Source organism: Meriones unguiculatus, chromosome 4 (genome assembly GCF_030254825.1).
Source record: "Meriones unguiculatus strain TT.TT164.6M chromosome 4, Bangor_MerUng_6.1, whole genome shotgun sequence".
Lineage (NCBI taxonomy): Eukaryota > Metazoa > Chordata > Mammalia > Rodentia > Muridae > Meriones > Meriones unguiculatus.
The window spans coordinates 109,226,664-109,370,842 of NC_083352.1; the positions used below are offsets into that span (position 1 = coordinate 109,226,664).

Sequence of the window (144,179 nt, forward strand, 5' to 3'; positions counted from 1 at the left end):
TTGGCGGCAAAGAGCCTTTCCCTGCTGAGCCATCTTGATGACTCCAATTACTTCTTTAAATTTCCTAGATGAATTGTGCCACTTTACAGGAAATGTGTAATGACGCAGGAGGCGAGGGACAGGGTGGAGACTGTCTGTGGATAATTAAAAATACAGATGCAGTTTCGGACTCCACATTTGTATCCAGCAATGGAAACCTTGCCTGTATTCCCTTGGCTTCTGCTTCAGTGGCCTGAGCAGTCCTTTCTTTATTGCTCCTCATATCTCATGTTCTCAGCCATAGCTCTGGAGAGACCAAGACGACCCTGGTATGGGGAAGAAGTGAGCTCATCTTCTGAAGGGAAAAGATCCGTCACTCAAGAAGTTCAGCTTGAAACGCTGCCCAGTGTGCACCGGGGAGTTGGATAGATATATTGCTAGCTCAAATGACTATAAGAGTCAGAAAAGGGCCCAGGAGATTGCTCCCTCAGTAAAACACTTGAATACAAGCCTGAGGAGGCAAATTCGATCCCAAGAACTCATGGGGTGTGATAGAGCCCTTTTACTTTCAGCCGAGGGAATAGATAGACGTGTCAGAGAGAGACGAGTGGGCTCACTCACCACCGAAGCTCACCTACTCAGCAAGCTCTGGCCCAGTGAGAGACCCTGATTCAAAGAACAGGTGCACAGCATCCTGAGGATGACTCCTGAGGTTGACCTCTGGCTTCCACAAACGTGTGCAACATCACACATTCAGACGATGCACACACTCCAACACAGACATCAGGAAGGTGACTCAGGGCCCATGATCAATACCCCCACACGGACTCTCTAGCTCAAAAGGCCTGGTTACCTCAGCACACTCTACAGTTCATGTTAAAAATAATCAGAGTATCTAAGCATCGGATGGGAAAAAATCATGCTTGAGGTTCTAAACATCAACAGTCTTTGTATCGCATGTAACAATACATATATATATATATACTCCAAACTGTATAGTTATTTTATTAGATTAAATATGAAATGTGAAACACACAAATCATTTCCCTTAACAAATACCCTTTGGTTTTCACAGAGACGTGGGGTTTTCTCATCCCTTTTTAAGCTTTTGATAGGAACATGGGATAAGAAGTCACTTTGATGCTTGTGAATTTACCTCAGGAGAAGCTAAGCAGCAGCAAATGCTGGAACACGAGGGGCCATAGAAGACACCACAAAACCCTGCTAAGTGGTGCCCCTTAAGGAGGGAGCCAGTTCTCAGATTTGTGAAGACATTGCCAGCCCCCCATTTTGTAAAGAGAAGTCAGACTTCTAAGTTTTCATGTTCCTTCCTCTAATAACTGAATGAGGACAATTAATCCTAGCTTTTAACTATCACCCTCTCTTCAGGCCACATCCTGGGAGCAAAGAGCATGAATGTTAGAAGACGCGGGAAACCGGGTGTCAAGAGCTACTTGCTTGGGCAATTGACAAAGCATGAAGACAAACGTCCAGTCAGAGTCTCAGATTCACAGTCCCCAAGGAAATAAGAGCTTCAGCGGGAAGCCCCATGATCCCTGTCTGCCCATCCCTCTGCTTCCAGTCATGGTTAGACGAGCTGCCGTGGGACAGGAGCCCATAAAGAATGGGAGAGCTAGGGAGTCTGCAAAGTGCCTCTGCATGGCTGTTTGTATTTCTCAAGGGCCCTGTGGCCAAAAGGGATTACAACAGAGAGACAATTTTTTAAAGGAATTTGATCTTATTCTAGAAGTTATTTTAAGATGCTGAACAGGACAGTTAAAGGCATTCTTGGGAGGGCAAGGAGGAATGGTGCCCTGGGGAGGCAAGTTAGGTGGGTCCAGGGAAGTCAGAGGGAGAGAAAACAAATGTTTTGTTAACCCCAGTTTTCCCCTTTGGACATGGATGGGGCTGGGACAATGGGCTCAGATCCAACCCTAGTAGGGGATCCTCAACTCAGTGCTGGGGATTTTGTCACTCTGAACAGGGGTCCTGGAGAACGGAGGGGGTAACAGAAATCCTGTAAAGGGCAGAAGCCCAGGAAGGAAGGAGTAGAGCAAGGAACCACGAAAAGAGGAGGGACATCAAAACCTCAACAGTCAGGCAAAGACTGATGGGCCATGAGAACCCCGACAGGATGTAAAAGGGAAACAGGGTGGGAAGGTGCAGATGGGTGTGACCTCAGCAGAGGGTAAATAGAAGAGTCAGAGAGAAAGCCACAGGCAGAGGAGGGAGTGGCCTGAGAGCTGAGGTTTTATGTTAGTTAAATCTGTAACTCCTTTATGTCTTTCTTAATGACTTCTTACACCTAATTTTGTTTGTGAAAAATCTCAAAACAAGTATATCTTAAATTAAAACTGGATGAAATGATATCGTAAACACTCACACACACACAAAAACATGTGTGCTGTATCCCAAGTATCCGACAGTCATGAACATAGGAGGAACAAAGCAATCGCTTTAAATGTATCGTGAAAGAGAACTATGTGTCTTCAAGCAGGTTATGTAGTTTAAGAATTATATCATTTAAACATGTTAAAAGAGATGAGAAGCCATGTACACTCGCTTTATGTACTCTCCTGGCTATATGTCTCATTTAGTTTTTTGAAACAGAATAAGATTGTTCCAGTTTCCTCTCCGCTCCTGTGATAAACACCAGGACCAAAAGCAACCTAGGGAAGAGAGGGTTTATTTCATCTTACAGCTTGCAGTCCACGGTCTAGAGAAGGCAGGGCAGGAGCTCGAGGCACACGCAGAAAGCAGAAACCATGAAGAACAGTGACTAAGGCTTGTTCCTTTTGACTTGCTCAGCCTGCTTTCTTATATAACCCTGGACCACCTGCTAAAGGGATGGCACCACCCACCATGGGCTGGGCCCTCATATCAATTAGCACTTAAGAAAACTTCTGATAGACATGGCCACAGGCCAATCTGTTAGAGGCAATTCTTCGTGGAGGTTCCCTTTTCCCAGGTGGCTCTAGGCTTGTGTCAAGTTGACAGCTAAAGCTAACCAGGACAAAGACATATGGAGATCTTAGATGACAGATTGCATAAAACCATTGGGGACATCCGTGGCTAGTGTGTGACAACACATTGAGTCACATGTAACATGATTACATTTAACCATTGAGAGACGTCAAGGACAGAATAAATGTTTCTGGATTTTCTTTATGAAGTTTTTCAAATAAGTTTGTCTTTGTTTTGCTTTGTTGTAGCAGGGTAGAGAAAGTGTGCTGCCTCAGCAACTTTACTCTCCCTGCTCTGTGTTTTCAAAGAACATTTTATCATTTGTCTACTGCTGGGTGGGGTTGGGGATGGAGGTGGGTTGGGGGTTTGGGTATCAGGTATGTGGTTCCCCTGCTTCAGGAAGGAAAGAGAAAGGGTTGGGGAGGGAGAACTTTTGCAGACTAGAGAAGCATTTTGCAAGCCTGTGGAATAAACATAGAATAGCTTTTTAAAAACTTGTAACTCAAGGTATGGTTCAGGCGGGGTTGAGCTCGAAGGAATGAGGGGCTCTGTGCCTTAGTCTATTATGGGCAGTAAAACCCAGTCTTATGTTAGTTACAAGTCAGCAACAGGGGCAGGGTGTAAGCAGGTAGATTCACCATACTGAAGGGCTTGAGTTAGTGTAGGTGGAGACGGGCACTGTGGGAGACACCAAGGCTGGCTATGGAGGCAGATCTGGGCAGTGCACCCACATGGAGAGGACCAGCCTCTTGGCAAATGCCAATGTCTCATCCAGGTTGGAGGTAGGAGTGAGAAGCAGATAGGTGTGGGAGGATTCAACAGAGAAGATCTCACAGGGAAAATGAGATGGCAGCCTGGAGTATCTAGAACCTGAACTTGACCATGGGTGAAGCTGACAGCTTGAATTGCCTACTTAGAGCAGGGACTTTGGTGTGCAAGGGGACTAGGAAGGAAAACAACCAGAGGCTGAAGTTGTTCTCTAGCCAAAAAAAGGAAAGACATTTTTCTGGAGTAGAATATAAGTAGCAGGATTTGTGAAGTGGCACAGAATTAGTAGAGAAGGGGGCAGCTTCATAGTAAGAGAAAGGGAACGTGACAGGTTAGAAGGGTTAGATTTGAGAGTGAAGACCTGGAACCTGGGAAGGTGGAGCAGGAAGAGCAAAGAGAATGAGTAGGATGGAGAACAGGGCTTTGGAAGCATGGAAGTGTGGCCCATGTTCCACTGGAGAGAGTCTTTAAAGTTTCAAGAAGCTTGGAAGTTTGATGAACCATCCTCTGCGATTATTGAGTGTCTCAAGTTTTTCCCTCCTGGCTCCAAGCTCCCAGAATAATGACTCATGAACTTCAAAATAATTTTACAAATACCTAGGCCATGTAGCAGCTAGGCTCTTCTCAGACTAGCTGATAACCTAAAATAACCCATTTATACTAATCTACATTCTTCCACATGGCTAGTTTACCTCTGCTCAGGTACCATGCATCTGTCTTCCTCCACGTCCCTGGGTAAATCTCCCATGCCTACCTCTACCTCAGAATCCTTTCTGCCTGCTGGTGCTTCTATAAAGATACAAGAGATTCCTTCTACAATTGATGCCATAGTTTGGCCAGGCCATGTTACAGTAGAACACAAAAAGTTGCTGGCCCACGGCTCCTCAGCAGAGTGAGGAAGAAGATTCAACAGAAACCAGGCCAAAGGGAAGGATGTCCCTGAAACCAATGACTCTGTTTATTAAGAGTCAGCTTGGGGGCGGGGGAGATGATCATTTCCACCAGTCCTTGCAAGGGAAGGCTCTCTGCCTGAAGATGTCTGGGTCTCTAAGAAGTCAGTGTGGCAGACAGAAGAGTTCTAAAGCAAGGAATCAGCTAAAGATGGTTCACTCACTGGCGGATGTGATGAGCACAATGGAAATAGTCCTTGTCTGAGTTGTTCAAGGAGAATGGATGGAAGGAATCAGGAACAAAAAGGAGGAAGAAGAGGGGGAGAGCTCCATTGGGAAGAGGAGCTCCCTGACTCCCTTTAGGGGCCACCAAATGTAAGGTTGACAAAAAAGACAGACAGAAGAATGAGCCACACCTCAACATGCCATACATTTCATTTCATGAGGCTGTGAGAACCAGAGCCTGCTGTCTGCTGCTTGCTTACAGCTGGGAGAGTTATAGGGAAGGCAGGGGGAGGGGAGGAGGATTGAGAAGTTTCCTTTTGTGGCTGCTGCCGCTCATTGCCAGGCGGTAACCAATGAGCCAGTTAAGGAATGCTGAATGATTAATAACCATCTTTCCTGGCCAGTCACTACTGGGGTGTCAATGAGCAGGGAGAGAAGAATCTAGAAAAACAAGTTACTTCAGTTCCAAATTACCTTAGTTTCAGCAATTGTCATTGTTTAACCCAAGGTGTGTGTGTGGAGGGGGAGCTTTACAAAAATTGAGTGGTCATGACTAATAAGACCTTGTCTCAAAACAAAACCGAATCAGCATTTTGGAATAAGTATTTTGTGTATAATACTGATATGGAAAGGGACAATTATCAAAGAGAATCTTCAAAAGACAGACTCATAGTTTTGCTGTTGTTGTTTTTGCATATTCCCTTGCCATGTTTTTCTTCCCATTTGTTTTTGTTTTTTCTAAATCACAGTGGGGCTTGAACCAGGGCTCGCTGAATTCTCTCTGCCACTGAGCTATAATGAAAACTTCTTCTAATGAAAACTTCTCATTATAAAATGCTCCCTGTATGCTTTATAATGAAAATTTACTTCCTCTGGAATTACAGAAAAATTAATTTAAAAATTTTTTGTTTTCTGAAACCTTATTAGTTGCCTTTCTCACTAATATAGAAGACCCAAGAGAGACGATGTAAGAGAGGCAGGAAGACTGGGGCTCGGCATTTCAGAAATGGTACTACATCCCGATGGTGTGAGCTCAGGCTAGCGAGAGACCCTGCTTCACCAGGGTACGTTGGATTTCCAGCAACTATTCTGCAACCAGCTCTATCCGAATTCCAGAGACAGAAGTTGACAGTGGTGTGGGTAGGTCAATATTTGGAGAGGGGTGGAGATCCTTGGGTGAGAAGATTAGGAGGTGAGTCATGTCAGGGGTGTGTTGGGAGCACCTCAAGTCTGTGTGCCGAGTGGCTCTGCTTGGTGTCCGCCTCGTCCTCCACGGCAGGAAGGCTTCCACCCAAGGCATTGTGCTCCTCCTAATGTTCTGTGGTCACCATCTTGAAATTACCACCTTTTTGCATATATAATGTGTAGGTGGGTGTACGGATGTATATTTGAGTATTCACATGTATGTGAGTACACACGCATAGGTGCGCACACATGGGGAGGTACGTGCTGGCTCGTTTTATGTCAACTTGACACAGGCTATCGTCATATACAAGGAAGGAACCTCAGCTGAGAAAAATGCCTCTGGAAGACTGGGCTGCAGGCAAGCCTGTAGGGCATTTTCTTAATTGGTGGTTGATAGGGGAAGGCCCAGCTCACTGGGGGTGTACCACCCCTTGCCTGGTGGTCCCGGGTTCTATAAGAGGGCAGGCTGAGTATGGAGAACAAGCCATTAAGCAGCACCCCTCCACGCTCCATGGCCTCTGCATCGGTTCCTGCCTCCAGGTTCCTGTCCTGCTTTGAGCTCCTGTCCTGGCTTCCTTCAGCAATGGACCACAGTGTGGAAAAGGAAGCCGAATAAACCCTTCCCTCCCCAGGTTGCTTTTGGTCATGATGTTTCACCCCAGCAGCAGTGACCCCAAGACAAGGTCCAAGGTTGGCCCTGGGTGTCTTCGTTCACCACTCTCCACTTTCTACACTGAGGCATGGTCTCTCATTGGAATCCAGAGCTCACTGTTTCAGGCTCCTCTGACTCCCGGTTTGCTCTGGGGACTCCTTACCTCTGCCTCGAATGCACTAGGTTTGCAGGTGGCCTGCCACACCCACCCAGCTTTTGCGTGTGTTCTGGGGATCTGAACTCCAGTCCTCACTCTCGCATAGCTGAGCCACCTCCTTAGCACCTTGAAATTCTTGCTGTTAAACTATTCTGTTTTTGATTGTGTATTTGTGTGTTTGTGGGATAGGGGTGGTGGGAGTTGGGGGGAGGAGTATGTGCACCTGAGTTCAGGGGTCTCGGGAATATGAAAAGGGCATCAGATTCCCTGGAGTTACAGGCAGTCGTGAACCTCCAGAGATGGGTGATGGGGACCGAACCTGGATCCTTTGGGAGAGCCCCAAGTGCTCTTAACCACTTAGCCATCTCTTCAGGCGCCCGTTGGTATTGTTGTCAGTGTGATCTGTGAGCTGAGGTTGTTTAAATAAATCTGAGGATGCGTTCAGGGTGTGCATGGGGTGTGTGTGCACAACAGCTCTCCTAACCACCGTTTCACACAAGCACTCAGGGTGCCACCCTCCACGTGGGGGTGATGAGCGAGCCTGGCAGTGAAAGGTACGTGTTGCTGCGCCTACAACTGCGCATGCGTGATCTGAGTTTCAGGCTTGCTATGCAAGTCAGGAGGATGCCAAACAAGGGAGCGGGGACACATTGCCAGAGCCACGAATACCAGCCGGAGAGATAAGTCAACCCCCAGACCCCACGTAAGAAAGCCAAATGTGGCGCTGCACACTCATGACCCCAGTGCTGTGGAGGTGCAGACAGGAGGATCCCCGGAGCTCTGGGGTCACCCAGTCTAGCTTTTAAACTCAGCTTTTAAAGATTTATTTATTTTGTACGCATGTGCTTTGCCCGCACGGATGCATTCCCCAAGTGTGTGCAGTACCCACAGAGACCACAAGAGGGAGACGGATCCACTGATCCACTGGAATTGAAGTGCTTGTGAGCTGCTGTGGGGGTGCTGGGAGCTCACCTTGGGTCCCTCTGTAAGAGCTGCAAGTGCTCTTAACCACTAAGACATCTCTCCAGATCATCCTTACGCACCTACATTGCTGAGAGAGCAGTTGTGAGGTTTCTGGGATTCCCCACCAGAGCCCTGTGCCTGTCAAGAAAGCTCTGCACGTTTAATTCTGTTTTAACTTGCAATGACTTGTGAAACCAATATAACTCATGAGTAGTGGAGTAGGGGGATGTAGAAGGAAGGGAAAATCCTGCGTTCCTTCCACGCTGCTTCTCCCTGCTTTTAGAACAAGTCTGCACCGTTTTCTCTTTGCACTGCAAACTCCATAGCCAGCTGCTACAGTTTGGTCCCCTAGAAAACCACAAGGTACAGGCTTGTTCCCCAGTCTGGTGTTATCGCAGGGTCTGTGGCCTTAGCAGTCCTTCAGTTTGGGGGAACCCATCTGCACAGCAGCACTGAGTACTGAATGCAAGTCTACAACCCGCTGGCACTTCCTGAACACCTCACCTCAGTGAGTGCTCAAGCCAAAACCCTACTCCAGCATTAACCCCGAGAGGTCCAAAGACAAGGGCAGTAAGTACTGTGGAGGACAATTGGAGGGTGAGTAGGGCCAGTCAGCTCTTAGCCATGGAACCTTGCTCTCGGAGTCTTGTCCACCATCTGCCCTTTCCAGTGAGTCGGGAAGACGAAGGAGCTTTCACAGCCAGGAGCCTGAGGCGGCTGAGGAGTTAGGACTCACTCACAACCACCCGCTGGTCTGTGAGGATCTGGGTCTGAGCCAGCACCAAGTTGGAGGCTTGCACTGCCCGGTGTGCGGAGATGGCCCTTCCACAGTTGGGTTTCTTGCACGGCAGCTTTCGGGGCAGAGTCCAGAGCTGCGCCGTCCCGAACTGTGAATTCAGTGTTTACTTAAATCCTGTTTGACTTGTCTGCCGCTTTCTGATTTTGACTCCGTGCTCTGCTGCGGCCATTCTGTGCCAGCAAGACGTGTGTTCTGTGGGTCCAGTTTATTGTGTTAGGACTCTGTGTCCAGTGACAATAAGCCCCGGGTGGGGAGAGGCCCCACCCACCAGGCCTATAGATAGCCTGATGCTGAGCAAATAGTCATGATGAGCACCTGGGGAGTGCGTTATTGACTGAAGCCACAGTAATTAGTGGTTTGAATTCTCTTGAATGTTTTCCCAGGAGTGTCCCTCAACACATTTCCCTTTTGCACTGGCTGTCAGGAATCTCAGAGTCATGTTTGTAAGGATTTCTCAGGAAGACTATAAATAACAAACACTCTTTGTTGTTGTTTTGTTTTTTGTTTTGATACATGGTTTCTCTGTGTAGCTCTGGCTGTCCTGGAACTCACTCTGTAGACCAGGCTGGCTTCAAACTCAGGGATCTGCCTTCTTCTGCCTCCCAAGTGCTGGAATTAAAGGCGTGTGCCAACACTATATCTACTTTTTTGATCTCTCTTTTTTGTATCTTCTTTGGCTTGGTTTTCAGTCTCTCGAGTATATCACATACATCCTTGCACGATGCTATAACTTATTGCACACTTTAACCGTCTTAGCTTGAGTACGTAACTTCATTGGCAAAGCAGCTTACCCAGTGTGTACAGAGCCCTGAATTCCATCTCTTGAACCACATAAGTTGGACCTGCAGGTACATACCTAGAATTCTAGCATTGAGGAGGTGAAGGCAGGTGGCTCAAAGGACATCCTTAAACTGCATAGTTATATCAAGAACAGCCTGGGCTACATGAGTCCCTGTTGCAAGCAAATGAATAGTAGATGGATGGATGGATGGACGGATGGATGGATGGATGGACGGACGGACGGACAGACAGACAGACAGACAGACAGATAGATGAATAAATTCATGCCCTGAACTTCTGGCCAGCAGAGGAAAAGAACCCTCAGCAACATCACATGTTTTTGTACCAGCAATAAGCTACTCTTTAACTGCTTTCCCGGGTTCTAGGCATTATGTGGGGGAAGGTGTCTCCTAGCTAGGTGGCCTAGACATGGTGGAGACGGCACCCTGGATTCACTGCAGGTAAAAGGCAAGACAGAGCTGCAGGCCCTCACAGAACATCTGTCTGCTCTGACTAAGACCCACAGTTGTTTTGGAGAGGAACTGCATCCTAGGTTCACCTGCACAGCCCCACAGGGTAAAGGACATGCCAAGGGATGCTCAAAGTGCCTAGGGGGCATGAATGTAAGAGAATTCAGGTGCTCTGTTTTTTACTAGGAGAGGCACCTGAATCCAGGAAGAGACGCGTTTCCATAGGGCTGGCAGGGGTGGGGAGACTCCTCCCAGCTTGTGTTTGCCCTGCTCTGTGTATTCAGCCAGCAGGAAGCAAAGGGCAGGGGGCCAGGCTCTGCAGATAGTCTGGTACTGGGCAGCAACAGCTGGAGACACAGGAGGCACAGAGACGGCTGCTGAAAACATCAGGGGACCCACGATACTTCCACTAGCTCACCAGGTACCCACCTCCAGAGACTTGGAGCTCTGCTGGACTGTCAACTATTTGTCGTGGGGGTGAGACAGGGGCTGGGATCTGAGGGTTGAATCTCACTCATTTGCTGTGTGGTCGTGGGCATGTGAGAGCTTTGGGTTTACTGTCTGGGACGTGGTTGCTCTTCCTAAGAAATGTCAGTGGCCATGTGGGGTATATTGGGTAAGGAGCAGCATAAACCATTCATTCCAGCCTGTGTGAACCGTGGAGGGGCATCAAAGGAGACTGGGGACCATTGGCAGGGAGAGACTCTCACAGCCAAGCAGACTTCAGATCTGTGGCTAGGGGCATTGTCTAAGGACCCAAGGAGACAGGGGAAAGGGAGTCTTTAGGTGTCACCTGTGAATCTGGCTCTCTCTATCTGGTGTTCATGACTATACAGTAAAGCGTGTGCTAAATTCAAATCCCTGGGTTTTTGCATCACCTCTGAACCAGGCTTCTGCCTGGAAGAGCCATGACGCTCAGACAGCATCCTCCACCTTATCACAAACTGGCCAGGTACCCTGGAGACAGGTTCCTTCAGCTGTGGATCTGCCCTCGGTGTCACGGCACAGCCACTTTCCAGTGAGGCTGTGGAGAGGGATGGGAGGTAAAGCTGTAGGAGTGGGTACTGTTGGATCCAAGTAACATCCGGAAGGAGGGGAACTGGGTTCACGAGGAACACCAAAAGACTCAGTCACCAAGATCCGCTAAAGCGAGAGGCAGGGGCACTCAGGAGGCAGAGGCAGGAGGATCACCACATGTTTAAGGCCAGCCTGTTCTACATGGCAAGCTCAGGCCAACCAGTGGGATAGAGTGAGACCTTGTTGCAAACAAACAAATAAATAAATACGGGCTGGGGAGGTGGCCTAGTAGTTCATATTACTTCTTGCTCTTGCAGAGGACATGGGTTCTGTTCACATGACCCATATGACAGGTCATCACCATCTCTGTGAGCACTGCATGCATCCATGCACATACATATTTACATACATACATACATATATACATACATATACACACATACATACATGTATATATATACATGTATACATACAGGCAAACACTCATACACATAAAATAAAAATAAATCTTTTTTAAAAGTTGAAACCAATAAAAAATATAAAAAGGCCAATTACATTTTAAGACAAAATTCACAAAATGAAAAGTAATCATGACATCCTTGATTCACAAAATCTCAACTCAGTAAGAACAAGAATAGAGACAGCATTAATCTTGATTTTTAAAAATTGTGTTAAAGGGCTTGGGGAGATAGCTCAAAGGTAGAATACTTGCCTGCCAAACAGGAGGTCCTGGGTTCCATCTATAGCACCACAGAAAAACCAACCAACCAATCAAACAAAGAAACAAACAAAGAAGTTTCACCTCTGTAACCCAGTGCTTGGGAGGCTGAGGCAGGAAGGAGAGGGAGGGGGAGGGGGAGGGGGAGGGGGAGGGGGAGGGGGAGGGGGAGGGGGAGGGGGAGGGAGAGGGAGAGGGAGAGGGAGAGGGAGAGGGAGAGGGAGAGGGAGAGGGAGAGGGAGAGGAGAAGAAAAGAAAAAGGAAAAAGTTACCCCTGGTTCAACCTGATGCCTGGGAGTCTTGCCTTGCCTTTCCCCATGTCTGAAGCCACCTCCCCCTGGTTCCAGCCCTGCTGTGATCGATGCCCTCAGCCCTGGGGCATGAACATCTCTTCCCTAATGAAAGAGAAGGTGTGTACACAGCAGTGGCTTCAACCTGAGGGAGGAGGCTTTGGATCACAGATAATTCTTTTTTACCTTTTTTTTTTTTTTTTTCCAGAGACCTCCCAAAGCCCTCAGGAGCATATCTGGTTTTGTTTGGTTTTAGTGTTTTGACATAGCCTCACTATGAAACCCAGGTTGGTTGCAAACTCACTGTCCCCCTGCCTTAGCTCCCTGAGCTCTGGGGTAACAGGCATGCACCACGAAACCAGGCTACCTGGGTGTGTGTTCTCTTTAAGGAAGAGGGTTTGTGTTCTAGGAAGCAGTGGCTGTGCCAGCTCCGGATCCTGGCTGGTTTGTGTCTAGAGACCCAGGGGAGAGGGACAGCCAGCTCTGAGGAGGGCCTCCTCCCTCCCGCAGGCTCTGCCCCTGCTGGTGTGCAGCACAGTGCCTGTCAGTGGCGGTAGCTTGCGTACTTCAGCCTAATGCTGTGCCATCGAGTGGCTGAGGTCTGTGCTGAGCCCTCACGGATCTGGGTTCAAAGCCCATCTGGGGCTCTCTGTAGCTTTCTTCTTCTCCATTTAACCAGCAAGCAGGAAGCGAGGCCAGGAGGGATGCAGGAAGGACAGACAAGGTGTGGCCTTCTTGGAGATCACAGGCGTACAGGGAGGGACCGCAGAACCTCAGTTTCTGCTGCTGCCGTCCAGAGAATGAGGGAAACAAACACCTGGAAATGGGGCCAGGCTATGTGGGGTGAGCAGAACTGAGTGAACCACGGAGAGGCAATCCCTTCATCACTCATGCTGTGGCTGCCCAGGCTCCAGGAAGGATGTCTGCATGCGTGGGCGTCCAGGGAAAACCGACACTGGTCCGGACCATTGCACAGGATACCGCCAGTTCATGTCACTGCCCCTATCATTCACTCACAGGTGTGCGGTTCAGGACTCCGAACAGGGTTAGTCGAACCTGGGCCCGGTGGTGCAGACTTGTCCTCTCAGCTGAGGCAGGAGGATTGCAAGTACAAGGCCTTCCTGGGCTACAGAACAAACTCAAGCGTAACCTAGGCCACCTAGTGAGACTCTCCTTCTAAAACCGAACCGGGGACTAACAGGATATAGCTCAATGGTAGAGCGCCTGCCTAACATGCTTGAGGCCCTGGGTTCAATCCCCGGTACTGAAAAGAGAGAGAAAGAAACTAAAGCAAAAGTAAAACCTAGTAAATGGTCCGCCTTCCGGAGCCAGTCACTCTATGTGCAAAAGCAATGGAGGGTTCCAGAAGCAGGACACCCAGCCGGAAGCCCTTCCTCCGGACTCCAGGCATCCCACGCAGGGCTGGGTTGAGGGGTTTAGGGAGAGTGCATTTCTGTCCTGAGCCCCAGGTCAACAACCTGATGGTAGTCACAGAATCCCTGTTCCAGGCACCAGGGAAGGCGGATCTAGATGGTGGGGCTGAGCACAGTGGGTCTACTCTCGTGATTTCACCAGCAATACTCACCTCACCTTGGCAGCTTGGAGAGAGGCTGGTGCTGCCAGTGTGCCGGCCTGGCCATGTTGGTATCACCCAGGTGAGCAAGCGGCGGGTGGCTTGTGGTTTGCCTGCATTCCACAGCATTGATCAAAGGTGTTTCTTGTTTGCTGGGTGACTAATTCTGTCACCATTCCTCCCCTGCAGGCCCCTCCCTCCCCCTTCCCTTGCACCTAACAGTCATTTAGCTGCCTGCCGGGAGGAAGTTCTCAGAAACGTGCTTTGTGCTACTGCAGGCTTGAATCTCAGGAGCAGGATCGCTGCTAATCCACAGTTGAAATGAGGGGCAAAAGTATTGCCATGGCTGTCAATCAAGAGGTGTTGCTTAGCAACACTCAGACTGGCACATTCACGTCAATCAGAACCCAGAGTGGCTGGCTGATCTCAAGGCATTATGATGAGAAATAGATATCATTCCTGGTAGCTAGCATGCATTAGTGATGTTAGTCATTGGTAATAAATGACATTTATTTATTTATCTGAGTCCTGTTAAGGCGTGCATGGAACTTTTGTGTGTGTGTGTGTGTGTGTGTGTGTGTGTGTGTGTATGAAGGCCAGAGGCCAATCTTGGCTGTCATTCCTCAGATGTTGTCCATGTTGGGTGTTTTGTTTTTGTTTTGTTTTTTTACATGTATACCATGTGTGCCTGGGGCCCTTGGAGGCTGGAAAAGGGACTGGAGTCATAGGTGGCCGTGAGCCATCTCGTGCGTGCTGGGAACTAAACCAAGGTCCTCTGCCAGAGTGTGCTTTGAGACAGGGTCTCTCCCTGTCTGGGGCTCACGACAAAGGTTAGCCAGGCTGACTGACGATCCCCATGTGCCTTTTGCTGCCTCCTCAGTGTTGGGTTTGGAGGTGCACACCACTGCAGCCAGCTCCATACAGAAGCTCCTGAGACCGCACCTGATCAGGCTCATGCTTGTGTGGCAAGCATTTTACCTACAGAGCCATCTCCTAAACACTTTAGTCTGCTCAGGCTGACAAATAAAATAAAAACCACAGACAGGAGCGAGGAGCCTTCATGGCAGAGACCTCGCCTTTCACGGTTCACGCGGCTGGGAGCCAGACACAGATTCCTCGGCGGAGTCTCCTCCCCAGACACCTTTGAGGAGAGGACGGTAGCGAAGATGCTCCTGTTTGTGGCTAGCATTTAGGTGGTGCTGCCGTGTGCCAGGCCCTGAGCACAGCCCTTTGTGTACATTGACTCCCTTAATCCTCACAGTCGTCTCTTGAGATTGGCCTATTGTCCTTAACTAATTCACTTTTAAATTAGCGTAAAAGTATTAGCTTTCGGCACAACATCACCAAACATGTTGCTAATTCTCCTGCCTTCTCTTTCCCTCATACTCTCCCACTGCCTATTGCATAGAAGCTTCTACGCAATGAGCAAGAACTTTCTGAACTGCACTCCAATGGCATAGGAAATAGCCCCAAGAATTAGCAAATAGGACTGCATGAAGTTTAAAAGTCACTGCACAGAACAGGAAACTACCAACAGAGGCCACAGAGAGCCTGTATGGAATGGGAAAAAAAATCTTAGCCAGCTGTACCCAGACAGAGGGTTAATATCTAGGATACATAAAAATTTGCACAAACTTAAACAGCAAAAAGAAAGCCCCACACATGAAAACACTGACCATCTGCAAATGAGCTAGTGAGATAGATACAAAGTTTTATCTCACTTTTAAAAGTGCTCAGGGACAGAGAGATGGCTCAGTGGTTAGGAGCACTGGCTGCTTTGGCAGAGGAACTGGGTTTAGCTTTCCGCTCCCACATGGCGTCAAATATCTGTCTATAACTTCAGTTCCAGGGGATTCAATGGCCACTTCTGACCTCCCTGGGCACCAGGCACACAGGTGATGCACACACATACAGAACACTTGTATACCTTTAAAAAAAAAAAGTGTTCAATAGCCTGAGCCATCAGGCATACAGAGATTAAAAGCTCTTCATTATCCTCATCAGGTAGATGAGGAGACCGAGGCTGAGGAACTGGTTCAGAGCCACATTCTTAGGCGCATGGTGATCAGGAGCTCAGTGTAAACTCTAGAGCCCACTTTGCAATCCCATGTTCCACTGGGTTCCCCTGGAGTAGCAGTTCTCAACCTTCCTAATACTGCGACCTTTAATGCAGTTCTTCACGTGATGGTGACCCCCCCCACCATAAAATTTTGGTTCAAAACTGTAATTTTGCTACTGTTAGTGAATTGTAATGTAAATATCTGTCTTTTCCAATGGCCGTTGGGGTTTGTTGACCTACAGGTTGAGAACTACTGGCCTAGAGCGCTCTGCGCCAGCCTGTGTGAATTCTCCAGACCGGACAGGCGTGGCTATCATTCTTGCATTGTTAGTCGCAGCACTGTTGGGCCCTGGAAACCTTGCCACCCTCCTGCCAGCTGTTAGTAGATGTCCCTTTCCAGCCATCAAAGTGCTCCGGACAACCTCAGGTTGCTTGAAGTTTTAGCCTTTAGGCTCAAGGAATTCATTTCTGCTGTTCTTATATATGCCAGTAGGTGGCGGTAAACCTTTTTCTTTGGTACTGCGGTTAAAACAGTTAATGGACTGCTTTAGGGGGACGTTCAGATTGCTGAAGAAAGCAGTGATCTCAGCAAAACACAGGCCCTACGTTTCCCACCGCTTACCCACCCTGGCCCTGAAGTTGCAGAAAGACTGTTTAGAGCGTGCAGCGAAAGGGTCGGGGAACCTCAGCTCTGTGGGATGAAAAGGCTTGTCATCTTGACTATAGGTATCACACATCCCCCAGCCCAAGACAGTCCATGAACTTAACTGTGTGCTGAAAGCAGTCGCCCCTTAAGGACCCGAGGAAAGTGCTCGCACACAGGCGTGAGGATCTGAGATCAGATTCCCAGGACCCAAGTGAAAAAGCCCTGCAGGGGAACGCATGGCTGTCGGGAAGATGGCTGCCGGCCAGCCAGCCCAGCTGTGCTGCAGCTCCAAGCCCAGTGGGAGACTGCGCCTCAAAACACTAAGGTGGAGGAATTGAGAAGGACACCTGGATGTGAGCCTCTGACCGACACACGTGCCCACACACGTACAAGTGCGCACACATTTGCATACAGGTGCACATACAACCACAACCCTCCCCTCCCCCCCGTAGCCTCTAAATAGGATCTCACACTTGGATCGAACAATAAGAGCTTATAAATTTTGCAAAGAACCGTACTGGATTGTTAACGAGCAATGTTTAAACTTGTAAAAAGCTGAATTTTGATAGCGACCTCGTGTGTGTGTGTGTGTGTGTGTGTGTGTGTGTGTGCTGCGTATGAATGTATAAAGGTGTCCGTGTGTGTACATGTGTACACACGCCTGTTTATGTATTACCTTGGTTTTCTCGTCGGCAAACTCGGGCAACATTCCCATGGTCCTGCTGATTTGTTACAAGGAGTCAGTGAATGGTGGCATGGTGGCGCACGCCTGTAACCCCAGCACTCGGGGAGGCAGAGGCAGGTGGATCTGGATCTCAGTGAGTTCGATCCCAGCCTGGTCTACAAAGCAAGTCCAGGGCAGCCAACGCTACACAGAGGAACCCTGTCTTGAAAAGTCGAATGAGTTCTCATGGGAGTGGAGGAGCTCCTAGAACAGTCTCCACACAAGGAACCGTGCTTGTCTGAGTTATCACCTGTCCTGTCAGGAGTGAAGTTGTTCTAGAGACACCTTGTTCCTCCCCTTGGCTCTTCCAAAGGACCTGGGTTCAATTCTCAGCACCCACATGTTGGCTCACGATTCTGTAATGTCAGTTCTAGGGGGATCCAGCGCCCTCTGCTGGCCTTTGGGGACTCTGCATGTACATGGCACACAGGTACCATAAAGGCAAAAACACCCAGATACATAAAAATAAAAATTAATAAATCATTTTTTAAATATATATTTTTAAATGGTATCCAAGGGTTGAGATTTTTTTCCCGGGAATTTCATTGTGGAGAAAGAGAAGGCTGGAGGCAGGCACCAGCCAGAGCGGGGGCTTGTCTGTATCTTGGTTTCACCTTCAAGTGCTAAGGTTTGTGTTTTTATTTTCCTCCCTTTATTCTATCAGAGGAACAATGGGCAACCAAATGAGCGTCCCACTGCGAACTGAAGAGCAGGAGAATGACCTGGAAGCAGACTCTTACAAGGTAAGCACACTGGATACCAGAAAGTGGAGTCCAAAAGGCTCTACTCTGCCAGGGCTCGCTGAGGGAAGATGGGGTCTGAGGGCTGCTGCCGTCACTGCTGGTTGGCGGTAGCTGAAGTCCAGGAGTCCACCGAGGAGCTGGTTAAAATGCAGGTTCTGTGTGGAAGGGGCGCAGGCTCAGTGGGTCTAGTGCTGACGGTACAAGCATTAGAAGCTGAGTTCTGGTCCCCAACACCCACGTAAAATGTTGAGACATGAGGATCCCAGTGTAGACCTCTGACCTACAGAGAGAGAGAAGAATTACCAAGTCCAAACATCTCCAGTGCTGCAGCTGACAACCCTAGGTGTATTTCAGTGGTCCAATGCAATCAGCCATACGTTGACCCTCTGGGAAACCTCTACAGTCACAGCGTCTGACTTTCTCCACAGAATAGTTTAATGGGAAACTGTGGAAATCAGAGCGGAGGGGAGCACTGTCACTTGACGATGGCACATGCCGCCCTGGTGGAGAGTTAGCACTTAGAAATATCTCCTGAAGGACATCTGTCCAGATCCGAGGCCAAGGGGCTAGGGAGTTAGAACGGTGGGTAAAGTGCTTGCCTTACAAGTGTAAGGACCTGAGTTCGATTCCCAGAGCCCACATTAAAGGAGAGGGAAAAAAAAAAAAAAAGCCAAAGTTGTATATACCGATCCCGAGTAGTTAAAGGCAGGAAGGTCCTGCTTGCAGGATGGAGCTTGTGGGCCAGCTCATCTAGATTACTGGGTGAGTCCCAAGCCACTGTCTCGAAACAGGTGGATGTTTTGAGGAACAGCAGCAGACTCTGCCCTCTCAGCTCCACAAGCGCTCGAGCACACACTCACATCCGCACAAACATGCATGCACATCTACACAGACACATACACACAGTAAACTTCCAGTATTTGACAGCGGTGTTCATAAAAAAGGCTTGGCTAATGCTTGCAGCCGAGACAGGCAGGTGAGATCAGCCTGGCAGGCCGCTGAATCGCCGTGCTAAATTCTTGCTCGGATCCTTATTGAGCAGTACTGGGGCCTGAGCATCCCATCTGTGTCTCGAGGATTTCCCTCCCCAGGCGAGGCTGGTAAGATGAAGCATGGCCCCCTGGGTGCTCCTTTCATGACAGTCATCTGGCCTGAGTGAGTCGTTTGGCTATTCCAAGGCCAGATAGAAAGCTGGCACTTTCTACAGAGACAGCCTTTAAATTTGCCTTGGGAAGATGCTCCTGTAGTCTTGAGCCCCTTGCGTGAGTCTCCCCTGAAGACCTGGCCACTGAAACCGGCGGTTCTGTTGCAGGTGGTGTCAGACAACGAGTGTGTTCAGAATGGGAACCCAGTGATGGTGTCTACTCATGTGATTCAGCACTACGAAGAAGGTGAGTGGTGTGTGTGAAGACCCCTCAGCGCGAGTGTGAGGGGCCTCTGGTCCTACTTACAGTGACCGGCATAAGGGTGGAGTCACAGGTTTGCCTGGAAAGCTCTTGTTTATTGGCTGGGGTGGCAGAAACACCGGGCCCACACTGGGTGCTTACATACCGGAAGCTGCCGCTCCTGTGTTGGAACCAGAATCTAGTCGTCACCAAGCTGGTCTCCTCTGAGGTCTGGGGAAGATCTCATTCAGGCCATTCTGACTCAAGGAGGGCTGGCTTCTCTCTGTATCTCCACGGCATCTCCCCCACCCCACCCCACCCCCGTATGTGGGTCTATCTGTAAACCTGAAGTCCTGCTGTCATAAGGAAACAGTTACGCTGTATCAGGGCCCATCTTGATGACCCCATCATGGTCATTTGAAAGACTATTTCCAGGATGAGGTCCCCTTCATGGGATTAGATCCTCAGCATCTTTAGAGAGATAGAATTGAAGCCATGACAATGCTCCTGTGGCTACACATGGCAGCTTGGCAGGGCTTTGCAGCAGACAAGAACAGGCAATAGGGTGAGAGTCCTGAGGGTCTCTGCCATTTAGGGTCAACGTACCTAACTTAGAATCCGCCCCTCCCCCCCAAATTTGGCAGCTCCTCTGCTATATGACTTGGTTGCAGTCGATGACCATTTGATGAGTGACCCGGCCTCACCTCCCCTGTGACTTTGGAGAACTGGAGAAAACAAAACCTCAGACTTCCCAGGGATCGTAGGCTTAGAGGGGATGGACCCTTCCTCATGCTTCCAGGCCAGACCCAATAAATAGTCCTTCCAAGAAGGTGGGCTACTCTAGGGCTAGAGAGACAGCTCGGTAGTCAAGAACATGAGCTCTTCTTCCATAGGAGATGGGGGCAATGCTCAGCACTCATGGGGTGGTTCCCAACCGCCCATAATGCCATAAGCATTGGTGCCTTCTCCTGTCCTCCATGGCTCCTGCGTGCCTGTAGCATACAGAAGCTCACGCAGTCACATATGTACACATTTTCAAAAAAGAGTCTCTGTACTTTCCCGACTTATAAGTTGCCGGTTACAGAAATGCCACAGCCCAGCTGATATTTGGCAATCCCTTTCCACCTGGTAAGGTAGGAGAGAGCAGGCTTCCCAGCTTCCCTTCATCACCAAAAGCAAGAAGAAAGAGATGGCACCTAGCCAGAGGTCCCGGGAAGGAAAGTCAAAGGGGCTTTTAACCATCGTGGAAGACAATTGTTCTCTGGTTTGTTTTTGCAAAAGCTACTGCACCCCTCCCTTTAGGGACTGTAAGGCAAGGATTCGCATAAAGCCAAGCTGTAAGAGCGGAGATAATGCAGCTGCCGTTTAATTAACATTCTGTTCCTTAATCACACACACAGACACACACACACAAATGCGCTTTAAAAAGACACATCTGCTCTCCAGAGAGATGCCTGAGTCACCTTCACACTGAAACAGATTTGAAGTCTGGGGCAGAAGCCAAAGGAGGCAGGGAGCGAACACTGGGGACAACGAAGGTGTAGGGTGTGTGGGAGGACGCACTGGACCCACAGGTGGCTCCTGGGACAATGGAGGTGACTCAGTAATTGCTCGGAGGATCCCATCTTCTGTGTTCTCGTATCATAGAGATGCTGACTCGCACCCGTGTTTGGCTTGCGTCTGGGTTCTTGTGAAAAGAATAAGGCTTTTCATCCCCTCCCCTGGGGCCAGTCTGGGCATCCTTGGGGTCAACAACATCCTCATTGAGGATGTGTGCGTCGGGATGCAGCGCACACCTGCGCGGTGTGCAGGTGTGAAGCCACAGAGCATCGCGAGTGAGGGTGGGCGTCGTGCAGAACAGTACTCCTCCTCCTCCCAGAGGGTGCCACCCTGGAACCTGTGAGCACGTTACCTCACCTGTGGGTGACCAGAGGAAGGCTTTGTGAGTGGGAGAGGTGGTCCTGAGCCATATCCATGGAGGTCTAATGTCATCCGAAGGGTGTATAAAGAAAGAAGCAAGAGCAACAAGGCTGGCAAAGAAGAGGTGACACTGAGAGCAGAGGCTAGCGGGAGGGAGGGATGGGAAAATGGTCAAGGGAAGACTTAAACATTGGTACTTGTGGGCTTGGCTGTGGAAAGGGGACCATAAGCTGAGTAGCACACAGCCTCAGACAGGCATGGAAATCTCTAGAAGCTGACCTACTTCGGACATACGACCTTCTGAGCTCTAAGATACCTATGCTGTATTAAGGCCCCAAATTTTTAGTCACGTGGTCCCACATTGCATGCAGGCACTGCAACCTAACCAGTTTGACTTGGGGGGTAGTGACAGCTCTGCCGCTTGCTATCTATATAATGGCAGGATGGAATAGGCACCACCCAAGATTCGCCTGTAAATGAGAGTGATGCCATTGTCTCTGGTCATCAAGGGGCTGTGATGATGGAGGCTGTGGAGGATGAACTTGAGGAAATAAAGGAGGAGGGGCCAATCTTGGCCACTGGCTGCTCCATATGAATCAATCTCACCTGGCTAGATTTTTCCCTCTCGGATAGTTATTTCTAAAACTTCACAGATCTTCAGAGAAGTGAAAATGCCCCGTTTCTCTCTTTCTTTGATTCTGCTCTAGTGAATTTATCTTCTCTGAAAGACAAAAGTCTCCATCTTTACAGCTGATGGATGGCAGAGCCCAACACGTGACTGAGCTGCCAGAGCGCATCTGTTTCCCAGAAGCTGATGCTTGTCTGTCACACTTGGATAAGAAGTTTCTTAGAATTAATGCCTTCCTTTTCATCCCTCGTCAGCTGTTCTTAAAGAAGGAACTGTCTAATTTTGCATCTTTAAAATGCATGTGCGTATCTGTCTATACGCTCATGTGTAGAACCAGTTTAGGGAATTGAAAATTCCCTACTCAAGTAAAAAAAAAAAAAAAAAAAAAAGTTTCTGCTGATAATTCAATGAGTGAGAATTTGCCAGTTTTGATCCTTGAAGAATTGTCTCAGACAGTCCCCCAAAAACATAGCTACCTGAGAGTAGAAAAAAATATATATATGGGGCCCAGTAAGAAGCTGAAATGTGTATTCTCTTAGTGGCTGCTGTTTCTAACTACTCTGCTTTTGTTTGGGGTTTTGTTGCTGTTGCTCATTCTGACCTTGAAGTCACAATCCTCTTACCTCACCCTGCAGTAGCTGGGGTCGCAGGCCTTAACACGGTGCCAGGCCGCTGCGCTTTTTTAAAAAATGCCCCCATGGCTTGAATGAAAGTCTGATAGGGGACTGGGGCTCAGTAAAGTACTGGGGTCAGTAAAGTTCATCCTCAGAAACCTGGTTTAAAAAAAAGGCTGACATGTGTCATGTGCTCATAATCCCAGTACTGGGAAGGCAGAGAGAAACAGACCCCTCATGCTCACCGGCCAGCCAGTCTAGTCTCCATGGCAAGTCTCAGGCAAGGGAGAGAACCTGTCTCAAGACAACCAGATAGGTAATGCCAGGGAAATGACACCCAGTGTTGCTCTCTAGTTTGCATGCATCACACCCACATACACCCACCACCTCACACATACCTGGACACACGTGACCATACACACACACAGAAGAGTAGCTGAGTGCTTTAAGTTGTAGAAGCCTCTGAGAGCAGTCAGTCAGAAAGGACCGGTTGTCGTCTGGCATAACATACCCAGAGCTCAGTGCATGCAATACACTTGAGGCCTGGACCAGCACAGCTTTCTCCAGACTCCTGGGAGATTCTGATGCTGTGGGAATGTGAGGATGGCTGGGGAGCAGCTTGAGGATCTGTGAGACACAGACATTGCAAGGAGCTAGAAACACCCCCTGTCTTGACAGCTATGGGTATGTAGCCCCCAGGGAGGAAGCCAATAAGAGATTCGAGGCACGCCAGTGACAGCCTGATGTCAGGGTTTTCGTCTAGAATCCCCCAACTCTAAACATCTGCAACAGTGTCCTGGCAAAACACGCTACCCAGCAGACCCTGGAGATGGCACTATGGTTACATCACTGCATCATATGTCTCAAAAGATAGCTTTCCAAAAATCCGTAACTGTCATCCTGCTCATCACCATCATCATCACTATAACTATCAACCATCACCACCATTACCAGCAGCAGCAGCCACCATCATCAACCATCATTATCATAATCATCACCATCTCTATCAGCCAACATCATCACCATCATCATAATAACCATCACCATTATCAAACACTTCTTTCATCTGCCTTGAATCCTGTATCTTTATTTTCTAGATCCCTCTTTTCCTTTCATTTTCTATTTTTTTTTCATTACTTGTACATTTATTTTGTGCTTTTTTCTTTTTTCTTCTTTTCATGCATATGCCTGTCTGTTGGTATGTGTGTGTGCATGTGCTTGAGTGTGTGTGTGTGTGTGTGTGTATGTGTGCATGTGTGTGTGTGTAGACCCAGGTGGATGTCAGGAGTCATCCTTCATTTTTCTTCCACATTATTCTTCTAGGCAGGGTCTCTCAGTCAAACCCTGACCTCACCAATATGGCTCCCATTGCTAGTCAGCTTCCTCTGGGGACTCCTAGTCTCCATCATCCAAGGCTGGGATTGAATTACAGGCAGGCTGTCATGCTCAGCCAGCACGTATGTGGGTTCTTGAGGTCTGAATCAAGTCCCCTTGCTTTCAGTGAAGCACTTCAAGTGCCACGCTGTCTCCCCAGTCCTATCTGTACATTTTAGTGTCGTGTGGTGAGTAGAGCTAGTTCATAGACACATTTTGAACAATGCACATAACAAGGCCATGGTTGGTCTGGGAGATAATGTCTCCGATCTAATTCCAAGGACTCGTGGACCCCATTCCAAAGATCCTTCTTCAATGTGCCTGGGCTATTTCATGTCAGACTGTTTTCAGAGTTCACCTTGTTGTGGCTTGCCTCCGAATTTCATTATTCTCCTTTTAGGTAAATGGCATTCCACTGCATGCAGGCCACATTTTCTTGATTCACTCATTAGTGAACAGACATTTGGTTGTGGTCGTTTGCACTCCAACGCTTATAAACACCACATCTCTGTACATTTGTGAGCTAATTTTTGCATGGATGTATCTTTTGGTTCCCTTGAGCGTGTCTATCCAGGAACAGGATAGTGAATCATATGCTGGCCCAATGTCCACCTTTCTGAGGATCTCCTTAACTGCCTTCCAAAGCAACTGCCCCATTTCACATCCCGGCCAGTGACGCACATAGATTGCAGTTGCTCGGTATCCTCACCAACACTGGCTGCTGTCCACCTGTTTTGTTCAAGCCATCCCAGTGGGTGTTGAGTGGAGAAGTGCTGTGTTTTAACTGTGTTTCCATGGCGACAATGACATTGAGCATCCTTGGTTGTGCCCAATGACCATCTACATTTGGGATAGTGATATCATCCTAATCTGATGTCTTTCCTGCCTCCTGCTTCCCTGGGTCCCTCGCCTCATGCCATCCCCTCAATAATTTTTCCAGGAATCCCAAACCAACAAGAGCCAGCCTTTGTCAGTCTCCCTCGTGCAGAGAGCTTGGGTTCTCACCCCACCCCCAGCTTCTTGTACTAACCACTGTGTGCACAAGGAGAGCGAGGTACCACCCTCTTCGGCAAGCTCCTTAACCTTCAAAACCTGCTTAACATAGCATCCGATCAACTTTCTCCATGCTGAGGGGACATTACCATATCTCACTGCTGCTCTGAATCTCTAGACTGTTCTCGGAAGGCAACCTGGAAGGATTTTTTTTTTTAATTGCATACTCATTGGTTTGGGGGCAGCAACTCCACATTTGCTCTTCTAGTCTAAAGAAGAAAGAGAACTAGTTTAGGACAGAGTTATTTGTAGAGGAGATGAAAGAAACTTCTAGAATATCCATGGATTAGGCAACAGTTTATGTCTTTTTTTTTTTTAAGAGTTTCTCTGTGTAGCATTGGCTGTCCTGGGACTTGCTCTGTAGACCGGGCTGACCCTGTACCCTCAGAGATGCACTTTCCTCTTCCTCCTAGGTGCTGGGATTAAAGTCATCCACCACCACTACCCAACATATATCATTTGCAGTATCTGTATTAAGAAATATTATGCAACTCTTTTAAAAAGAGAGAAGGTAGATTGGGACATTTTGACTATAAGGGATATTTTTGTATAAGAGTCATCAAAAATATTTCTAATCTATGGTTTGAGAGATGGTTCCGTTGTAAAGTGCTTGCCTTGCAAGCAAAAGGACCTGGGTTTGATGCCCATAGTCTTTATTAAAAGAAGAAGAAAAAGAAGAAGAAGAAGAAGAAGAAGAAGAAGAAGAAGAAGAAGAAGAAGAAGAAGAAGAAGAAGAAGAAGAAGAAGAGGAAGAAGAGGAAGAAGAAGAAGAAAGTTGGGTATGGTAGTGAATCAATTTAATCCCAGCACTCAAGAGGCCTCAGAGGCAGAGAGATCATTGTAATTTTAAGGCCAGCCTCATCTACATCACCAGTTCTAGACTAGCCAGGGCTAACCTATGAGACCCTGCCTTAAAAACCAAAACAGGGAGTGATGGCATGAGTCTGTGATCTCAGCATGGTAGAGACAGATCCCTGGGGCTCACTGCCATCCAGTCTTCCAGGCCAGTGAGAGGCTCTGTATTTACAAAAACAGAAACCAGGACATGATGTCACTTGAGGAATGATGCCTAATGGTGTCTTCTGGCCTCCTCACCCACTCACAATAATAAATGCAACCACCGTGCAGGAATATGCAGAATGTCTGAGGAGCCATGTCAGGTTGCAGATGGTGGTCACAAAATGGGTGGAAGGCAGAGATAGGAAGGAAAAGGACAGATAGTCATCCATTCTGGCGGCAAAGACATGTCAGAGGCATATTATCACCTGATCTAAGAAGGAAAAACAAAAACAACAACAAAAATGAAACCCCTAAGACTGACTCAAGCATCTGCTGTGTCTTTGACTGACAGACAGTGGATGAGCAGTTGGCTTTGCACTTAAACCAGTAACCCTGCATACCCCACGTTTCTGCAAGTCACATGAGCACTAGGAGGGTGGTGAGAAAAGGCAAGAGTGGAAAGTGGGATGTCACTGCCTCAGTCTTACCCATGGGAGCCATTTGCCACTGTGGCCTCTAAAAGTGTGTTCTGGGCAGTACAGGGTTAATAGTCCACTTGGATCCCATGACATCAGTCAATGTCCAGGCAAATCAAGCTGATATCCAAGACTCCGTCCCCCATGTCCAAAAGCCCCCTCTGCTATTTGTGCTAGGATTTCCTGGCCAAGACATCCTGGCTCTTCAGAACTGAGATGAAAAGCCAGAAATGTGATCGTTCAGTGAAGTTGCCAAATCTCCCATCTTCCTCCAAACCGTAGGCATCTGCCCCACGAACCCTGACACTTCAGAACAACAAACACATCGGCCCAGCACCAAAAGCTGCAGTTGTTTGAAGTGTTATTTGACTCTGGCTATACGACCTGACCCAGCCCGCACAGGGTCATTTTTGTATACTCTCTGAGGTCTTCGTTGCTTCTTTTCCCAAGGGCTTCCCATAGTCCTTTGATATTTAAGTAGAATTATCTTTTGAAGAACTCAACATCCATCCCACCCTCTTCAATGAACTGCTTTGCCCTGTGTCTGCATTTGGATCCTGATACAACAGTAGCTGTGTTCCTGATCCAAGTATTTTACCCATGTTGACTCCCATGATTCTGCAAACTCCCATCGCACCTGTAGGACTCATGACAGCTCCCCTTTGTGATTTCGAGCACTGTATGTCCACTTTGTGACTTATCCTGGTAGATCAGGATATCAACGAGTAAGACAAGGTTGTGTAGAAAGTGATGGTGGAGGGGCTGGAGAGACGGTAAAGTTCTCGCCACGCAAACATGAGGACTTGGGTTGGGCTCCCCAACACTTACTTTGCAAAACAAACCAAAACCTAGCAGCACATCTATAATCCCAGTGTAGAGACAGGACCTTTGAGACCCAGGACATAATCAGTGTAGCCAAATTCACAGGTTCCAGGTTCAGGGGGAGACCCTATTTCCAAAGTAAGGAAATAGGGTCACTGTATGAGTACCCATATGTACATGTACCCCCACACACATGTGCATGCACATTGGAAAATGCACACGCCACATACCACATACCTCACACCATCCCACACACAGATCACACATATAAGCAAAAAGGATACTTGTGTGGCAAACAAGCATCGTGACCGATGGAAAAGGCATTCAGAAATGGATGCTTTGTTGGCAGAGCAAAGATGAGAAGTCTCAGCTTTCCCTCTGAAAACTTCTGGGAGAACTGGGACAGTAAGTCTCAGAAGAAGAGGAGTCCGCCCCCAGCAGCTTCTTATCATGTGGCTGTCCTGTAAGCATCAACATCTTTCCCTGAGTGCTTGAGAGGCTTCATCCCAGAACCTGGGGCTCTGCTCTCTGCCTTACCTGAGTCACCTGACTTCACCAGGCATTCCTAAAGACATTTGGGGCTGTAATCAGACGTCTGAAGTCTCTATTCACTGGGGACACACACACACACACACATATGTATGTATACGTGTATACATATATATGTGTGTATATATGTGTGTCTTTATATATGATATATCGTGGGGAGAAAACAAGGAGTTTTAATAGTTCTCTCTTTCCCTCTTTCCATGTGAGGGCCACCCTAGGACTCCCCAGTGGTTGCCTATAATCTTGACAGTCCTGAATTTGTGACTCACTATGTCTCTCGTCCATATGTGCCTATGGTAATGTTTATGGGCCGGCACGGGGGCATAGCAAGTGCTTGCCACCAAGCTGATGACCTAAGTTTAACTCCAGGAACCCACATGGTGGAAGAAGCGAATAAGTCCTGCACAATGTCCTCTGACCTCTATACACGTCCTGGCACTTACCACCACTACCCCCATCCCTACATCCATAATAAAGAAGTAGAAGGCTTACTGAGACATGCCACCCCAAAACTAGAAGCAGAACTCAGACTAGCAGGGGTACAAATTGTGACACAGAGATGAAAACAGAAAGGAAGGAAAAGAAGAGAAACAACAAGACTTCTAAAAAGCCAGAACTACCGACTCCTAAGCACAAAGACACCGACTCGGGTAATGCCAGGAAGACCTCAAAAGCTTCCTCTTAAAGATGATTGATGGCCTGAGAGAACATACAAAGAAGCAGCTGAATTCAGTCCAGGCCCAGGAGAAAAAAGTCTGCAACAAAGAGGGACAGTTAGCAAAAAATGGATGAGAAAATTAGCAGTTTGAGTGGAAAACTCAGCAACACAGGAAAACATCGGCAAAGGGATTGAGGTTTTAAAAAAGTAAATAGAAATGTTAGAAATAAAAAACTTAATGGATAATATTAAAAAAAAAAACCGCTCACACAGTGGAAATAATCGCCAGTGGATCCCACTAAGCAGAAGAAAGAAATGCAGAGATGGACAATGAGGTTATGATAACCGTTAAGTGTAAATAAATGGTCTCTATCCATCCATAAAGAGACGGGCTAGAAGACAAAGCTAGAACCAGCAGTGTGTCGTGTCTAAGAAACTCATTGTGCTAGTAAAGCCACCACAGACTGAGAGGCGGAGGATGAAGAACAACCTATACAGCAAAAGGGAACCAGAAAAGCAGACTGCCGTAGGTGACCCGGTATCCGTGAAAGTCGACTTTGAACTAAAAAACAGAAGAGACGTAAAAGACCACTGCATATCAATAAAGAAACAAATCAATTCACCGAGAAGATGTAACAGTTATAAATATGCATGTGCCAATTTCATAAAATAAACAGTAGCGAACATAGGAGGCTGGGCTCTGGAAACGTGGGGAGGGAGAGTACCACTGGACCCCTTTATTTGTTCTTCTTCCAGGCATCCTCTCTCTGCTTTTCGCTACTCATTGTCCTTTAATCTTCCTGTTGAGGATGGTTGGCCAAGCCCGGCTTGTCAGGCTTCCAGAGCCCAGGCTCTGACCCTGACAACTCTGATAGCAGTGTGACCCACCCAGCTTAGAGCGTAGCTTCAGTTGTCCCTAAGGAGCCCACTCAGAACTTCGAGTTCTTACAAATCACTGCATGCCTTTACCTGATCTCTGGCTTCAGGGCTCTTGGTTCTTCCTGTTGTTGGCTCTATATGTGTTATGTCATATTCAGCATGGAGCCTTTTCAAGGCAAAATACTGGCACTTTTTTTTCCCCCTCATGGAAAGTGTTGTATTGTTTTTCTCTGGGCTGTAACACCTTTTCTCTCCTTTGGTTCCCAGCCAGGATGTGAAGAGGGGAAATCAATCTATGCTCTCGGGGGGGGGGGGGGTTGCAAAGGCCTCTCCTTGGTTTTGATCTCAGCCTCTCCCTTTTTGTCAAATGTTTCCTGTCCCTCTGACGTGAACCAGATCCACACAATCCATTTCTGTTCACTCTGACAAGACAAAGGCATCCCTTGCTTGTTTGGTACCTGCTCCTCCTGCCTCTCACCCCTTCCTCTCTCATTCCCCCCCTCCTGCAGTGTGCAGGCTAGCCTCCAGTATTCCTGGAGCCCAGGAGAAAAGTGAAGGAGAGCTAGCTGGGTTAGCCAGCGCACTGACGGGGGCCTCCTTTATGAAGCCTGCATAGTTCCATCACTGGCCTCATCTTGTGTCACTTCTCTGCCCTCTGGGTTACTAAGAGGTCGTCAAGGCACACAAGAAGACAGCTCTCCTCATCTGCTTGTTCCTGGCTCCAGACAATGTCAGGTACTAGAGTTTGGCAGAGCCGCTGCGGATGAGCATGCGTAATGGTAACAGAACAAAGAAATCTCCGGTCCTCTCCCTGGGTTTTCCTGCTCGTTGACCTCTTACAAACAGACACCAAGATGCGTCTGTCTAAATATGTACTAAACAAAATGCAGAGTTGGCAAGGATGGAGAGAAGCCTTCAACATTATCATAGTATCAGTCAGTCATCAAGTACCTGCTGGCAGGGAACAGCATCAGGCCAAGCCCTGGGTGAGCTTCCCCTGACGCATCAAAGCACCCATACCGGGGAACTATTCTACTTCATGTGTGAACATGTGTGCACACACACATATGCTTGTGCATATGTTCATGGGTTCAGGTGAATATGTACACAGAAATGTGTGAGGTGGAGGCCAGACGCTATCCATACACTTTTTTTTTTTTTTAATTTTTATGAGACAGGGTTTCTACATGGCTTCCGGGGATGGAACTCGGGTCCTGATGCTTGAGAGGCATATGCATTCCTGGATGAGCCATCTCCACCACCCAGCACTCCCATTTTATAAATGAGGGATGCTCAAGCTTGGGAGGGCTTTCCCCAGGCCCTCAGAGCTTGTCAGTTGAGGAGCTGCAGAACCGAATATGATTCTTCCACACAGCTTTGCTATCAAAGGGCCTCGAAAAGGAGGCAATTCGATGGGTTCCAGGCAGGAAGGGGTGGGTGTTTGGGACCATGGAGGCTACACACGCACTCAGAAGGCAAGAGCTGGCCACATCGGCATGGAGCCTTTTCAAGCAAAATACCTGCCCTAGCCTTCCCGTACACGCCTGGGCCCTTCAAGTACCAGCTTTCTAAGTACTACTGTTTCAGTCTTGGGTTTTCCCAGAATCTATGCTAACGGGTGTCTGACATTAGGACAAAAAGAGCCTGGACTCAGAAGCTGGCTTCTCACTGGGGACTGGTGGTGGGGGGTGGGGAGAGGTGGCTCCAGCTCGGTGAAAATGTTCTCCCTCGTTGGTGGTGACAATATCCAAATTTCATGACATGTATTGAGTATGACTCAGCTACTTTTCTGTATACTTGAAACATAGTAACTAGTGTCGTCTCCTGAGAAAACGGTGAAGGGGGCTTCTACCTTTTCTTCATTTTTACCAGAGAGTAAAGGCAAAGAAAAATTAAGTCGCTTGGATTCAAAAAGACCTTTTCATTTGTTTTGGAGACAAGGTGTCACTGTGTTGCTCTGGCTGGCCTGGAACTCCCCGTGATCCCCCTGCCTCTGTCTCCATGGTGCTGGGATTAAAGGCGAGCACCACCACTCCCTGCCAGTGATAGCCTCACTCTGTAGTGCTGAGGGCGCCACTCTGATTCCCTAATGGAAACATTGTTTGTTTAGCTTTGTTTTTTGTTGTTGTTGTTGTTGTTTTCTGAGACAGGGTTCCTCTGTGTAGCCTTGCCTGTCCTGGACTCGCTTTGTAGACCAGGCTGGCCTCGAACTCACAGAGATCTGCCTGCTCTGCCTCCCTGAATGCTGGGATTCCAGGCAAGCGTCACCATGTCCGGCTCTACCGGAAAATCTTAACTCTACATTTCTCTGGGTTCCAGGGAGATAAAAGATGACGGAGGACATTGAGTGTCACTCACACAGGGCCTGGCAGGTAGTGACTTCCCGGCCACTGGCTCTTCTGCCTCATCAGCCTTCGAGGGGTCTCTCTCCCAGGAAGGGCAGGGTCAGATGTCCACTGAGCTAACAGCAGGGAACAAGGCCGCGCCAGTCTGCAGAGGGGTCCTTGTGTATCAAAAGCTGTAGTCCATTATCCACCCTTGAATTTCCTGGCTTGTGTTTATGTTTGTGTTTACAGTTGATTTGGGCATAAGCATCTCGAGGGATAATGTGGCTACTTCTTCCCCCAAGACAATGGAGGCCCATGCCGTGGCCGATGCCAGCGGAAAGAATCTTGGGAAAGAAGCCAAGCCCGAGGCACCAGCTGCTAGATCGCGTTTTTTCTTGACACTCTCTCGGCCTGTACCAGGACGTCCCGGGGACCAAGGCACGGATTCATCGGCTGCTTCGGGGAGGCTTGATGTCAGCCCCGGCACAGCGCCTGTGAACAAAGACCCAAGTGAGCACAGGGCACTTCCGATGGCAGCTGCACCAGGGCCGGCTGCTGATAAAACCCCAGGGTGCACGGAGGCCAAGCAGCAGGCCCTCCCCGCCACCTGCCTGCCAGCACCTTCACCACCTGAGTCCCGGGCAGAAGCCCCCTCCAGGCCTAAGGATTTCAGCTTTTTGAACAGATTCTTTAAGCTGGACAGGGGAAGAGAGAGTGCGCCCGTGGAAAGACAGCCTGAAGAAGCCAAAGGGGTAGAAGACCGAGTTCAGGCCACAGAGGCTCCTGCTGTCCCAGGGAATTCCCAGGCTGTCCCCGCAGGGGAGGTAAGTGAGCGAGAAGCCACCTGCTTCCTCTCCAATGGGGCGAGACTGTAGGCATGTCCCCCTACAGTCACCAAAGGTCCTAGATAAGGTAAGCTCAGCCTCTCCTGTATGTTTTGTGTAGACAGAAACATCTGAAGAACAGAACCTCTGTCGGCTCCGTTTTATGTAAAACATCAAACAGTAGGTAACGGAGGGTAACTTAAGCAGAGACGAATCTGGCCTCCTTATCTGAGCCGAGGGTACGGGCCTGTTTTTGAGCCCAGAAAGAAAGGCACTAGGGGAAGGAAATGTCTTGTACCAAGCCTGAATACCAGGCTGGAGATTTATTCACTGAGTGATCGCCCAGCATACTTAGAGCTCTGGGTTTGATCCCCGTTACTCATCTACCCAGCCTGGAGGCTCAGGCTTCTAACCCCAGCACTCGGGAGGCAGAAACAAGGAAACCTAAAGCACAAGGTCATTCTTGGCTACTTAAGGCTACTTTGAGACCCTGTCTCAAGAAAAGAAAAGAATTATACTGTGACTATTAGATTCCAGCCAAAATAACTAGACAGCTGAAACTGAAAAAAAAAAAAAAAAAAAAGACAGTAAGACTAGTAGGCTGAAGCCTCTCTTGTTATCCATATTCTTCCTACACCCACAAATTTGGACTCCGGAGCTTATTTTCAAATGTGTGTTCACACGTCTACCCCCAAACGGGACTAGTCTGACGTACAGTCCAGTGAGCGCCATGTGGGGATTGCCTTGCCACAGAAAACATCCTAACACAGGCACAAGCCAGGAGCCCTAAGCTTCTCTTCCGGGGGCTATGAACGGGTCACCGACAGTCATAATGATTGTGGGAAACGTTGCCACACTTCGCCTGAGCCGGGACACTCTGGCTGCGTTGGCCTCATTATCCGTGGGTATCTAGAACCACTCTCAGGTGGTGACTTTTTTATTAACAGTCATAGGTTTTTAAGGTGTAGGAATCCATCTCTTGAATTAGGAAAAAAAAAAAAAGAGTCGTTTATGGGGAGACAATGAAGAGCTGCGCTCTGCCCATCTTTGCACGGTTGCCTGGTGACTTGGCCAAACCCTCGTTCTTAATTAGACAAATCGAACCAGCATCCGCCAGCTAGCTCACAAACCCCAGCACACTCCGCTCACTCTTGCTCTCAGGGAACTCGGTGGTAAAACAGTTTTGAAGCGGTGCTTTGCGAAGCCGGCTGTCCTCTGCCGGGCAGAGCGGAGGGAAGTCCTCAGAGACAGCATCTAGATTTAACTGCAGCGGTTGCCCAAGTGAGACTGGCTTCGAGACGCAGATTGCGTTAGAGACCTAGCAAATGCAGTCCCGCCCGGGGAAGGGGGGTGGGGAGGCGTTTGGAGTCCAAATCATCTTTCAGAGTAACCAGCTCCCAGTTATAAACATGTCTTTCTTCCCGGATAAAAGACCTCTCTCGCTTACACTTGCCAAGGAAATGTGTGTGCTGAATCGTGTTACACTTCAAATTTCCTTTTTTTTTTTTTTTGGTTGGTCGTATCACTGAAATTTGAAATATTGAATAATATTTACACGCTATGAGATAACCATTTCTCCTTCAGCCTACAAATATGTCGATATTTGAATGCATAGATGCGCAAGGAAAAAAAAAAGTAGCCCTCTGATTTGTAAAGGTTTCTCCTCCGGCCCCTATGGCCTGCTTTTGTGTTTAGAGGATAACCAATTCTTTTTTAAGTACAGTGACAAAATACAGCCCTCAGAAAAGAAATGAATAGAGCTTCCCGGTCAATAGCATTCTCGGAGCTAGTGCCGCCACAATGCAGAGAGTTCAACCCTGGATGTATCGATTCAGAATTCTTAGGGTAAATTATGCCTTGGGTTTTGCCATGTCAGCTATCCCTCTCTGTCCCATCCCCCACCGTTCTGTGTCTCCACCCCACACTGCCGCTGCATGCTCCTAGCTGAGTTTGGAATTCCAGCCACAACCCCACAAGATGTGAATTAAGACAGAGATAACTGTCCCCTCCCCCATCTTCTCCTGGGGCGGTGGGCCGGAACACACAAATCTGTGTTTTCAGAATGACAATCTTATTTGTGTGCCTTATAAAACTACATTCAGACCATAGCATAATTAAAACAAGGCAAGAATTCATGGACAAGCGGGGCATTTACCACATAGGCCAAAGAAAAGATAAATTATAGGCCTGAAAGCTGACTGAGCGTGATTCACACAAACAAACTGGTTGGCAGGGAAGGGGCTTTTTTTTCCCTCTCTTTCTCTCTCTCCCCAACTGAACCAGGGTTCTAAGATAAACATTTAATAGATTTCATCGCACGTGCACAAAATGATCCTATAATGGAAATCTGGCCTTCCTGCTTATAAAAGGAAACACTAAACACTGGGTTTCTGTTACCCCCCACGGGCCTTCCAGGGCTATCTCTGTGGCAGAGGGCAGGCCCGAGCATGAGCGATGGTTGCCAGGAACGGCTCCTTAAGATTTAAAGATGCCTCTTTTTGTTTATAAATGTATTCAAGTTCTGCATTGGTTATTTAAACACGAACCTTGCACAAGAAGAGAAAGGTGGTTGGCAGTCCTGTTCTTAGCGTTGTTTCATCTAGGGAGTTTCTTTGTTTGTCCCCTAAGCTTTTCATTATGTTTGTGTTTTTCATTTGCTTATTCAGTGTGTGTGTGTTCATGTGTGTAAGTCAGAGGACAACCTGTTGGAACGGATTTTCTCTTTCCACCACGTGGTGTCCCTGAATCCCATCTCTGGTCATCAGGTTTGGCAGCAAGCACCTTGACTTGCTCAGCCCTCTCACCAGCCCTCGAGGACGTTCTGAAGGGATGCCAGCACTGAACCCTCAGGTCATGAAGGCCACACATCTGAAGAGCAAGCCTGCTGTTTTCACTTCCTGCTCTCCCTTCCAGCGCTCAGGAGCGCTCATCCGCTGAGAAGGCTAACTCCAAACTGAGAAAATAAAGGGATGTGAGGGAACAGGTCTGCAGTCGAATTGTGTGGGAGCTGAAGGCAGGAGAAGTGGGCGTTCAAGGTTATCCTCTGCTACAGAGCGAGCAGGAGGCCAGCCTGGACTGCACAAGACTCCGTCTCAAAAAACAAACAAACAAACAAAAACCTCACACAAATAAATGAGCAAACAGTTCCCAAGTGCAAAAACTGTTGATAAATTGGGGTAGGAAATAAAGAGGCAAGTGATGATTAAAATGGCTGAGAGGAGAATTTGGAAAGCGTTATCTTAAATGATGAGTAAAAATGTGTGTGTGTGTGTATTGTGTGTGTGTTGTGTGTGTGTGTGTGTGTGTGTGTGTGTTTTCTTTCCATAACACCAGCCAGTTCTTAGGAAGTCTGCTTTCCATTTTCAGCAGCACTAAAAGCACTTCTTACTCTTGGGAAAGTTTGTGAAATACACAACATATCTGTCCTAGACAGCGGGTTACAAGTTTGTGGTAGTTTGAGGCAGTTTTTAATGCTGCTTTTCTTCCCCTCAGATAATTGTGAAATGCAATTATCAGTCTTGAGGAATGTGTGTGACAGAGGTGCCTCCTGTAAGCCCTCGCTGCCCTCTGCCCTGTTAGCATGTGTGTCAACACTATGCCAGCAGCAAAACTCACACTCCATTTCAAGCCCTAGGTAAGAATGAGCTCATTTCTGCGTCCCTAGGTGCAGCCCCAGAGTAATTACTGATGCTGAAAACCAGAGCCAGAAGCTGGGGCTGCAGCTCAATTGGGAGAGTGTTACCTAGTGTTACCTGAGGCCCTGGGTTCCATTCCTAGCACTGGGCCGGCACCAAGAAGATGGAAGGTCCCAGATACAAGTCATCCTCAGCTATGTAGTGAGTTTGAGTCCAGCCTGGGCTACATAAGACCTTGTCTCAAAACAAAAACACAAGCAAGGGAAACATTCCATTAAGCTGGAAATCTCTATTCGCCTGTCAAGCTGACAAACCAGCCTTCTGATCAAGGAGAAGAGACACTGAGATGGAGGGAAGGAAGGAAGGAAGGAAGGAAGGAAGGAAGGAAGGAAGGAAGGAAGGAAGGCGACTGTTGGCAACGGGAAGCAAGGAGGAACCGATGGCCTTCTGGAACGTTCTTTCTACCTTCCACCTCCAACCACAAACAACCCGTGTGGTTGATGTAAGAAATCCCCATTGAGCCAACGGCTTTCAGTGGTGTAAATCCAGTGATGGGGCCCTGTGAGGGCTTCTCTGGGGAAACGCAGACAAGGCTTGTACACACTGAGGTTTGTCTGCAGAGGATCAAAGACAGGCGACCATTTCCAGCATGGAGCCACTACATAGATACTTGTTACTCAACTCAACTAGAAAAGGCAACTAAAAGAAGCAGAGTTCTTCCTCCACACAGGGAGAAAGTGAGTGGGAATTCCTAGATCATTTTTGGAAAACATGGCAGAGAAGAACATATATATATTAATGTAATATACATGTATGTGAACCTTAATATATCTATACATACTACTTCTATGGATGTTTTGTCTGCTCACGTTTATCACATGCGTGCAGTGCCCCCAGAGTCCAGAAGAGGGTGTCAGATGCCCTGGAGCTGGAGTTACAGTGTCTGTGAGCTGCCATGTAGGTGCCACACCCTCTCTCCGTTGAGCAACTGCTCCTAACTGCTGAGCCATCTCTTCAGCCCTTAGAGGTTTATATTTTAAGCTTTACTTTATTTCCATTTGAAATCTGATCATTCCCCAGTTAACAAGCATGGAACTCTAGGTGGCTTGTTTCAAACCTGTGTGGTGACAACACAAATTTAAACAACAACAACAACAAAAAAAATCCAACCACACTTGCCTTCCAAATGACCCACTTTATAATCAAGTATCTATTGAGGCACGGAGCAATATTTTATCCACAATATTATTTATTTACTTTTTATTTGTGGAATCCCAGACTTCGTGGATGCTAGACAAACACCCTGCTATTGAAGTGCTCAATCCCCAGCACAAAGATTTTTTTTTTTTTTTTTTTTAATCCTAGAGTCCTCTGCAAGAGAAAAGTTGAGAGTTCGGAAAGAACTAGGTTTTTACTTTCTGCCAAGCTCCCCGTGCACACCCACTCTTCCACAGTGAACGGGGGAATGAAAAATATTGAAATCATTAGCAGAGACTTCATTTCCATAAAGGCTCAGTAGGTTTGGAAACACTCCCCACCCCCCACCCCCATTTGTTTATTCCTTTATATTTATTTTCTGTTACTATTTTTAGGGGCTTTTTTGGGAGAGGAATATTGAGAAAGGGTATTACAATACAACCTACACTGATGAAGGCAATCCTCCTGCGTCAGCCTCTCGAATGCTGGGCTTCCAGGGGTGAGCTGCCAGGCCTGGCTGATCTCCCTCACAGAAAGAGTACTGACTCACCCAAGAAAAACACAAGGCAGAAACGCACACGTGCACCGTTTCCCAGGTTCGTGCAGTAGGTGGCGCTGTGGGACTGGAGTCGCTCTGGACGTTTTCATCCCTCCCTTGCCGGTCGCGGTGGCGTTCACAAGAGATAACTCAGCGGTCCAGACCTCGCGTGGCAATTCCTTTCTCTGAAAACAACTCTGGCTTTTCAAACTAAACCTGTCTCCGGCGCCGTCCGACGGCGGCAGCTTCTGGCGCCCTTTCCTGATGGACGGTTCCTGGATTGCCTCGGTTGCGTTCTTTCCCACTCCCTCCCCGGGCTTAAACCACGGGAATGCGTTTTTATTCGTTGGTGTGAGTCAGGACGGGAATCGTGGGAAAAACAGAAGCAAATCCACCCTGCGTGGTTAATATACCTTTGATTTCCTTAGTAACTCTGAGCTCTGTGGTTATGTATGTGGGTGGGGGCAGGGGGGGATCACAATCCTAACGAAAACCACACAAAAATCATTTTAGTAGCTTATTCCTGCTTGCTAGTTTGCTTCCTTTTGGGGCTAATTAGCGTTTCAATTGTATCTCCAAGAAGGAAGCAAACGTCTTTTTCTTCCTGAATGGAATGGCTCCCTGTAGGTGCCTCTGCTCTGGGGAGAAGAAAAGGGACTGAGAGACTCGCGTTGCCTGGCAGATGAACCAGTCTGGGCTGTTGCAGCATCCCGGGGAGGGGGTGGAGAGAGGAAAGCCGGATTCCTCGCTTTCCTTTGATCCTAGGCAGCACCCGGCTCCAGTTTCTAAGAGGTTGAAAGAATGGAAAGGAGCCAAGGACCCGTTTCTGCGCCTTCCTCCGCCCCCATTCAGCAGCTCCTGCGCTTTCTCAATCCGGGTTCTGGGTCTAAAGATTCAAAATGAAGCCAGCTTTAGCCAAGCCGTGGTCCTGTTCCCAGGACCCTAGGCTGAGGATTGACTGGCACGTCTCAGAAGGAGGAAGGCCAAGAATCATGCGGCTTCATCACCAAAAGCCTAGTTACCGGGAGGCCGCATCTCTCATCCTAACGAATTACCGTGGCTTATAGAGCTCCTTCCTGTTTGTTCTTTGAAGCCAACAGACAGGGAGAAAAACACCTAGGCTTCTGACACAGGGAATAATTACCCACACCTGTTTGCTTAAAAGGAGTTTCCGGGTATTTCCTGAAGAACACACTTCTAGAGTGGTCCGGGAACCTTACTAGCGGTATTAATTGTGGCTAGCTAGGGCACAGTTGAGGTTAAGGACAAAGATGGTCCCGCAAGAAACACACAGATGGTTTGAGCCGGAAACTGGTTAGCCGAGGGCTGGAGCCCAACCTTCAGCCTCATTTACTTTGACCCCAGAGGTGGTCATTATGTTTTCACTAGTCGTGCAGGTTACTTACCTTCAAATTTTATAAACTGTCTTAGTTGCATTTCCGTGCTGTGCTAAGACATTCTGACAAAAAAAAGCAACTTGGGAGAAAAAAAGGTTTATTGTAGTTCATAATTCTGGGTTACAGCCCATCATTTCCAGGAAGTCAGGGTGTGAGCTCTGGGTCAGCTAGTTAATTACTGATTTAAGAGAATTCTTAAACAGTCCAGAGCACAGCCTAGGGAATGGTGCCACCCTCTATGAGCCATGTCTCCCTGCATCAATCAACAATCAAGATAACCCACTACAGACATGCCCAAAGGCCAACTAGATCTAGACAATTCCTCATTAAGACTCTCTTCCCAGGGGGTTCTACATTGTGTCAAGTCAGTTGACAGTTGTAACCAGCCAACACAGTAATGCATTCTCCAGACTCAAAAACAAGAAGTTACAATCGATACATTTGTCTGTCTTGCCATGGACTATTACCCTGTGCATTTTACTGTATCTTTCTATCACTTCTTTGCACAGATTTCTATCACTTCTTTGGACAGAAATAAGATCTGAATTCTTATTTCTTCCCTCTTCCAGAAATAATACTATTGTATACACACTGCTCCATGCTTTTAAATCAGTTAATATTTTGTCTGCTCATAAAGAGCTTTCTCATTCATCATGCCTATTCAATGTTCTACTGAATAGACAGACTAACCATGATGTATTTAGCCATGACCCATTCATGATCTTTGCCTGTCTCCCCAGTTTTTGTTTTGTTTTGTTTTGTTTGTTTGTTTGTTTGTTTGTCACCCTCTCTAGCACCTTCTTCCACTTGTCATTTGGCCTGTTTGATGTTAGGTTTAGAATAAACTCTTAGAAATGGAATTGCTAGGCAATTTTATTTTTTATTTTTGGTAAGCAATACCAACTTGCCCTCCATCCAAACTGAATACTTCATCATTAATACCTGGGCACCTGTTACTACAGCCTGCCTGGTGAGGGTTTTTACAACATTTGGAATTTTGACTTTCCACTCTGCTTTCTTGACTTGTAGCTTTCATGTCACGGATACAACTTTAAGTCCAGAATTATAAGGTTTTCCTCATGTATTCTTCTAGTGTTTTTAACTCCTCCAAGCTTGGGTAGAGCTATGATACGAAGTTAAATACACACAGACACAAATTGGGTGTTGTTTGTCTCTTCAATATTTCAAGATGTCCTTCACCTTCACGGGTTTGCAGTGACATCCATGTCTTGCACTCGTGTCCCACACATCTTTAGAGAAAAATGGACTGCATGGCATTTGGAATCATGGGGAAATATACAGCAATGAAGAATAGGGAAGAGTGGACTTAAGTTCGAATCCCTTGCTGAGAAGATATTCAAGCAAACCTGGAGGAGAGAGATGAGGCAGTTAAGGCAGCATGCTGCCTACAAGCCTTTCACCGTGGGATTGTGCAGGACAGACTTCAGCCCCCACTCTTTGATCATAAGCAAGTGTTTATTCTTTACATACACAAATCTCTTCATCTGCAAAACTGGAATTGTAAGTAGAGCATCCTTTGTCAATCCTCTTGAGGACCGGTGTGGCACAGAGCAGACTAGTGAGTGAGGTTACTACTAAAATGACAACGAGCACTCTCCCTTCCCTTTACACGTTCCTCAGTAAAATCTGTGGCTACAGAGTATCTGTCACATGGCTGAAGTCTAAGGTCACCTTAGATTTAACAACCACGTGCTGATTCATTTGCCTTTCCTGGAACCACCAGGCTTCTGGAGGGGCTCTCTGGCCCTCCTCCAGCACATTGCATGAAGTTTCTTTCTCTTCTGACACTTGAAGCAGTTCACGGGCAGTGGGAGGACTAGACGGAGAAATCCCCTAGCCTAGCAGTGCTCCACAGTGGCATCTTACAAACTGACTGTGCAGTGTCACAGCCAGGTGCTGGCACTGATGTGGACACAGAGAATATTTCCATCCCCGCATACCTGCATCCACTCCACCTCCTCCCCCAACTCCCAAGACAATGTCACACTGTGCAGCTCAGGCTAGACTGGAACTTCTGTGTAGCTCAGGCTGACCTCAAACTCACAAACTTCCAGCCTCAGCTTCCTATGGGCTGGGATTGCTGACCTGTGCCTCAGGTCCCCTCCAATCCTCACCTTCTAATTGCTTTCCCATTTCAAGGCTGTTATATAAGCGTGGTCCTATGCTTTGACTATTTTTTTGATCGTCATTTTCCCTTCATAGGCTTTGCTACAGATTGATGCAATAGAGCTGCCCTTTCCTTCCTGTTTCGCTGCTGAGTAATAATACTCCGTGCTATGTGTGGGTTTACCAGTTTGTTTAACCATTTTTAAAAATTGTTTAATCATTTCATCTTCCCCCAGTTTGGATCTGTTACTAATAAAGACACTGTGGACATTAATGTACGGGGTTTTGTGAATATGGGATGTGTTTCTCCAGAAATGTCCAGGAGTATAGCTAGGACTGCCCTCAGCCTTGGTCCGAGAAGTTTCTTTCTGCCACAGACAACAGTTAAAGGCAGAGACTCACAGCTGACCAAAGTGCTGGGAGTGGCTGTTGAGTGGTGAGCCCTAAATGGGACACTGACATCACCCCCACCCCAAGTCTCAGGGAGCACTGAAGCAGAGATGACAGAGGCGAATGTAAGAACTGGAGGATAAACAGGAGCACTGCAAATTCTGTGTTCCGGGGCACGGCATGACCATCGTCCTCTCTGCAGCTGTGGCTTCTCACGCCAACCCTTCAGGACATCAAGCCAACAAGATCAGCGAACATTGCAGCGGGCAGCTGGACTCCATGGACCACAAAATAAAAGAGAGAATGCAAAGACGGAAGGGGTGTGTATCGGGGGGGGACAGCTTTGGGGGTGAGTGGGGGGCTTGGGCCAGATATGCTCAAGATATATTGTATAGATGTGTGAAGCTGTTGAAGAATAAACAAAAGATATTGTTTTCACATTTACATTCATTTGTGTCTATGTGTATGCTCACGTACACGTCTGTGGAGGTCAGAGGACAGCTTGCGGGAGCCAATTCTTTTCTTCTACCATGTGGGTCCTGGGAATCAAATTCCGATTGACGGTTTGGTGGCAAGTGACTTTACCCACTGAGCCACCTTGCAGCCTAAAAGATATTCTCAAACAAACAAACAAACAAAGAGGGGTGCAGAGCAGACAGCAAGAGAAGAAGAAAGGAAAGGCTGGCAGAGGAGCAGAGTCACTGGCTGCACTTGATGTTGGCAGCACCGAACTTGAATGCTCTCTTGTCACCTTAAAGAAATTGCTGAGAGATGACTCTAGCTGTGTTTTCTATCAGCCACACATGAGCACTTAGTTTGCATCCTTGTCAGCAGCCAGTATCGTCACTGTTTTCTATGTTAGCCATTCTGGTGAGGACGCGGTACTATCTCACTGTGGGTTTTTTTTAAATATATATTATATACACTTATTTGCATGTGCCCATGCGTTTGCCGTGGAGCACATGTGGAGGACAACTATGGAGTCATTTCTCTCCTTCTGTCATGTGGGTCCCAGAGATTGAACTTAAGTCATTGGTCTTAGCAGCAGGTGCTGAACCATCTCTGTTGTTTGTTTGTTCATTTGTTTTGATTTATATTTTTATTCTATGTGTATGAGTGTTTTTCGGCAGAGGCCAGAAGATGACATCGGATCCCCTAGAACTGGAGTTAAGGATGGTTATGAGCCATCATGTGGATACTGGGAACCGATTCCAGGTCGTCCGGAAGAGCAGCCAGTGCTCTGAACCATGTTAAGAGTTTCTTATAGATTCTAGATATTTCACAGGACAGAACTGGGATAGCGTTTGTGGTGGTTTGAAGAAGAATGTTCTTCATCATTGCACATATCTGAAATCTTGGTCACCAGGGCGTGGAACTGTTTGAAAGGATTATAAAACTTAAGTGTGACCTTGTTGGAGGGAATGTGTCACTGGGGGAGGGAAGGCTTTGAGGTTTCAAAAGCCCACGCCGAGCCTAGTTACTTTTCTCTTTCTGCTGCCAGTGGTTCAGGATGTAGAACTCTCGGCTGCTTCTCCAGCACCATGTCTGCCTGCACGCTGCCGTGCTCCCCACCATGATGATACTGACTAACCTCTGAAACTGTAAGCCAGCCCCAAGGAAAAGCTTTCTTTTACATGAGCTGCTGTGGTCATGGCGTCTCTTCACAGCAATAGAACAGTGACTATGACGGTGTTGATAGCTTAACAAAATTTAGAATCGCTTAGATGAGCCTCTGGGCGTGTCTGATAGCAATTACCTTGATCACGTCAGTTGAGGTGGGAGGACCTGGCCAGTGTGAGTGACACCATTCCCTAGACAGACAAGCCAGGTGAGTTCCAGTATGTGTGCATGCATTGCTCTCTTCTTCTGACTTCATATGTAATGGGATCCACTGCGTCAGACTCCTTGGCTGCCCTGCCATGATAGGCTATGATCTGGAACTGTCAGCTAAAAGAAACCCTGCCTCCCTTAAGTTGTTAGACTGTTTTCTCACAGCTCCAGGAGAAGAAACTAGGATGAGATCTTTTAATTTTGGTGAAGCCCAATGAATAGGTTGTGATATTGGAAAGCAGCCAGATGCTGGTCTTGTTCAGATCAAATCATTCATTTGTTCATTCATCCATTCTTCTTGAGCATCTGCTGTGGGCACAAGTCCAGGTGTAAGTGATGGACACTGGAGAAGGAGAACAAAGCTTCCTTCCTATTCTAGGGTGAAAGAGAGCACAAAGAAATGAATGAGTAATATTTTTGATACAGTGAGGGTTTTCTCCATCTCCTTGCTTCTGCTTGATGCCTAGGCTGGAAAATTCTCCATCCTGTGTATTGGAGAATATGTCTGGCTGTGTTTCCTGTGTCTGCCTACCCAATGCCAGTCAGACCCTCCATCATGAAAATCAAAACTCTCCAGACATCAGTACTACAAGTCCCTGATGGAAGGAAGGTCTAATGATAGAGCAAAAATGTCCTAGAAAAATAAGGAAATTAGAACACAGGGTGTACTGGATCATTGTGGCATTTTAAAGCAGGGTGGCAAGAAAAGAGTTCAATGAAAATGTAACAGTTGGCAAAGACTTGAAAGCTCTCCATAAGCAGGAGCCCATGTACAGCTGAGGCAGGAACCTGCCTGTCATGTTCCAGGAACTTCAAAAGGACCTCTAAAGCCGCAATAGAGAAATGTAAGGGGAAAACACTAAAACACAAAAGTGTCAGAAGAGAAATGGGAACAGGATGCAGGAGGGATTATTTGGGTCCTTTGCCACAAGGAGAAATGGATACCAGGCAGATGAACCAGTGCTATTGGTAACATTTGGTCGTTGCGTGGCCTCAAACATGATGAGGCCTCTTGGCACTCGCTTTCCTCTCCTATAAAATGCTTTTGACAGTTTCTGTGAGATCAAGATGGCGGATTTGTAAAGGTCCTGATAACGGAGAGACTATCTAAAGCATGAAGAAGCTGTGTTCAAGAAAGGGGTGTGGCTTAGACAGATTCTAAGAGCAATGCTTAAGTGTTTAAGGTAGAGGACGTTGCTGGAGGATTTTAGAATTGGGTATGTATTTATGGACACTCTTGTGAAGCTATTGGTTTTCCACCCACTGGGGTTTGTTTACATAGTGTTGAATTTCTTTGCTTGTGGGACATCAGTCAAGCTGAGTTGATAGTGGTGAAGGTCTGTTACGTTTTTTTTTTTGGTTTGGTTTGGTTTGGTTTGGTTTGGTTTGGTTTGGTTTGGTTTGGTTTTTAGGTTTTTCGAGACAGGGTCTCTCTGTGTAGTATTGGCTGTCCTGGACTCAATCTCACAGAGATCCGACTGCCTCTGCCTCCCTGAGTGCTGGGATTAAAGGTGTGCACCGCCACGCCCAGAGGCTGTGGAGTCTTGTTATCAGTGAGACTCTGGGCCAGCGACCTCATCTCCCTGTCATTGTCCAAACAACTGTAAAGTGTGACAGCCGCAAGGGCAGGCCTTCCACTGCTAAGATAATCCACACAGATGTGACCACAGGCTGCGCTGATCCAGACAACTGCTCCTTTGACACCTCTTCTCAGGCGATTCTAGCTTGTGTCAGACTGACCATAGAAAGTAACCCTGAGGGACCGGAGAGACAGCCCAATGCTTAAGAGCACTTCTTGAGGGCGAGGGTTCGATTTCCTGCACCCACATGGCAACTCGCAACTGTCTGTCTCTCCAGTCCCAGGGGGTCTGACTCTCTCTTCTAACCTCCCTTGGCATCAGGTGTGTGGTACACATGCATACAGGCAGGCAAAGCACTAGTACATATAAATAGATCTTTTTTAAAATGTAAAAAAACAAAACAAAACAAAAAAACCTAACCATCCTACTATTTCCATAGTGAATAATGATGTATTATAACTAGCAATCGTGTCTGAGTTATAATAGCTCATAAAAATCCGAAATCATTCCACCCCTCTAACTAAAATGCTTTTCGGGTTTGAGACATTCTGACCACATCAGTTCATCCTGGGCTTTCGGAAACTACCAAGAGCAGAAGCCCAAAATCTGATCTAGGATCAAGGTTGTCAGTTTTCTCCTCCACTGATAGAGGAAGTGATCAAAATAGGTACAGATGCCAAGTCCCCTGTGGGCTGCTGGATGCTCCCACCCTGGGCAGTGTGAGCAATCTCACACAGAAGCAAAGGGGCTCCCTTCCACCACCCCCCAACAGAGCTGGTAGCACTGGCAGTGGGGAGAACACGTTGGGGGTTCAAACGTCCTCTGACCCTTTGACTGAAAAAAAAAAAAATTATACATGGTTGTGTGTGTGTGAATAAACACATCAAGAAAACAGAATTAATGTCGCAGAGTGGCAGGGTCGGCTTGGTAACGGGGAACTGACTCTGCCCTCTTATTATGTAAGAAAAGCAAGTTTAGACAGACATCCTCGTCTTCTTCCTACAAAGCTTTCAAAAGACAGTTAGCTAGTTAGTTAGTTAGTTATATGTGTCTATGATGCTGTGTGAGTTTGTGAACACTGCATGCTCGAAGGTGCCACCGAGGAGGGGGTTGGATCCCCTGGAACTAGAGTTTCCGGTGGTTGTGAGACACCTGATGTGTGTGCTGAGAACTGAGCCGAGGTCCCTGCGAGGTGGGCTAGCCTTCTTGATCACTCTCTCCAGGCCCTATATGAAGTGTTTGCTTCCTCCATTCATCTACTAAGTACCCATACAGTACAGAGTCGCCGCATGTCTTCTGTGGCCTCACTGCCCTCCATCCTTAAGAAACAGCACAGGGCAAAATAAATGCAGTCTCTGTCTTTATGGAATGCTGGTCTTGTGGCGGGTGCAAGGACAGAAGCTGGGAGGCATGAAGTTAGCGAAGATGCTGGGGCATTAAAAGTAGAAAGAGCAGTGATGTGGGAGGAGAGCTTTGCTGGAGTTTCAGGGATAAGGGATGGACCCTTGGAAGAGGAAACACGTAAGACTGGGAAGGGCTGGGGAGATAGCTAAGCCTTAGCAGCTCATTTGCTCTTGGAGCAGACGCTAGCTGGGCTCCCAGCAGTCAACCTCAGTAAGTTCACAACCAACTGGAACTCCAGCTCTTGGGGGTCTGACACCCTCTTCTGGCCTCCATGGACACTGCACTCACTGTACATATTCATACACACACACACACACACAATTTTTAAAACATCCTAAAAGAAGACGTGGAGGATAAATAAGAATTACCTCCAGGAACCCAGAGGGGCAGAAGATTCCGAAGCCATGAAGTTGGAAATTATGTGTGGTGTGGTGTGGTGTGGTGTGGTGTGGTGTGGTGTGGTGTGGTGTGTTTGAGAAACTCAAGGAAAACAGCCAGAAAGAACAGAGAGAGAGGAATCAGAGAGAGGCACACCAAGAATGACACTAGGGGGCTCATGTCAGAGTCTGGGCCTGACTCCAAAGCCATGGGAGGACACTGGAGGCTGGAAGGATGTGAAGCATAAATCTGTGGAGTGAGTGAGGCTGCCAGAACACAAGTAAACAGGGCAAGAGTCACGGCTGTCACGGAGTGGAGTGGTGACAGTGTCTTGGCTCAGCGTCATGGTGAAAATGGGTCCAGGATGGAAGTCGGTTCCCAATCACATCCCAGGAACCAACAAACCCCTGACCCCAAAGCTGAGCAGTTATTGGGAAATGACTTGCTATTGTTATTGTTGTTGACATGATTTGACTATTTGGGGAATATGGGAAATCCCACAGAGCCATCTCTGGCCTAACATATAGATCATCAGACATGGAGACCATAAAGGTAGACAACCTTGGCTTCTCCAGCTTCTCCGACGACCTCCTTGCAGACTTGAGAGAAAAAGGATTTTGTTTTGGCTGTGCTGTGTGCTGCTCAGTTTGGTACCCTCTGGCCCCAAACAATGTCCCTCCTACCAACTTCGATGAATGTGTTAGCAAGAGAGGGAGGGGAAGAGAGAAGGGCTCTCATAAGCTCCTGATTGTCCTGCATGGCCGTGGGCAGAAGAGCTATGGCTGGAATTAGGAATAAGGAAGAAAGGGGTGCGGAATGAAAGGGAGACTCTGCGAGTCCACATCCAAGGAGCTGCAACTGTGAAAATTCTGTTTTGTTCCCAGGACATAGTCGACAGCAAGGAGAGAGGACAAGAAATTGACACCGTGCGTTATTCTGTCCCTGGAGATCCAGAGGTGCTGGGGCCCGTGAAGGAGGACCCCCAGGTGGTAGATACCACAGAGAATAATAGCCCCATTATGAGCTTCTTCAAGACCCTAGTAAGTGACGTGCTCTCTTTCTCCTCCTCCATTTCACTGTCCTAATTCACTGTGTCTAATTCTAAGACTCCAGAGTGCTTGAATGTCGTGGTACCAAGACTGTCATCGGGGCCATGAAATGAAGATCCTTCTAAAGGAACTGTGTTCACCTGGCCATCAGTGACAGGGGTGTAGAGTGGGGAGCCATGAAACAACAAGGGGGCGGGTGGCTCTTAGCTGAGGGGTATGAGCTGAGGTGTGATAGAATCCATCAGTAACTGGCCCCAGATGTGTTTGAGTTGTATGTAAATATCAGGCTGACTTCAAAAGGTAAAATGAAAAAAAAAAAAAAAGTAGACAGGATGTGTCACAGGTAGTATGTTTGGACTGAGGATCCTAGGACCGATAGGACACCTGGGGCTTTCTGGGAGGCGACTTTAAATGTAGTTAAATTCTTGGTGGATATGTGAGATCTGATACATTTCAGAATAATACTGATTTTCTGAACTGTTTATTACCTAGAGGTGCTCAGGTCTCTATTCAGTCAAAGGTGCTTTTCCTCTCCCACTTTTTGGTCCAATAAACTAGACCTCCCTGAAGAATTATGACTCTGTGAAGTAAAAGTCATGACTCTACAAAATAAAAGTAAGGTCTCTATGAAATAAGAGTCACCCTCAAGAACCATGCTTTTCAACATTTGCGTTTCTCTAACTTTTCAGGTTTCGCCTAACAAAACTGAAACAAAAAAGGATCCAGAAAACACGGTAGGCATCCTGAGGTGTATATATGTCTGGGCTTACGAAAGGAATTGGGTTTCAGTTTGTGTGTGTGTCTTGGATGATGTACATATCATGAGTAACATGTGTTACAGAAGCACATGTATGAATCTTTTCAGAAGTTCAGTAATGCTGGTGGATTGTGTTTAAAGCATTTTAGGTTAAGACTGTTGTTTCACTTGCTTTGATTCCGCAGTGTCGGGGATTAGATCCAGGGCCCTTTGCCTGGTAGGCAAGCAACTTAGTTACAATCCCCTGCCCTGGTTAATGGTAGTTTAATAAAAATTTTAGCCAAGTTTAGTGACACACACCTTTAATCTCAGCACTCAAGCGGGTGGATCTTTGTGAGTTTGAGGGAAGCTGGTCTACATAGTGAATTGCAGGCCAGCCAGGGCTACATAGTGAGACCCTCTCTTGAAGAAGAAGGAGGAGGAGGAGGAGGAGAAGAAAAGTGGGACACTTGAAAGATGATATACTACTTCTGGCTAAAGAATGTCTCAATACCCAATTGTTAAGTATACAATATTAACTAATAACTATACCATTATTGTCTTTTTTCGTCGCACTTAGAAAAAAAATGAGGAAATAGAGGTTGTTGGGTTGTTTTCTTATAAGACTTTCTCTGAAGTGGAAGGCACACGCTCTAGTACGGGGAGTGTTAATGTGCTTTCCTTTTCCACATAATTTGAAAAATAGATCTCTACTACAAAACAGTGTTGAACTTAAATAGTTGCCACAAAAATACCTGCTGTGGGAAAGGCCAGGTGGAGGATTTCAGGCTACAGTGTAAACCATTCTTCTCCAAGTAAACTTGGGTTGAAATAACCACCTTTTTACAGATGCTTTTCCTTCCATGTAACAGGACTGATGGCCTGTAATGGAGCATGTGGCTTAAATTACATAGAAACTGTGAGACAGTTTAAGCTGGAGAGAGATGAGTGTCTACTGGAAATGCTTTGGCAAGGACAGGAATGCAATGAATGGCTTATCCAGCTCCCCCTCCCATCAATGGCTTAGGTTTGAAGGAGTTAAGTTGTGTGGAGGAGACCCTTTATTTGACCCCAGAAAGCTTGTGTTTGAGCTCCAGGTCTTTGACGTGGTGTCAGCGTGATCCTAACTCACCTGAACCCAAGTCTCCAGTCTGTAAAACTGGCCCAATAAAGACTGTTCTGTCTACAGACCCAGGGATGAGGGAAGGGGCCGCAATGCCTTGCAAACTGTTGAGCTCTGTTGGAATGTAGTCAGCCCTATTTCCAAAATCACATGGTGGGTTGATCAATTCTTCAAGCGTTTTCTTCTCCTGTTGAAAAATACAGTCTTTAAACTTACTCATTTGCTGTGAGGCAGCTAAGGTCAAAGTCAATGAATGGTCGGGTCAAAATGTTTCTCTTTTGTTTCTGTGTTGTTCAGTTCTTGAAGCTCCGTACTCAGCACATTGGGCTGTCAGGAGTGGAGGATGTGGGCTTTTGGGTGGCTTCCCACCTGACCTGATGCACTCTTTCTATTTAGCTGGTCCATGCACCAAGACCCAGCCACAGTGCAGATGCGGTCCCCACTGGGCATACCTTGTTGACAAAGTCTCTTTGTCGCACCCAGAGGGCTGAGAAGTCCCTACTGTGGGTCTGGATTTTAGATGAGAGATTATGGAATCGGTTGTTTGTGATGTCCAGGAACCAGCCTCTCTTGTTCTGGATTTGTCTTTGGGGTATCGTTTTTCTTCTGAAGTTCCCAGAGTGCTTTTGAGAAATCTCCATCTCTGTCCCACTTGGCTCTGAGTCCTTATTTTTTATGTATTTATTTTACGTGTATGGGTGTTTTGCCTACATGTATGTACATGTACCACAAGCATGCAGTGCCCTTGGAGGTCAGAAGAAGCCATCTGATCCCCTGGAACAGGAATTACAGGAGGTTGTGGGCTGCCATGTGGGTGCTGGGAACTGAACCTGGGTCCTCTGGAAGAGCAGCCAGTGGTCTGAACCACTGAGCTACCTCTCCAATTGTCTGGGTGATTGTTAACATACTACATGCTTCATGGAAAACCTCACAGCATTTGTAACTTGAGTCAACAGTTTGTAGTGACTGTAGATGAGTTATTTTGATTCCTGGCCCCTCCCATTTTGGCTCAATGAACTGGTTCACACCAGAAACTTCCTTGCTTGGGAAATCCACCCCTGTAGAAGTGTTTCTGGGTGATATTACTTCCACGAAGGTTCAAATACACATTCGAAAGAAATTGGTCTGAGAAATTTGGTGGTAGCATTTAGCTGAGAAAACAGTATCAAGACACAAAGCATCAGTTGTCAGCAGGTGGTTTGTTTGTTTATTTTTTCCTTTCCCAGGTGACAGTGGCATTTACATATTTAAAGCTCTTAGCCAGGACTCTGGTGTTATCTTGTTGGATTTGGTTAGGTTTCATTAGATATTTTAAATCACGTAGTCACAGTTCAAATGGCCAGTTACTGTCTAAAGCAAGTTGGGATAAATGGAGCAGTTTTGGTTGGCTTGGGGGTGGGGTTCTGAGATATGTTGTTTGGATCGTGTACATAAGTGGCCCTGTTAAAAAAAAACAGGTGTGCCTGAGATTGGCCGTGAATATACTGTTTAGTGAATCATTTTCTGAGAACTCTAAAACGGTAAGTATTCCCATGATGCTTTGTGGTTGAGAGATGTGAGTGACACATTGTCACAGTGTCTGAATATACTTTGAAACAGAAAAGACAAGTGGGTTTGTTTAAAAGCAAATCTCTAAGCTGTGCCTGCTGTTGTCCAGAAGGCAGCCAAGGCAGACAGTGTCTGTGATGGACACGTTGGCCCGAAGATGGAGACGCAGGCTAAGAGCAAGAAGAAACGCCTGGACAGCCCCAGGCTAGGACTCACCTTTAGAAAGTTCTTTAGGCATAAGGTCTGTATCTCCTGGTACTAGGAGGAAAAAGGACCCTGTTCTTCACTCCGGTCTCTACCAGCTCTGCATCAGGGGCTCCCCAGCCTCGGGTGGCTGTGATCAAAGAGGGGGAATCAAAAGATGCTGAGGCCTGGACTTTGGGCATTTAAGTCCCCATAGCTGTAAACATAAGATCAGCTCCTTCCAAGTGTGGACCAGGGTTCTGAAATTCTCACCCAGGGTTTCCCAAATGTCAGTTGTTGGCATACATCTTCACCACTTTACTTAAGTATACTATAATCACCTGATATTTTTTTACTAAAATTGAATATTCCTATTTATATGTGTCTCCATAAAAACAACAACAACAACAACAACAACAAAAAACCTTTATATTCTTCCATTTGTAGAAACCTGGAATCATTTTTCCTAACAGAAAAATGACCATTTATGTGACTAATTAAAAGTAGAGTTCTTGCTCATTTCTATAGAGCTTTGAATCCAGCATCCTCCAGGCTTTTACTAGGAAGGAATTGGCCGGCAGAGACTAGTAGAGCCATCCCAGCAGCAGCCTGAGCTTTTCCGCAGAATGTTAATAAATGATTTGAAAGCCAGAAGAGGAAAAGTACGCTATTTGAGTTTTGCCTCATATCCAGACTGTAAAGTTGTGGTATGCCACCTGCTCTTTGGGAAATTCTCTTCTAATCTCAAGATAACAATATTTCCTTGCTGTCATCCACCTTAGCTTGCTCCCTCTGTTGACTGAGTCTATACTGACCCACATAGACGCCAGGCAGCAGAAAGTAGTGAATGAAAGCAGAGACAATGGCATTGGATGACATGAGTCCAGCTTTGGAGACAAGCTCTTCATACAGGAAGGAAGACGGAGCACATGCCAAAAACCGCCAAGTCAAAGGATCTCTGAGTTGGGGCCAAATGCTTGAATTTTTTTTTTTTCAGTATTAACCATTGTCCACCAAATTTAGTGAAACTGTTTTAATTTTTTTTCCCCAGCTCCATTCTGAAGCCCCAGGATTGTGCATGCAAATGAAAGTCTCATTAGCATGCCCACATATTTGCATACACAAATAACACGAGGTCACTTTTAATTTCCATAGAGGCTTATTTTGTCCTGCAAAGGGAGAAAGATAGATATTGAAATAAGAAAGGAACACCATAAGGTGGTCTCGGGGTCTGGAGAGATGGCTCAGTGGTTAAGAGCACTTGCTGCTCTTTCAGAGGGTCAGAGTTCAGGTCCCAGCATTCACAGCTCACAGCTGCCTTTGGCTTCAGCTCCAGGGGAGTCAATACCCTCTTCTGACCTTTGAGGGCACTGGACTCAAGTGTGCACCTGTGCTTGCACACAGATGCATAATTTTAAAAAAAAAATCATTAAAAAGTAGCACAGGCAGGTGGACATATTAGTACATGCCTATAATCCCAGAACCCTAGGAAACAGAGCCAGGGGATCACCCAAGTTTGAAACCAGCCTGGGCTATTTATCACATTCCAGGATAGGTAGGCATACACGGCAAGACCCTGTCTCATAAGTAATAAATACACAAGTAATAATGTCTATGACCAGTTGGATACGTGGGACACAGTCTAGGGGCAGTTCATGAGACACATGATAGAACTTCATGCAAAGGAATCTGGCCTAACTCCCACTTGGGGGTTCCATGAGGAGGGGATGCCTTGAATGTCTGAGAAGTGTCTGTAGAAGTGTGTGACTCCCTCCATCCCACATCTGTCCCACGTCATGATATTCATTTCGTGGATCACAAAATTTCACATCTGCAGTATCTCTTCCCACCATGACCAGCCCGCCCAGGGTGCATGTTATAGCTACAGCTTCCAAACATTGGTGGTTCTTATCCTGCTGGTGAGGCATATTTGAGAGAGGGGTGGGATCTGGACTCCTAAACTAAAAGAAGTGCCCTCTTCCGGTATTCGGTACCCCAGACATGTAGCGGATTTTTCTAATTTATAGGTTCTTCTTTCTCCCTCCTACCCTTTATTCCTCCACCCCATAGTCTCAACCCCTATCACTAGAGAGAGAAAAGGATATCAGAGAGGGAGAGGGGAGAAAGGAGTGAGGGGAAGAGAGAGAGAGAGAGATTCTTCAATCCAGATTCTTTCTTCTTGTTTCTCTTTAGAGCATGACTACTAACAAATTAAAACTAATGCCCCAACACCAGCACCAACCCCACCTCGCAGGGCCCTAGCATTTATATACCCTCTTAAAAGTTTGCAGAATTCCAAACATCACACAATCACAGAAACTATCTGAAGCTGGCAAAACCACACCTCTTCTAGAGCATCAGGCAAATCATAATCAGCTGCTTTGGATAATCGGAAGTGGCCCCTTATCCCCACCGCTGGGATTAAAATGAAAACATGTCCTTATAATATTTCTGTGTTTTGTTTTGTTTTGTTTTGTTTTAAGAAACCAAAATTCCACCACACAGACACACAAGCTTCAGGGTTGTACCTTGGTTGACATTCGATGTGTTCTCCGTGCAGATGTAATTTAAAATAGAAGGGCAAGCCCAGATGTTCCCAATTCTCATTTATAAAGCAGTTTGCTACATTGAGTTTTACCTCTGTGTCGAGAACTGTTTCTTTCCTCTCTTGATTATTCTGTTGTCCTAAGAATAAACAAAACAAAACAGGGTCGTTGAAACGATGAACCAGATCTTACCCAGTGCTCTGTCTCAGCTGTAGGAGACATTCATCCCCTCAGGTTCACCAAGAGGCTGTCCTCTAGGTCAGAAAGGGGATATTCAAACAGTTCAAAGTTGAGCGAAGTTTCCTAGTGTATTACAACCCTTGGCTATGTTACAAATCTGAAGCCAGCCTGAGCTGCATATCGAGTAGGCATGGCTACAGTAAGACACCTCCCTCCCCACCTCTTTGTTGTTGTTGTTGTTGTTTTGAGACAGGGTTTCTCTGTGTGGCCTTGGCTGACCTGGAATTCACCTTGTAGACCAGGCTGGCCTCCAGCTCACAGAGAATCTCCTGCCTCTGCCTCCCAAGTGCTGGGATTAAAGATGTGAGCCACCACCACCCAGCTTGTTAGACCCTTTCTTAAAAGCAAATATTTAAAAAAAAAAAAAAATAGAGTGTCTTAGTTAAAAAATTTGAATGAGGGAGCTAGAGAGATGGTCCAGCAGTTAAGAATACTTGCTGCTATTTTTAAAGGATCAGATTTTTTCTACCAGCACCCACATCAGGCAATTTATAAGTGCCTGTAACTCCAGCTCCAAAGGATCTGATACCTTCCTCTGGCTTCTGTGTGTACTCCCTCACACCTGCACACATGCATTCACACACATAAATAAAAATAATGTATTGTGCTCGCTAGTCTTGACACACAAACTGAGTTATCTGAAAGAGAAGAACCTTAACTGGAAAAAAAAAAAAAATGCCTCCATCAGATCCAGTTGTGATTGATGTGAGATAGCCCCGCCCCTTGTGGGAGGGGCCATCCCTGGACTGGTGGTCCTGGGTTCTGTAAGAAAGCAGGCTGAGCAAGCCATATGAAGCAAGCCAGTGAGCAGCGCCCCTCCACGGCCTTTGCGTCAGCTCCTGCCTCCAGGTTCCTGCCCTGTGTGAGTTCCTGTCCTGACTTCCTACCGTGAGGAGCAGCAATATGGTAGCGTAAGCCAAATAAACCCTTTCCTCCCCGGCTTGCTCTTTGCTTGTGGTGTTTCACTGCAGCAATAGGAACCCTTACTAAGAAATGTACTATTTTTAAACAAGGACGACTAGAATTAAGCAGTGCAATAAGCTCTGGGGATGAACCTAGGGGCTGATCCTCCATCCAAGGCAAGTGCTCTACCTCTGAGCTCCAGCCCCACCCACCCCCAGGTTACTGTTGGAGGAAGCAAGACCATCACCTTCCCCCTTCTAACCCTGAATCTTTGTCTCTTGGGGTCAAACTTTGTCCTGTGTCTTCCGGTGTTCAGTAACGACACATCCGTAGCTGAAGTCAGGCATTATTTTTAAAGGTTTGGCCAGCGTCCCCCCTCTCAGTGAGGCAGCTGCAGGGTTGGTTGGTTTGTTTGTTTTGTTTTTAGAAGCCAGCCCTAGGGACTCCTCAGCTTCCCACATATCCATTGTTTGGGGATCTTGATCTGATGTCTGTACCTTACTGAGCCCTCCTGTGTCCCAAAATAAAGATAGGAGGTGACTTTTTAAGAAGGTTGTCCCCAGAGCCATTAGAGAGTCCCAAAGTTGGGGTCACCAGGTAGAATATAGCATGCAGAGTGAACGGCAGACCTCAGATATACAAGAAATAACTTTATGTTGCCATGAAAGACATTCTTTATACAGTAACTTAAAATGATTAATATAAAAGAAGTACCGTTAGCATCAATTTAAGTATATTCCATGCAATATTTGGAAAATACTCATGCTAGGAGAGTTATTATTTGCTGATTTGAAATTCAAATTTAATGGGGTATTCCTTTTTTGAAAATCGCATTAGTGTGTGTGTGTGTGTCTGTGTGGGTATATACACATGTGGGTGCAGATGCCTGAGGGGTCCAGGAGAAGGCATCACGTCCCCTGAAGCTGGAGTGACAGGTGGTTTTGAGCTCTCTCAAGTGGATACTGGGAACCAAACTCAGATCCGTTTCAAGAGCAGGATGCTCTTCTGACCAAAGAGCTATCTTTCCTGTATTGTCATTTGCAATTGCAATCTGATAACCCTCTAAATTGGCTCACCTCTGAGTCAGGCTGCCATCTTTACTGTCTCCTACAGAATCCAGAGAAAGGGTGTTAAAGTATCTGGTAGTGGCAGAATACCATTTTGGGAGAAAAGTGATGAGAAGGGCTGGCAGGGAGGGAATGCAGAGAAGCTTCGCTGGGGCTCTGTCCCAGGCATCAAGGAGTGGATGGATCTGGCAGATGAATCAAGGTAGGATCTGGTCTCTCTCTCCCCCACTTGCTCATTCTCCACTCTCTCAGTGAGTGAGGCAAATCACAGGCCCCAGTTTCCTTGCCTGAAAATGCAAGCATTGGGAAGATGGCTCTTAACACTTCCTTTATAGTGTCATGGTGCATACTTGTAATCCCAGAACTCTGGAAGCTGAGGCAGAAGGATGCCTGCTTCTAGCCCGATCACAGCCACATAGAAAGACCTTCTGTCAAACAAACAAACAAACAAACAAACAAAACAACCAAAGAGAATACAGAACCCAAAAATATTTTGAAATTTCCTGAATTCGCCTAAATCCCATTTCTATTGTGAGATAGTCTTCTTTTAGTTAGAAATTGTCTGGGAATCTAAAGGGGCCCAGTCTCTAAGTCTGGACAGCAAAAGTCATGAAATGAAGATGCTTGTAATAATAAAGTCAGTACAAAAGAACCTGATGCTAAAACTTGAATGTCAATATTCAGTCATGTCTGGGTATATTTGGGCTTTATGTGTCTTTATCCAGTGATGTAAGGGAAGCAAAGACTAGGAATTAAGAGTAATTCACTGAAGGGAAAATATATATATATTGGTACAAAGCTGTATTCCCAGCACTTTTGATGGTAGTTGTAGACGCAGAAGGATCAAAAGGATCAAAGGTTTAAGGTCATCCTTGACTGCATAGGGAGCCAAGGCCAGCCTGAGCTACAAGAGGCCCTTTGAGGGTAGAGAGAGAGAAGAAAAAAAAAAAAATAGAAGGGAAAGGAAAGAGAAAAGAAAGAGGCAGGAGGAAGGGAAGAAGCATCAGATACCTTGCAACTGGGCTTGAACACAGCTGTAGGGGGGAAGGTGAAAAGGGGTGGGGTGGGGATTCCGAGGAAGCAGGAGCAAACGGTTTCCCTTTGAAGAGGTTGTACCGGGGTGTGGGGGTGGCCTGTAAGAGTGTAGGCGTGAGCCTGTGGATCCTCACCAGCGTTCAGCCCCCTCTCTGCCCTCTCCATGGCCTGGATCTCCAGAGTGCGATGTGGGAGAAAAATTTCAGAACTCCTTGGGCCGTCATATTTTCTCCACCCTTCCTTAATTTCCAATTTGGCTTGGTAAAGTAATCGTGTTTATTAAAGTAGACACGAGCCGGCCTGCATGACTGTGCGCATACTCAGAATATGTCCAGAAGGAAAGTCTGGTCAAAACTATCTGAAGACAAAGGGCCTTGGTAAGAATATTCTCTCTCTTTCTGTCTCTCTCTCTCTCCCCTCCTCCCTTCCTTCCTTATTTTCTTTCTTTTTACGTTGACCGACTGGTTGATTGGTGTGTGTGGGTGTGTGCAGACACATGTAAGCTATAGTACCCATGTGCAGGTCAGAGGACACTTGAAGAAGCTAGTTCTCTCCTTCCGCTATGAGGGTTCTAGGGACTGAACTCAGTCATCAGGCTTGGAGGCTAGTTCCTTTACCCACTGAGCCGAGAGGCAGCCCAGAACTCCACTTTCTAACACCACCACCTCCCCCAAAACCTCCCTGCCAAGTGACTTACAGAAGCATCATTACTAACACGTCTCCTCTTTTTTTCCTTCCCAAAAGGAAGATATTGGGGGCGGGGGGGGGGAGGAAGATTTTAACATAAAGCTACATTTACAGTAAAAATTCTCATAAAGAAAAAAATTTTTTTAAATAACATCATGCATGACCCTAGCCCATGCTTCCTTTAACAGAATCTTTTACTTTTGAAACAATGAAATTATTTTTAATTTTTTCACTTTTCTTTTTAAAAAAACAAAACTTTCTAGGATACTGAAAATTCACCCGCTACTTCGGCCAATGTCAAGTCAGACAAAGTCAGCTTCGCGCCCCAGGAGACCCAAGGGGCGAGCAAGAGTTCAAAAGGCTGCAGCCCACCGGGTCATGTGCCGCCTGCCAAGGCCAGTGACACAACAAAGGAAGGCGGCAAGGAGAAGTCCGGGCCCACTTCCTCCCCTCTGGGAAAACTGTTCTGGAAGAAGGTGAGTCTGTTGACGAGGTGCTTGCGGGGCCTTGGGCCTGCGGTAACTCGGGAATGATTTCCGGCGAGCCAACAGATGGTGATGATTCTCAGAGGTTATCCTCTTCCTCCGTGATTCAACTCGCCGTTGAGGTGATAACTCTTAACGTGCTCCGGGGCGGAATGAGCCACCCTTCGTGCTGTACACAGGTGCTTTCCGGGGGTAAATGGAGATGAGCAGGTGACAGTTTCGTTCTATGAATGACTTGGGTTAGTGACAGAAGGCAGTGGTGTGCGTGGCGATCACCCCCCTGTGACGCTCGCTAACCAGGGCTTCCTCGGCACACACCCTCCCTGAGGAGGGGACACACTCTCCGTCTTCGCCCCTCCCCATCCAGATACAACCTGCTGAGCCCGTTGTTGATCCCGTTTTAGAACATGAGGGTGTCCACCATATCACCAGCTGGCGGTATGGTCTGTGGCCTAGGACAAAGCTGGCGGAGGAGCGCCACGCACAGAAACGGTGGCGGGGCTGAGGTTTTGCATCAATGCAGAGCAAACCCCACTGCACCTTAGGGCTACTTTCTGGTTTATTTCTTTTTTTATTTAAAAAAAATTTAATGATTTATTCACTTCACATCACACATCCTCATTGTGGTCCCTTCCCTCATCTCCTGTCAGTCCCAAACTGGTTTATTTCTTGTTGTGCAGAAAGTTTTTCTTCTAGATTCTTCCCAGGACACTGACTCCAACCATAAATACATTGGAACTTGTCAACTAATACTGTTTTAATTCTCTTTCTACACTATACTTTCAACAGTATAATGTAGGAAACAATTTCCAAATGATTTACATGCACATATTTGTGGCACAGGAGATGACCTCAGTGACCCATATTTGAATTTCACATTTAAAGAATAACTTTATATTCATACATGTATGAGAGTTATGTGAATTACACATATTATCTATATAGCTAGAGACCATATATACAAGTACATATGATATTTATACATATATTCAGCCAGACTTGGTGGTACATGCTTTTAATCCCGCCACTCAGGAGGCAGTGGCAAAAGGATCTCTGTGATTTTGAGGCTAGCCTGTTCTACACGGCGAGTTCCAGGATAGCAGGTCTAAATAGAGAGACCTGGTCTCAAGAAAAAAAAAATTACACATATATTCAAAGAATATTAACATATTAAACTTGAGATCAACATAGAATTTTGCAGCCTGTAGAGATAGTTTAGAGCCAGTACAGCTCTTACGGAGGACCCAGGTTCCTTTCCAGTACCCATAGCGGAGGGCTCACAACTGCCTGTAACTCCTACTCCAGAGGACCTGCCTCTGGCTTCTGTGGGCACACACACACACACAAACACACACACACACATGCACATACACACATACACACACACACACACCTTTTTTGAAAGCAGATTATTGCTCAAGGTGAGGCTAAGTGCCATGAGATTAGAAAGGAATCCAGTGAAAAGCAAACGGTTATATGAAAAGTGTGTCCTGGTGTGGTGGCAAATTTGGATTCTGCAAGAAGCCAAACAGAAGGAACACACGGGAGATGGGGGGGGGGGAGGGGAATCCTGGGAATGGCAAAGAAATGGCAGCTGGAAATGAGTGTTGAGGCCTCAGTGAGAGGTTATTGTTGGGGGTTGGGTGGGAGAAAGGGAGATAGAGAGAAGGAAAATAGGAGAGAGGGAAGAAGGGAGGGAGGAAAGAAGAGCTTGGCCTGAGGCTAGTGCTGACAGAAGCAGGGGAATGCTGCAGCACAGATGGCTCATGGTGAGAGTCCCACGCTGGACAGGAGTGCGAGGCCCAGGACCTCTCCATGCTCTGCCAGTGAGTCACCAGAGGACGCACAGTGGAGTGTGGAGAGTGTGACAGGTGGGCTCTGCCCCTGCAGTAGTCTGACACACCTCCAGAGCAATCTGGGCTGTCCGTCTCCCCGACAGACTACTCCACCTTCCTGTGCTGGGTAAGGTAGTCCCCAGCCAAAGGCTGGGCACTCCCAGAAACACCAGAGATGAGATGAGACATCCAGGCTTTGTGGGAGAGGTCGGAGGGTTCATGGGACGTCTGTGAGCTCAGACTAGCTGTCACATGATCAAAAGGGGCCATTTTCTATCTTCAAGGGACTTTGTTTTAAGAGTTGTACACGTTCTTTTAAACAAGAGAGCCCTTGTGGACAGGGCGGGCGTGGATAAGTTACATGCTCTGTGGCTCTTGACACGGTTTTTAATGTTTTTATTAGATCTCTGAGAATTCTGTGCGGTGCCTTTGATCGGATTCATCCTCTCCCCCAGCTCCTCCCAGATCCACCCCTCCCCCACCCAACCGGCTCTAGGCCCTTTTTTTTAAAAAACTTCTTCACCCTTCAAGTCCAATTCCTGTGGCCCATTTATTCTTGTGCGTGTGGCCTTCTGCTGGAGTGTGGCCAGCTTACCAGAAAGCGGACTCTTGGTCTCCTAATAGCTGTCAGTTACCTTGGCTGGGGGTGGGACTTCCGGTCCACCTCCCGGCTCCATGTTCGAATTTGGTCTGTCTTGTAGCTCCTCATTCTTACAACGCACAAATCTTCAATGGCACCCTGCCAGTCTTTTAACCAGTGTTTACTGTTGTCAACAGGCTGGGCTACCTTTTAGATTAACCAGTTAAGAGCCAGGAGCTATACTGAAGGAGCCTGGGCTGGTCCTGTTTTTTTGCGGTGTGGACGATTCTCTCCCACCAGACATTCCTTACCACAAAGAGATTGAAAAAAAAAAAAACCTGAAAAACACCCCGTGTGTTATAAAATTATTAATTAAAAAAAAAGAAGTAAATGTAGTATAAATTTAAGTGTGTTCCATGTGCTGTTTGGGACATATTTGTGCCAGAAAGATTTAATGGGGCATTAAATCACTAGGCTGTTCCCTTCCCGGAAACCTCTGGAATCTGGTCTCAGTCCTGTTTATTCCACTTTCAGCCTGGACAGCTTGAGCATCGCCTTCAAAATACTGCATGCTTTTCCCTAACACGGAAGGGCCCCGCCCACTCTCAGCCACTCCAGCCAGTTTTCCTTCTTGCCCCCGCAGTGCCCTCACAGAACATTCTGGGTAATCAAGCTGCCCCTGCCCTTTCTCAGATGTTACCTGACACCTCTGCTGCGGAAGGCCCTGAACTGCGGTCTGGTCCCACCCCCGACCCCCCAGTCTCTCAGCCATATACCGTTCCTAAGGACAGAGAAGAGGGGCAGTGGGTTCCCTAAGGCTCTCATCTGCCCCCGGGGACCGACCTGGAAAACCATGCCGGGGGCAAATAGAGATGAAACACAAGATCCAGACAAGGCTCATCACGAGCAATGTCATGATTTCAAAGAACAGAGACAAGTCCGTCCCTCCATAGAGAGTGACAAATGGGCAGGAGGAAGGAAAGTGCTTAACAGCCTGACTGGCAGCTCTGTGCTGTAGGCTGTTATCACAGTTTTCATCTCCATCAGTAGTGGTTCTGTGTATTTTTGAGCTCGTGGCTGCATCTGATGTATTTAAATACACCAAGAGAATGAAAAGCAGCCTGCATGGCTACTCCCTTTGGGGAAGCCTTTGGAATCTGGATTCAGCCCTGTTTATTTGTCTATCAGAAAAAGGAGCGCACGCTCAGGCCGACCAGCTGGGTGAGTTCACTGATGCAGTCTGAACTCACGAAACTGGCATAACAGGCTGAGGTTGATATGACCTAGAAGTCTTTTACAAAAGTCAGTGTGTTCCTCGACTACAGAGAATGAACCCTTAAGATTTCAACTGAGACTCACATCACACCCCGCCTACTCCACTCCAACTTTGGAGCCAATGAAACTGAAGCAGTGTTTTACAATGTCCCTTTGTTAGTGGAGTTGTTAGGGTCAGAGCCAGGGTCCTCGTAACTACTAAAAGCTAGGCTTGGCTGCTCATCCTCAATCTACCAATAGTGAAAAGGGGATGGGCATTTAATGTGCCACATTTGGAAGAGGAACAAAGAGGTCCAGTGACCTCCAACTCCATCTATGGGGCCCTGATGTGATGTTTATGGTTAAGGAGAAGGCAAGGGTTATATGCAGTTGTGCTGTCTTGGCCAAGATGCGGTCCTGCCCATTACTGACCCATCACTGTGTCAAGTGCTCTACATATGCAAATGTACTGCACCAATCTTCCTAGACTGATGAACATAAACAAATTCATGCCTCGCCCTGACTTGTCCTGTCTGTGTGGGTCTAGGAAACCAAGATAGGTGATCATCAATTGTTCTGAGTTTCTATATATCTCTAGGATCAGCCCCATCCACAGAACTGTCACAACAGTCACTGAAAGGGAGACACAGCCCACTCGCTCTGCCCATCCCAACACTTGGACTCCAGCATAGCTCATCCGCCATTTGCAATGTCAACAGAGAGAAAAGCTACCTGCCTGGATTGGCTCTCTGGGGGCAGAAGCCAAAGTCACGTTCCGGGCTCCTGGGTGTATCATTTAATAAGGCTTTTCCTCCACCTCCGCAAAGTCTCTTCTCTCCATAGGGCACAGGCAACTCTGGCTGAGCTGGTCTGGGTCAGTGATGTACCAGGAACCAGCAGGTCACCTAGATCCACCCCTACCCCCCCCCTGTGCCCCTGTACACTGACCCCAGAGCAGCAGATTCCCCTGGAGTTCTTATTTCCACCAGTGATTTCTCTTTCTGGGGTTGCCTTTTTGACCACTGTATTTTTGCTCTAACTCCCCACATCCCAGCTCCCTCTATAGTCATCCATAGACAACCCCGCCCAACCACAGACATCATTCTGTTTGTTCCCTCCACCTGTGAACACCTGCCAACCTTCTCCCCACAACAGCAGACTTCCGGGGATTAGCAAGAGGAACCCTGGGGGCGGGGGAGGGGAGTACCCCAGACACCAGGATCAGTGGGCCTCAGCTCCGCTTCTGCCACATTTTTTTCCCAGCGCATGGTTTAATTTTATAAATCCCTGGAGATGATGCCATGCTGGCATACAACCTTGGGGTACATGAATCCAAAAATACTTGGGCAAGGCTGCGCAGCAAGATGCTAAACCTAAGCCCGCCTCCGTGGCCACAGGGTTCCATTGGGGTTCTGAACCTGTTTGCTCTTACACGGGGTGTGAAGCCTGGCTAGAACTGGCCTTTCTGAATCTTTTTGTTAACCTGGTGTTTCAGTAGCTGCTGGTGGGGAGGCTGAGCCTGCAGGTGAATTTATGAATTTAGACAAAGTTCAGAAAGGTATCTCTCCGCCACCACAGCGTCAGTCTCTGGTCTCTCCAAACTGTCACATGCCACATCTTTCTGGGCTCTCATATTCATCAGTTGTCCTAGACCACACACCCCTCTGTGAGGCAAAGACCAAACCCCACAGGAGGCAATTATCAGCTGTGGACAAACTAAAAGCCCAAACTAAAAATCCCACACGTGGGATTAAAACAAAGACATATTTACCTAACATAACTGAGTTTTTAAAGACACCAAAACTTGCATTACAATATACAGTACAAGGCTATTTCATTTTTCCATTCTGATCTGGTAACATTGACAGGAAAATCTTTTCTTGGTAATAGGAAAAAATTTTTCTTTTTACTGTGCCACCACTTATTAGTCTAAAAAACTATATATATATATATATATATATATATATATATATATATTACATGGATTGAACCTAAGCAAGTACTCAACCACTGACCTATATCCCTACCCTACCTACCCCCACCCACCCCCACCTCAATCCCCAGCCCGTGTTTTTAGTTCGAGGCAGGGTCTTGACTGAGCTTCGATGACACAAGAAGCACAGCTCTTGCCTCAAAGAAGGGTTTACCCCGGGGCTCTTGGTGACCATGGCCCAGGAACGCAGATTCGGGGTATCTGACACACGGTGTTCCAACAGTAACCGTTTTCATGAGGTTTTCGTCTTCACAGAACAAAGAAGGTCATAAGTCAACAAGCTTTTGAAACACATTGGTCAGGTCCTACCTGAGCGGAGCACGGGTCTCAGAGGCTATCTCAGGACATTCTTAGGGCTGGCATTGACGGAAGACAGGAGTCGGTTTGCATAGACCACAGTAACCAGCTCCTGTTAGTAAATACTTACAATTAGAAAGTCAGGGTTTCGTTTCCTTCATATGTGCTGCTAGTGACACAGCAAAGATGCTGATACCACACTGATTGAGTAGCTCTAAGCAAAACTATAGTCAATAAAGAAAAACAGAAAGTAAATTCAAGTGGTATAGGACAGTCTTAAACTCAAAGATGTTCTAAAATTTGCTCAAATATGAAGGACACTCTATTGGGCTAGCTCTCAAAACAAGGACTGTTGGGGCTAATGAGATGAATCAGTGGTTGAAGGTGCCTACTGCCAAGTCTGATGACCTGAGTTCAATCCCTGGGACCCACATAATGGATGGAAAAAAATTCTACAAGTTGCGCTCTGACCTCCATATACATGCTGTAGCAAACACAGGGACACACACAAATAACCAACTTTTTTTTTTAAGGGAATATTTTGCTGGGTAGTATGACTTTAAAAGTGTAACATAGCACTCTCTGATAATGAATCCACCAGGTAATTAATCTTATCCTTCCATTCTATCCCCCAAGTGCTAGGACTACAGGCATGTGCACCGTGGGTTCATATGGTGCTGGATATGGAACCCAAGACTTTGTGCATGCTTAAGCAAGCATACTACCAACTGAACTACGTTGCACATCCCCAAACAGGCAGAAGGGCCCAGAAATCTAAAGCCACAGTGAAGATCAAGGGAACATCAGTGTTCACCATGAACTCTGCCTATCTGTGTCACCTGCACCAAGCTGACAGTGTCTTCTAGAGCACAGTGAAACTGTCAAGCTGTGAACAGACAGGAACATCCAAGATACAGGCTGGCCTCACTGCAGAGAGCTGGGGCTTGAAGAGAGAGACTTGAAACCCTGTGCACTCTCCTTTTAGAGGGATTTTCTCCTCAACTCAGGGTAAACAGTGTATGGACTCCTGAAGCTGTCATTCTTGGGCTTAAGAAAGTCTGGCTTTTAAAAGTATCCTTCAAGTCTTTCCCTGTGTGTAATATTAAATTGCTCCCCACTGGCCTAGAGAGAGTGAGGGGTTGGCTCTATCTTGGCTACTTTTCCTTTTTTGTTTTTGTTTGTTTGTTTTCTTTTTTAGAATTATTTATTATTTATACAGTATTCTGCCTGTATGTAGGTCTGCACACCAGAAGAGGGTACCAGATCTCATTGTAGATGGTTGTGAGCCACCATGTGGTTGCTGGGAATTGAACTCTGGACAATTCAGTGCTCTTAACTTCTGAGCCATCTCTCTAGCTCCCTCTCGGTTCCTTTTCTATTGCTATGATAAAACATTATAACCAAATGCAGCTTGGGGAGGAAAGAGTTTATTTCAGGTCACACTCATGTAGAGAAGTCAGGGCTGGAACTCAAGGCAGGAACTTGGAGGCAGGAGCTGATGTAGCCATGTATGAGTGCTGCTTACTGACTTGCTCACTATGGTCTGCTCAGCCTGCTTTCTTATAGAACCCAGGACCACCTAGGTGGCACCACCCACAGTGGGCTGTGCTCGCCCACATTGATCACTAATCAAGACAATACCCCAGAGACAATGCCTGCCTGCCAAGATCAGGAGGCATTTTTCTCAGTTAAAATCCCCTCTTTCCAGATCTGTCTAGGTTTGTGTCAACTTGGCAAACACCAACCAGTTCATATGCCAAGAAGGCAGCATTCCTTGTAAATAGCTTCTGACTGTAGCATTATTTCCTCATCAACAGAAGCTTTCCAGAAATGTTGGGTTCTTCTGTCTTCAAGATGTCATTGATACGGAAACAAGACTAATAGAAACAAACAGTTCAAGCCGATAATCCTAACGAGGAAGACAAGTTCACAAGCAACAAATGGGAACTTGGCCTTCAGAATAGTGTCCTCCACTCTCTAGCTGTTTATTTAGCAAATGACCTGGCCTACCTGTGAGTTTCTTACACTATAAACAATGGTCATACACGTGTTGTTTGAGATACATCAAGGGAGGTAAGGTATGGTGGGTGGCTGAGAGTTGCCTTCTCTTCTTCCCCTCCCTGTTACTAAGCAGAACTTAGAACACATCTCTAAGTGGTTTTAACCTAGAATCCAAGAAAAAGACACAGAAGGTCTGGGAGCATTGTGGTGTCATTTGCAATGTGTTTAGTTTCTGGGAAATTCTCAAACCAGTCTACAGCTATCAACACCCCACACACCAAATCTTAAGAACACTGAAGAAAAGATAATATCAAGAGGACCTCCAGAGTCATAGCCAACTAACAGAGGGTTGCATTGGCCTTTGGAAGAAGCAGGATGCCTCCTTTCCTGTCTGGGGCAGGACTCTAGATGCCAGGTGACTCCAGTCACCTGGAGTGTCTGAATTAGAGTGTGTGGAACCCCAGACCCTAGTCTTTCATGGACTATTCCAGTTAGGCTGAACTTGAGCACGTGAGTTGGCTAGTGTAGGGAGCAGCCCTCAGTGCTGACCAAGGACTATGGTCAGATAAGATTGAGGATCCCCTTGTGAGATGGGGATGCATTCTTGCTCAAAGACAACCTGGGGCTCATTTCTCTGGTCCTCTTAGAAAATGTCCACAAGAAGTTTATCTGTTTTACCTAACAGCAGTTTATCCGTTTTGCACAGTGTTGAGGGACTATATTTTTCTCTTCAGCTAGGGATGTAGCTCAGTTGGTAGAATGTTTGCCCAGCGTGCAGGAAGCCCTGGATTTTCTCTCGAGCAATACATATAGTGAGTATAGAACATGACATAGTGCATACCTGGAATCACAGTCTGGGAAAGTGGAGGCAGGAGGATCAGAAGTTGAAAGTCATCTTTTGACTATAGAGTGAGTTCAAAGCTAGCCTGAAATGTATGATATTGAGAAATAATAATAACTATTACAATATATATTACTGTATAGTTATTATTATTGTTAGTTTTTATTGGTTATTAGAAAATGTAAAGCAGATGTTTGTTTGTTTGTTTGTTTGTTTGTTTTTTCCCACAGCCACAACTCTGTGACTCATGTTTTCTGTGACATTCCTGGTCCATGCATACTCTATCTGTGACACTGTGTTTGTTCTTTTGTTGCATTTTGAAATATACAAGTAGGATTATCTTGCTGTACCATTTGCCTTTGTGGAAGCCTCCTTTGAGAGGTCAACATTAACAGTTCAATATCTGAAAACCACCCTACTGGACTGGTAGACCAGATAACCCTTTGCTTTCACATGACTTATGGTCGTAACATCTTGACTTTTGCTTTTGTTTTTATCTTCCTCTAGTCGGTTAAGGAGGATTCACTTTCCACAGGTGCAGAGGAGAATGTAAGTGACTCAGTGCTATCTTCAATCATTCCACTGTCATCATGGTGTGCAGGGCCATTGGGTGTTCAGCTGGGGGAATCCCTTGTTTTGCACATCCTGCATTATACATCTACTGTAGACTCTTTCATCCCTTTTCACGACCAGGTACCTAGAGGGGACCAACACGGGATGCAATTCTTTTTCAATCCCAATGAATCTATGCAAAGTTAAATGCAAAATTAGAGAATTTCTTTTTCTAGCTTGTCATCCTTTAGGGGCTGAACGAGTCTACTGCACATTAGTAATGGCTTTGTACATCCTTACGGGATGGGGTTGCATCTTCTGCTTTACCCTGCTTTGATTGCCCCTTCACCTTTGTTTCCATGGTTACCCAGATTCTCACTAACTTGGGGTAGTGCTTGGGTCCATTCATATGTATCAGGCATAAGAATGTGTTACAGCAACAATCCAGATTTTGCCTCTACTGGAAAGCTGACCCCAGGAGTCTGCACTTGACAGGAGGCTGATATCCTGGTATTTCTGGCCTTTAATGTTCTAGAGAAAGTCAAAATTTTTAAATAGTACATTCATGTCCAAAGAGATGGTGTACATGAGCTCTCTCTCTCTCTCTCTCTCTCTCTCTCTCTCACACACACACACACACACACACACACACACACATATACATACTCAAAAATGTATCTTTTGAAAATGTCATCCTGAGAAATTAATAAATGGAGCCTTGGTAGCTTCAGGGCCAAGACAGCAGCTCTCAATGTTGAAAGCAGTGCAGACACTGGGCATTTTTATATGGGGATAAGTGAATTCACAGCTTCTTAAGATGGCTATAGGACATGATCACTTTGCCAAAGTAAAATGAGCTAATTCTTATGGAGTCTCTTGTTCACTTACCATGAACAGCGTGCTTGCCTTCATTTTTCTTTAGTTACTGGAGCCAAGTGGATGTTGGAAATCCAAATATTTTCCCTGAAATGTTAGTCATAATAGGAGGTGAACATTGGCGTGGCTATGTATGATCCCTTTCATATAATTTTTATTTTCATTGGAACATATATAATCAATTCACATGGTATTAAGTTACTAAGGACATTTTCGTACAAGTATGTGATATACTTTAAGTGTGCTACTCCCATACTCCTCCCTCCTCTGTCTTTCTATTCCCTTCTCCAGTTCTCATTGTTCTCCTTACCTATGTTATGACTCTTAGTAGGAGAAAAATATTGACAGTCTGTTAGTTTTGTTATTTTTGTTCCTTTCCTCCCTTATTTTTGTTTCTTTCCTCCCTTTATTTCTTTCTTTCCTTTCTTCTTTTATTTATGGAGCCAAAATTAATAGCTTGGCAAAGCTCAAGCCTCTCATGGTTCCAGAAAGTTCTTGTGAATTTACTGGATATTTTCTAGGAACCCAGAATCTTCTTACCTACTAACCTGGAAATCATCAGTGAGCTTGGAGATTCTGAGTTCTCTAAGATTTTGGAGAAAAATCAATGTATTTATTCATCCTAGGAGCCCTGTAGCTCAGGAGCTAAAATCTGGAGTTGATCTGAAACACTCAAGTGCGTTTCACTTTGTACCATACACTTAACACGGGAATATGACTGAATTAATAGATATGTTCCTAATATCAAAAGATAACACAGAGTTATCAGGGATGTGAAGAAAAGCAAGACATCTTTTGTGAAATGAAGAAATGTTTTAGACATTGCTTTTTTTCCTTGCTTAGTCCTACACTTTACAATTCTAATTTTTTTAAAGATTTATTATGTGTACAAAGTTGAGCCATCTGCACGTACACGTGCGTGCCAGAAGAGGGCACCAGATCCCACTCTAGATGGTTGTGAGCTAGCATGTGGTTGCTGGGAATTGAACTCATGACCTCCCGAAGGGCAGCCAGTGCTCATAACCTCTGAGCCATCTCTCCAGCCCTACAATTCTAATGTTAAGGCTCCACATTTACCATCTAGCTGCCCATCACTTGGAGAAAACGAGACTAAAGAGTTATGACCCCATATCTCTTTGTGCATCGTCTCTGGATGCTTTTCCAGGTGGACCCAGGCAGGAAACACCTTTTGCAGGGAAGGCTGGCTGTCCCGGGCAGCAGTTGCTGGTGAGTGGCAGATAGCATAGTGAGTGCTGGTCCTACCGTAGGTTTGCTAGTTCCCAGAGAAATTATGTTTTTTTTTTTCAGCCAGCTAGGCATTTGGGTGGAGTGGAGGAGTATGTAAAACAGAAATTCACTTCATTTCTTCCTCCCTGGAGAAGCAACGGCATTCATTGCAGCAACAGCCGCACCCCCTCACTTTAGGAGAGTTAGAGGCCGTTGACCTTGCTCCGAGAGCCTTGTGACTGCTGACATCTGGAGTAACGTGGTTGAACTGTCTTTGTTTTGTTTAACACGTTTTCAAAAGCCAGCGCACGCACAGCCCACCGTGATGCCCTGAGCTGAAGGTGGAAGTGATATCAAGGTCACATTTTCATGAAAAGAAAGACCAAGGCCTTTGAGACCGTGAGCGTCTAGAGCCTCTTCTAATCTTTGATTCTAATCCTATAAGAAATAAAATCTGGGCCAGCAAGATGGCTCAGCAGGTCAAGGCATTTGCTGCTAAGCCTGACAAGTGTGAGTTTGATCCCCGAGACACATATGGTAGAAGATGAGAACCAACTCCTCACAGTTGTCTATCATGTTCATGCCCCCTCACAAACACATACAAATAAATAAACATTTCTAATACTGAGGAATAAATAAAACCTATCTTGGCTATAGCAGTTATGGAATAGCTCAGGTTTTGGCCTTGGTTGGTTGAATTATTATAACTAATGAGACTTTATTATAACTAATCTTTCCTTTATGCTAACATAAAATCAGAGCAACCGATACTTCTTAGTAAGGGATCTGTCAGCTGCATCTGAAAAAGAAAACAAAAACAAAACCCTAGATGAAAAAGAAAACAGCATTATTGGCTGCCGTTGGTACCCTACATGGCTTGATCTGGGCTCCCCCCGCCCTCCCTGCCCCAGCCTGGCCTGGCTGTGGCTACAGCTTCAAAGCCTTGTCTAGAGGAGGGAGACTCAGCTTTTGTCAGGTTATGCCATGGTAACAGATGAATCCTAAAGCTCAGTGTATGTCCACTTTATAGCCTCCTTCATAAAAGACAAGGACGCAATCACCCCAGGCCAGCCTCAAACCATGTCACCACGGATGACTTTGAACTCGGATCCTCCTGCCCCTGCCTCCTGAGTGCTGGGATTGCAGTCTTGTGCTGTCACATCTAGTGTATATGGTGCCGAGGATCAAACCCAGGGCTTTTTCCATGCTAGGCAAGCACTCTGCCAGAGGACCCTCATCCCCGGCCAAGCTCAGCAACAGCCTCTCTGTTTAGTTCTTTATTTTGCTAGGCCAGTGTCTATTGGCCCCAGCTACTCCGTGTAACTTTTTTCTGCTAATATCAGAGCAAGGGAGCAGAGAGAAGACAGTGCAAGCAAGAGTGAGCCCTGCTGGGGCTCCTGAAGCACTGGTGGCTCACGGTTTAAGGTACACCACGCACATTCTGATGTTACGAACCAGCTCCTACCAGTAGTACAAATCGTCTCATTAGGAGTGATTTTCCCTCTAGGCCCTTGTACACAAAGGATCAAAATGCTTCAAAGACAGAACCATCTCGGATCCAGGGTTAGGAGGACAAAGGCTGTTCTCACCTACTCAAGAACCATCTCCCACCCTTCCACCCTTGGTACGGAAACAGCTCTTTTATGGCCATGAGGTAGTGAAAGTAAGGACGAAGTCCCAGAAGACCAAGGACAGCAGAGACAAAGGATGGAGAGGGTCCAAGTTCTTAGAGGACGGCAGAGCCTCAAATGGATGTAAAAACATCTAGCTGTCAGGTGTTCTGTTTCACTTGCCAGCAGGAAACCCATTCTCCTCAAAATGGCTACTGACCTCTGATTGTAGCCAAGTCATCCAACGACAAGTGTCCAAGTCCTCATTTGTACAACAGAGATAACGTTACCTTTGTAACTATGACTCGGGGTCGTGCGTGCGAGGTACCTTGTACAACAGCAGGCATGGAAAGGGGCGGCTACTAATATAACCATCTCTAAATGGACCCATAAGTCATTGGGTGCTCCAGGTCATTCATGGTCATGGGGTAAACAGGCTTGATGTTCACACCAGGAGGAACCGTTATCATTAGCTGAGTGTTTATGGTACCGGTTACACGCCTAAGAATTTGGCATGTGTTGCCTGATTATTCATGATCTTTCTTAGTCACTGTTCTATTGCTGTGACAAAACACCATGACCAAGGCGACTTATTTAAAAAAAAAAAAAAAAAAAAAGCATTTAATTGGGAGCTTGCTTAGAGATGCAGTGGGTTAGCCCATGACTATCGTGGCAGGAAACATGGCAGCAGGCAGGCAAGCATGGTGGTGGGACAGTAGCCAAGAGCTCACAGCTGATCCACAAGCAAGAATCAGAGAGAGAGTAAGAGAGAGGTGAGAGAGCGCTACCCGGATTGGGGTGCCTCAAAGCCCACTGTAATCCTTCCCCAATATTTCCACCGTCTAGCAGTCAAGCATTCAAACACGCGAGCCTCTGGGGGCCGCTCTCATTCAAACCGCCAAAGGATCTCCACACAGGCCGGATCTCTACACAGTCTGCTCTGGGGGCGGACTGAAGAGAAGCTTAGTAGAAAGGAAGGTTAGAGGAGACTCCTGTCTATGCCTCGACCCTTCAATGGGAAAGGAATTTGCCAACTTCACTCCTGCCTGCCTGCCTATCTGTCTGTCCGTCTGTCCATCTGTCCATCTGATTATCAGCAATCATATGTCTGTAAGCTCATTATTTACATCCTGAATGTTACCTCTTGAAGATTTGCCTGCGTAGAAACTAGCCACAGCTACTCTGCCGACAGAACAACCCAGAGTCCTTCATAAAACATGCTTTGGGGGTAAAAGTTGGATGTGAGGGGGGTTGTTTTGTTGTACTTTCTCATTACCTGGCAAAATGATCCAGGTGGTGTGTGAGTCGCCAGTAGAGACTGTGAGGTCTGAGGAGGTAGAATCCACCTTACGGACTGTGGATCTCAATGAGGAGGAGGCCCAGCCTGAACCCACAGACGTCAACGTCAAAGAAGAAAGCAAACCCCGGCGGACCCCTCTGATGGTGTTTCTCAGACAAATGGTAAGCCACTTCCCATCCATTAGCACAGAGCAGCCGTGCCTGCCCATCTTCTGAGAGGAGGGGCGGCCCCACCCACGTGTGAGGTGTGACTGTGGAGAGGCGTGAGGACTACGGATGGGCTCAGTGAGAAATTCCCTCACCCGCTCATTCCAGCATAAGGCCTGCTTCTGGCCAATATTCTTTAACTCTGACAATCCCCTTTTTTAGTAAATTAGGAGCATTTTAGTTATCAATTTTGACAACGGTATCCACCCAGACGTCAATTTCGTTACTGGCTTTGTACCGTACGTTTGACTTTTGCTTCAGTTGTCGGTAACTGTTAACGCTTTCTCTCTCGTTGTGATAATGAAGTGAGCTTTCCTTTTATTCAAGTGAACTGTTTACATAAAGAACATAAGAATCCACAAAGGTGGGGCTGGGGAGATGGCTCTGTGGTTAAGAGCACATGCTTCTCTTGCAGAGGACCAGGTTCTGTTCCCAGTGCCCACATCAAGTGGGCATCACAACCATCTGTAACTCCAGTTCCAACAGACCACTGCCCTCTTGTAGCCTCTTAGGATACTGCACACATTTGGTGCACAAACAAACAAACACACACACACATACACATTTTGAAAATAAGAGAAATCGTAAAGAATATATAAATTAAAGCAGGCCCTTAAAAACAACCTCAGGCACTTTCTGGATTAAATCCTAACCTGTATAACCTAGAGCCAGGCGTAGTGATTTTATTTACACGTGTAATCCTAGCACCCAACAGACTGGGGGGGATTCCAAGCTCATTGCCACACTGTGCCACCCAGTGGGACTCAGGCTGCAAAACAGAAAGGCCAAAGCTGCAGACGGAAGCACAGAAGTTCTGAAGGTTGACGTGTGAGATGTGAAGGGCCTAGGCTGTTCAGAGGCAGCCACAGTCACCTCATCTTCTTACGGAGGGCATGTATGGCTGGCTGCAGAGCTTGGTCGGTAAATTCGCCGAGCTCTCAGTCTGTGCGGCACGGGAAGAATGTGGGCAGACACTTTTGGGTCCCTGTGACTCTCAAAATCCGGGAACTTAAACAGCAGAAGAAAACTGAAGTCAGCCTGGTGAGGGCAGCAAAGCCCAGCGAAGAAGAGCCAAGGGCAGCAAAGCCCCACGAACAGCCATTGGGTTAATTCTCTTTTAATGAAGAGCAAGGCTTCCACCATGAGGCGCCTCTATTTTCATACTCGTGAGTCTAATCCTTTTAGAAAGACACTCTGCAGTTTCGTAAGTTCCGCCCGTCAACGAGCATGCAGATAGATAAAAGCCAGCCAAAGCCTTGCAGGTGGGGAGCCAGGCTTATGAGATGGGGTCAGCGGGGCCCTGTTCTGTTCTTGTCGGCTCCTGACGTGGAGGCTGAAGAAGCAGTGGGCAGGCCGAGGCTGGCCCCCACCTCTCTCTGAAGGTGAGAGTCTGAGGCCAGTGAGATGGCTCGGCAGGCAAAGGCACCTGCTATCAAGCTTGACAGCCTGAGTCTGACCTCCCAAACTCATGTGGCGGCAGGAGAGAAACGACCTTGGCAAGTCATCCTCTGACCTCCATAGGTGCACCTCTGCACCCTTGCATGCACGCATGCACGCACACACATGCTCACACACTAAAACTGCACAAGGCCGGTGAACTGGGTTCCAGCCCCAGAACGTATGTGAAATGCTGCTGCCGCAGCACACATCTGTCACCGCTGCCCTACTATGGAGCAGAGGGAAATGGAGACGGAATTTGTTAAGAGCTCACAGACCACTTGGCCTGGTGGTCCCAGCTGGCAGCAGAGACAAGAGAGACACTATAGAGAATAGCAGGAAATGACTCCCAAAAGTTGTTTTCTGGCTTCCATACGTGTGTCACCATACATGAGGGCCTGCCAACACACACACACACACACACACAAATAAATAACAATTTTTTGAAAAAAAAAAAAAACTGAGACTTTCACACTCACTTTTACATGACACCAGTAAACATATTTGGCCAATTTCTGGCAGCTCATCTAAATGACGAACGGAATTGCTGAATTCTTCACCATACGAAAGGCAGCCAAGCCAGCTTTCTTGTTTCTGAAGAAAGTGGAGAAACACGGGAAGAATCCACAAATAGAACTAGTGCCTCTTTCAAATCACCGATGCGGCTAGCTTCACTGAAAAGGGGAGAAAAAGACAAGACGCTCTAAACATAAGCACAAACACACCCCAGAGTCCATCTCCAGCAAAGCCTTGAGCTGGGGGAGGCTCTTGACAGTGCGACTTTATTCCTCTGCGCTGTCTGTCGGACCGTTCCCCACAGTGAGAACCAGGTCATCCAAATGTTTGATCAAAGCTACAGGCCGAGGAGGCCTTTGGAGCTGGCCATCCCAGCATGGAAAGGCAAGGACTCACTCTCCCCAGGTGACTCGTACTGACCACTGCGCTCACTGCTCTTCTCGCCTGCAAACTTGAGCCATTCTTTTTGTTTCAACCCAGACCAAAGTTTCGGTGATTATTAGATTCACACCACCACCATCCCCCAAACTCCCAGCATCCTAATTGTCTTTCTGTTTTGTTTTCCTTAAAGCATGCTATCAGCATTGCGATGCACTCTGATGCATGAGACAAGGTTTTCTGCCCCTAAAGGCATCCCCACTGTCACTCCAGCCCATTCAGGTCACGTCCCTGTCCCTGTAGGTCTGGGGTCCATAGCCCTGAGACGGTTCCACCTCACTGCTTCAACAGTTTCCTTAACTTCCAGTGAGTGGATTTATCACCCTCAGATTATTCTGTCGGTTCTTACTGCTCACCTTTTCCATTTTATTCGTTCACTGTTCGACAGAGAATCACCGGCTGCCTGGACAGGCCCGGCACGAGGGAGAAAGCAGTAATTAAATAACCATTCCCTTGAGGGGGAAAAAAATCCTCATTTTCAACTCTGCTCACACTTACTGTACAGGCCCCAACATCTCACACGCAGTCTCGCCTGCATGAAGGACATACACACACTTAAAAAAATATGTTTACATGTATTTATTTTGTGTGCTGGGGAGGATGCATATGTCTAGAGGTGAGAGGGCAACTTCCAGGAGTGGGTTCTCGGCTTCCTTCACAGGACAACCTGAGTCCTCAGAATGAGACTCAGGTTGTCAACCTTGGGCAGGCACCTTTCCCTGCTGGGCCACGCCTCAGCCTTTACAGCCACTTTTCTGTCTGTGTATTAATGTCCCCAGTGGGGAGATCCCTGGAAGCTGGATTACTTTCAGGAAACTTCCTTTTTTGTATTATATTTGTAGTCTCAACATCGAGTTAAAATCTTTGTATTTCTACAGACATCCATGCAAGGAGCCTGCCCTTAGGCACTGAAAGTAGACATAGCATGTAACCCAGAGCCAAGGGTTAGGGCAACTTGTTAAAGCCATAACCAAATGCTTCAAGCTTATTTTTACATGAATAGAAAATTATTAGAACAATTTACTTAATAGAAAACTCTCGTTTGTATACAGTTTCGCTAGCCTGAGAGTTGCTTGTCCGGCCTCTGTCTCTCTTCTTTTCCTTTCTGATGATGCATTTTAGTGTTTTATAGCAAACTCTTTGCTGAATACTTTTTTTTTTTTTTCAAACAAATGCACTGCTGTATTCATTTCATTACTTTCCTTTTGTCAATTTTGGTTGGTTGGTTGCTGTTTGTTTGTTTGTTTTGGTGTTTTGAGAGAAGCTTTCACTATTATGGTTGAAATTCACCAAGTGACCCAATCTGCCCTCAAACTCATAGCAATCCTCCTGTCTCAACACTGCCAAGTGCTGGGATTACAGATATAAACCTCTGTGCCCCTTTCGCCTGGTTCATTTCTTGAGAAGTAATTTTCTTTCCAGAAATCAACCTCTTATATATTGGAAGATCTTAATTTCTGGTATAACTATATGTCAGATGAAAGAAAATAGAATAATATAAATCCTAACATTGCATTCCACACAGACTAAAGCACCAAAGTTCCACAGGCTCCTACAAGAACTCCAAATAATTGCAGGGAATGTGTAACATCAGGCGGGCAGTAAAGAGAAACGGATTTTTACACATGCTAATCAGCTGCATGTCAAGAAACTGACTGTTTGAAATGCTCCTGTCTTTTTATAGCGTGAGTAGGCAGAGGGCTGTGTTCATGTACCTAATCACCAGGTAGGCAGATTCAAAACCAGAAATGTGGGAGATAGAAATATGTAGATTTCACATTTCTAATCTGTCAGCATAATGACACCCTGCCTCTGGAAAGCCCACTCTCCCTCTGCACCAGTTTTACCTATGCTATCCTATTTCACCCTCCTTCAGGGTCTTTCTCCAGATGACTGGTTTTATAAGAAAATCCGGCTGAGGGAAAGACTAGGAGGTTTAATGGTGAGCCAGCTAAAGTCCCAGAGAAGGAGACAGCCAAGGAGCCTGGTTTTCCGTTAATCACATTCAATCGAATAGGCTAATAAACCTTCAAAAAATAGGATCTGCAGGGGAAAGGAAGGTGGTTTGAAATGAGACTTGTGTAACAAAACAAAGAAGTCTTTGGGCCAAAATTCAGAACCTCAAATTTCCCTTCAGGTTATCAAAATATTAATAAGGGGGTGAGGAAGAGATGGCTCAGTGGTTAGGAGCAGTTAAGACTCAGGTTGGCTCCTAGCATCACAACTGCCTGTAATTCCAAACCCAGGGACACAGAGACAGACAGACAGACAGATAGATTGACATACTAATTAATTAAAGCAAAGTAGTTTGTTTTTTTTTTTAAGTCACATGAGGCCCAGCTGTAATAAACACTACTATTCCAAGTGAGCACCAGGACTCAGAGACTAAAGAGGGTCTGAGCAATACTCCCAAACCCTAGAGCAAACTCTGAGTTTGAAGTCTTGTGTTTTATCCCATTTCTGTTGTTTCTAAAGCTGCCCTTTGACATGGGCCCTCCTGCTGCTTCCTGTGCAGCTGTTGGTGTCTGTGGAGTACAATGCAGCTGCGCTCCATCTTGGAGGTTCTCTCGCCAGTGGTTTCCGTGCGACACTGTCTTTATACATTGGGCTACTGGGCTTACTTCAAATTACAGGGCAAAAGAGGAAAATTAGTCCATGGCTTATGTTAAGCTTGGGTATGGAGTTCTTGAATATGTTTGTTCTTATGATGAAAGTTACTTCAGGAAGATCATGTATATGACTAACCCAATTCTGTTTCAAATGGACATCCTGGCAAAACGGAAAACTGAGATGTATCACCTCTGTGGACCTGGAAATGTCTTGTAGATTTGTTTCCTTGGATTTGAGTTAATGAGGTTGAGTTAGGAAACATTATTGCTAACACTCTCACTACTAAAATCTTACCTCCAAGCTGAGAGTGGTGGCTCACTGTAATCCAGCGTCAGAACAGGGAGGTAGAAGGATCAGACGTTCAAGGTCGTCCTTGGGTACATATTAAATTTAAGGCCACCCTGGGCTACATGAAGCCCTGACTCTAGATAGATAGATAGATAGATAGATAGATAGATAGATAGATAGATAGATAGATGATAGATAGATAGATAGATCACCCTACTTGCTTGAGGTGATGTTTGTTTTTTGGTTTGTTTGTTTGTTTTTTGAGACATGATATCTCCATGTAGACCTGGCTGTCCTAGAACTCACCATGTAGATCAGGCTAGCCTTGTTGCCTGGGTGAATCCACTTCTGGTCCAGACCTTTGAGGTAGGAAGATACATGGCTTTGATCCAGACATTGAGGCAGGAAGACACGCCTTTAGTCTGAGCCACACCTTCTGCTGGAAGCCTATATAAGGACGTGGAAGAAGGAAGCTTTTGCTCTTTGCCTGCTTGCCCTCGCCCTGCTAGCACGTCCACTCCTTCACTGGCATTGGAGCCTATCTCTCTGGGATTCCAGCACATACAGAAGAGAACTGAGACAACTAATCTTGTGGAGTAAGCAACTACTGGATTCTTGGATTTTCCCTTCACAGCCAGCCATCTTTGGATTAGCTGAATCACATACTGTAAGTTATTCCAGTAAATCCCAGACACATAGATAGATAGATAGATAGATAGATAGATAGATAGATAGACATTCATTCTATCAGTCCTACGACTCTAAAGCGCCCTGACTAAATCACCCATGGTACCCATCTCCCCAGCGCTGGAAGTAAAGGCTTGTGCCACCACACCCATCCTACTTCTTTTAACTGTCAGCTTTGGCTGAAGGGTCAAAATCCATTTGCATTCCTTTCCAAACAAAATGTGAACTGACCACCAAATGTTCCTGCTCAAATGTCGGCCGTCTGAGTGGCCCATGTTGAAGGCAGCTCCTAATACTCCATAGAGCATCAACTTATCAAAATGCAGAGCACCATGCAAGCAATCAAAACTGGCATCATTAATATGCAAGGCCCAGATGCCACAGCCAGACTCTTGTCTCCAAACTGCAGGCTGAGATACTTCACCTTTAGTCTCATGAATAAAACCACTCATGAAACGAGGTACTCAGCAGAGAGTAGGGACAGCTCAGAAATCACTTCCAAGCCTCTAAACTTTTCTACACAGCACTAAATTGTCTCCAAAAGAATTTTAGTATCCTCAAACAGTAACTGCTATTTTTGACAGCTGGTAAAAATAATCCTCGGTGGTTACAGTTGTTTGGATGGTAAAGCCAGACCTGGATTATCTGAGTTGTTACTGAGAGAGGGTTCTGGGAAGTTAGGAAGAAAAAAGTTGGGTGAGAGAGGGCAGGGGGAGGGACTGTTACCCATGATAGGGATTGTTCCAGAAGTGGTCTCAGATGAACTTAATGATATCTTTGTCTGAAGCCCCAGCCAGATAGCTTGGCGTATATACAGCTTCTTGTCCTCAAAATGAATGGAGAAAAACCATCCGCAGACTTGGGGGACTCGGTCTCATTTTTCCTTAAGAAGGATGGAATTGGCAGCGGTGTTCCTGAGAGCCAGGAGGTCTGCTCTCACACTGCCAGCACAGCAGAGTTACCAACCCCACCCAGTTCTCCTCCAAGACTATCCAAGAGACAGCGGGAAAGGAGGCAAGCCCAAGTCTTCAGCTGGAGAACCGGCTGTGGAGCACTAACCTGAAATAAGGAAAGTCAAGTTCAGCAGCGCTCTTTCAGAATATGACTCTTACTGTCAAGTCGTGGAAGGACCATGCCTCTGCCCTGATGTCCATTGCTTTATTTTGTTTTTTTGTTTTTGTTTTCTTCGGTGTTTTTTTTGGATTAAAAAAATGTTTCATTGTTGGTGCACACCTTTGATCCCAGCACTTGGGAGGCAGAGGCAGAGGCAGAGGCAGGTGGGTCTCTGAGTTTGAAGGCAGCCTGATACACATAGGGAGTTCCAGGACAGCCAGGGCTACATGGAGAAACCATGTCCCCCCCCCCCCCCGCCAAAAAAAAAAAAAAAAAAAGCAAACATGTGATTTTGTTCATGCATGTTGTTTTGATTACTTTTCTATTGCTGTGGTAAAATACTGTGATCAAAGTAACTTATAAAAGGAAGTTTATTTGGGCTTACAACTGCAGAGAGAAAAGAAGTGCATGATGGCAGAGGCATGGTCTTGAACTGAAAGGAAGAAGAGGAGAATAACAATGGGGAGAAGCTCTCAAAGCCCACCCCTGGGTGACATACTTCCTTCAACAAGGCCACACCTCCCGAGCCTCCCCAAACAATGTCACCAACTGGGGACCAAGTGTTCAAAGGCCAGAGCCTGTGGGGAACATTCAAATTCAAGCCACTACACATGTGTTTGTACTTTGCAACTAAACATTTTCCCAGGAGGAGATGAGTATCTCATTTGGTAAACCGTTTGATTTCCAAGTATGAGAACCTAAGTTTCACCCCCAGAGCCCATTCTTAAAAGGTCAGGCATGGTAGCACATGCTTGTAATCCCAGCATGGAGGAAGCAGAAATAGGCAGATCTGTGGGGTTCCCTGGTCAGCCAGCCTAGCTAAATTGGTGAGTTCCAGGTTCAGAGAGAGACTGTGTGTGTCAAAAAACAACAGGTAAATGCTTTCAAGGGAATTTCACTCAGTGTTGACCTGGGGCCTCCAAATTCACATGCAAACAGCTACACAAGGACACCTCCCACTCACCCACACAGACAAACACAGTCCCGGGGGCCTAACTGATGTGGACGGAAGCCATGTTCTGAAGGCCATGCTGGCGTGCGAGTGAGTATAAGAGCTCTCTCTACACAGTCTAAACCCAAGGACCAAGTGAGATCGCAAAGTGTCAAAACATTAACAGATGGTAGGAGGGCTAACAGCACTATCCAAAGGAGTCGGTTGCCATTTCTCAACCTCCTCAGGCAAGACTGAGCCTTTCAGCACAGAAGAGGAGACCCACAGGGGACACAGAGGAAGGAAGAGCCAATCTCCATGCCCAAGGATCTAAATTCCACAGAGGGGACACGCCGGTCTTTACCAAGAGCCCTCCATGAATCCCACAACAATTGAGGCTTCTGAGAAAAACTCCTGGAAGCAAGGAACCACGGTTGTCTGGGTTCAGTGTTCTGTTGCTGTGAAGAGACACCATGATGAAGGCAACTCGGATAAAAGGAAGCACTTGATTGAGAGCTTGCTTACAGTTTTAGAAGAGTAGTCCATAATCATCACGGTCGGAAGCATGGCGGCACACAGGCAGGCATGGTGCTGGAGACGTAGCTGAGATCCTGATCCACATCCATGGGCAGCAGGAAGGGAGAGGCAGAGATGGACAGACTGACTGACTGATTGGGCCTAGCAAAGCCCATCCCCAGTGACACATTTCCTCCAAGTCTACACCTCCTAACCTTCCTCATCCTTCTCCAACAGTTCTATCCTTGGGAACTAAGCATTCAAATACATGAGCCTATAGGAGCCATTCTTATCCAAACGCCCCAGTGGTGCATGCTGGTAAATCCCAGTTACTCGGAAGGCTGAGGCAGAAAGATGGCAAGTTCAAGGCCTGCCCGGGCATTGTGACAGATCCTGTCTTAAAAAAGGAAGAAAAAGCAAGTTCAAGTTCACTGGGCTTGGCGGCACCCCGGCCTCCATTCCTGACCAATCAGGAGACACATGTTAAGGCTGTACCCTGTACTTGGCGTGCTCTGGAGATTTGGCTTTAGGGCTAGGGAAAGATGCAGCAATCCCCACACTCTGTCCAAACTGTCGGTGGCCCTAGTCGGTGCTTCTGTTTGGAGAGCAACACTAAGTCAGATGTTAGAAGACCAGTGAGTGGACAAGTCCCAGGAACATCTGGACGTGAGGTTCATCAGCCTGTCTTCTCCAAGCCCGAGTTAGCTTGCTTAATCTAATTTCAGTTTATCTAACTCAAATAATCTAATTTCAAGTAAACGTTCAACCATCGATAGTTGATTGAGTGCTGCCTCCCTCCTTGGGGTGGGAGAATACAGATGTGGCTGAGAGTATGGAGCCAGGACTCGCTGCCCGCCCGCTGTCACAGCATGGGACTCTTAACAGGCTAGTCCCACGCCCCACCTCACCCCTACCCCACACACACACAGGTGCTTCTGAGCTTCATTTTGTTTGCTCATAAAGTGAGACAGATAATGAGTCCCCTCTTTAAGGTTCTGCTGCAGTGAATCATGCACATCTTTCTCTTTTCCCACCGCGCCTGCACTCAGCGGCCACTCAGCGTCAGCCTCGCCCTTATCTCTCACACCTGGAGCATCATCTCTCAGACAACTTAGGCTCACCCCTCAATGCACTTGAGTACCTGTAAGGTTTTCTTTGTCATGCATGTTTGGCATGGGTGCTTATGAGCATGTATGTCTGGACACAGTGTGTGTGTGTGTGTGTGTGTGTGTGTGTGTGTGTGTGTGTGCACATGTGTGCCTGTGTGCCTGAGGCTGGTGTTGGTCTCTTGGTTGAACAAGGAGCTCTCGGATATGACTAGCCTAGCTAGCCTGATTTTCAGGAACCCTGCCTCTACCTGCTGTGACCTGAGACTACAAATACCCACCCACCTTCCTGGGGTCTGGACTCTATCCTCACACCTGCTGCTGTCCTGGAAGGTGCTCTAACCATTGAGACAGCTCCAAACCTGCCTCTCATGCGCTTAGGACTAACTGTTCTTGGCTGTGCATTGTGAGTGCATGCTGTCTGCTGAAAGAACGGCTCAGGTGGTAACTGTGAAATTGGGAGTCTCCTCTTTGCCCCACACTGCTTAGGCCTCCCTCAGTTCCTGCCCAGCTGGGAGGAGACCATGCTAAGCAATAACTAGCCATTCAAAGATTAAACCTGAGTCAGTATTGCTGATGAGACCTGAGTGTTCATCATCGCCTCACGTGGGTATGGGAGTGCATCAAGCACTGGGCATCACAGCAAGCACAGTGGAAGCCCAGGGTGAGCCCGAGTCTGGTCGTGGCCAGTTAGAGCACTGATGTGCTCAGAACCCCTCCTGGGTGGGGGTGGGGGGCTGTTTAACAAGGTGGCTGAGCCCCAGGCCCCTATCCGTCTCTGATTCAGCAGATCTGGATCTAAGCAGGTGTGAAGAATTTGCATCTTTCTAACAAGAATTTGCATCAGGTGAGGCTGATGCCTCTGTGCCTGAGGCCATGCTAGCCTAGCTCACTTGGTTGTAGGAATCACGGATGCAGATTCAACTAGATGAAGCCACTGGCTCCAGGGGGCGCTAAAGGATGGGGAATGGGCCTCCCACTAACTCAACTCTCCAGTGACTGAAAATAGCACAAAGACTTAGAAGCAGGTGGTACCAATGGAATGCTAAAATGTTTGTTTATCACTTCATTCATTCATTCATTCATATCTTTAACCACTTTCTCCTTCCCCTTTTGAAAGAGGACTTCATTTAGCCTAGGCTCTCCCGTGGTCCTGCTCCCTCATTCCTTCCTTCCCTAAGTGCTGGGATTACAAGTGTTTCCCTGGAGAGACAGGAACGTCCATCCACCCCATACTGGGGGCCAGTGACTGAGCAAAGTAGCCACTCCTCCGAGGTCTTACGGTGCGAACTTCCAGAGCGTGAGCGAGGGGTTACTTACAGGAGCTGGGGTGACCCCAAAGTAGCTGCAGCACTGGAAGGTCTCACCTCAGCATGGATGACGATGAGCTAGCTAGATGGAGCCTCTCCCTTCTACCCCAGTTAACCTTCCACACACTGTGTTCTAGCTCCCGGGAGGGGAGGGGAGGAAGGAGTGGCTGGAATCTCAGGTGAGGGTCTAATGCCCCCTTCCCCCGAATCCCGCTTCTATGAGGGACAGTCAACAGGCCTAATTTTGAGGCTCCCTTGCAGCAGTCACAGCTGCTCCATGGCTGTAATGCCCAGAAGATAGCGTTCTGCAACAACAGCCGTGGCCACAGGAGCCAGCCTCAACACTGGCAATTTGCTCACAATCTATTCATCCCACAGTTACCTAGTCCCAGGGCATGGGACTTCAGCTGCTCCCTTTGGGAAGCTAACGCTGGAAGTCCATGGGACTCTGATGACATAAACACCCACATCTCTATGAGTGACTTTTTATTCCAGTTGCTTCTTCTAGTTCTTGATCCTAAACCTCAAGAATGAATGATGAGGGTCTTTGCTTTTTTTTTTTAAGTGTGTGCACCTGTCTGTTGTCTCTGTGTGGTGGTCACTGAAAGGACACTGTCTGTTTGTTATTGTAGTCAGTGAAAGGGAATGAAGGGATCACCCGCTCAGAAGAAAGTAATGGGAAAGACTTCGGCTGCCAAGTAAGTGACCTTCAACTCAGTCTGGTGGTGGGTTTAGCTGGTGCCTCCTCCCTCTTCTCCAGACTCATTTTCAGTGCCACTCTCAGCCTTCTGTGAAACGTTTCCTGATTAAGCACCCAGTGTCTACCCAACAGTGTTGGGCTTTGCGGACATGGTATAGAGTCCTCCGCTAGGTGGCACCTGTTCTTCTCTCTCTTCGTGTGGAAAATGTCTTCCCAGCCTTCAAGTTTTAGCAGAAATGTCTCCTCCTCAAAGAAATCCTATGCCCTTCGGTCATCCCTGCCATCTTGTTTGTTCATGCACAATATTGTAATGATTCTTCTGTCTTTCCTGATTCTTCTTAGCCTTGTCAGGTGCTTCCGGTTTTCTAGTTCCTTGTGTGATGTCTGGCGCAGAGCAGGATGAACGATGCTCATTTCCTTACCGTCTTTACTATTGAACAGAACAGTCTATGTCTGCATGGGATCTTCCCTTTAAGAATGGAACCACTGGGCTGGGCAGAGGCCCAGCAGCTCTCTTAGTAGGGGGCGTGCCTCGCATACCCAAAGCCCCTGGTTCTGCTTTGAGGGTGGAACTGGGCGGGGAAAAGGGTGGAACTGGAGGGTGGAGGGAAGAGAGTGCCCCCTGGTGTCTCTTCCTATAATCATGGTAAACTTTTGGAATTCGGCCCCATCTGTCTGACCTCATTTAAACTGAATTACAACTTTATTCCAAACACAGCCACTGAACGGATTCCTTTTCAAGGTATGAACTGGAGTTGCATAATTCAGCCAATTGTCATTATTATTGAACTGTTGAGAGGGAATGACCATTCTATTGTGTTGCTCATATCACATGAATCTACAGCTTAATTCAGAATATGGTCTAGAGTTTCTACTCATCATAACAATTAGAAAACATCTGTATGTGCTTTTTTTTATATATTTGAAATATAATATTAGAAAACATAGTGTTTTCAACTTTTTTTTTGTATCTAGGTTGGACCTCCAAATCTATAATCTCAGCCACTTTGGAGGACAAATTTTCAAAGGTTAACCTTGGAAACATAATAATTTCCTTTACACAAAAAGGAAAATATGGGCCAGAGAGATTACTCAAGGAGCAAACGCTGGCCACGCTAGCCTGTCAACCAAATCCCAGACCCTCAGGAAAAGCTGGATGTAGTGGTGTGCATCTGTAACCCCAGCGCTTCTATGGAGAAACGGGAGGCAGAGACAGAATCTATCGAAGTTCATGGGCCGGCTGGCCTGAATTACACAGCACAGCATCAAAAGTAGCAAGAGAGATCTGCCTCAGTAAGAAAGGAGAAAACTGACTCCTGAAAGGTGTCCTCTGACACACACACACCAAACACACGCTACACAGACCACCCACCCACACACACACACACACACACACACACACACACACTAGTTTAAGAGGACAAATTCCAGTTGACTGTGTAGTTGCCCTGGATCCTGCAGGGAGAGAGCCATACCAATAATTTTAGTGATTCTAAAACTGCATTGAAGTTCGTGGCGCTGAGTCAGCAGGAGACTTCCTGCTGTTTATCTGGAGGCTCAGGGTCTATTTGAGAACCCCACCTCCAGGGCCTGACACTTGGCACGTCGTTGTCGTGGGGAGATGGCAGAGGCTTTGCTTCATTTCGGGGGAGAAGGGAAGCGGATCCCTGTCCTCTGAGGCTGACCCTCTCGTAGGTGTTTGTAGAAGCCTGAGTGCTCCTAGCCTCGCATGGCCTCCAGACCCCGAATAAGGTGGGACATGCCGGTAGCCTTGGGTTTCCACTTTCTGCCTAGCTGGTCCCCACGCAAATATTCCTGTCAGAAGTTCTGAAAAAGAGTCAGACTTGAGGTAAAAGTGTCAAGTCTTCAGCGTTTGATCACAGAACGAGTCTCGCTCTCAAGTCAATCGGATGAAGCCAGGCTTGGTGACAAAGACTTGAGGAGCTGCAGCAAGAGGCTTTGAAAGTTCAGGACCAGGCTGAGCTAGAGAGTGAGTTCAAGGCCACCCGGGCAACTTAGCAAGCCCCTGCCTTAAAGCTTAAGATGCTGGAAAGGTGCAGAGGACCTGCCTACCATGTGTGAAGCCCTGGGTTCAGTCCTAGCACCATACACACACATAATCAGAATAATAATCAGATTCTTTTTACACTTATTTTATTTTTAAATATGTATCTTTTAATTATATGTTTGTCTTCATGTGGGTATGATCACGTGGGTTCGGTGCTTGGGGAGATCAGGTGAGGGTGTCAGAGGCCATGGAGCTGGTAGCTATGATTGATGTGGGTGCTGACCTCTTCCATATAATTTAAGGAAGTTCAGAGGTTTGCGAAGCATCTCAGGCTCCTGGCCTTCCCAAGGAACATCGTGATAGGGTTCCTCTTCATCCCAAGAAATCAGTCACTCTGGGCTCCCTATGCTACTCAGGGATTCTCCTCCATGTGTTAGTACTTGCTACAGCTTTGCCTGCTGGGAAATGACGGGGACACGTGGCTGCAGAATAATTTGAAGGGTGTCGGCTACAGCTCAGGGCATCTGGGTTCCTGGAGAGCTGCAGTCTCCAGGAACTCAGGCTCAGAACAGCCTGTCGGCTTGTCTTCGGCATCTTCCTCGGGTCTGTGGGTTCACTGATGGAAGCCACTGGTTTTATCCTGGGTCAACACTGCATCTCTGCCATCAGACTCCCTGCCTGGGAACCGGTCAGGACTCCGTGAACCAGTCTGTAGACCCACATGGAGGGGGTCAAACGTGGCCTATGGGATAGTAGTTATACTTCCATTGTTTGCTGTGACTTTCAAAGCGGCTGTTTTAAAGCTAATACTGGTTGTATTTCACAAGAGTTTATTATCGAGGTCTCAGAAGCCTCCTGTGGGGGGATGGGTCACGTAGAGACCTGAGCAGCCACTAGCCCATGGGACGGTGTATGTGACACTGAGTTCATCAAATTTCCCCCACTACTCCAACTTGCCTCCCCTGCACCAAAACCAGAGTTGCTGAGACCCATGTCCACCTGACACCGGAGAACTTCCTTGGGCCTCGGCTCGCTCACAACCAGGGAGCAAGATTTCCCCTGCAGTTCTTCTCTCTCTTTTCTGCTTTTATATTGTCTGTACTGGTGGATATCTGAGTTCAAAAACACCATGAGAAAATGATTTCTACATCCTGCCAGATTGGGGGGGGGGGGGGGTTGGCTATATGTAGCTATAGTTTTGCCAGACTCTTCTAGGACTGGACTGGGGTTTCTACAGCCTTTATATTGTAGATACCCTGCAGGGTGTCTCATTTTGGTATTGAAAGATGTCCATTAAAAAAAAAAAAAAAAACCCAAAAAACTAAAAATAAGCATGGGGTTTTAAAAAAAAAAAAACCTACTTTTTCATGAAATAAAAGGATAGTTTCACATAAAAATACAGAGCATATAAAATTATGAATTTCAAAATGAGCACCCTCAAGAAATAAGCCACTTGTGCTAATGGGAAACGCTCTCAACACTGGTCTGTGCATAAAGAAAGGGCTTCAGGAATGGCTGGATCCACGCGGATTTCTTCAGAAATTTCTCAGCTCTGCTTTTTCTTTTTCTCCCCCCCCCCCCCCCCCGTGTTGACTTCCTGTCCGGGCATACTTTTTCTCTCTTGAAACGTAGTCTCAAAGGTCCAGGCTTATATCTTCACAGCTTCAAATCCGATGGAAGTGTAGTCAAGCTGCTTGGTTATTCAATCGATGCTCTATCAGATCAGCTTCTGTCTCCAGCTATCTTGTAGGTTTCATGGGGTAGTTCTCATTACTGCCTCCCTTACAGGTGAGGAAGCTGAGGCTCTGGGGGGGGGTTAAGCAACTCAGCCCAAGTTCTTTATGTAGACCGCCGATGAACAGAGAGCGTGCTTGCAGGGAAAGCACAATTGAAAAATGGACTGTTTCAAGATAAATACATAAATATGTGTCCCCTATGCACAACCTTAATGATTTTTCCCCCACATCTTACCCAGACTCATCTCCCAAATCTGAACATCTCTGTTTTAACACGTTTACCTCTCTGCTATGTAAAGACTCGCCCTTCAGACAGTAAACAGGAGTTTTGTTTGCAATTGCTGTAGACGTCAAACTCTCCGGAGAAGACGCCCTCGCCCCCAGAGCCAGAGCCCGTGGGAACAGCCCAGAAAGGCAAGGAGACCTCCTCAAAGGACAAGAAATCGGTGGACAAGAAGTCAGTGGCTGAGACCAAGCAGAAGAGCAGCAAACAGGATGCCAGAGAACCAGCGCAGGGCGCTCAGCAGCCCACGGTGGAATCAAACTCCCTGCAGAATGGGGACAAGACCCCAAAGAGGTCTGAGAGGCGGCGACAGTCCCTGGGGGGCTTCCTGAAGGGCCTGGTAAGCGGCCGGGGCATTTGCTGCTGCTTTCTGTGCACAGAGCGCCATCAAGGCGTATACATCACGGTTCAGTGCCGTACTATAGAGGTGATATGTAACATAAAGGGTATTGTATGCTGTATAGGGTATATGTACACTAGACCATATGAGTACTATACATGACATTATAGTGTGATCACACACACACACACACATGCAAAATCAAAAACTCTACTGTGTCATGTTCTCTATACTAGACTCTGTGGCAGATTGTGTGTGTATGTTAAGTAAGAACACTGTGTGCCCCCTTGTTTTAAGGTTCTTTCTCATACTAAAAAAAGAACCCCCAGTAACAGTGCCTCTGGTCCATGTGACATGTGTGAATCTCAACTCATGGGTGACAAAAAAAGAAGTTGTGTTCAAAGGCCAGAGATTCTATTATCCCTTGGTATGAAATCCTGCAAAATCTAGGTTTAGCGGTGCAGGCCTATCACCCTCACTCTCAGGAGAACTGCTGTGTGTCCAGGGCTAACCTGAGCGAACTAGTAAGTTCCGGGACAGCCTGGGCTACCCAATGAGATGCTATCTGGAAAAATCAAACAAACGAATGAAGAAAAAGAAAAACTGTAAAGTAAGGGAAAGTCACGTGTTGCAAGGGTTTGTAAGTGGGAGATGGCCGAAGACAAGGGAGGTACACGCTTTGATTTAGGTGGTGCTGACGTGACCACTTGTATTAGTCTGAGCTCATAGAGCTGTATGCAGGAAGGACTATGTCCGAGTTACACTAGACAGGAACAGTTTGAGCACAACAGTACAGCCATAACAGCAACTGCACGCCTCCCCCTGCCGCACCAGGACAGTAGAAAGGCTGACCCTCCCCCTGCCCGGCACTTGCATGGCCCTGGGAATGGAGCAGACTAAATCCAAGGGAGAGGAAGATGCCAAATAACAGACAGTAAGACCACTTCAGATAGTGATGAGGAACAGATCAGGGCACCATCTTGTGAGACACTGAAGGAAGGAGTAACTCAACAGTAACTTGGGATGAGCTGTCTAGAATGAACTAGGAAGTTCCCCTGACCCCAGGACTGTTCGAAGTGTGTCACAGTATGAGCACACTTTATCTTGGGAGCCACCATCTGAGATGGGCTTGGGGACTCTCTCTTAAAAGCCAAAGAAATCAAATCATGACGTGTCTGAGATTTCACAAAACCAGAAAGCAGCGTCGCTAGATGTTGAAGCAGGACGCTTATCCGTGACTAGGTGTGGTCACTCGGCACAGGACCCAGCTCAGAACAGGTGTGTGGTAAGTCCTCCTTGCCACTGTTGGTCTTATACCGGCTGCTTTACGTTTTTCTCCAGGGACCAAAGCGGATGTTGGATGCCCAAGTGCAAACAGACCCCGTAACGATTGGACCAGTTGGAAAATCCAAGTAAACAAACCACCCAGTTCCCACCGGGTTCTCCCATCCGTCTCCGAGCTGTGTATATATTTGTTTTTCTCCTGGCCAGCCGGTGGAATTCTGCCTGCCACTTCAACCTGAATTGATGTAGATCAAGGTGTATTATCTACGTCTCCGGTCCGGTCTTTCCTGGCAGATAAGTGTAAAAATGGGTTAGCAGGTTAACTAGTTGATCGAGGGGACCTGCTGAGTGCCAGGTGTGGGAGAGAGTAGGTAGTTAAAGGCATCTGTGTTAAGTTAAGGAAAAAAAAACAAAAAAACAAAAAAAAAAAAAAACACAACATGGCAGTAAGTTGCACAAGAAAAATGCTTATAAGAAAAAGAATATTCTGCTTTGTAGCAAGTGTAGATTCATCCTCTAAGCCTGAGGGGGGGAAGGAAAAAATATTTTTTTTTTCCAGTTTACACTTTGGGGGAGGAGGAATCGGGGCAGGCCCTGCCCTGGGCATCTGCCAACTTTCTAGAATGGAATGTGTGGGCTGTAGAGAGGAATGGGGAAGAGTTGCTTTTCAAATAGGGTCCTTGAAAGTGAAGGGGAGTGATTGACTGCAATGATTTGGGGAACAATTATTTCTGAGGTGCAGGAACAAGGGCACAGATTACCAACTCCAAAAGAAAAACAGAGGAAAATGAACTAAAGCTGCAGGTTTATTTTGTAACACAAGGCGGCACCAAGACCTCCGCTTTTCCCTTTGCATCCGGCACCCCTAACAAAGACTTGTCTCTGCAATATTTCATTATTAATGTTTCTCAGATGGCTGAGGGACCTGCTTCATCTGTTCCGTCTGACACTTATCTCACGCCTGTCTGTAATGTCCTAATGTTTTCATGATGTGCTCTGATAAAAAAAAAAAACCTTCCCCTAACCCAGTTAATAAAAATTGACAGAAGATTATGCAAATACTTGAGGTGTTTTTTTTTTTTTTAATTCTTGTATAGAGAACTGAATTGGACCATTGCGTCCATTAAGTTGGAATGCAAAGTAGCGTATGATTGACTGAACCTTTCTTTTTCCAATTTAATTAAAAAAAAATATTGAGTTTTACAAAACCTTTTGATTCTAAGCGTTAAATGCTGTCCTCTGATGATCTCTACTAGGGCTTGGCCTTCCTAGGCAGGTGGAAAACAATGTCCACTACAGAGGCCCACATATGTGTTCAGCTATGCCTCCACATACGTGTTCACACCCACCATTCAGACTTACGAACTCATGGAGACAGGAATAGGTTGGTCCACACGCGTGACTGGACTTAAGGTCACAGCCCCTTCCCAGCAAACCAGATTTGGCCACCACTCCTCCGTAAGCCAATTAAAAGAGCCCTCTTAACAGTGAAGCCAGAAAATGGAGATTGGTTCAGTGTGCCCGCACTGGGAAGAGCCTCTCCCACCTCCCACGGTCCCTCTTGAGGGTCCTAACAGGAGGGCAAGAAATAGAAGACAGGAATGCACAGCCAAGCAGTGATCACCGTTAGCTCAGCGCCAGCGCTCCCACAAGCTGCAGCTTTCTCTAGTAAACAAACGCCTCCTCTGGCAGCCACCCCACCCCCACCCTACCCTACCCCACCCCCACTCACCCCTGTTTTCCTTCCTATCTGGAGACTCCAGAAAAATTTTAACTTCTTGGGGTTGGTTGTTTCAGTAGCTTGATAGTCAAAGATGATCGCAGGTGTCCCTTTGGAATATATTCATTCCTGCAAGGCAGCCAGATTACACACACACACACACACACACACACACACACACACACGTTCACAAAAACCCACTGCATCCCAAGGGTCAGAAATAAACACGGAATATCCTGTTCTGGCATGGATGAGAGCACAGGGGCCATGCCGAAGGCAGACTGGGAAATTGGCAAATGTATCCAAAGAAGAACCCTGGCCATTAACGCCCAGATGTGAATCAGGAAGCAAAGGCAATACGGCCTTACTCTGGGCTACCAGCACACTGATTGGACTCTAGGTTTCCTTTAAGCTAAATTTGCTTCCTGGGTCCTCCTGACCTGGTTTGGAAGTCACTGTCTTCCAAATCTGTCCTTGTGGGGTTCAGAGCCCCTGTGTTCCTTGCTCTGCTCCGTGTCATACCGTGCTAGAAGCCTTTACTAGAAAGATTAGGGCCGGAACCTAAAAGCACCTTGGGAAACCTGGAAGAGTCGGGGAAGCAGCCATGCTACCCAGTACCCCCAAGTGGCCATCAGAGACCAGCCAGCTGTCAGTTCCTTTGTCCATAAAGCCTGAGGAGCTGGAGGGTGGGTGGGGGAGGGGTGTTGCCTGCTGTGACCTTTGGCCACCTCAGCCCAGAGAGGAAGGTGGCAGTATCTTGGCCAGTTTCAACTTACAGGGCACCAGCGCCTTGGCCTCAGATGAGAAATGTTTCCAGGCAGGATAGGGAGGTGCAGAAGCATCGAGGAGGGAGTGACTCAGGCCAGGAGGCAATGGCACCCTCCTGCTTCCTGGAAACCAAACACAGGTTGGGGTGGGGGAGGGGCCCTTTGTGGAGAAGCTGGGCAAAGCCCTTCCCTGGCTTTTATTCCTGGTCCCTCCCTTCTCCTAGGCCCACGGAGAGGGCACTCTTAATGAAACCGTGGACCTGCTTTTGTTTTTTATGATGGCCAGGAAATGTAAGCCACAAACTCAAACAAACGGTCTATTGCAGGGACCCTCAGCCCTGCAGTAGTTAAAGGAGCGAGTTTTGTGTTTCGTGTGAAAGTTGTGTGTTTTCAGTTGCCATCCCATCTCTGATGCTTTCACAGCAGACACTAACCTCGCGTGACTGTCGTGGGAAAAGGGGCAGGCACTCCACAAATCCTCACATAGAGACTACAGGGTTCAGGATTAAGGAGTCAACCCCACAGAAACCGACCCAGCTCTGGCAGGTGGCGTGGGAAGCAAACCCGACCGGCGGCCAAACATCCCAGAATACTCTCCCCAAAGGAAAACAGAATTAAGAAAGTGCGGGAGGGGAGGGGACAAAGGTGCCGGCTAGTCACCACGGGTCGTTTAATGATTTACTGATTTATTTATAGGTGCACAGGGAAGTGTCTCCTCTCCCTGGCCAAGAAGACGTGGCTTCTCCGAGAATGGAGCTAGTGAGATGAAATGCCTACCACTGTGCGTGCAAGTGTACCCACCCACCCACACACACACACACACACACACACACACACACAAATGCAAGTGCACACACACACACTCGTATGCACATACCTGGGCACACGGAAAGGGCACTCTTAATGAAACTGTGGACCTGCTTTGATGCCTTCCAGTTCCTGCTAACAGAAACTTTTTGACCGATAACCATAAAAGAATCCACTCAAAAGAGCAGTTGTTCCCGGCAGCCCGAGGCCGCTCTTGGATTCATCCTCTTGGGGCAGAAGCCACAGACCTAAAGAGCTGCCAAAAACAGGAGGGAGAGAGAAAGCCAGAGTGCTGTTTTTGTTTGTAGCTCTTTGCTTTTTAAACTTGGGTGTTTAACTCTCTCTTTCTCTCTCTCTCTCTCTCTTTCTCTCTCTCTCTCTCTCTCTCTCTCTCTTTCTCCCCTCCCCCCTCTCCCCTCCTCCTTTTCTCTCTTTTCCCCCCTCTCCCTTCCCCCACCCCACCCCCAAAGCACCGTGCAAACTAGTCCAGAGCACTGGGCAACTGGATTAAAAAGGTCTAGGGTACCCCCTGTCTTCCCCTCAAAGACCCAGAAGTCTAGGTGTGCGTGTCCAGGACCTGCAGGTGTGGTCTGTCCCATAGCCCTAGGCTAGTCGTGGGCCTGAAGCAATAAAATCCGAGCTTGAGGTGCAGCCCAGCGGTACAGAGGCCTTGTGTTTCCAGCGTTGCAGGGGTGGAGGAGGCAGCGGCATGGTAATTAACACAAATGGTAGAGAAAATCCCTCCCTGGCCTGCCTGCGAGGAAGGAAAGGGAAGGGGCACCAGTTACCCGCTTTCCCACGGTGCAAACCCCGAGATTAGGGATGGGCTGGGGGCAGGGCTCGGCCTTAACCGCTCTTCCGTGTCCTCTTAAGTAAGCAGTTTGGCACAGCGAGTAGAGTCGGGTTCTTCCGTGCTAAGGGCTGTGTTTATTCTACTGAAAACGGGGCAGCGGCGTGGGCTCCTGAAAATGACTGCCTGTTAGCAAGAAGGGGGTGGAGAATAAAGACAGCAAGCAACTTTCAAACACTGGTCACTGCGGTCTTTAGCACAGGCAGAGACACTGGGCCGGGGCTAGAGATTGCTGCTCCGGAGGCTGAATGGGTTTTGTTGTAGTTGTTGTTTCAGATTTCCTAATAGGTGCTTCCTGACAAAAAAAAAAAAAGCGGCCCCAGGGGCCTGCACCGCTGCCTTTGAAGGAGCACGCATCTTAGGAGTGACTGTCCTTCAGGCGCCTTTTATCTAATCACACCACAAGGGGGCGCTCCAGGAACTGGGTTCTGCAGGCCGACCGCGCTGCTTTCAACCTTTGCCTACCCAGGAAACTGGACGGCAGTCCGCCTGTTGATTAACTCCTAGAATACAGTCAGGTTCGATTAGAAGAACAAGAAGAATTAAGACAAACCGGGCAGGCCGGTTGCCAGCTATGATCCCCACAGCCCTCCAAACAGAGACGAGCCAGGCAGGTCTTCTGTTCCCATCTGTCCCACCTTGGAAGAAGCTTTCGGGAGAATGTGGGATCGGCAAGCATTTAAGCAACCCTGACTGCTTCTATCATGCTCCACCTGGCGTCATTACCTCTCTGCTCACTCTCTCTCTCACTCACACACACTCTGTTAGAGATCAAACGAGTTAACGACCCTATTTCCTCCTGTAATAATGGCATGCAGCATAGGGAACCCGTAGCGCCTCCCCCCCCCCCCATCAGCTTCTAATACTAGCAATAACGGCATTTCTCATTGCACACACAGCGTTATGGGACAGCCTTGGCTTCAGTTCTCGGAGACTGTTCTGACGATAAAGAAATACATCCTTATATACAACAGGTGCCGTGCCACAGTCTGGCTCTGGTCCCGAAAGGCTTTGCTCTGCCTTGTTCTGTGGTTTAACTTTGGGCTAAAACTAGTGACAGGTGGTAAGTGCCATTCTAGGCCAGGGAATTATGGGATTATCATAATCAGTTTCACCTGAGTGTTGGCGTGAACTCGGCCTTGAGAAGATAGCTACGAAGACGGCTGGAGCTAGCAAAGCCCCACCAACCACTCCTATAAAGTTTCTGTTAACAGGACCTGTGTGAGCCGAAGCCTAGCCCCACAGCCCGGTTCTGAGGGTCTGGGCTTCTCGAGATTAGAACCTTTCCATGCTTCGTGGACACTGTCAGGCGGTCTAGTACAATACCTCAGTAAATGTCACTCGAACTGCTGGATAGACGGGCAGACACTTCACAGCCACCAGCCCTGAGACTAGATCAGGGGAATAAGCTCTAGAGCTCCGGGTGTTGGATCATGCTACTCATGCCCACTACCAGGTGGCCATCTCTGTGGCTCCCAATGGATTGTCCTGAAACCAGTAGCCACAGCATTCGCTGAGAGCTTGATAGGGCCCTCACACTCTAATCTAGACCTCTGAACAAAACTTCCCAGGCCCCTGTGTCCTTACATCACGTGCAGGCAGCAGTTCCAATGAGAGAGACCACGCCACGAAGCACACACTAAGTTCGTGATCTGAAGATGAAGGTAATTACAGCTGGCTCTGAGCCTCACTGGAAGCCAGGTCTCCGAGCCTACAGAAAGTAAGAGCAGTGTTCTCCAAGGCTGAAACCCAACCATAGGCTGGGGCTGGCCTTGAACTCGTTAGGTAGCCAAGGGTGAGCTCTGCTCTTCTTGGCTCTACCTCCTGAGCGTAGGGATTGCAAGTGTGTGCCACTGTCCCTAGTTTCTGTGGTACTGAGGATCAAACCTGGGACTCTGTGCGTGGCAGAAAAGCCTGCCAGCTGAGCTGCTGCCCTAGCCCTGCCAACACCAGCTCTTAAAAGCCGACGGGAGATGCGGGAAGGAAAAAGGTAGTGAGGCTTGTCTGAGAATGTGACATTGTGGGACTGAGAGGAAGCACTGCTGCAGGCCACTTGGGTGGAAGGGGGGTGGCCTTTTACAGAGGAAACAGTTGAGCTCATTCAAGAAGAATGAAGAAAGCTTGGCCGAGGGTTCCCAGAGAAACAGAGAGTGCCAGAGTGTAGAATCCCCAAGAGTGAAGGAAACGGTAAGTAATTCAAGATGGCTGGCTGGGTATGCCTTGGAGAAGCCAGAGGTCGGGAGGCAGCACAGAACTGATCTTCCAGGATGTGAAGGAGTCCACTGTAAGAATCTGAAAGCATATATAGGCTGGGAGAACAGGGCAGACAATGTGCTGAGCAAGAGCAGGGCGCCGAGCCCAACATGTACGCACTCACAAGCTCCCTCCCTGCCTTCCTCCCTCTCTCTCTCCCTCCCTCCCCTTCTCTCTTCCTCCCTCCCTCTCAATAGGCAGCTATAGGAAAGATATTAGCTGGAGATGACATAATTAAATTGGCGTTTTGGTTTCAAGTAGGGTCTAATGCAAACACACTTCAGCCAATATTTACCAAGTGACTAACTACCCATCAGATATTAATTACAATCTTTTTTTAACTTAAGTTATGACTATAAGAAATGTCCACAAAGGGGCTGGAGAGATGGCTCAGCGGTTAAGAATACTGTCCTTGCAGAGAATATGATTCAGGATTTCAGCACCCACATAGGGCAAATCACAACTGAATATAACTCCAGTTCCAGGGGCATCCAGAGCCCCTTTCTGTCCTCTGGGCACACTGTATTCACATGTACACACTCATATACAGACACATGCATATACATAGAGTTAAGAATAAAATCTTTTCATATAAAAAAAGAAATATCCATTTAGATAAAACCTTTCAGTGGATCTAACCATTAAAATGACACCTACCAAAACATTCATTTCTTTTGTTTGTTTATTTTCATTTTTTTATTTATTTACAGGGTTTCTCTGTGTAGCCCTGGCTGTCCTGGAATTCACTATGTCGACTAGGCTGGCCTTGAACTCACAGAGATCCACCTGCCTCTGCCTCATAAGTGTGGGGATTAAAGGTGTGTGCCACCACTGCCCAGCAAAACATTCCTAACTGTCAATGTTGGTTGCAATCGGGCCTACCCGGGCGATCCACAGTCATGATACAAGGCTCAGAGAGCTGGAAGGAGTTGTAGACCTTCATTTATTCTTCTGTTGAGTCCAGATGATAGCGGTTGGGAGGCTGAGAGCAGAGCAAATGGGAAGCTACCTATGGTGTGCAAGCTCAATGACCAGATAGTTGGCAAGGCACAGCAGGCATTATTGATAGCAGAAGACATCTGGCCAGGGCAGAGTGTAAGGGGCCTGGATTTCATCCGGGGTCCCGGAACTCAGCTTCCAGATGGGGAGAACGGGTTCCGTTTCTCTCAGGGGCAGCTAGAGCACCTCAGGGTGAGGCCCAAGTTCGCTAAACCTGGGTGTGGAAGAGGTTTTCCACAGAGTGTTACAGTTTAGCTCTGTTATCATGAGGTCGCTGGTAGCAGAGGAAGATGGGACATTCTAAAGCCTACGGCCATACCAAAGTGTCACAGCTCTTGTGATGGGGTGGAATCTCCAAGTACAATTGAAGGTCACTGCTGGACTAAGATCCTTAGCAACTTGCTAGAGCATCCTTATCACGGAAGGGCCTGTCCTGTAATCTCTCCTGAGGGCTATGTGATGCTCCTTACAAGTCCTGGAATCACCCAGATCAGGCAGACTGCTAGCACTCCGCTGAGAAAAGGGAGCCCGTCATCATAGACCCAGCACAAATAAACGGCTATCGGGGAGCCGACTGACTTCAACCATATCCAGCAGGGCCACACACGTGTTCTCTCCTGGGAAGTCATTTGGTCTTAGGGTTGACACCTTGCCTCGTGCTGACCTTTCTCTGGCTCATCAGAGGGGGTGGGAGAGCCGCCAGTTCATATCCTATTCCGAACCATATCAGCGTTTCTGGGGAGAAGACATTGAGCCACCCTTGGCTCTCCTTGGTCACACGCAACAAGAGGAGACAGTTTCCGAGGCAACAGATGCTTTAAATGCCCAGTCCCCTCTCTTCAGCCCACCTCACAGTTCCAGGAAATACTAATGGCCTCCCATCTCCGAAGTTCCTCATTCTCTGCTCCTCTTCTTGGTGGCCTTCTGCAGAGGCTGTCAGAACTCGTTCAGCCCTCCTTCAGAGTGTCCTGGGATCTCTCTGAGATTTTTGTCCTCAGAGCCAACTCAGTGAGAGAGGGAGATGGCACATAAACCTCCCAACTTGCTGTGGGGCAACTTTGGGGCATCCTCTCCTTAGTGGCACCCACAGTAGTGACATGCTCTGGGCTAGCCACTGCCCCTCATCGCTTCCTACGAAGGCTGCGGTTGGCTGTCAACTTGACTATGGAATGAACTACAATCCAGAAATGGGGGGCACACCTGTGCTCAGGGGCTTGAGGCAGGAAGACAGTAGGCCTTCACTCCAGATCTTCAGGCGGAAAGACACGCCTTTAGTCTGAGCCACACCTTCTGCTGGAAGCCTATATAAGGACGTGGAAGAAGGAAGCTTTTGCTCTTTGCCTACTTGCCCTCACCTTGCTAGCACGCCCACTCCTTCACTGGCACTGGAGCCCATCCCTTTGGGATTCGCCCATTTACAGAAGACGGCTGAGACACCCAGCCTTGTGGGACTGAGAAGCCACTAGGTTGTTGGACTTTTGCATTCACAGCCAGCCATTGTTGGGTTAGCTGGATGGCACCTGGAAGACATTCCAATAAATTCATATGTATATATTGTGTAAGCGTACATATGTGTGCATATGTACATAGATATGTATATATGCACATATATATATGAGAGAGATTCAGTTCATCAGTTCTGTGACTCTAGAAAACCCTAATACACTTCCCAAATAAAACACTAGCACCTCACCTTCCCATGACGGGCTGTGTCTATAGTTGGGGTCTCAGGAAGGCTGAGGCCATGCCAATAACTTGATGGTAAAAACTGAATATGGGTGGTGGCTTTAAAGTCCTGGAGGACTGAGAAGGCTAGCTTGCAACAGGGAGATCCAGAGAATAAAATCAGAATAAAGCTAGAGGTAGACTGAAGAGCTGTCAGTGTGGAGAGCAGAGTCCGTGGGAAACAGAATGCAGACGTTTGCAGGGGACATCTGGGGCCAGAGGGTCTCAGCAAGTGAGGCCTTTCTGTGGCTGGAGGGGATGGTGAAATTACAGACCCATCGGTGACTCCCCGGCTGAAGAGACCCAGCCAGAAACTGTCAGCAATGGACCCCGGAATAGGCAGAAGGTTGGGAAGAGGATCTGAGAGCCACCACAGCATGGTCGGAGACCTGGCTGCGCTGGATTGTGAGCGTCACAGCGGTCCCAACGGCGTGCCTATGGACTCATCTTCGGAATGGACAGAGTTAGTGTTGGCAGATTTGAATCGCCCACGAGACACCCGGTGCCCGAGCTTGTAGCGGTGCCACTCACAACAGCCACGCCATGGAAGCAGCCTGGATGCCATCAGCAGCAGGTGAGTGGAGAAAGAGACTGTGAAATAACAGTCTCGCTCGTCTGTGAAGAAAAAGGGAATTATGACATTTTCAAGAAAAGGGCGGGGACTGGAGGTCATTGTTTTAAGCGGGACTTGGGAAGACAAATGTCACTGTGTGGGAGGGGGAGGTATCTAAAGGGAAGTAGGCGAAGGGAAAGAGGTGAGTGAGTATGAAAGCCAGAGGAGGACCATCGTGAAGAAAGAGGAGATGAGCAGAGCAGGGGGAAGGGTAGCAGGAGCAGGTATGAAAATGTCATAATGAAACCTGTTATTTTTGCACACTAACTTAACTTAAAAATGACTAAACCCTTAAAAATAAAATAAACTTTTTTTTTTTAACAGAACAGTGGTTATGATTAGGCACTGAGTCTACAGAGCCGGAACTGAGTTGTGCTACTACTCACTAGCCGTGTGCCCTCGTCTTCAAGCAAACTGCTTAAGGTCTGCAAGCCTCGCTTTCACACCATGGAGGTGCTGGGCAAAGGCCCCTCGCCAAAATCCAGTCGATTTGGTGCCACTTTGCGGGCGGCGAGTGACTGTGGCGCTGGCACACATTCAGTACCAGCTAGGCGTTTGTGCCGATGGCAACACGGGAGGTGGAAGTCAGCAGTTTGTTCTGTTTAAGTCAACCACAAGACAGGACATCTAGAGTATGGGGCAATTTTATCCAGTCTCCCAGCAGCAAAAGAGCTTTGCGTGGCAGCTCTGGGAAACCGTTGCCTAAGCACTCAGCATTCTGGGCTGTTCTCTTCAAACTCGAAGGAGAAGTCACCGTCTCCTTCATCAGGTGTCTCCCTGGCAAGCAGGGGGAAGCACAGCATCGCTCAAGGGTGGCGTTTAAAGAGTGTCATCCGTCCTGTCACCTCCTGTCACCTGTGACCTTCTTTGGGTCCCCTCCCGCTGCTAACCTGGTGTCCTTCTCTCCGGTTCATTATTCTAGGATGGGGCCTGGCTTTGTTGCCCTCCCACCCTCACTTTCAAGGCCTTCATAGACAGACAGACATTCAGCCCTTCCCACCGAGCGCCGGGATTAGAGTTCATATGCCACCAAGGCTGGGTTCTGAGGCTCACGCCTCCTAAGTAAAGCCCTCACACACGGACATCCACACACAGAGGGAGAGGGAGAAAGAGACGCACACACGTGTGTATGCGCACTCACATTCTCCAGGTGCAATCTCCAACATCACCTGGGCAAAACCAAACTCAGTTAAAATGTAAAATCCCTTTCCCTATTAAATACAATGACGAAAAGAAAAATACACCCAAAAAGTTGCTGGAGCATCCTAGGACCTGGAATAAGGACAACTGAAAACAACGTGACTGACCATGGACTTTTAACAGAACTGGATAAGAACCAGAGAGTAAGACCCAAGGAAGACAGTGAGACTCTGTCTCAAAAAAAAAAAAAAAAAAAAGAGGAAGAGGAGAAGAAGGAAGTGGAGAAGGAGGAGGAGGAGAGAAAAGGAAAAGGGGGAAAGGGAAGAAAAGTTGAAACAATTCTACATCAAATGAAATATACCCATCAGAACTGAAGACAAAATATGCTCTCAGAAAAACAAAAGCAAAATTAATATACTACAAAAAAGGGTGTGAGTGTGTGTGTGTGTGTGTGTGTGTGTGTGCGCGCGCGTGCATGGGAATTCCCTGAAAGGAAGAAATGATCTTGAAGAGATGTATATGCAGGAAAGATAAAGAGCGTCAGGATTATATCATTACTAAATTTAAATGAACACCAATTGGGCTAAAGATAATAATGCCTCGCGGACATGAAGGAGATGCATGGCCCCACCGCATGCATGCATGGGGGCGTCGAAAGGAAGGAGTGAAATGTGTTCTCCACTGCATGGTCTAGAAAAAAGTAGCAGAACGTCAGGGGTAATCACCACAATCCATGAGGCAATGAGAAAGACAAGAGAATGGAGCAAGATAAAAACGAATAAAGGTCTCATTAACTTAAAAAGTGAAAAAAAGAACAAATAGAGAACCAAGCTACGTACAGCAGCCCTCACTAGCAATCCAAACACTTGGGAGGCCAAGACAGAAGGATCTAGAATTGGAGGGCAGCTGGGAAGTGGTGGCTCACCCCTTTAATCCCAGCGCTCGAGAGGCAGAGGGAGGTGGATCTCTGTGAGTTCGAAGCCAGCCTACTCTACAGAGTGAGCTCCAGGACAGCAAACATTACGCAGAAAAACCGTGTCTTCAAACACCCCCCCCCCTGAAAAAAAAAGGAAAATTAGAGGCCAGCCTGGGCTACACAGGGAGGCTCTGTATCCAAAAAAGGGGTGGTTGTCGGGACTTAAACTCATAGCAGGTAAAACTAATTAAAAACAGTTAATATAATACATTATCATTGTGCTACTAATGTGCTTATATAAACAAACTAAGTACTTCAATCTAACGCTTCCATCCCAGGGGCTGGTGAGATGCCTCAGTGGCTAAGAGGACACAGTGCAGGGCTGGAGAGATGATTCACAGGTTAAGAGTACTGGCTGCTCTTCCAGAGGTCCTGAGTTCAAGTCCCAGAAACCACATGGTGGCTCACCACCATCTAGAATAAGATCTGGCGCCCTCTTCTGGTGCGCAGGTGTACGTGCAGGCAGAATATACATAAATAAATCTAAAAAATAAAAAATAAAATTTTAAAGAGGACAAAGCGGTGCTGCAGAGGACCTGGGTTCAGTTCCCAGCACACGACTCGTGGCTCATGACTGCCAGAGGTTCTGACACCCCTGTCCTTTTCAGACACCCGCACCTATGTGCACCTATACCACTCACACACACACACAAGTAAAAATAGAAAGAAGAGACTTCGTACTAATCGGAAAAAAACTGCGACTGTGTTATTTTATGAGGCATCTGAATACAAAGGGTGAAAATTAAAAGATAAAACTATTCTAGGCGGTTGTGCATATAGGTGGGGTTGACACATATCAGTAAGATACACTAAAGTGCTAGAGGCAGGATGACGAGCAGTCTAAGGCCATCCCAAGCAAAATGGCTCAGCTGGTTAAGAAACAGCCTGGTGACCCAAACTTTATCCCTGGAACCCACGTGGTGGACGGAGAAAAGGAATCCCTGCAAAGTGTCCTCTGACCTCCACATGAGTGTTAATAGTACAATATACCACCCCGCCCCCACACAGAATAAAACAAGTATGTTTTAATGTGGAAACATAGTACATGAATGCACTGACCCAACGAAAGCTGCCTTAGCTGTTCTAGGACCAAGTGAAGTAGATTTTGATAAAAGAAGCAATATAAATAGAGATACTTAAAATAGAAAAAAAATTCATCATGCCCTCTGGAAAGATGACTCAGTTCTACCCATATGTAGCCATCAACATAGCCTCAATACGACAGAAGCACAAGCTGCCAAATCTAAAAGGCAAAATCAACAGGCAGCTGGGCGCGGTTGGCGCACACCTGGAATCCCAGCACTAGGGGAGGCAGAAGCAGGCAGATCTCGGTGAGTTCGAGGGCAGCCTGGTCTACCAATCGAATCCAGGACTACAAGGCTACACAGAAAACTCTGTCTCAAAAAGAAAAGATGTCCAGAGACAGTGGCAGGCTCACTGTCTGTAACTGATAACACGACGAATGCCAGGAAGAATGAAGAAACTTTGATCAACACTGAGTACACTTGACCTCAAGAAACTTCAGCGGGGTGTATTTCCTGACCACAGGGGAATTAGCTAAAATAGCAGAAGAGAGCATGTCTAAGTAGTTAGAAATGAGGCAAAATGATTCTGAGATCTCACAGCTTCAAAACCAAATTCCAGTGGAATTTAGAAACCATTCGATGGGCCCAGGATGTGGATCAGTGGATAAAACACATTTGCTGTGTAAACCTAAGGACATGAGTTTGGATCCTCAGAGCCCACATAAAGCTAGTGTCTGTGTGTGTGTGTGTGTGTGTGTGTGTGTGTGTGTGTGTGTAATATCACTCTTATTGGGAGGCAGAGACAGGCATGGACCAGAATCATGCTAACAGGCCTTTAGTTACAGAACAAAAAACCAACTGAAGAAAGCTGACAGATCAGTCATCTTGGAGGTGACATGGAGAACAGGCGCCCAGAATGACTGGACCCCGCCGCTTCCCTGCTGAAAATGTTCTAGCGTCTTCCCATCAAAGCCAGGCTAACTGTTGTTCTCAGAGTGGTATAGGCCTTTCGGGTAGTCAACACGCTCCCGAGAAGACCTTCCTGAAGAATTGCCGGAAGCTTGCAAGCCAGCTAGCCTGGAGCACGCAGCTGCAATGAGCCCCGTCTGACACAACATGGAAGCCTAGGCCCAGCACCTGAGATTGTGCTCTGACCTCGGCACGCGAACCACGGTGCAACTCAAACATTTTGACTAAATGAACCTTAGCCAGATCAAAACACATTCACCTAAAGACACCCTTAGAAGCAAATTTTTATATTTAAAGACATTTATTGGACAGGAAGAGAAGCTACAAATTGAGGACCCAAACACCAGTCAGGCAGAATGTGGAAAATAAAAGCAAATGATATCTACAAAGTAGGAACAGAAAGTACTAAATATAATCAAAGAAAGTCATGAGAAAGCAAGCAAAAGCAACGTAACCCACAGAGAAGTGGCCTCTCAGCAGCACATCTCCTTCCTCATTCACCCTTTCTCCCATCCACCCAACACATACTGAGACTCTACCGCATATGACGCCTGTTCTAATTGCTTAGATAGACAGGCAAACATATGCCTTCAAAGAGCGTGTAAGTCTCCAAAAACAGAAAGCGGTAAACAACTCAGTACAATGTCAGGAAACAGGGCGTTTCACTTTAAAATGAAAGCACAGAAACAAGAAAAGAAGAAGGCGCTATCCAAAAAACGAGGCAGAGAAGCCAGGCTTGGTGACACTCACCTGCAATCCCCAAATTTGGGAGGCAGAGGAAGTGGACATTAAATTTGAGGCCAGATGGAGGTACATAAAAAGACCCTGTCTCTGGGTGGATAGGTAGATTGATGATAGATGATTGAATGATAAGTAGATAGATAGATAGATAGATAGATAGATAATTGACATAGAGTTGATAGGTAGATGATAAACAGCATATTGATTGATAGATCAATGGATGGATGAGAGAGCGATGAAAGATAATGCAGAGTGAAATATGGCCCATTTTAGTTAGCAGGACCAAAGCCTCCTTTGAAAGCTACATTTGAAAGAGTTTCAGACACTCAGAACATGCCAACATAGAGAGAAGGGCCCCCAGAAAGCAGGCTCAGTACGCCATAGAGGGCAAGCCAGGAAGCAGCTCCCCTCCATTCGCCTCTGCTTCAGTTCCTGCCTTGAGTTCCTGCCCTGACTTTCCTTGGTGACAGATTGTCACCTGGAAGCGTAAGCTGAAATCAACCCTTTCCTCCCCAGTTACTTCTGGCCACCGTCTTTAGCACGGCGGTAGAAATAAGACCAGGCCAATGTCATTTCCAGGCATCAGATCTGTAAGAACTTACTATGGGACAATAGAAAAAACAAATGCACCTGTGTTTGTTCAAGAACCACAGAGGGAGGCACACCTTCGGGAGGCTGGTGGTGTTCCAATAACCAGGGCTGTGCCAGAGGGCAAAGTGGGTGAGCTTCTGAGAGCCTGGATCACACAGTATGAAAAAAGGAAATGATGTCTTAGTCTCTCTTTCTCTCTCTCCTCTCTCTCTCTCTCTCAGACACACACACAGAGTCTCTTTCTCAATGTATGGGTGTGCACACATGTACCTTGGCAACTTTGAGTGAGTCATTCTTCAAAAGCCACCCACTTTGTGTGGTATTATTATTATTATTATTATTAGTTTGATAATGGCTTTTTACTAGGACTTGGAGTTTGCCAATTCAGCCAGGCTGCTGACCAGCCAGTGACCAACCAGTGAGCCATCCGTCACTACCTCCCCAACCCTGGGATTTCAGGTACATGCTGCCACATCTGACTCCCCATCTCCCCCTACTCTGGTTCTTAAAACGTCGTCACCTTAAGTATCTTCCCAGGTCAGAAGTCAGATCTTCCTCGGGGAACAAAGAGTGGGTCGGAATGTGAGCCTGCCACCGCTCTGTTCAGCTGTTCTGATGGAGGAAACAGGGTGTGGGCTCAGAGGCTGCTGGAGAAAGAGAAAAGTCCAGGTTGAAGAGGAGGACCTGCCCATCAGGATGTGAGGCCTCCTGAGGATATGGTTCTTCCACCCCTGAGTCGTCCAGGAAGCAGTTTCTGGGACTCAGCTGTCCATCGTACTCACTTCACAACACTGGGCTCGACACGCAGCGCCCTCCCTGTCCTGTCTGAAAAGTGGGGCTGGTGTGGTTGCTGAAACAGTGCCACCTAACTCCACCCAGAAGGCAGCACTGGGTCTACGGAGTATGAAGCTCTGTGTGTGTGTGTGTGTGTGTGATATGTATATGTTTGTGTATGTGGGGAGGTGTAGGTGTGTTGTGGAGGTACACCCACACACATGTGGGTGCCTGTGGAGGCCAGAAAGAGAGCATGGACTCGCTGGAGGTGGAGTTACGAGTGGTTGTGAGCAGCCAGGTGTGGATACAGGGAACTGAACTCAGGCCCTCTGCAAAACTAGAAAGTCTTCCTAAACCCTGAGTCATCTCTTCAGCCCCCATACAGCTTTCTTTAAATTTTGTGGAGGACACGCTAAATGGCACACCGAAAACCCACCTCCCTGATGTAATCTTTGCAAAATGCCGTCTGTCTACTTGACATTAATCACGTCACACTGATGCAAGTGCTTAGCATAGAGAAGACACTTTGATGTTTTCCTTCTCTCTGTGCATGTGTGCACTCCAGAGAGAGAGGAGGGAGAGGGAGTGTGTGTGTGTGTGTGTGTGTGTGTGTGTGTATCTGCGTGTGTGTGTGTGAGTGAGTGTGGCACACACGCTTGAGAGAGAGAGATGTGGAAGGGAGAGGACAGTGTTTCAGAGCTGATTCCCTTCTTCCACAGCAGGATCCTGAAGCTCCAACTCAGAAGTCTCCATGAAATGCAGTTCTCTACCTTAAGGGAGATTCAAACATTTCACCGTAGAAGTCAGTAACATCCAAAACCCTGTGCACTGCCTCCACACAGGGAGCAACCTGAAGTTGGAGGCTTTGCTGTTCAAAGAAAATCTGTAAAGATGGTGGGTAAGATACAATGAGAAGAAGATAAGCTCAGAAGACCTGAGAATAAACCACCAATTCAGCGATCATTCCAGACAGCACTCTGGTTTTGTTTTTTTTTTTTTTTTTTTATTCCGTTTAATCTGCAGAGGATTCCAGTGAGGGAAGGAACTGTTCCCCTCTTTGCACACATCAGACAACATGGTTCAGAGAAGTCTAGAACTCGCTGGAAGCCACAGAACTGTTAAGAACAAAGATTTCCTAAGTAGGTGCTCGAAGCTTGACAGTGAGCTAGCATCGCCACCAGCCACTTTGGAGACAGAGGGGAGAAAGAGAGGGAGGCAGGGGTGTGGAGAGAGAGAAGAAAATCTGTTCTCTCAGCCTGTTTTGTAACTCTTGAATGTTAACCTGAGAAAACCCAGGTGTCCTGGTTTTATTTCTGTTACTATAATAAAATATCCTAAAAACAAACAAACAAAAAAAAAAACAGCTTAAAAACCAAAGGGTTTATTTTAGCTCACAATTCCAAGTTTTAGTCAAGGCAAGAATTTAAAATCCCTAGATTTTAAGCCTGCACCCAAGAACAGAGAGAAAGGAAGACGTGTGTGTCCCCTCACTGGCCTGTTCCTGCTCAGCCTGATTTCTCCAATCTCCGACAGTTAGAATCTCTTGACTATGGAATGATGTTAATCCCCAACACACACAGCTGCAGGCCACCCAAGGTGGACAGTCCCTCACTGAGACTCACTTTCCAAGGTGATTCTAGGATGGATCAAGTCAGCAATTACAGCTGACAGCCACAAAGGGCCACCATGCTGTTGCCCAGGCTATTAAAGCTCTGTTTCTTTATACTTCTCCATTTCCCTGCCCTCCCCTCCCTATCGGCCCTCTCCTCCCTTCCCTTCCTCTCCTTTTTTCTTATCAGTTCCCTCCCTTCTCTTATCCTCCTTTCCTTTCCTCTCCTCTACTCTCTTCTCTCCTCTTCCTTCTCCCTTTCCCTCTCTTCCTCCTTCTTCTCTTCACCCCCCCGCAAGGGTTTTAAACCCAGACAGTCTACCACTGAGCTATATCCACAACTTTCTTTTTACTTTTTTTTTTTTTTTTTTTAGACCAGGTCTCACTGAATTGCCCTGAAGGTCTTAAAGTCACTCTGCAGCTCAGGCAAGGTTTGAACTCACCACCCTCCTCCCGGAATCTCCTGAAACAGCTTGCCTGCCTCACCAGGCCCACCAGCCGCTTCAGGGAAGAGAACACTTGACTTCAGCTATTCTGGCTTGGGAAACGTAATCATTCTAGATCGTTCTAACTGCATGGAAGCCTGACAGTTGATATTTGAGCAAAAGTGGGAGGGAGGGAGCTTCCCAAGTCCAAGGCCGGGCTGCAGAGGGCCTGCTTGCCTGACTCTGCCAAACAGGAGTCTCTTCCTGGATCTGTTCCCTCAACAATGATTTTCAAAGTACAGTTTTAAAAGCAGTTCCTTAGGGGAACTATAAAAGCGATATTGTTTTCGATAGAAAATCATGGTGTCAACAGAAGCACGTGAAAAATAAAAATACCAATTTCCTGTCACCCAGGGAGAACCAGTGTGAACACCTTTCTCTTTCTTATACATGCACTCTGCTTTGTTTGCACAACTGAACACAACTGAATAATTCTGTAGTACTTTTTTTTTTTTTTCACAGTAACATGGGGACCGGAGAGATGGAGTGCTCAGAGGTTGAGAGCACATGCTGATCTTCTAATGGACCTGGGTTCTGTTCCCAGCATCCACGTTAACCACCTGTAACTCCATCTCCTGGCCTGGATGGGTTCTACACACACACACACACACACACACACACACACACACACATATACACACACACACTTTTAAAATAATAAAACCAAAATATTTTAAAGTGTATTCTCCTCCCCTCCCCCATGACTTAAAATTTAAGAAGGCAGGTAGGCTGGCACAGTGGCTCATCCCAGCAGCTGGGGGGCTGAAACAGGACAACAATGAGTTCCAGGTCAGTCTAGTGCACAGTCTCCATCTCAAGAAACCAGGGTTGCAGGTGTGACCCAGGGGCCCAGCGCTTGCTCTGTGGTAAGGCCCAGCACTGCTAAATCAATTACTTCACTTTAAAGGTTTGACAATTTGAAAACATTGAGATATATATATATATACATATATATATAATACCACGTCTGCTGGAGACAGCTAACCACAGCTCCACCAGGGGCCTCCTGAGCGCTATACATCAGGCAGCCTTCACCCCATGTGAGCCTCTGGGTGGGGAATGAGTCCATCTCAACAAGCAAACCATCTTCTTTCCCCACCATCTTCCTTCCTGTATCAGAGGAGCAGAGTGCAAACTGCAAGAGTGACTTAGAGAAGGGCCCCACGGCTCTATAGAGAAGCATTGCCTTCAAAGAAGAAGGCAAAATGTCCTTGGGTTGAGCTTTTTTGTCACCCATTAAAAAAAACAAAACAACAAAAACAACACAGCACTTCCTCTCTCCCACTGCTGGCGGGGATGTGGGAGAGAGGACCCCTCAAGCTCCCGAGTGGGAATGCGCAGACATTGAAGGCAAGTGTGGAAGCTGCAAACACCGGGAACAGAAGCACCGTAGAGGCAGCTATACCACCCCTGGCCATACACCACAGAGATACGTGTACATACACACTTACTGCCGTGCAAGCCAAGTCCCCACGGACTCCACCCTAGCCTGTCTGTGGTCTTTTCTTCTTCCCTTAAATTCAACTTCCGATTCTCTCTCCCTCCTTGCCCCACCCCAACTCCTTACTATATCTGTCTCTTCTGCCATTTCACAGTGTTCTGAAACAGCCCTTGCAAAACACTAAATCCATTGTCCTGGGCCCTGAATCAACTGCCAGGTCCAGATGTAATATAATGCAGAAAAGCACTCTCTGATTAAAACAATGAACAATTTAAAGACAAGGGTACAGGAATCCCCTGTTCGACCATTTACCCCCACTCTCGGATGTCTTCCCATTGAGAAAGGGTACAGAGTGAGGTGTCCCTCTTCTTATGCAAGCTGGAGGAAGGAACCGTGTGTTGCTTGCTGCCTTTGGATGTTTGACAGGGTCTAATCTTTTTAGCTGTTCCCGGGCCTCTACAGCACAGACGAACTGTGGCTCATTTACCTGAAACTCTGGGGGAAAAAAAAAATACTTATTTCTCCTTCACTTTAACAAGCAATAAAGCTCAGGAGGGCACCATTTCCTTTGTCTCTTCTGTAGGAGCCACTCCTTTCTCTAGGCCAGATGCTGAGAACTGCTCCTGAGACCAATGTGGCATATGCCTTTTTTCTCCATCAACATTAACAGCCATTGACCACACACACACACAAGCAGTAGGACAAATAGATTCGTCCAGGCTACTTCCATCGTTGTGCTACGGGGCTCTTGAGTGGCACTGGACAGCAGTCTTCCCGTTTTATTTTCCCGCTTCTTCGGCTTCTCCACTCTCGAGCCTATCTTTCCTAAATCCTCTGCTATCATCTTTCGCTCTCTACTTGCCCTGAAATGCAGTCATTATCTGGGATTCAGACTTTTCACCCTTGGGCTGAGTGAGTGTACAGACTCCCATGGTTTGCACAGCCATAACTGAGCCAAGGAATCCCAGGACCTGAGAGGTAGAAGATGAAGAGTTCAAGGCCCACCTGGACAACACAAGACCCTGTCTCAAAACAACAATAAAAAAATAGATAAGTGAAAATCCTGAGATGCCATCATGAGCCTCAGCAACAAGCAGGATTCCACACAGCTCCAGCTGTGTTCTTAGAATTCAAGAACCCATGCCTAATATTCTTGAGATTTGTTTTTCCCCATAACAGCTGCAAATCTAAATTTGAATATGAACGTTCACTTTCTCTTAAGAGCTGAAAATAAATTTAAAAGAAAATTTAATCCCGCATGATTAGTAAAGCACAGTGTGGGATGGCTCTACCGCCAAGAAGTTAGGCCTTGCTTCTATTTCACACAAACTCACTTCCTCCCTCAGGCCCTCCTCTTCTCAACCGTGCCCTGCCAATCAGAAACCAACCCTATGACTCTGGCTGAGAGGTTGCTCCATAATGAGGTACACCCTTCCATTCTCACGCACCTGCCTGAATCCTGCCAATTGCTCTCCAATCACAACCCAGCACAGAGCATCCTAACTGGCTTCCTTGCATGCCTATGGGACACACCTCCAGTCTAGAACACGCTTGCCATTGATACCGTGACAAGAGGGTTGGAGGACAAGGAGGAGGGAGGCAAGTAAGGAAGACAGAAGAGGAAGAGAAAGTGAAAGAAGAGGAATAAAAGAAGAAAGATGACAAGACATTAGATGTGCATCAAGAAGAGGAAGAAGATGGGAAAGAAAGAGTGAAGAGGTAGAAAATGGAGAAGGAAAGAGGAGGAAGTGAGGGAAGAGGAAGAGATGGAGGATAATGAGGAGGGGGAAGTATCCATGTCCTTCCCTGAGCAGAGTCGTACTAGTCAGTGTCGTGTTGCCCCCAAAGCGGTGCCAATCGTGTTGTTTGACTCACCTAGGAGTATAAATTTTATCTAAATTTATCAAATCAAAAATCAAAATTCAAAGCCACATGCAGACAGGTTTTTCCTGAAAGAATACAGGTGTCTGCAGTCTCGGCTCTAACCAAGACATGACTGTGACCATTGGGAGAGGATTAGGGTCTTGTGTAGTCCAGGCTGGCCTTGAACTCCCAACTTTTCCTCTTCCTCCTCCTCCTTTTCCTCCTTCCTCTTCTTCTTCTTCTTTTTCTTCAGTTCTCCCACTGCTCGTCATAGCTGGCCGGCAGAGACACTGCTTCAAACCTGAGTACAAACTGCTATGCCACGGCTGTTTGAGTCATTTAAATTGAAGTGGGCATGCTCCACTCTGAGAGGGCTTTCCCGTGGCTCAGTAAATCTCTCCTTGGATCGCGAATGAAGCTCAACCTTCTCTGGACAGCATAATTGTGTTTAAGACAGTGCTACTTGAGCTCTTCATTTAGTTCTCCAGAACTTCACTCGGCTCAGATTCCAATGGCGGAAGACAGAGCTCCCAGCACACAGGCATGCCTCTGCCTCATTCCTTTGAAATCTCCCGGGAAATGCAGTGACCATTGTGCATTGAATCGTGCACTGCTTGCGTCCTTAGAGAGCACACACCCCGTAACACAAACATCCCCCTCAACCAATATCCTTGGCGTGCATGTGACATATGATCATTGTTTTACACTGTGAGACTTAGTTCTGAATAAAGTCTGCTAAGATAAACAATTAAAATTAGTCTGTGGGCTGCAGACGTGGTTCATCAATTCAGAGAACACTCACTGCTCTTGCAGAGTTCAGTTCCCAGTGCCCACATCAGGAAGCTCATGACCATGCATAGCTTTAGCCCCAGGAAATCTGCTGCCCTCTTCGGGCATCCTCCAGCACCAGCTACATGTGGTGCACATATGGACAAGCAGACACACACACACACACACACACACACACACAAATAAAAATGAGTTTAAATATTTTTTCCAAAACTAGGTTTAAAATAGGTTCTATCGGATTCATATTAAGGCTTCTCAAAGTGGTAAAGTCTACTAGACACCTGACCATAGCCTCTCTCCCTTCTTTCTGGGTAAGAAGAGTTGCAATTGTCATCTGGAGGAAATTTAAAACTACATGTCACTGCCTCCTTTGCAAATAGGAGTGTCATTTAAAAGGCCTCTGGCCAATAGCATGCCAGAGAGGTTGATAGGGAGCTTCCCAAATACTGCTTTAAAGGTGAAGGTGGCTCTTGTGTAGGTGGCTACAAAGCAGTAGATTAGACACTTCCCCCTCCCTAAGCATCAAATAAAGGATTGGCCTCAAACTCTGCCCTTTCCTTGCCACCCACCTTTGAATTCCACACGAGATAAATCTTCCCTAAGCTGCTGAACCTGTATTTTTCTACTACACACAGGTAAACTGTATGCTGTTCAAAGGTACTTTGAATAAATGAAGACGAAAGGAAGGAGAAGGGGGTGGTGGGGGAGGGGAAAGAAAGAAAGAAAGAATGAACGAACAGGATATAAAGGAAGAGGAGAAGGATGAGGAGAAAAAGGGAAGGGAAGGGAGGAAAAGGAGGGTTAGAGAAAGAGAAGAAGAGGGGGAGGAAGAGGAAAAGAGGTAGAGTAGGGGAAAGAGGGGGAGGAGGAAAGAGGAGGAGGAGGAGGTTGGGGAGGAGAAAGGAAGAGCTTTTCTTCCTTTACTAGTCCAGGACAATACCTCAGGCTGAAGGAGGTGCTAATTAGTGGAGAGCTGTAAATAACATTATTTTATCCATAGTGTCTCAGATTTCTTCAGATGTGCTTCTCACTGTTTCTGTCTTTTAACCTGAATAAACTCCAACATTATCATTGCCCGCTGTGCATGTATAAAATACATGCCTACATAGAGTTCTGAATCACTTGCCAAAGTTAAGCCCCAATTTTTATTTCCATTTTGGCTGAAAGCAAAATGTTCCTTTTAGGGGTTGGGAGCCTCTCAGTTTCCCACACTGATGACTCAACTCAAATGTATCCTCATTAACATTCTAGGTTTTCTTTTTTCTGTAATCTCCTCTGCTCCATACATTCAAGATAACTGTGCCTATCACTAACAGTTTATAACAACCCCCTGTTCCTGGGGATGTGGCCCTTCCGGGAGCTGTGTCTATGGATTATCTGAGTAATTGCTTCAATTCCTCACTTGTTTTTGAGCTGAGAGTCAGCCTGACCTCTGGGCACGGCTGCACATGACTCACAGTCAAAGCGAGAGTTTCATCACTAAATGTGGTCGTGTTTGCTGTGTCTGTTTTCTCTCTAGCAGATTATTCGAATACCATCTGGCTGAAGTCAAGTTGTCTCAGTACCCACAGAATCTCTACCCCAGTCCCTGTTGGACCCCTGAAAACTCAGGCATGCTGTCATCTCCTTGGGAGACTATGCAATGACTGCAGGCTGTCAGCCCAGCTGTCTTCCTCCTCCTGCCCTCCAGGGACCTCCATGCCTCCTTCTAACAACCACGTGTGTCTTATCTTCACCCACCATTGTGGCTAAGGCAGAATGCAGGCTAGAGGACATTTCCACCAGTGCCCTGTTTCCCTTCTTTCCCTTTTGACGCCTCCAGATAAATCCTCAGGGTATTGTCTTTCCTAATCTAACACAGTCTTACTGTGTTCTGGGGGACATCATGACATCACCCAGGAATGTATCCTTAGAAACAAAAATGTGAAACCCAGAACACCAGGAGACAATTAAAAGAATTTTCAATGGTGAGATCACAAACAGTAGAGACTTCTCCTGAATGGGCAGAAACTTGACACAGACTCAGCATGCTCCTGAGGCAGTTCTGCCAACACGCTAAAAATAGCTTCTCCTAACCCCCCAGGCCAGCCCCACGCAAAGACCACCTTTAAGACAGACCCTGTTTCAAAAGCAGAGGATGCTACCAGACTTTGGCTCTCTTGGGGGTGGAGGGTGGAGTTATAAAGGGGGATGTATCTTTCTCAACAGGAGTCTTTCTTCCTCTCATCCTCCATCTTTTCTTCTTTCTCTTTCTTCTCTGTTTCTTTATCTTGTCTTTTTCCTTCCGCTCCTCATTCTCAATCTTCTTTCCCTCTTTCATTCTCTCCCTCCTTTCTCCCTGTTGCAGAGCTGCAAATGGACCACGAGACATCAAGCTGGTTAACCGCTCTACCTCAGAACCACACACGAGTCTTTATTATTATCACTATTATTATCTTGACCCCAAGTCTCAAAATTGAGTTCCCTCTGCAGCCCAGGCAAGCCTTGAACTTGCATTGCTCCTGCCTCAGCTGCTGGAATAACCAAACCTGCTTGAGTTTTCCTTCAATCCACTAATTCTTACGTGTTCACGATGTCACACACTCATAATCCCAATACTTAGGAAATGGGCAGGAGAATTGCCATGATTTTGAGACTAGTTTGAACTACATGATGAGACCTTGTCTGTAAATAAATAGGTAAAGAAATCTTACCAAGCATCTCTCCCAGCAAGCTCTGCATGAGGCCTCACCACGGTGGTGGTGGTCCTGGTTTGTTACCATTAATAATTTACCCAGAATGCTACTGTCCAACACATTAGCCGTTAGACCAATGTTCTCATGCTGCGGCTGTTTCTCATGTTGTGGAGACCCTAACCATAAACTAATTTCAAGGCTACTTCATAACTGTCATTTTGTCACTGTTGTAAATCGTACTGGAAATGTCTGATGCATGGGGTAGCTGAGGGATCGCGACCCACAGGTTGAGAACCTGTGCGCCAGACACATGTAGCCATCTGAAAGGGAATGTACAGTCAGGAAAGTGGAGTAAAGCGAAAATGTCATTTCTTCTATTGCAGAGCCTCTCCTCCGTAGTTGTCTTGGCTAGGGCAGGCACAGAACATTCTTACCAGCCTAGATTCTCGGCACGGTGCCGGAATCAGCAGTCCGATTCCGGCGTGGACGCGATTCCTTCTACTGAGACATTCAGTGGGACTCCTCCAAACCTTCATCTTGTTGGATTGGAAAAGTTAGCACCGTTTCTCCCCAGTTCCTCCCTCCCTTCTTCTCCCTCCCCTCCCGTACCCTCCTGCTCCAATCCTCTCCCCGTCTGTCAGATCCAACAATTGCAGTAAGAAGAGAAAAGCCAATCTAACTAAATTCATTGATTGTCAGTCCCCCCTTCCCCCCCCCCCCCGCAGCAGGACTGACATTATTTCCGCATTTCTGTTCCGGTCACGCATCACAGCCGGTGGCGGAAGGGTGCTAGCAAGGTCCTGGGCCCTCCATCTCCCCAGCAGAGGGCAACTGTACTCCAGACGGAGAATATTTACACAATCATTGCGATTCTCTCCCTCTCTCTCTCTCCCTCTCTCCTCTCTCTCCTTTCTTTCTCCTCTCCTCTCTCTCTCTCTCTCTCTCTCTCTCTCTCTCTCTCTCTCTCTCGTGTGTGTGTGTGTGTGTGTGTGTGTGTGTGTGTGTTTGCATGCTTGCTTCCAGAGATACTTTCTTTGTGAGTGGCAATGCAGGGTGCCAGATACTTGAGGCCATTTGAAGGGTAAGCCATGGGAGCATGGCGAGCAACGCCCTTCTTCATAGGGAACCCATGCCTGTCATTCCCGGACAGCACGGAACCTGGCACAGAGACTGCACACACCGTTTTGCAGAACACTTTAGTAAGAAGGGAGTTTGAAGTGAAGCTGGAGATAACCAGGGCAGCCCCTATGGCCCCAGAGACAAACACAGGTCCCTTTTCTTGGGACCAGATTGAGGCTGGGGATGGGGGATGGGAGTGGCAGGCAATCCACCAGCTTGACGACTCATTCACTTGTGCCAGGCCACAAAGTGGTGGTGACTATAAGAGAGGTGATACCAGGGAGGTGGTGGCTATAAGAGAGGTGACACCAGGGACCAGGCAGGAACACTGCAATCTCCATGATCTCCTCTCTAAAGACCCACACCAGTCAATCTCCCTTCCTACCTCCCTTCTCCCTCTCCCTCATCACCTCCCCCAATAAGACCCTCCGCACAAGATGAAGACAGACACCTGACAGAGGAAGAAGAGAGAGGGAGAGAAGGAAGAATATGTAGATGACACAAACCATACACAGGGGACCTGTAGGTAATCACATCTTAATTAAAATGAAAATTAAAAGCAAATCAAGGATATATCTGATATCCTTAGAAGTTCTGGGGACTTAAATGTTCTGTCAAAGTCAGGCTCATATCTGTAATCATATTATCTGGTACCCTGAGACAGGAGGATTGCCATGAGTTCAAGCCCAGCCTGAGCTATAGAATATGATTGCCTCAAAACAGTAAAATAAAATAAAATTTAAAATACATAAAAAGAGTGCTGGCTGGCCAAACACACCGAACGGCCTAGATTCTATCCCGATGTCCTGAGGAAATAAAGTTCCTAGGACCTGGAGAGATGGCCCAAAGTTAAGAGCACTGGCTGCTCTCCCGGACAGCTAAGGCTCAATTCCCAGAATCCACACTGTGGGTCTCAGCTGTCTCATCAGTTCGAGAGGATCTGATGCCCTCTTCCGGCCTCCACAGGCACCAGGTACACATATGGTGCACATACATATACACAAGCAAATATTCATACACATAAAACTAAAAGGATATTTAATAAGTAGCAAGATGGCACCAGGCACAGCTGGATAGGGGGATTCAAACTACATGCCCACGGTCATCCCTTCTGACATCACACTCTGTCAGCTTGCTAGGTCTCCTCTCTTGCTAGGTCCCTGCTGGCTTCACACTGAGGTCCTCTGGTTTTTTTAAACCCTCGTTCACGTAGGTACAGCTAATGTGTGACCAGGCCTCAGGCCGATGCTTCCTCGTGTCTCTTTCCAGAAATCCTCCAAGATCTGCAGGACCACCAGGAACCAATAAGCCCGTGTGAACCTTAAGGAAGAAACTCAAAGTCTTCCCACACGATTTCTGGCAGTGTGCTCCAAGCTAAATAGACAACTAAACAATGAAAAGTAGAAAAGTGTGTGTGTGTGTGTGTGTGTGTGTGTATCTGTGGATGGGTGTGTAGGTGTGTCTGTGGTATGTCTGTGTGGGTAGGTGTGAGGGGGTAAACTCACAGTGGTCCTCTCTCATTCTGGGCAGATAAATCAGCAGCATGCATCGCTCAGACATAGGTCAAACACTCAGTTGAATCTTGATTTTTCACCTCTCTTCCTCTGCTCCCACACTGTGTCACATTCCCAAACTCTACAACAGTTTGGAGGCATCTGATTCCACGAGTGAGGGAGACATTCCATGTCTCCAAAGGGACACTGTGTCCACATGTCACCCAAGAATGCAGCAGAGTCACAGAGATATGTCACAGGGGCCAAAGGAGAAGCATCCAGGTCTCACTAGACACAGAGGAGGAACCACTGCATCCTTTTAAAACATCAGCATCGGAAAAGACAGAGGACACAGCGGAGACGTCCAAGGTCCAGGAACACACAGGCAGTGCAGACTCGAGCATCTGAATGTAATAGATAAAGAGAGGTTACACGCAGACTCGCCCCACAATTTATCTGTGTGTTACTTTAGCATAAGTTTAAGCTTACTTTCAATTTAAAAGTGTCTTAAAAGCTGGGGCCAAGAATGACTACAGTCAGCGTTTCCTCTCTTACTCACACCGTGGAAACGGCGCCTCCTGACTCACGGTGACATGTAGTGAAATGAAGAGCCCATATTTACATCCAAGACAGCTCATCGGAACAGTGAAGTGCACCTGCTCCTGAGTGTTTGCATAAATCCCCCCAGGTCCAGGGGCTGCTTCGAGTTTCCAAAGAGTGCAGCCAGAATGTCCTCTTTTCTCAGGATTCTAGAAGTTTCTGAAATACCGACCAAGTACTCATTTGTATCATCAAGTAGTTGAAAAATAGAACTGGCAGAGGACAGATCAGAAAAAGACACTCATCCGTAACCGAGTTTGCTGTTAATATGTTAAAGTCAGTGAGCCTTTTCAGCAAATGACACTGCAACAGTTTGGATACCCAGGTGCAAAGACAGGAAGACTCGACTCTGAAAGTAAAATAGTAACTTAAAGTGGTGGCAGGACCAACAGACCTAAATGTGAAAGGTTCACTTAGAAGACCCATAAGAGACATCACAGGAAAGCAGCCACAGGACCTTGGATTGGCCAAATTCTTCCTATAATTCAAAATCCTTTAAAAAATGCTAATAGATACATAAGTGTTGGTGTACTTTTTAAAAACTGTTATTTACATTTCTTGTATCTTTTTCTCCCTACTCCACCCCCAATCCCTTCTAACACCCCAATACCAGGTAGGAGAGAGAAAGGGTTAGTGGGAGAGGGAGGGCAGTTTTTTAGCTGCTTCCTGCTGGTTAGGGTTGTCAGGTTCCTTGGAGCTGGTCTAAACATCATTTCAGTAGATCTCCAACTTCTTGTCTCACAACAGCAACCAGGAGCAGCACAGGGGGAAGTAGGAGCAGCCTTGTTCTTTTTCTGATCTCTACTCTCTGGGCTCTGGCATTTATTCTTTCTTTAGGGTCCTCAGATTCACACTATCTGCAGCTGGCAAAGAGCTCCTCTCAGAGTCTGCATGAGGCAAATAGTCTGCTGCTGTGGACCATCTGAATCAGTCCCGCATCCCACACCTGGGACCTAAACAAAAACATGTTTATATCTAGAACACATAAGCGATCATAAACATTAAAATTTTTCATCCTCAAAGGTCTGTTAAGAAAATGAAAAGGGGGACTGGAGAGTTGGCTCAGAGGTTAAGAGCTCTGTCTGCTCTTCCAAAGGACCATCCAATTCCTAGCACCCACATGGCAGCTCACAGATTCCATTTCCAAAGGAATCTGACACCTTCATACTAATACACATAAATGCACATAAAATAAAAGTTAAATAAATTATTTAAAAAAAAATAAACTGAAAAGGGTTGGGTGTTATACATGCCTGTAATTCCAATGCTCAAAGACTGGAGGACTGAGCTGGGGTTATCTTGAGCTGTGTTAGCAAGACCCTGGTAGGTAAATAGGTAGGAAGAAAAAGTTAGAGGGAGCAAAGGAGAGAAGGGGAGGAAGGAAGGAGCAGAGAGAGGAAGAGGGAAGGGAGAAAGGAAGGGAGGAATGGACAGAAAAACTAGAGACTAGAGAAAGGGGCTTTCATTTTAAAAATACTTACTAAATTAACAACACACCTGCAATCCTGGGACACAGGAGTCTAAGGTGGGAGGCACATGAGTCTAAGATCAGCCCAGGCTCATAGAAAGATGCTGTATCAAAACAACAAATAAAAAACAAAACAAAACAAAAGAAAAACTCCTAAAACATCTATTTTTTTAAAAAACTGCTCATGACAGAATAAAAAGAAGTCAATATTTTCAATTATGCAAAATGTTTGAACAGATACATTTTACAAAGAGAGACGTTAGATTATCAACTAAGCATTGGGTGCAATTACTCAGTGTCACCAGTCATTAGGGAAATACAAATTAGAGCCCACAATGAAATGCTACTGCACACAGTAGGATAGCTAAACTTTATGGATGGCCCCACTGTTGGTAAAGACATGAAACAATTGGAACCTACCAGGCCAACAGGAAGACAAAAATACTAGTTATTTTTTTGTCAAAAAAAAAAAAAGTGCTTTATACAACAAGGCACATACTTAGCACGTGACCCACCAATCTCATTCCTTGGTGTTACCCAGAAAAACTAAAGACATATTGTCCACCAACGCTGCTTTATTCAGAGGGAACAAGTAGCAAGGGTGCCAATGCCCATCATGTGACTAAATAAAATGCAGGTCCGCCTGACAACAGAATATTGCCCGGCAGTGGCAGGCAAGACTCTGTGAAGCCCGTGATCTCATAAATAGGAAATCCTAGAGCAGGCAAAATCATGATGACAGCGCAGATGGTCAGTGTCACAGTTGTGGGGATGGTTTAAATAGCCACGCATCCATCAGGATCCAAAACAAGTCTTGGCCCCGATAAACTGATACCTCAATAAAACATATCATGTTGGGCAGTGGCATGTCTTCCTCCTGTCCAGCATGGCATCCATTTCTTTTTCTCCTCCAGACAAGCACAGCCACTCAGCAGCTGTTGCTGGTCTCTGCCCACATTCTTACTAAGCAACTGGGTCACCTTAACCTCCCAAGATGTTACCAGAGGGCATGATAACGGCTGACGTTGATGTCTGGTGGAAATCGCTTACCTCATCCGTGAAATGGGATCATAATAATGCCTGCTTCCTCGGCTCATCTGGGGAGGGGGAAAGGACATGACAGACAGGTCTGATCAAGAGCTCCTTGGCCAGTCAAGTGCTTTTTTTGGCTTATGCCCTGCCAACATTAGTAAGCTCGTTGGCGGTTTATGAGTCAGGCCTTTGTTTACATGCCTGCCTGAGGTGAACTCATCCAAGGCTATTCAACTCCACTCACCCACAATGGCCCGGCTACTGATATCCTTTCCACAGAAGAAGAAAGTGGGAGGTTGGAGAAGACTTAGGACACATCATGGCTAGCTGGCTAGAGTAGAGATTCCTGTGCAGACCTTCTTGAAGACATGTCCAGGGTGCTGCGGAGCCCTCTCTTTCCAAGCTCTTATCCTTGACTCACCAGGAGTCATTAAATGCTTCAGTGGCCTCTCTGCCCTGAGTCCTCCATGATCTCTATGGCACATCCCTTATTCATGTCTTGCTAAAAGCACACGGGATGCACTAATGGCCGAGGCTCTGTAGACCGCTCTCATTTTTCATCACGGAGCTGTTCTTTGCACACATGCCTGCCCTGGCACTGCATACCTGGTATTGTGGGTTCTTTCAGGATTCTCAACATATAGTGAGCCAGATGGGTCCAACCTGTAGCCCCAACAAAATCAAACACTTACTTAAAACGTTGTGAGTGTTCTTTTGTAACTTGACTGAACTGTGCAGACAACCACGTCACCTGCCTGACATGGCCACCCTTCCTCTCCCCATACCCCTGTCTTCTTCCTACCTCACCTGTGCATAGAATGTAAGCTCCTTGCAAGTAAGATCGCTATGTATGGGATTGAGATGAAGGCCAGACAGCTGACATACTCACAAAGGGAGCTTGCAAGGGCCTAAGGCTCAGCACTTGCCTTTTTATGGATGGGGAAACCCAGAGAGGACAAATGGCCCCCACAGGCTCACATGGCTAGTTGGGAGAGAGCCACAGGTCCCCAACAAGTAAATGATGCCAACAAAAGCCATTCTCAAAGTGTCCCATCCACAGACATTGCCACCTTCAGTCCTATGGCTCCAGATTCAACATGTCATTGCAGTTAGTATGTGCGCGCATGTGTGTGAGCATTCGTGTGTATGTATATGTAAGTGCGTAGGCATGTGTGTTTTCCAACTCTTATCTATTTGTCTATTCATTTATTTGGGGACACTGTCTCTTGTATATAACTCAGGATAGTTTGGATGTTTTGTGTGGCTGAGGATCATCTTAAACTTCTTATCTGTCCGCCTCAGCCCACGGTGATAACAAGCCTATGGCACCATGCCTAGTGTATGCCATGCTGAGGACTGACCCTGGAATTCATGCACGCCAGGCGAGCAGTCCACCAGCTGAGCTACATCCCCGGGTCCCCGTTCTGTTCAACATACACACTGAAGATACGTTCTGACTCTTCTTAAGTCTTTTCTCAGCATCTCTTCGTAGCTGTTTCCTTTGACACCAGAAGCCTCACAGAGGAGGTATGCGACTCCGGCCCTGCCAATATCTGTGCAATCCAGGACCCTGAACCTGCTTAGCTTCCGTCTTCCTGGAGGTCGATCCCACGTCCCTTGCTGCCCAGGGCACCAGCTCTCTGGGAATCCGAAGGAGGAAGACGGTCTTCAAAGGCACAGGCTGGAACAGAAAATGCCGATTACGCAACCAGCTTACAAACGTTTCCTTAGCTTCTCCTGACAGCTCTGCCCTGTCCCTGTTTACACACTGCTCTGTGGATGGCTTGGCACAGAGCATGGTCTACGCAGGAAAAACAAGTCAACAGCTTACACGGCTGAGGGCACCATCACCACCACCCTGGAAATGGGCACCAGATTAGACCTGCGCCCCTGGATGGCGGGGTGACATTGCACATGATGGAGCATTACACAGAGGTTCATCAAAGACATCTAGTTGAGAGTGTGTTATGAACTCAAAATACGAGCCATGCAAGAGAGGGAGAGCTGTCAGCAGGCCACTTCTGCTATGAAAAGCCATTTGCGCTCTCAAGGACATCTCAAGTGCTGCTTTATCTCAAGGTATGCCATAAACAGCTGTGTGCATGTGCGAATATGTGTGTGTGAGCGTTCACACATGGAGGTCAGAGGTCAGCGTCAAGTGTCTTATCCAATTGCTTCGGCACCTCATACTTTTGAAACAGTCTTTGCTGACCCTGGGCTCCCTGGTCAGCCTGGCTGAATTAATGAGCTTCTGTGCAGAGGTGACTAGTTCCCTGGACACTAGATGTCATGGCTGGCTTGCAGTTAGGTGCTGTAGCAGGAGAAAAACTGAGTTTGTGCTCAGCTTGCACTTTGAGGAACTAGAAAGGGCTTCCTCCCTCAGGGAAGGACAGGCATCTCATCCCTGACAGGGCAGGGTAGGTGCACCCTTCCCCATCAAGCTTCCTTAGCTAGAAGGCTGGGTGATAAAATTCTCAGCTCCAGAGAGAGATGGCTTCATTTCTCCCCCTGTTACCACTGCTCTAGCCAACCCTGGGATCCCGGGCCTGGAGTAAGGAATGGTCTGTGAAGAAAGTCCTGCAACTCCTATGTGTTGAGGAAAGGGGTTGGGGGTGGGGGCATGGGGGCATGGGAGAGGCTTGACTAAGTGCTAAGGCCCACCCGGCTGCTCCACGGAGTGGCAGACCCACTTGGCCTCGTCTGCTCCGTGGAGTGAATCACTGCCCTGCTCCTTCCCTGAGGTGGCATGGCGAATGGGAGCTGGACCTCCTCTTGTCAAGTGACCCACGGGTCAAGAGTATGAATAGCTAGAGGCCTCAGGGAGGAAGGGAAACCCCAGGAACCTTTACCCTTGGCTCTCCCTTCCTTTAGAAGGAAACTTCCTTGGTGTAGCTGGGCACTGGAGGAACCCTTCCTGACCGTGGCGTCACAGCGTAGCTCTTCAGTGCTTTCCAAAGGCTTAGTCTTTGGGTGGTGCAGTAGGGATGGGAGTGGGGTCAGGGGTGTGGAATCTTTAAGGGTGGAGTCTAGTGGAAGCTGAGGGGCTTGCCTTCTTTCAAAGGGAATTATGATCTCCTTCTCCTTTTTTTTTTCCTGGCCATGAGTGACTTTGCTCTGTCATGCCCTCCCCTCACCACAGGCAAATAACAAGAGAGCATGATCAACTACTGGATCCTTGGAGGAACCAAATCGGTCAAACTGCCTTCTAAATAACCATGTTTGGATCGATAGAATAGCACTGCTCTCAGCCTTGGTCAGAAAAGCCTTCTTCTGCATGAGGGAAAGTGAGTGCTGAGATTCATAATGGTTCAAAGTTCTGAGAATAACCGTCTGTTCTGCTCAGCGCTATCCAGCTATGTCACCCGCTCCAAGGTGAGGAGACACTGAGGGAGAGAGTTCAGAAGGAACCAAAGAGCCAGAGGTGGGAAAGGGTGCCGTGAAATGCTCTCTTCTTGACGTGACACAGCTGTTGCACTCTGGAATTCACAGCAGCCACAAGTTACCTGTATGAGACCGGCACTAGACCAGGCCTGCCAACATTCCGTGGTGAAAGAGAGGGAGGCTCCAGGCCCCACCCCTCCCTGAGGAGCTGTGCGGAAAGTTAATGGTGTCTGGGGGAGGGGAAGGCCTGTCACTCTGTGGTGTAGCCTTCGCTGAGTTGCCACTGAACAAGACCCCACCCATGTTCATGCCAGCTCAGCCTTTTAATATACTGGCCTTTAGGGAGCACTGGAGAGCTAAACTATCACACTAGGTTACAAAAAAAAAAAAAAAAAAGTTAACTCATGGCTTCCTGCTTTTATGCCTGTCTCCTCATTTCATCTGAGCCTTGAATGTTCTTTTGGGTGGAAAAATAAAATAAAACTGTTTTTAAAAACTGAGATTGAAGCACCTCCAAGGAATCTCACCCAGTCTGTCTGCTTTATAAAAGTCTGAATATCACTTTAATGACATTTTTATCCAAATTGACCCCCCCTCCCGTCGTGCTGAAGCCTACACAATGCAGTTGTTCCAGTGAGGAAACGTCTGACCCGCTCAAGGCACAGGGTCCGGGGACGCCTCGCAGCCACGCATCTGGGACAACTTCTCTGAACTCTGCCCTACTAGAAGGCTCCAGCCTTTCATCCCCTCATTTCCTCTGAGCCTGCTTGGGAGTGTCTGGGAGATGACTGTCACAAGTGGGCATGGAACAGAAATCATCAAATACACAGAGGATATATTACTTCCGGAATTAGATTATTGTGATAGCGAGCAATCATCGAGAAGGGAACAAGGTACAGCCAGGTGGGGGCAATACTGTTATGTCCACAGACTTGAATTTCACCCCTGTGGGACCCATTGTTCGGAACAATGGCCCTTTCAGCTATGGCACACGGAATGACTAACCTGGTTTTAGCTTCTCAGTAAGAACCACCATCATATATTGGTAAGTATTCCCGCACAAAACATACTTGGAAGGGATATTGTTTCAAGCCTGGACAAAGCTCACAGTGTTGGGCTCCAGTTCAGTTATTTTAGGCAGGGAAGGGGATTTTCCACAGCTCCCTCCCTTCCAGCAACTTTGAACACTCAGCTCTAAGAAACCACTTCCTTGTAATCTGTCAGAGTCCAAGCTATTTAACAGAAGAGGGAAAAAAAAAATCCCCTGACTTTATGAATAAAACCCCTAGCCAAGCAAGTCACTGGAGAGCTTCACCATAAGCTCAGACAGGACTGAACCCACGACCTCACTTTAGCAGAGAGAAAGGGATGGAGGAATGCATGCTGGACTATAATCCTGACGGTGCCAGTGTGGATGACGGTATCACTCACCACAGACGACAGAGTGCCAAGCCTATTCAAACCATTATCTCGACGCTCTTATTTGCAAGCTTATTGTACTGTGTGTAAATTATTTAACAGTCAATTAATACACATTAAATAAGTCACAGTACAGGTGGCAACAGATACGGCAGAAATCCAAAGGAACACACAAATGAGAGTTGAGGAGCAGGACTTAGACCACGCCAACCATAACAGAAGAAGTAAATAAAACACAGGGTTGGGGAGATTGCTCTCTGCACAAAAATGAGGATCTGAGTTTGAATCCCAGCACCAACATCGTCAGTGAGCTCTAAATTTAGCAGAGACCTAGCCTCACAAGACAAGGTGGAGAATGGAGTAAGGGAGACAGCCTGATGGCCATCCCTGGCTTCCACACACACCTGCCCCAGCAAGGGCGCCTGCACACAGTCAGTCATATGCCACACACACAAACAGTAACAAAATAAAACGTGACTGCCATAGACCGAAAAGCAATCTTCAGCAGGTGCTAGGCACCAGCCCAAAAGTTTCCTAAGCATTAACACTATTGCAAAAACATGTGAAAGGAGAGACTGCATTGTCCCCCGCTCAGCAAACGGCAGATTCAATCCCACACTGTTGCTGACTGTGCCAGGGCATAGCCTGGGAACCTAGAGAGGTTCACATGGGTGACAGCACTCACACCTCCCAGCGAAGGAAACACCCCCGGGCCACTGAGTGAGCAGCCTTGAAGAGTAAGACATGTTAGCATCTTTGACTCGGGATACTAAACTAGACAGCTTGGTGTCAGAGGTGACAAGTGTGGGAAGCATCTTTAACCTGCAGCCTCTGCCAGCCCCTCTGGCCACAGAGCATTGTGGTTTGTGAATGGCTGAGGGCATGAGCTCTGGATGCACGGGAGACGGTGCAGCAACCAGGAAGCAGGCACTGTAGCAGACGCTAGCAGAGTCCCCGGCTCTCCCCGCTGGGATCTCCCCCAGCTGCTCTCTTTCTGAGTAGAAGAGGAACCGACTCGCCCCGGGGAAACTGTCCCCTCACCCTTGACAGAACAGCCCACACAGAGAGTCGCTGACTGTTCCAAAGTGTGAGAGCCCCTTGCCAGATGGGCGAGTGTGAGACTGTGGCACAATGTGTGCACCAGAGAGACCACCACTTGGCAACTTCCTTCGCCCTGCCCCCACACCGTTGGGCCTTTCCTTACTGAACCATAGCGTCCAGCTTCCATAGCCAGCTCCAACACTAGCTCCATGGAGACCCGTGTCAGCAAAACACGCTTAGTTGCTGAGGGTGGAAATCAGCGCCTTGCACTTGTAGGCACTGGCCTGTATCTCAGAGCTCCTGGTTTCTAAGCTTGTACTCATCAGCCAAAGAGTTCTGTCACCCGGACATACACAGTAAGGGCTCACGCCGGATGGATAGACATTCTTTCTGTCCTTCTCCTATCACAAGACCTCCATGTATCCAGGCCCACATTAGGAGTTATTCAGCCATTCGAGGTTGAGGATAAACTCATCCAGTGAGCATTTCAATCAACCCCCATTCTTTTTGCCTTCAACAAAACCAGTGACCCCCAAAGGTAATTCATTGGTATAGGGTTGCACAGCTACTGACTGTAAAGATAAGGTCTATGTTAGAATGAATGGGATGAGACAGGCTCCCCTCCCACCCCACCCCCACCCCCCATCCCCCCAAAACCCTATCTCCCCCACCCCCGCCTACCCTCTGCATGGTTATGTGCCTGAACACTTGATTCCCCACTAGGTGGCGCTGTTTGCAGCAGTTATGGAACTTTTAGGTGGCGGAAGCTTGGAAGTAGTTCATCCGGGTGCACTAGGACCCGTTAGGAGGTAAAACCCTGCAATAAGTATATCAGGAACACCGGGACCAAGCTCTTGCAGGTTTTATAGGCTCATCCCACTTCCTGTTCTCTTTCTTTCAGTTTCCTGGGTGTGGATGGAAATGTGATCAGCCAGCCTCCTGAACTACAGCCATTCTCCTGCCATTCCCAGCAGTATGAACTTGCCATCTGGAACCATAAGCCCAAATAAACTTTTTTTTTCTTTTGGTTTTTCGAGACAGGGTTTCTCTGTGTAGTCACCGCTGTCCTGGAGTTGCTCTATAGACCAGGCTAGCCTCTGCCGCCCGAGTGCTGGGATTAAAGGCGTGCGCCACAACTGCCCAACAAACACTTTTTTAAGTTGTTCTTGGTCATGGGGTTTTTCTACAGCACAGAAAGCAATTAATGCAGGGTCAGAACCCACTCACCTGGGAATCCTCACTCTTCCACCTCTGCCCTAATTCTAGAGTCTGAAAGTCAGTGAACTGTGACCCCTCATTGCCATTAGGCTTTGCTAATTGAGTTTTACTGAAACGTAGCCACACTCATTTTCAACGACAGGTATAATTGTTTTTGGTTTACAAGGCTAGGGCTGAATCACTGGGAAGATCTGGAAAGGCAAAACCCGTACTATGTCCCTGTGTAGAAAAACGAACTCACTCTATGTCCTTGGTGGCTGCAGTCGGAGGCAGCCCGTAGCAAGGAACGTTAGATTTTCCTATAACCCTAGAGAAAATTATGCATTTTCTTTCTCCAAAAGAAGGTTTCTCTACTGTGGGTCACAGTAGAGACTGGCTACTGAATCCCCCTCTGAAGAGGAGACAATATGATTGCCCTACGAAGTTCTTACATGCACTGTACTGGTGTTGGCTGGTTGGCACTGTGCCTGGTGCTATTTCATCCACACACCCTTTAAACAGAACTCTGGCCACAGAGATAACTCAGTGGGTAAAGACATTTGGACAACCCTAAGAATCCACATAAAGGGGAATGGAGGAAACCAACTTGACAAAGCTATTTTCTGACCTCCACAGAAGTACCATGGTGCTGGTCCATACATATATGTCTACATAAACATACATACAAATACAGATAGACACACAGACATACACAATCTCATCACACAAACAAAACCAATAATAATAAATTAGAATTAAAAACACATAGGTGGATGTCTTGCTTACATGGATGTCTGCGCATCATGTGTGTGTCTTGTGCCTGAAGGCAGAAGAAGAGGGTACCAGATGCCCTGGAACTAGAGTTACAGTGGTTGTGCACTGCCGTGCTGGGAATTGAACTTGGGTCCTCTGGAAAAACAGCCAGTGCTCTTAACCACTGAGCCAGCTCTCCAGCTCCGTCTTGGTTTTTTAATGTTTACAATTACACTCATTTGTTTGTGCGCACACACACACACACACACACTCTCGTGCCACAGAGCACATGTGGAGGTCAGAAGAGAACTTGACTTGCACCATGTGAGTTCCAAAGATCAGGTTTGTCAGCAAACGCCTTCAGCTGCTGGAACATCTTATCGTCCCCTAAAAGTGTTCAGAATTAAATTTTCTACTTATTCCTCTTATGCATGGGGGCGGGGCACACGTGTGGGATTTGAAGACCACCTGCAGGAGTTGGTTCTCTCCTTCTGCCCCGTGGTTTCCAAAGACCAAACTCGGGTCTTCAAGCTTGATGGTTCAAGAAATCCTATCATTCTCTTGGCGGGTTATTCTGTGGGAGCCACGGTAAGGAAGTTCCCTCTTGAGACTTCCTTCTGGAATCCCCACAGTTTATGAGCAGCTGGCACCTTCTGGGCACCACCCCCTCCGCCAGCGAGTTCCTCTCTTCCCTTCAGTTGCTGCCTTTTGAGGCTTGGAGGTGGAGATCCCCTCCTCGGAGGGTTTTCTGTCCACCAGCTTTCAGGCTCTGATCCTCTCCCGTAAGCTCTTGGTTCCCAACGGTGTCTTGTTGCTAGTTCTTTGAACTGTTTCCAGCCCCACTGCACACTGGGATGTTTACAGGACCCGGGCCCTGGCACTGCTGGAGAGGAAGTACAGGCCGTGTATCCGGGCGCCCGTGCTGCTTGATTTCTGTCAACTTGTCAAGAACTAGAATCACCTTGGAAGAGGGAGCCCGGGCTAAAGAATTGCCTCCATTGGAGTAACCTGTGGGCATGACTGTGGGATATTTTCTTGATCCATGGTTGTCCTGGGAGGGCCCAGCCTCCCATGAGCCACGCTACCCTTGGGCAGTTGCTCCTGGGATGTATAGGAAAGCAAACTGAGCAAGCCATGGGGCGCAAGCCAGTAAGCACTGTTTCTTCTTCATGCCTCCCGCCTCTGTTCCTGTGTGTCCTGCTTGAGCCCATTCCTTCAGGGATGGCCTGTGATGGGGGGGGTATGTAAGCCTAATAAATTATTTCCTCCCCAAGTGGTTTTTGGATTCTGTTTCATGACGGCAGCAGAGAACCCTAACTAGGACAGATCCAGTGAACAATCAACTCCAGCCCACACATTATTCTCCCCTTTCACAGAAAACAAGGAGAATGGAAAGATGGATCGCAATTAGGAGCACAGCCCTTGCGGAGGACCAGAGTTTGATTCCCATCAGGCAATGTCTTACACCACCCATAACTCCAGCTTTGGGGCACATGATTCTTTTGGCTTTCACAGGCACCTTCACATAGACACAGACACATATACATATACACAATTTTTAAAACAAAATAAAAATTAACTTCTGAACAAAGAAAAATGGGAAACTCCTACAAGGCATAACACAGACTAAGCTTGCATATTCTGATTTGATAGCTTCCTGAATAAACTCCCAACTCTTAGAAGTAATAGAATGTCATCCACCATGAGAATGTGACAGTGTCCAACACTGTATTATTTTAAATCATAATCAGGTCTCTCCTAAAGAATGATTAAAATAGTCGTGGTGAGGATTACACACATAGATTCTATATACTTAAAAGCCTATAGGCATAAAAATATGTTTGATATGTTTGAAGAATGTGAAACAGCCTTGGCAAGGAAGAAATACATGCTGAGAAATTCAACACTTGTGAGGATGTGCTTTTGCCTATAGATAATGTACATTATACAGAGGTATAGCCAGCAGTTAATATCTGTGGTTTTGTTTGTATGTGTCCAGAACCCAGACCAGGGTCTCCTAACTATAGCACTAACGAGCATTTGAGGGAGGGTATTTGTGTCATGAAACTGCCTTGTGTGGTTATTTTACCCACAGATGACAGTATCGTCAAGCAAACTGTCTCAAGATACCACCAAATGTCTCCTGGGAGAAAAATAATAATAATAATTGGCCCTGGTTGAAAACCAGTTGCCTGGAACATTCAGTAAGTGTTCAGTGATAGCGCTGAATAATTCCATGAATGACGGGAGTCTCGGAAGTGAGAACTCTGTACCTTCTCTGTTCTGTTTTGTTTTGTTTTTTCACTATTTCACTACGCTGTTCTCCATCCTGAACATACAGAACTCCCAACTGCCGCGCCCTCCCCCTCCAACCCCCAGGCATTGCTCTAAAATCCGAAACATTCACTTGGCAGCAACATCTGGAGTTCAGGTGTTTCCACAACAAAGTGGTAATGTGTTATTTGGCCTTTGTTTTAAACAAATCAGAGGGGGGAAGGTTACTTTTTTAAAAATGCATTTCCCACATAGGTTCCAGGTAGTTGCTTGCACAGCCAGGGAGCCATAAAATCATAATGATCCTAACAACAGGGTCTAAACAGCCAACTGGCTTCGAAGAAATCCATCATGAGATGGGGAGCCATGGCAGCTGGCTGCTCCAGTAGGGCGCTGCTGGAACTCCATCACCCCACACCTTGGTGGAACAGGAAGCTGAGGGCAGGTGGGACATGGGCCCACTCCCAATGACGCACTTCCTCCAGCCAGGCTCCACCTCCTAAAGGCTCCACAACCTCCCCAAACAGCGCCCCAGCTGGAGACCAAGATCCCCTGAGGAACCCTTCAAATTCAAAATACAGTACTGAGTAGTCATTGACCCAGAAAATCCTCCTTGGGTGAGGAGAGTTACGGACAACATGGTGGTCTCAGAGTGCCAGAGGCACTTCAGCCCTCACGCCATCACAAGGTTCCGTCCTTGCCATATTCTGTTGCGCCACTACCACCAGGGCTGAGGTGAGTGACCGGATGAGCATCTTCCTGGCATTAACTCCGTTTCTTAGAAGGCCAAGGTCATCCGGAGTCTATTTTAGACGGGAAATGAAGGTGGGGTGAGGTAGGGATTAGATAAGAGCCCAAGGCAGGTTTATAAAAGTGCAATTAAAGTTGAAACTGTCACCAGAAGATTATGCAAGCAGACGAGCCATTTGTATAGTGTCTTTATCCGTTGTGGGGACACAGGCAGCTGCCGGGGCCCTAGGTTGCAATCCAGATCCACCATTCGGCAGTTACGCATCAATTAAAAAGGCTATCACTACCTAATCCAGGCTGGCCTTGCAATCTTCCTGTCCCACGCTCCCAAATACTAAGATTAAGGATACATATACCACACCAGGCTTTCTTTGTTACTTTAAATGCATTCTCGAGTATATTTGCCCATTAAAAAAATGTTCCACCAGACATGGTAGTACACACTCATAGTCCTAGCACTTGGGAGATGAGGGCAAGAGATTCCAAGTTCAAGAGCAGCCTGGGCAACATGGCAAATTTGAGGCTAGCCTCAAATAGCGTCAACCTAAGACCCTATCTCAAAATATTAAATAAATAAATGAATAAATAAGTAGATAAATAGTATATTCTTGAAGTGAATTGTCTTATTCTAATTTTTAGTTCTTTGTATATTCAAATTATAACACAGACATGCTGCAGAGATTTCTCCCAGTTTTTGCCTCATCTAGCCATTTTCTCAATATCTTTGATGAACAGAAACTTAAAATTTCAATGTGTTCTAGCTAGGTATAGTGGCACACACTTGTGATCCCAGAACCCAGAAAGCTGAAACGGGAGCACCAGGAGTTTCAGGCCAGCCAGGGTTCCACAGCATAAATAATGAAGGAACAAATCATACTATGAAATAAATCACAATTGATATTTTGGGCTGTTCCAAGCTTCCATCTTCGAGAAAACTCTAGCTGGAATTTTTACATTCAGTTTTCTGTTCCAGCTCAAGTTTTTACTGAGTCTAGAATTAGCATGAGAGGATGGACAGACAGATACAAAGAGCGTTGCTGAGTTTTCTGCCAGTGGACTATGGAACACCCAAGTAGCTGTCCCGGAGGTCAGGGTCCAGTGCAGCACTCCGGAATCATCTCCTACAAACCCCACTGTGAACACTTTAGGTCTGACAGGCCATATGGTCACTGTTGCCATCATTCCCCTTTGCCTCTCCATCCAAAAACAGCCACCGCCATGCATAAGTGAACAGGGACGATTCATGGACAACAAAACTTGAATTTTACATTCCAGGGAATGTTTTTCTGATTTTTTTTTTTTAAAGAGTCATTAAAAAAATGTAACAACAATTTCTAGCTTTGTGAACCACTGGAAAATAAGCAGCAGCCAGATTTGACCGGAAGCCTCAGGCCATCATTGGCCAACTCCTGAGCTACATTCAACAAACATATGGACAAGCTGTGAAAACAGCATGAAAGCGAAGAGCTGTGTTCTGTGACTGATAGACAGTGGTGATCTGACATGGATGGAGTCAAAAGGAATCAAAATCAAGCCACACTGAGACACAACCTCACACTCATTAGGATGGCTATTAGCAAGAAAAGAAGTGTGGGGGGGGGGAATAGGAAAAAAGTGTTGGAGGAGGTGGGACTGTGGAGAAATGGGAACATTTGTGTACTTCTCAGAGAAATAGGAAATGGTGCAGGCACTAGGCCCAACAGCCAAAGTCTGAACAGGGAGTACAATATGGTCCTGAAAATCACTTCTAGGCATGCTCCCAAAAGCGTTGAGGGCAGGGCCTCAGATGGGCACACACTGGGCCAGGGAGATGCTTGATGAGTAAATGAAGTCACTAGCCACCAAACATAATGACCTGTGTCCAACCTCAGTTAAGGCTCACGAGGTCAGCTTTCTTTGTACCAGTTTTGCAAATGAAAAACCTGAGGCACAAGCATTTCCTATCTAACCCAAAGTCACTCAGGCATTCTGGGGCTGGGGGTGTGGCTCAGCTGTAGGGAACTCGCTGGGCACGCCTGAGGCCCTAGATTCCATCCTCAAACACTACAAAAGAAAAGCAAATGAACATGCAGCCCTGTGACTCATGATTCTGCAATTTCAGTTCCTTGGTGGCCCTGCCTGTACATACAATGATTCCGGGCTGGGAAACTAGCCCTGCTTTCGATTGCCAGCACTGCATGAACCAGGGGAGGTGGCCCACACCTGCAATCTCAGCACTCGGGAGGTGGAGGCAGGAAGATCAGAAGTTGGAGACCGTCCTCAGCCATACAGCGAGTCCGAGGCCAGGCTGGGCTACATGAGACCTTGCCTCCCATTATCTACCCTGCAGCCCACCACTAAAAGAAGCCAGGATTCTCAACCCTGGCCAGAGGCTGCAATATTGTGAGGAACATTTAAAGGATTGGTTGCTCCAGGTCAGCAGGTCAGCGCTCCTCGGGTTTTCTTGGGAGCTAGATGCCCATCTTAAGTGAGGAGGCACCTGCTGGGAACAGAGCTGCCTGCTGGGAACCAGCTTCTCTCCTTAAGCCACGGGCAGTACAAGGCTGCCTCGCTGCTGAAGCTGCCAATGGCTCAGCTCTGCTGTCTCCTACCCCTCTCGCCCAGCAACACCGGGCAGGACGGCCTGTGAAGGAAGGGATTTGTCCAATTTGGTTTGTTTGCTCCATTCCCAGGAGCAAATATTAATGAATCACGAGGACTACATCTACAGGCTATTACAGCTGAGGGAACGGGCTGCTGGAGCCCAAGATGGTGATTGAATCTTCGGAATTTCCCTTTAATTCTAAAGCCCTGGGGCCATGTTTATTTGCTCCTTATGCCCGTATGTGCTCAGAAAATTGCTCACCAAATTATGTGAAGCAGTTAAAAACACGGTGTGTAGGCGGGGGGGGGGGGGAGGGAATCCCCTGTAGAGTCCTCCAAGCAGCAAAACTTCATGCTTGGGTCACCCGAATTGTGCTGTTATCCCTGTTCTCCATGACAAACCCCGAGACCCGGGGAGGCAGAGTGACAAGTTACTACCACAAAGCTAAAATCCACCAAAGTTGGATCTGACCTTGAGTTCCCCCAGATCCTCTCCAAGGACTCTTTCTACGGGGCATTAGCAAATGAACAGCCAGGACATAAGACAGATGAACATTCCATATTTCACACTGACACAAAGGCCATACCGCCAGTACCAAGAAGCCTAACAATTCCCTAACGCGTATCCAGAGCACTCGTTGGCCAGGGGTCTGGCCTGTGACTTTGAATGCATTGAGTGAGCACTCTCCTCAGCACTCTGAATGGCCGTCTCAGAAGGGCTGAGGTGCACACAACTAACAGGGACAGAGAAGAGGTTGATGATCCATCATACAGGACTCAGAAACTATCTACTGTCCTCCTGACCAATTCTGGCCACGCCTCCAGGCCTATCATTGAGTGTGCGAGCCCAGTTATCCTTGAACCTTACTTTTCTGGAGGTTTTTCAGTTTTCCATCAATTGGGTTTTTCACCAGCAGTTCTTTGACAAAATTTTCCACTTTTCAGATGCAGGCATTTTGGTGTCCTGTCTCAGATGATGGAATATTTTTTTTCTAATCTAAAGCAGTGAAAAGTAAATGGTAGATAGTCAAAGAACATACAAAGTCCATGCTAATCAGTGCAAGGCCAATGCTTAAACCCCTGCCTTTCCCCGGCCCCACAGGTCCAGGTTGGAGGCTAGGAAAGATGTCACCAAGATCTGCTCCAAGAGCCGGCCCAACTTCTAAAGTCTAGCCTCACTCTGGTCCTCATCCACAGCATGCTGGGAGAGGAGGAGCAACCTGTCTGGTTGGTACACAGACACACTGCTGCCAGCCCCTTGCATCCTTGGAAGAAGCCGAGCTCTGTTGATAGCAACACTTGCCTGCTTTTTGAAAGAACCACCCTGCACAAGCTGTTGGGAGCCATCTCAATGGGACATCAACTGGGCCACCCTCTCCTCTTACTGAGAGGTGATGAGCCTTTGGCCAAGGTGTATCATGGGACTCAAGGCATGCTGGGACTGTGGCTTTCTCCCGAGTGGCTAAGTGGAAATAAGAGTAGCTTTTCCTTTTCAGTTAATCTTATTTTGCTTTTTGTCAGTTTAAAAAACAAACAAACAAACAAACAAAAAGTTACAGGCATGTGCCACCATATAGGAAGCAAAGGAAGCCTTGAGTGAGTGTCGTCCAGAGTGAGTGTGGACTGTTGTCCTGGGTACCACCATGTCAGGGACCCCATATCTTAGACTCAGAGAGATGACAAGTACCCGCTTGGGTCTGAGTGTCAACACTGACCATGTATACAGAGAATGTCCACCAGAGCTTTTTCCCAGGATGTTTATGACCTAAAGTGTGCTCCCCTGTAGAGACTGCTCCACAGAGATTAGATGATGCTGTCCCCTTGATAGCTGTGTAGACCATAAACCTCGTCTCCTTGTTCATCTGAGTGTAACAACCCTGCCCGCCTCATCAGCTGTGTACACTAATCTCCGAGATTCATCTCCAAATAACCCATGTGCTGGTGTCCACCCGTCCATCTGTCTGTATCTTTGTTCTCTCACTACCCCAGGCAGGTCTGCCCCGTCCCTGGAGCGATGGTAGACATTATCATAGGAGTTCATGCTGGGCTCAGGAATGAACCGGGCTTTGTGTGTGATGGGCGAACACTCTACCGATTGAGCTAGATGCCCATTTTAAGTGAGGAGGCACCTGCTGGGAACAGAGCTGCCCAGCTTTTGTCACTCTTTTTTTAGGTTTTGCTTATTGTTTATTTATTTATGCATATGCGTGTGCATGTGAGTTTGTGTGTGACAAGTGGATTCGGGTCCCCGTGGAGGCCAAGGGGAGGTCAGATCTCTTGGAACTGGGGTGATTGTCCTGGGGAGCTACCTGGTATAGAGGCTGAGAACTAAACTGAGGTCCTCTGTAAGAGCAGTAAGTGCTCCTAACCACTGACCCAGCTCTCAGCCCGTCTTGAACTTAATTGGTGTATAATAATTAGACCCAGAGTAGGTTGTGATATTTCAATACATGTACACAGCATGTTATTATCAGATTGGGGAGGTTAGCATGTTTGCCACCTGAGACCATCACCACGCCTTCTGTTGGTGAGATCCAAACCGCTTTCTTCTGGCTGCTTCGAAATACTCAAAAAATCACTGTGAGTCACCCTCGGGAAGTCCAGAACCCTTAGACTTACTCCTGCCTAATTATAGCTTCGTATCCAATAGCCAGGGCTCTCTATTCCCCCATCTCCACCCCCCTCCCCAGCAGCCGGTGACCGCTGAGTCTCTGAGAGAAACTCTCCTAGTTCCCATGTGTGGGTCAGATCACGTGGGTCTCGTCTGCCTGACTAATTTCTCTTCAGTAGCAGATCCTTGAACCTTCTTGCCCCCATGAATGTGTGAGTGCTCTAGCCCTAGTCCGATTTCCCCTCAGTCTCTTCCTATTTCTCTATTTGCTTTCTCTTCCTTCCTCTTCCCTTCTCAATCTGTGAATCAGTATCAACCCATTAAATTCTTTCAGTACAAGCTAAGAAAGTGCAGATCCTTCTGCAAGAGGAAACACCAGCCCTGCATCTGCACACTTCCTGTATTGGAATGTTGGGCCCAGGGTCCTTGGATAACAGCTACAGACACCGAAAGGAAAGGAAAACTTTTGACTTTGGGGTCAAGGAGGCCTGGTGTCCCTGAGCTTAAGAGCCCACATGTTCTTGAGTCAGACACACTGGGTATTAAAACCCACCTCTACCATTGCTTAAGATACTGATGAGTGACATAGCATTCCCCTGCCTTTGTCCTCCTAGATTAACAGAAGCTCCTAAAAGAACCTGCCTGCTGGTACTGCCATGAACACAGGGGTGGGAATGGTAAAGCTTAGCTCTCGGGTCACTCCTGCCTCTTCTAGAACCTTCTGAGAAATGGACAGGGATACGAATTGCGGAAATGACGATGGTGAGCCGGGAGGTGCTAAGGAATGACCTTCTTCAGGGAGGGTGTTTACTGGAGAGATGCTTAACCAGCTGTTCTCCAGGAAATCTTCCCCTCAGCCCACAACAAGCTCTACATTTTATTGACTCACCAGAGCTGAGGACTGAAAAAAGAGAAAACAACACTCACGACGTAAAGTTGCACAAACTCTGTGGTCCACAAGATTTACTCAGGACCCTGAGGTGGAAGCGTCTCCCATCTCCTTGAGGAACGACTCAGAATCATCACCAACATTCTACTGGCAGCCGGAAAATGAAGTTAAATAATAATGACCATCAGAAAACAAATATAGTGGGAAGAGTCATGAAACCCCACCTCTCCTTGAGAAGTTATAGGCACTTAATGGTCAGGGACTCACGAATCATCCCCCCCCCCGACTCTCTCAGCTCTTAGTAGTTGTGGGGCGAGCAGAGACATTTTCCTCAATGGAATGGCTCATGCCCTGTAAGCAACCGAAGAGCATTGGTTTCTTTTCTGTGGCTGTGACAAAGCACAATGGCCAAGGCAACTTACAGAAGAAAAAGATTATTGGGGTTTACAATGCCAGGGGATTAGAGTCCAAGTGGAAGAATAAAGGTGTGGTGGCAGAAAGAGTGGGGAGCTGGCAACTTGATCCATAAACAGGAAACAGAGAACTCAGGGGCCTAGTGCAGGGCTTTTTAAGCCCCAGTGACACACCTCCTCCAACAAGGCCTAATTCTTCCCAAACAGTTCCACCAACTGGAAGCCAAATATTCAAACATACAAGCCTACGGATGCCGTTCTCGCTCAAACCACCATACCTAATGAACACAGACATGAAATTTAGAAGAGAGACTAATTGGAGAAAAAGGAACTAGTGGACATAAGAAGGGAACAAGAGAGTTAATGGATGAATAGAGTTGTATAATTGAATTATATAGTTGGATAATGGATGTACACAGTTTATATACATGTATGAAATGTCATAATGAAACCCATTATTATGTATAATTGCTATATCTTTAAAATATCTTTTAAACCTATCACATCTCCTAAGGATCCTGGAATGGATATAAATGTTTGAGGCATTAAGGGGCTTAGAATCTGTGTGTTTACGGTTCTACGGCCTGAAACAGCCCACCCCAGTTCTCCCAAATGAAGCTACCTCTCACTGTGGTGTGAAGCATTCCCACCATGCCCTGCCCATCCCTGCCACCATCTCTCAGCATGCTCCTTCAATTGCGTTCACAATTCTCCCTGTGTTCAGCGTTACTGTTGGATAAGGAACAGCCAACTTCATTCTGTCCTGAAACAGCCAGTCCCCACCCCCCACCTCCCCACCCCGTTCCCTCTATGTTTCCAGGATTATTTCTCTTGTAAATAATTTCTCTTGTAACTCGTTGTCCTTGCCCCTAAAGCTCGGTGAATCCCTGATTCCCAAGTAGTCGGAACCCAGCTGCCAGTCTGAATGAACAGAACAAGCTACAGGTAAGGAAGGTGCCATCAGGCCTGAAGAACAAAAGGCTTCCTTCTCGATTCTTCTTCCCACAAGTCCCTGTCTGTGGCTTTTCCCCTTCTAGCTCACCACGCAGGCTTTCTACTATAACGGTTGATAACCCGAGCCCCCACAACCTGGTGGAGGTTTTCAGTATGTTTTACACACACACACACACACACACACACACACACACACACACACACACAGTACTGGCTGGCTGCCAGCGAAGTATAAAACAGCATTTAATAGTTTCTCTCATATCATTTACCCACCACTTTAACTGTGCAATTCAGTGACTTTTAATTTTAAAAATTCATCTTCCTTGCTGTTTTGTAAATGGGGCCACAGGGTGAACACTGTAACCCCAGCCCCTCCCTCCTCACTTTGAAAAATGACCTATAAATAACACTTTCTGTTTCACAGCCCCTCCCCCTAAATTGCAGCTGCAGTTCGTGCCTTGCCATTTACAACTTACTTCCTATGTTTTGATTCTAAGCAGCCTCTTTGAAGCTGGTGGGGTCAGTTTCCCCAGCAGCCAGGGGTGGTTTTTTTCTGTGGGTTGGCTTTTTTTTTTTTTTTGTGATGGTGGTGGGCTTGATTTGGGGTTTTGTGAGTGCTTCTTTGGGATCCTCAGCCTGTTCATCATCTGGGCTAACTTGATAAACTTGAAGTGTGCCCATAGTGGCAGAGCAGTGTGACAGCAGCACTTGATAGTCAGAGCTACGCTCACACAGCCACAGCACTCCGCCTCGCAATTGATTAAGGAGGCCTCCGTGCTGGGTAAAACTGACCACAAAGTTTTTTTCTTAGATGTTAGAATCATAGCGTGGCCTTTAGCTTTAACATCTTTAACATCTTGGTTTCCTCACCTGAAGAACAGGGATTAAGATAAGATCACTTCAGGAGATCAACTGGGAGATAATTCACATGAAAGCCCCTAAAACGCCCTCAGTGAAAAGCAGACAACCGTAAAGGTTCACCAACTCTGAGTCTTGGAGAACTTCTCTGATGGCATAAGAATTATATTTCTGTCAGTGTACGTGAAGAAAAGCACAGTGCCAGCTGTTAGAAAAATGAGTGTCTTTTGTTGATTCCCCGGATGGAGAGGTGTCGGGGCTCGCTGTGTCAGCATGATGGAGCTGTGGACTGGCAGGGAGAGTCAAGTTGGAAAGAGCTGGATAGTCCATATATGACTGTGCAGGTAAGTACGTGATTACAGGTCACGCAAGATGTACAAGGAGCCTCTGAAGTATGCGTGCATGTGTGTGTGTGTGAGTGTGCGCGCGGAGTTCACAAGTGTTTGAAGCAACTGGAAAGAACATTTATTTATTGCTTGTAGATTCACCCATATAGGCACAGAAATCTTTTTCTGGAACAATCTACTGATGGTCGGCTACAGAAATTCCACTTGGTGGTACGAAGAGGGGGAGCTCTCTGCCCATGCGATCTGAGGTTTCTACGAGAAGCCTGTGCTCTCTTGATGGCTTAAATGTCACCGGAGCTTTTCCTGAGCGGACGCGGAGACACCACTGCTGTTTTCCTTAGAACATTCTCAACTACACACAGAAAGCTGCCAGTTAATGTACGTAAATGATTGCTGAAAATATTCATCAGGCCAAGCTAATTAAATATTAAATATAAGCTTATACTCGAGAAGACGAAAGGCCATTTACAGAAGTAAAAGAATTCCCGACGCCTTGCTAATTGTCGCCGGCCTGCTCTTGCACCCACTTGGACTTGAGGGCAATGTTTCCCTCCAGTGGGTGTTTATTCACTGCCCGCAGTGTGCCAGGAAGCGTCCTGAGAACTGGTAGCTAAAATGAAGCTGGATTATAGGAATTTAAGTTTTTATTTACAACCAATAACAGTGAATGTGTACTATTTCTTCTCTGGAAGTCTTTAACAAGTGCCACGGAGAATGATCCGGAGAGACGGGAAGGCCTTTCTGTTCGTTTTGTTTTTGTTACATGCGGTCTTTACTTTAGATAGTCACGGAGAACCCTGCAGAGGAACTGACTCAGGCTCAGTCTCCAGGAAGGAAGGAAGGAGCCAGGCAGACAAAGGAGCTAAGAAAGCTCCCCATCAGCAGAAGGCAAGGACCCTGAGTCGGGCGCTCAGAGGCAGGAGCACTGGACAGTTCTCAGGTTAGCAGCTGCACTCCTCCTGTGGCTCCAAGCGTTTCACAACTTAAAAGCTCTTTCATACGGAGTGTTTGCCTTGTGTGCATAAGGCCTCGGGTTCCATGCCCAGCACCAATGCCAATCAACGGAATCACTGACCATTATCTTCCTGGTTGTAGATCATGGTATACGTGTGTAGGACTGTGTGGGCATGCACATGCTGGTACGTGGGTATGGAGGCCAGAGGTTGACCCCAGTAGCACCTAGTATCAGGCACACTTCCTCATGAAGGGACAGGGTCTCCCACTTGTCCTCAGACTCCTCTCTTGGCTAGCCTGCCTGGCCAGTGCGCACCTCTCTGGCCCTTCCCCGCTACCACCATTAGAGGCACGGGCCCCCAAGGCCAGCTCTTTTATGTGACTTCTGAGGCTCAAACTCAGATCCTTGTGCTTGCACTTTATTGGTTGAGCTACGTCCCCAGCCTCCCAAACACAAAAAGCAATTCTTTTTATATATCAAAAGATGGGGAAGGGCCACCTAAGGGTGCAGTTAGTGATAAAAAGTGAGTTTAGTTTATGCAAACCCCGGCACCAAGAAATAAAATAAAATTTAAAAGTAACTTCTTGCAGAAGCATATTCAGTCACAACAGAAATTGTATTTATGGCCCTAATAGTACATCATGAAATATATATTGATGTTATTATAGTATAACTTTTGTCTATTGAAAATTAAGTAAGTAAATGTACTTCAGGGATGTAAGGGAAGAGACCAAGACAAATTTTCCAGCTGCCTATGAAACACTCACCAGTAGGGGGCGCACTGTGCTTGGGAAGACGGTGAGACCAAGAAGGAAAAACACCAGCCTGACTGTGTCTTTCCATTGGTAAAACTCTCAGCCTCTGCTTGGAATCTGAGGGTTAAGAAGTTAGACCCCATTCTGCCCTCCTTGTCTGTCACGTTTTCAGTTCGAGCTCTATGGATTCTGCTTAAAATACCTACTTTAGAACAGGTCGTATTTTCCTATCTGTGGCTGAACACGAAAAAGTCTTTCTTTTCAAAGGACCTGAGGGCAGATGGTTCTGGAACACAGGCGTTGAGCCTTAGGGGACCTGTCAGCGACCATTCTCGGGGGTGTTTGAATGTGTGGAGATTCGTGTTGTTTTTTTAAATCATCCCAACTGTTACAACAATAGCAACTGGTATCTAGTGTGACCTGTGATACAGAGGGAAGGTTCTGCTCCCACCACCAAAATGAACCGTCAGTCAGGTCAGTCAGTCCCATGATGTCCACGTTACCAATAGGAAGAACCCTGGGGGCAGAACTGGTAGAAACGGAGAAGGGGAAGAGGGGGAAGGACACTGCTCACATGTCTACAACGTCTGTTGGAACTTCCTGCCTAGAAACAGCGGGGTGGCTTCTGCCTGTGGCTGCTTCTATTGGTGACTGTCCACTACACTTTAATTCTGAGCGTCTGACTTAAGCAGCCCCGCATCGGGCCACTGCATAGTGAGACACCAGGGAAGCTGGAGGACCGGTTCAATCAGGACAAACAATCACAAGAATATATGGCTTGGAAAAGACTCAGATCCTTGACTTAATGTATTAGCAACAGGCTCATCTGCATAAGGCCTTCAGGAACAAAGTAAATTTTTCCTCTGAGTCTTTTGTTTCCAGATCAATGAGAAACAAAGGCCAGGCCGGCCCCACTGAAGCAGTCTCGATGCTTCTCAAATAGAAGATGGGCCATTTCAGACATACAGTGATGAGAGCACACTACTCAGGACTCAGGTAAGCACCCTATAAACGCGCAAGAGGGCCTGGATGAAGAATCGCCGACCGTCCTCTTTATAGGATAGGCCTCTGTGTTTTCAAACGTTCATCTCTCGGTAAAACAGAACCGAAGAGCGTGAAACCCCCTCAATCCTTGAGTCTTTCTGGAAATGTCTCCACTCAGCTTCTTAGCACTGGGGGATGATTGCCTAGCCCTAAGATCAGCTCCACCCAAAAAGGAAGCAGTGTTTCTTCGACAATCAGGGTGAGAGTCAAAAGGAAGTTCATAGAACACTGAGCCTTTGGCACATTCAAATACTGATCCAGGTTTCTTCCACAAAACACTGGGGGCATACAGCCTGGCAGGAGGCCGGTGCTGGCTAGACAAGTTAGGAGAGCTTCAAATACCAACCCAGGAAGTTTGAGGTCCCTGCATGCTATAGCACTGCCCTTGGCGTGGCCTCCTGGCTTATTCTACAGCATTCTCTCTCCTCTTTCCCCAGGCTCTGAGGTGTCCTGGCAATTGAGACACCCAGGGAAAGAAGGGAAGCAAGCTCCTCCCCTCTTATCCTTTATCTCTCCATCCCGGCTTTCTGGCCTGTCTCCCATTTCTATCTCCTCCTTGCCCAATTCCCCTCTGGTGGATACCGGCATCAAGAGGAGAGTCTCCAAGAAGCAAGAGGAGGCTAATGCGTTCTCTGCCACTCTGTATTTTTCTCTTCCTTAGCCCTTTTACCCACCAACATCAATCCTCTCGTGAACAAGACGCCATGGCAGACATCAACTGAACAGTTCCGTCAGAATTAAGAAAATAATAAATTCAAGATGAAAGTGTAAAGCTGGCAAGCCAGCTAAGGAAGAATTCTTGGAGAGTCAGATTTTGTAAAGTTATTTAAATCCCTAGCTCTGCCCTGCTCTTACCTTACCTCAAACACCAGGGGCAGAAAACAGCAATCAAATGAGTTCACGCACACGCACACGCCCCCCCCCCCCCTCTCTCTCTCTCTCTCTCTCTCTCTCTCTCTCTCTCTCTCTCTCTCTCTCTCTCTCTCGCGCGCGCGCGCGCGCGCGCGCACACACACACACACACACACACACACGTTTGTTTTTTAAACTGTGAGAAGCGGGGGTGGGGTGTGAGGGGTGAGGGGGATGTTGTCCTTTCTCTAAAGTCCCAGGTTGCTACTTGATATTCAATCCTGGCCTGATCCAAAAAAGAAAAGCAAACAAGAAAGAAAGTTGCCCAACTGGTTTGGCTGCTTCGGCTGGCTGGAGAGAAGTCAGCCGCAGCTTATCTCCGTGCGCCGCCGCAACTTGGGCATTCTTCTAAGTAAACGGTCATCATTTCAATGCTATCCCATCCTTTCTACCGCGGGCTTTGAATTCGACTGCCTTTGGATTAAGCCGCCTCCATGGCAACAGGCTGGACATACT

General features: G+C 47.1%; 1 protein-coding gene and 1 long non-coding RNA gene across 6 annotated transcripts; one reads left to right on the forward strand and one right to left on the reverse strand.

Annotated features, from left to right (window-relative positions):
- Positions 1-17,526: 17,526 nt before the first annotated feature.
- On the forward strand, positions 17,527-91,124 carry Bcas1 (brain enriched myelin associated protein 1). 5 transcript variants are annotated; one of them, XM_021631252.2, is made up of 12 exons: positions 17,527-17,602; positions 18,915-18,993; positions 31,536-32,110; positions 47,471-47,626; positions 48,325-48,369; positions 51,152-51,283; positions 57,967-58,179; positions 67,497-67,538; positions 72,548-72,715; positions 84,345-84,410; positions 88,504-88,779; positions 90,121-91,124. In XM_021631252.2, the coding sequence occupies exons 1-12, from the start codon at positions 17,531-17,533 to the stop codon at positions 90,193-90,195; spliced, it is 1,899 nt and encodes a 632-aa protein (XP_021486927.2). In that variant the 5' UTR covers positions 17,527-17,530; the 3' UTR covers positions 90,196-91,124. The 5 variants fall into 5 exon arrangements, with proteins under 5 accessions (XP_021486927.2, XP_060238757.1, XP_060238758.1 ...); XM_060382774.1 differs by lacking the exon at positions 51,152-51,283; XM_060382775.1 differs by lacking the exons at positions 51,152-51,283; positions 84,345-84,410.
- Positions 91,125-99,690: 8,566 nt separating this feature from the next.
- Positions 99,691-105,893, reverse strand: LOC132653732 (uncharacterized). The gene is made up of 3 exons (XR_009591563.1): positions 105,760-105,893; positions 105,279-105,384; positions 99,691-99,799 (listed from the first exon to the last, which is right to left on the reverse strand). It is a non-coding gene; the product is annotated as an uncharacterized LOC132653732 (long non-coding RNA).
- Positions 105,894-144,179: the final 38,286 nt, after the last annotated feature.

Coding starts and splice junctions, on each gene's coding strand:
- Bcas1 (XM_021631252.2), top strand. CDS start 17,531: ATGGGCAACCAAATGAGCGTCCCACTGCGAACTGAAGAGCAGGAGAAT. Junction 32,111..47,470: donor AGGCTGTCCCCGCAGGGGAG/GTAAGTGAGCGA, acceptor TTTTGTTCCCAG/GACATAGTCGACAGCAAGGA. Junction 58,180..67,496: donor GAAAACTGTTCTGGAAGAAG/GTGAGTCTGTTG, acceptor ATCTTCCTCTAG/TCGGTTAAGGAGGATTCACT.